The sequence below is a fragment of the Urocampus carinirostris genome, chromosome 9 (assembly GCF_059441175.1).
Source record: "Urocampus carinirostris isolate Australia breed hairy pipefish chromosome 9, RoL_Ucar_1.0, whole genome shotgun sequence".
Taxonomy (NCBI): Eukaryota; Metazoa; Chordata; class Actinopteri; order Syngnathiformes; family Syngnathidae; genus Urocampus; species Urocampus carinirostris.
Window position 1 is genome coordinate 11,126,068 of NC_142357.1, and position 144,179 is coordinate 11,270,246.

The 144,179-nt window shown below is 38.7% G+C and overlaps 6 protein-coding genes across 9 annotated transcripts in view; 4 read left to right on the top strand and 2 right to left on the bottom strand.

Moving 5' to 3' along the window:
- The first annotated feature begins 12,622 nt into the window (after positions 1-12,622).
- cstf2 (cleavage stimulation factor, 3' pre-RNA, subunit 2) lies at positions 12,623-37,422 on the top strand. 3 transcript variants are annotated; one of them, XM_088344522.1, is made up of 14 exons: positions 12,623-12,783; positions 12,991-13,069; positions 13,848-14,017; positions 14,099-14,235; positions 16,449-16,568; positions 16,639-16,767; positions 17,859-17,964; positions 21,503-21,562; positions 26,301-26,400; positions 27,456-27,655; positions 27,730-27,851; positions 31,794-31,886; positions 31,952-32,103; positions 37,274-37,422. In XM_088344522.1, the coding sequence occupies exons 1-13, from the start codon at positions 12,693-12,695 to the stop codon at positions 32,072-32,074; spliced, it is 1,530 nt and encodes a 509-aa protein (XP_088200648.1). In that variant the 5' UTR covers positions 12,623-12,692; the 3' UTR covers positions 32,075-32,103; positions 37,274-37,422. The 3 variants fall into 3 exon arrangements, with proteins under 3 accessions (XP_088200648.1, XP_088200646.1, XP_088200647.1); XM_088344520.1 differs by lacking the exon at positions 21,503-21,562 and having other exon boundaries at positions 27,435-27,655; XM_088344521.1 differs by lacking the exon at positions 21,503-21,562.
- A 234-nt stretch (positions 37,423-37,656) lies between these two features.
- Positions 37,657-60,602, bottom strand: nox1 (NADPH oxidase 1). Its single transcript, XM_088344519.1, has 13 exons — positions 60,546-60,602; positions 60,382-60,477; positions 60,194-60,304; positions 55,318-55,402; positions 53,851-53,996; positions 51,918-52,111; positions 51,717-51,840; positions 49,089-49,181; positions 48,764-49,005; positions 47,056-47,218; positions 45,147-45,293; positions 43,210-43,334; positions 37,657-40,480 (listed from the first exon to the last, which is right to left on the bottom strand). The coding sequence occupies exons 1-13, from the start codon at positions 60,588-60,590 to the stop codon at positions 40,354-40,356; spliced, it is 1,698 nt and encodes a 565-aa protein (XP_088200645.1). The 5' UTR covers positions 60,591-60,602; the 3' UTR covers positions 37,657-40,353.
- Positions 60,603-60,850: 248 nt separating this feature from the next.
- Positions 60,851-82,005, bottom strand: xkrx (XK related X-linked). Its single transcript, XM_088344523.1, has 3 exons — positions 81,209-82,005; positions 69,362-69,621; positions 60,851-65,495 (listed from the first exon to the last, which is right to left on the bottom strand). Exons 1-3 carry the CDS (start codon positions 81,535-81,537, stop codon positions 64,645-64,647), a joined length of 1,440 nt encoding a protein of 479 aa, XP_088200649.1. The 5' UTR covers positions 81,538-82,005; the 3' UTR covers positions 60,851-64,644.
- Positions 82,006-92,431: 10,426 nt separating this feature from the next.
- Positions 92,432-107,082, top strand: arl13a (ARF like GTPase 13A). 2 transcript variants are annotated; one of them, XM_088344525.1, is made up of 10 exons: positions 92,432-92,526; positions 98,600-98,716; positions 98,947-99,017; positions 101,713-101,965; positions 102,560-102,665; positions 102,754-102,953; positions 105,221-105,335; positions 105,428-105,695; positions 105,786-105,899; positions 105,977-107,082. In XM_088344525.1, the coding sequence occupies exons 1-10, from the start codon at positions 92,507-92,509 to the stop codon at positions 106,030-106,032; spliced, it is 1,320 nt and encodes a 439-aa protein (XP_088200651.1). In that variant the 5' UTR covers positions 92,432-92,506; the 3' UTR covers positions 106,033-107,082. The 2 variants fall into 2 exon arrangements, with proteins under 2 accessions (XP_088200651.1, XP_088200652.1); XM_088344526.1 differs by having other exon boundaries at positions 98,947-99,005.
- A 1,782-nt stretch (positions 107,083-108,864) lies between these two features.
- On the top strand, positions 108,865-118,005 carry tmem35a (transmembrane protein 35A). Its single transcript, XM_088344527.1, has 2 exons — positions 108,865-109,115; positions 115,547-118,005. The coding sequence occupies exons 1-2, from the start codon at positions 108,996-108,998 to the stop codon at positions 115,928-115,930; spliced, it is 504 nt and encodes a 167-aa protein (XP_088200653.1). The 5' UTR covers positions 108,865-108,995; the 3' UTR covers positions 115,931-118,005.
- Positions 118,006-119,995: 1,990 nt separating this feature from the next.
- slc36a1 (solute carrier family 36 member 1) overlaps positions 119,996-144,179 on the top strand; it is a 29,626-nt gene continuing 5,442 nt past the window's right edge. The window contains exons 1-11 of the mRNA XM_088344529.1: positions 119,996-120,173; positions 124,602-124,709; positions 127,515-127,629; positions 127,711-127,801; positions 128,627-128,715; positions 129,757-129,846; positions 129,977-130,061; positions 131,473-131,700; positions 136,711-136,809; positions 136,887-137,053; positions 138,441-138,610. Of these exons, the coding sequence (XP_088200655.1) occupies positions 124,676-124,709; positions 127,515-127,629; positions 127,711-127,801; positions 128,627-128,715; positions 129,757-129,846; positions 129,977-130,061; positions 131,473-131,700; positions 136,711-136,809; positions 136,887-137,053; positions 138,441-138,610 (1,168 nt within the window). The 5' untranslated portion in view covers positions 119,996-120,173; positions 124,602-124,675. The remainder of the gene's footprint in view (positions 120,174-124,601; positions 124,710-127,514; positions 127,630-127,710; positions 127,802-128,626; positions 128,716-129,756; positions 129,847-129,976; positions 130,062-131,472; positions 131,701-136,710; positions 136,810-136,886; positions 137,054-138,440; positions 138,611-144,179) is intronic.

The following is a 144,179-nucleotide window of genomic DNA, read 5'->3' on the forward strand; positions in this document are numbered from 1 at the left end:
CTGTTCTGTCTAGTTTCGATTCCTTCTGCCCAGCGATCACCTAATCGCTGATGTTTGTGTTCCCGTGCATGACTGGCCCGTTCGCGTAAAATAAAGCTCGTGTGAAAACGCTACGTGTCTGGGTCCACCGTCTGACATCAGCATTTTTATGTGTGCCATTTTTCACTTGTGTTTAACACTTTGGAACCTATCTTTTAAAAGTCTGCCATTTCATTTCCTCCAAAATACTGTTGGTGTCCAAGATTTTTATCCATTATAAATGTACAAATGTTTTACTCTGAAGTGCCTTTTACTCACACCAAATAAGGTTCAGCTATTTGAGTAAAATTTATCCATGTTTTCATAGGATACAATGACAAGTTTGCATGAATAGGTTTAATGTGATTGTGCCCTCGAATTAGCACAACCTTCGTTGATTAGATGCCAAAAAAGCAATTTACCTGACACATACCACACAATTTATTAACAGTAATGGTGTTTCACTGAAAAAAGTAAAGCCTTATAGATACTCATTCTCATCTCATTAGCCGTACCGCTTATCCTCATTAGGGTCGCGATGAGCTACATTATAGATACTATTTACTTGAATTAAAAGTAGATCCAAGACATTTTCTTTTTTTCTCCAGACATTGTGTATTGCAAAAGTTATTTTTCAAATAAAAAGAACAAAATCCAGCACACTTTTATTGTTAATTCTGTGCTCATGTTTTCCCTATTGATTTCCCGTTAGTTTGTTGTTTCTGTATAAGCCACGCATCCCTCCCCAGACGCTGCCTACTATTTGCAACTTGTGACACACAACCAGATATGCTCGTATAAGCTGACTCCCTGATTTCAGGATTTTATTTTAAAGTTTTAAATCAGGTTTGTATACAAGTATATAAGCAGAGTTGGGTAGGATTACTTTTACTGGATTACTTTCGATTACTTTTGGATTACTCCAATACCAAATATGCTAATAAAAGACAATCAAAACTAAATATGAATAAAATTATGACTCACAACACGTGGTAAGCTTTCTCTCCTGGCTTTGATCTCTTTTATCTCCGGCAAAACTAACATAAAATGCGACAGAAACAAAATGAAAATAAATCCAAACAGCTTGCCAACATCATTTTTGCCGTTCCATGTATTCCGTTACTCCCAAAGCGTGCACAAAATTTTGTAATTTTATTCATATTTAGTTTCGTTTGTCTTTTATTAGCATATTTGGTATTGGAGTAATCCACAAGTAATTGACAGTAATCCTGTTAAAGTAACCCTACCCAACCCTGTATACCAGCTCAGTAGCCTAGATGGTAGGGCGCCCGCTCTCAGACTGGGAGGTCGCTGGTTCAAGCCTCGGCCGAGTCATACCTAAGACTTACAACATTGGTACTCATTGCCTCCCTGCTTGGCGCTCAGCATTAAGGGTTGGAATTGGGGGGGTTTGGTCACCTAATGACTAAAATGGCTGCGCCCTGTTTGGCTGTGGCTGCATCGGCCCGCTACAGTTTAACTGTACGGGTCAGGTGTATCGACATTTCGTTCTGTGTGCATTATTACAAAGAATGACAATAAAAGTAAATTCTATTCTATTCTATTATATACAAGATAGGGAGAATATCTACATGAAGAGAAATTCTATGTGGTAAACAGTTTTGGAAATAAAGACGTTATGAATTACGCCGTTACTTACAGCGTTATTTTTTCAGTAACGGGGTAATCTAACCAATTATTTTTCCGTGAATAGCGCCCGCAGGAGCCAAAATGTCTGTGTGTCATTCGTTGTTATTCTTGTTTTATCCATTGGGTGTTAATTTAGTGGTAGAAATGCTTGTATTGTCAGGCAGGCATCTGACCCAGAAGGGCAAAGAGTTTTTTTGATTGCTACACTAAGCTGTGCTTCGCAAAAGCTGCGCTATGCGAAAGCTGGTTTGTTTTTTACCCCTTGGTTCGAGTGCTTTGTGTTGAGGAACAAGCTATCTGACGCAAGGTTTGAGAGGCTCCTGCTACTTAAATACAATCACTGGTTTGAGAATAGGTAGAATAGAATGGTTGGAGGGCTACATGATGGAGAAAGTACATAATGTCTAATTTGTCTCAGATTGTTAGATTTACATTGCATTGGTCAACACACGTTTACGTGGATTTTATTGTTGAACTGTTTACTTTTGTTGTAAAAAAATATCTGAAGTACAGTAGCATCTGTCTACTTGACCAGTTGTCTGACTTGAGACTTTGATTTATGCTACTGAGTGGAAGTCACATAATATCGTTCATGTTATGAAAAAAAAATAAGTTCAGTTGCCAATGTCTACTTGACCAGTTGTCGCAGGTGGTGAGAGTTAGATTCAATTTGTTAAACTCGCTTCATATTGTTGACTGCTGATTGTTATTTGTTATATTGTTAACTGTTTATTTTTGTTGCACTTCAAGTTTAGATTAAATCTGTTGCTGGTGAGGTGCAATAAATATTACAAGGTTCTACAACACAACTATCTGTCTTTTCTTCTCTATTCAACTGACTCGAATGCTGCTCAGAAAATTTTTAATTCTTTGACATGCAACAACTTCTTTTTTAGGTCATGAAAATAGTTACTTTCCCTGGTAACTAGTTGCTTTTACTGTAGAGTAATTCAATTACTAAGAAGTAGTGAGTAACTACAACTAATTCATTTTTAAAGGAATTGTGCCCAATACTGGTGACAACCTTAGTGAAGCAAGAGTTGACAATCGAAGAACACTTTAATCAATGATCTACATTTATAAAGTAATGTAGTACAACCCCAAGTAGAAACGACAGTAGAGTTACAAAATGTTATTAAAAGCGCGTACTCGTACCGAGAAAAGTAGTTACTTTGTAACACGTTATTCGCAAAACTGTGGATATTTTTGAAGGTAGAATTGTCATGCATAAATGGGAGCAGGTAGGTTGTTTTTTTCAATAGTTCTTTAAATATCCAATTGATCTATGTATTTGTCACGACGAGGGAAATTACAGTTTTACCAGTAAAGAGAAAGTGGATTCGAAGAAGGTAGTTTTATCAACAAAACCCAAGGAGTCTATCTATCTATCTATCTATCTATCTATCTATCTATCTATCTATCTATCTATCTATCTATCTATCTATCTATCTATCTATCTATCTATCTATCTATCTATCTATCTATCTATCTATCTATCTATCTATCTATCTATCTATCTATCTATCTATCTATCTATCTATCTATCTATCTATCTATCTATCTATCTTGGTCATATCCCTCAAGAGGGGTGACCGACAGCAAGACAAACACATACAATATCAAAGAAAATAAAAAAGGGAATAAAATAGCAAAAAAACACACACAAACATTTTTGGACCATGGCCAACCCAAATGCCCAAACACCCAAACAAGTTAGGCACAGTTCAAAGGAACGCGTTTAAGTACCCACAGAAGCAATCAGTCAATGCGAGTCAGCCGGTGTCCATGGGCGAGGCCAGCTGGGCCCCATGGCAACCGCGCAAGACATGATACAGGAGAGGACCAACCCCTCGGATAAAAAATCCCAACCAGTTCTAAAAGCTCCAAGCCCCATAAGCACCCCCCCCCAAGCCATTTCTTTTTAATAAATATCTTGGGTTACAAAAAGCAGAAAACATTATTGGCCCATAGTGTTGATTATGTAAATAGCTCATAATAGTCAAAATAACAAACAACAGTGAAGTATAATAGTTAAAATAACAAACTGGCACCCTATCCAATTTCCTTTGAACGTGCCCAATATTAAAACAGAATACATCAGCTATGTTTGGATTGAATAAAAATAACTTGTGTTATTACCCCAAAAATTGCAAATAATTTGAAAATAATTTCTGAAAATACTGTAATAAAAACTGAATTATGTAGAGTTAAAAAAAGGAAATGTGCCAGTTTGTTACCTCTGCAAATATTTTATATCATGGCAAACAAGGGGACAATGGTTGTGTCGAAAAGTTGAAATCCTGATGATTTATGGAATTTCTAATTCATGATTTAAATAAACAAGTAAAAATGCGTTAGCGATTAATTTGTAGTGGCCAATCAGTGGATATGATTTCACACCCTCTATAAGCAGATGTGTTGAATTCTATATTATTGCTTCTACACAGCATCACACAAAAACTTACCATTACACTGTCAAAAAAATGACTACGAAAGTACTATATGATATTCCGGGTGTCATGTCCTGCACGGATGTCATGGCGCCCAGCTGGCCCCGCCCCTTGACATTGGACTGATTGCTCTTGGAGTACTTAAGCGCGCTCCTTTTAACTGTGCATTGCTGGAACGTTTGTTAAACCTGGTTGAACTCCCTGATACTTCTGTTAAAACCTGTTAAATGACTAGTTCTGTGAATCTGCCCGTATTTGATCCTGTTTTGTTTTTGGTATGATCTGTTTGTTTGTTTTTGACAACTTTTCCTTTTTTTGGATTTCTAATCCACTCCGCGACCATCGATATCCGGATCGAGTGGGCGCACCTTCCTCATCCTCCCCCCAATAAATTGTGAGTACGTCTACGCGAATGGGTCCTTTTTTTACTGTTTGCCGCTCCGCTTCGTGACACCGGGTCTGAATAGTAAACACAATTCTCTTTGTTCTTTCATATAAGAACACAGGGGTCACAGCGGGTTGGTGGTTAGCGTGAAGCCACTACTCCCATGTAGAATTTACATGTTCTCCCCGTGCCTGCGTGGGTTTCCTCCGGGCACTTCGGTTTCCTCCCACATTCCAAAAACATGCTGTCAGGTTAATTAGCCGGTCCAAATTGTCCCGAGGTGTGAATGAGTGAGTGAGTTGCTTGTCTCTGTGTGCCTGCGACTGGCTGGTAACCAGTCCGGGGTGTCGCTTGCCCACTGCCCGAAGATAGCTGGGATGGGCCCCAGGACTTCTGTGATCCTACTGTGGATAAGCAGTGCAAAATCATAGCTCACAGGCCCGTCAACCTTTTTGATCCAGCACGACGAACAAAAAGTAAAAAAGTACTGAAAATAAATATTTCTTGTTGTTTTGGTCCCACTGTTGCCCCCATTATCCCTATGTGTCCACCTCCCTCTCCATTTCAATATATTTTCCCTAAAGCATTAATGTGGTCTTAAATGACATTGACATTCAAATAATGTTGTGCCATTTTTTTGATAGACATTTTTCTGTATTGGCAATATTTTACATGATGTATTTATTGTATTTATCAAGATATTTATCAAATGTTATGCAAAAACACTTGCATTTGTAGTTATTTAATGTATATCAAATTTAGTGCTTAAAAAGGGATATAACATAACACTTTTCTTCAATTCTGTGTGTTTGATAACAATCACATTTTCCATTAAAATGTTTTATTTAAAGGGACATTATGTATTTTTGTATACATGTGTACATTTCTGTATCTGGCGAATTTAGCCCTTCCTTTTGGTAAAATAAATGTTATTTAAAAAAAAAATACAGATTGGGGAAAAAAAAAGCAAAAAAAATAATGTCTATATAGACATGCATTTTGTTAATTATTCTTCGGATGAGAATTTTGTATTTACTTTACATAAATTAGGCTCACCTAGAGGGATTTGACATGATTGTCTGCCATCTTACTGCTACACATACCCCCAAAACCTTGTGAAAAGCTTGGCAAACTATGAGAAGAAAAATGGTGCAGTTTGGTCACTTTAAGTCAGCCTAGTTTGTAATCTTCATTGTTCTTTGTCGCACTTGTTTTCAACTGCATTGCACCATAGTGTCATGACCAGAATAGAATCAGGACCTAAATGCGTCACGTTAACTACAAGTTTTTTGATAGAAAGAGGAAGGGCAGCGCCCGCGATCCGGTGCTCTCTGGCCGCTCACAGATTGTGTTCCGAAAACGGAAGCGGATCTTCCGGAGCCGGGAGATGGCGGTGTCGAGGACGGAAAAAACAGGTCGATAGCCGGGACAGGAGAGCAAAAACGTAGTCGGGATCAATAACGGGTCGTAAAAACGCGTGCAAAAAGCGGGACCGACAGGAGTCAGAGTCAAAATGCTTGCCTTGTAGAAACAGAGGTTCACTGACGGACTGACAACAGGCGAATGAAAGGACTGGGCTTAAAAAGGATAGGGAACCAATAAGGTAGCCTGCAGCGGCTGGCGCCAAATGAGCGGGCACAGGTGATCCAAATCAGTCAGTCACACTATGTCCCCTAAATAATGATTCTAAATATAACAAGTTCATGTGTATATGTTTTCTTAAAATGAGAAAAAAAAATTCCTCACTTATTGCCGTGATATTGGAGTGAGGCTCTATATCTGCTGATGCAAAAAAATTAGATTAATCATTTCTTTACTGTCCTGGCCCCTCTGTCAAATGTTTTCACCCAATCCGGCTTGCAACTCCAAAAGTTCGCTATTTTAGGACCAATAGAGTGAAATTTACAGTATTTCAAATGGCACATCAAACACTAGTTTATCACATGCAAACACAAATCATATTTATCTCCCAATTAGACAAGTTGTTCGGATCGTAGGAATAATATTTGACAGCTGGCGACCATTGTATTCATTCACCTTCAATTAGCATTTACAAATGACTTTACAGATGTCTGTATTGTTCCTTGGCACAGTTCGCTAGATGCCAGCACATGGCATGGAAGGTCAGGACATCTTGGCAATCTGTTAAAGTGGCTTAACCCCGCTCAGCAAACCGGGCCGCTGTTTACATCACATGAGTGGAGACTTAGCTCGTAACGAGTGAGGGTGGACAGTGAACGTGCAGTATTTTGCAGCAGAGTGTATAGCGATCACCCCAAAATAGTTAATTTATGATTGCTATTGAGTGTATTTGAGGGATGTTGTTCTTTTTTCTTTGAATTGTGGTTCTTTACTGTGCATATGACAATAAACACTTTGACACACATCTCAAAATCATGTAATTTCCTTCTCAAATCTGCGTTCAGGCTCCAAGTCTCTGCACCATACAACACAGTCCATACAACACATTGTCATAAAGCTGCCTGCCCCATTTTTCACAACTTGAAACGCAATAAGACAACTCATCGCAAAAAAGCCCATTGTTGCAAAGTATTAAGGATTGATAATCAGAATATATAACAGAACACTTTAAAATTAAGTTTATTATAAATGTACTTATAACATTCATTGCATGTATATGACGTCGCTGTTTTCCATCAGTATGTACCTGTATTTACTCATCTTCATTCATGCAATGTTTGTGTTGCGTCGTCTGCTACAAGCCACTTGAACTCCTCTTTCCACGATGCTTTTAATGTACGTTTACGTTTTGTAGCGTCATCAATTTTGTTAGCTTCTTTTCAATCTTTCTTCTGGGGCTGAGGTTTTGGCTTGATTCCTAACCACTAATCAATTTTTCTTGTGTTCTCTGTGTGTCTACTTTGGAAAATGATATGCAAATGCTTGACCTTATAACGCTTGGGAAAGTCCGGAAGCACGAAGTTATTCTATGCAGTCTTCTGATTGGCTGCTTAGTATGCAAATTACCAAATGAACCAAAATTTCCAAACCGAACGAAGATTTCAAATCAAGCAAACGTTTGATTTGAAAAAAAATACTTCGTTTTTTTGTTTTTTTTCCCTTGAAAAAGTTGTCGGCCACCCGGGCGGAGACGTTTTGAAAAGTTATACGCCCGACGTAAAAGGTGCACGCCCCGGGCGTCCAGGTAGACGTTATTTCAGACACTGGTTCAGGATACCAGTATTTCAAACATTGTACCAGGAAGCCATACAATATTCTGAGAGATTTCTTCATATTAAGTACACATACTGTGTATTCTGTCTTGTGGGTTATTCTTTATTTTTCATCTTGTAAGTTTATACTGCAAGATTTGCAGTTAAAACAATATTTTTTTTCGAATATGTGGCCAAAATAATAGACAAAATTTAATGTGTGGATGTAATAGTGCATCCTTTAGTAACTTTAGTAAGGATAATTTTGTTATAACAAGATTCTTTTATATTTTATTTGTTAATCCAATAATTGGAGTTAGCAAATCAACTTTGAAAGAGTACCAGTTAGTTATCCAGTTTTAAATAGATATTCCTAACACAGATAAGCGAAATCAAGAATCTCCATCTGTACTACTATCACATCATGATACTGTGTATACTTTAAATCAGTGGTTTCAAACATAAGGGCCATGGGCTGGATTAAGGCCCGCCAATTGATACACTGTAAAATTCGGACTATAAGCGATTTTTTTCCCCAGGCTTTCAACCCTGCGGCCTATGCAAAGATGCGGCTATTTTACGTATTTTTTTCTTACAGCCGAAGAAGACTCACGTTTAATGTAACTGCGCTTTGTGCATGAATAAAACTAGCATGAACAGGCCCTCATCATGGAAAAGGTGTCAACCGAAAGGGAAGGGCTAACTACCATACGGGGAATCATTTTACCAGTGTGTTAATTTGTAAACGTAAATAACATGCCGAAACGAACGGATTACAAATAACAATGTCAAACAAAGCAGAAATGTTTAAGGCGGATTCCTATTTATCTGTTGGCGTTATTGTGTGTTTTTGAGTAAATAGTTTACACGGTTGGAGTGTCCTTGATGTAACAAAGCCATTTTGCAGACATTCAAAAAAGTTGAAGAAGGCCAGGGCACGCAATGGTGAGTTACGCCGGGTTTATCTTGTTTCAGACTGATCGTGATATTTCTCTGATGAGTGTATTTTAAAATGACATATTTCGGCGACTGATGACATCGTACGGACACGTATCTGTTCATCAAAAGTCACATGGCGGAACGTTACGGGGTTTAGGTACCGTATATTATTAAAACTCTTTCTGTGTACTGTCTTTCTTTGTAAATATTTCATGATTAAATGTGGGCACATTCGGCTTATTTATGTACAAAATATTGTTTCCTTAAAAATGTACTGAGTGCGGCTTTTAACCAGGTTCGCTCTATAGTCCATATTTTACGTTAATACTGAAAGTGCATAACAGCATGAGTTTTCCTGAGTTAAATATGTAAACTGTGATGGAAATGAATTGAATTGTTGGTTTGAATTAAATTTTTGGCAGAGATTGGGTCTGGGTAAAGTTTCTACACATAATAAGGTCTTAAAATAGAAATTACTATACCTACATTATGCACAACTTAAAGGACACTTATATTTAGAATTTAAGCTCTTTCACAAACAACTGAAATGAAATGAAATGATCTGCATTTATATAGCGCTTTTCAAGTCATGACTTCCCAAAGTGCTTTACAATGTGCTTCACATTTCCCAATAGCAGCCGTGCAGCCATGTAAGGCGCTAACCTGCTTATTGGGGGCATTTGGGGTTCAGTGTCTTACCCAAGGACACTTCGACATGTAACACGGAGAAGCCGGGATTCGAACTGCGATCTCTTGATCCCAAGACCAGCGCTCTACCTCCTGAGCCAATGCCGCCGTATAGCCAAAAAATATTATTTCATACCTTTGACACAACTGTGAGGCCTTTTCTTATTAGAATAAGGTCATCTAGGTAAATTAACGCCAGGAAACTGGGCCGCCATATTGACAATAACCAGGGCTCTGCCAAGCAAAGTACCCGCTAATATTCTGCGCTGAACATAAGTTGCATTCAACGACCAGTCACTGCTTAGCAAACAACATTACGAAGGACTCCTGTGTATGTATGTGTATATATACTGGACTGTCTCAGAAAATTAGAATATTGTGATAAAGTTCTTTATTTTCTGTAATGCAATTAAAAAAACAAAAATGTCATACATTCTGGATTCATTACACATCAACTGAACTATTTAAAGCCTTTTATTATTTGAATATTGCTGATTTTGGCTTACAGCTGAAAAAAACTCAAAAATCCTATCTCAAAATATTAGAATACTTCCTCAGACCAAGTAAAAAAATAATTTTATAACAGCAAAACTAAATCAAACATTTGAAAATGTCCATCGATGCACTCAGTACTTGGTTGGGAATCCTTTTGCACGAATTACTGCATCAATCCGGCGTGGCATGGAGGCAATCAGCCTGTGGCATTGCTGAGGTGTTATTGATGCCCAGGATGCTTCGATAGCGGCCTTCAGCTCATTTGCATTTGTAGGTCTGGTGTCTTTCATCTTCTTCTTAACCATACCCCACAAATTCTCGATGGGGTTCAGGTCAGGGGGATTAGCAGGCCAATCAAGGACAGTGATGCCATGGTCAGTGCACCAGTTACTGGTGGTTTTGGCACTGTGGGCAGGTGCCAGATCATGCTGGAAAATTAAATCCTCATCTCCATAGAGCTTTTCAGCAGATGGAAGCATGTAGTGCTCTAAAATCTCTTGGTACACAGTTGCATTTACTCTGGACTTGATGAAACACAGTGGACCAACACCAGCAGCTGACATGGCTCCCCAAACCATTACTGACTGTGGGAACTTCACACTGGATTTCAAGCAACTTGGATTTTGCTCCTCTCCAGCCTTTCTCCAGACTCTGGCGCCTTGACTTCCAAATGAAATGCAAAACTTGCTTTCGTCTGAAAAGAGGACTTTGGACCACTCTGCAACTGTCCAGTGCTTCTTCTCCATAGCCCAAGTCAGACGCTTGTTCCGTTGTCTTGAGTTCAGAAGTGGCTTGACCATGGGAATACGGCTATTGTAGCCCATATCCCGGACACGTCTGTGAACTGTGGCTTTTGATACCTGGACTCCAGCTTCAGCCCACTGTCTTTGAAACTCCCCCAAATTCTGGAAGCGGCTCTTCTTCACAATTTTGTTAAGGCTGCGGTCATCTCTCTTGGTTGTGCAGCGTTTCCGGCCACATTTTTCCCTTCCGACAGACTTTTTGTGGATATGCTTTGAAACTGCACTCTGTGAACAGCCTGCTCTTTGAGAAATTTCTTTTTGTGTCTTACCCTCCTGATGGAGGGTATCAATGATGGTCCTCTGGACAGCAGTCAGATCAGCAGTCTTCCCCGTACTTGTGATTTAGTTTACTGAACCAAGCTGAGTGTTTTTAAGGCTCAGGAAACCTCGCAAGGTGTTTCGAGTTAATTAGATGATTCAGGTGATTAGTTGAATAGCCTACTTGTATAATTTTTCATGATATTCTAATATTTTGAGATAGGATTTTTGAGTTTTCTTAAGCTGTAAGCCAAATTCAGCAATATTAAAATAATAAAAGGCTTGAAATAGTTCAGTTGATGTGTAATGAATCCAGAATGTATGACATTTTTGTTTTTTTAATTGCATTACAGAAAATAAAGAACTTTATCACAATATTCTAATTTTCTGAGACAGTCCAGTATATATATATATATATATATATATATATATATATATATATATATATATATATATATATATATATATATATATATATATATATATATATATATATATGAAGGGGTTCGGGGTTTGCACGTTCTCCCCATTCCTGTGTGGGTTTCCTCCGGGCACTCCCGTTTACTGCCACATTCCAAAAACATGCATGTCAGGTTAATTTGCCGGTCCAAATCGTCCCTAGGTGTGAATGAGCGAGTGAGTTGCCTGTCTCTGTGTGCCCAGCGACTGGCTGGTAACCAGTTCAGGGTGTCTCCTGCCCACTGCCTGAAGATGGCTGGGATGAGCTCCGGCACCCCAGCGACCCTACTAAGGATGGATGGATGGATGGATACATTTATAAAACAATGCAAACTATGCAGTTTCAAAGTGACCAAACTGCACTTTGTTTCTTCTTATTTTATTCCCAGCCTTTCACAAGGTTTTTAGTTTTTTTGGGTTACCCGTAGCAGTATGATGTCAGACCATCATTTCAACTCCCTCTCACTGAGCCTGATGTTATGTAAATCAAACACCTAATTCACGACTTATGAGGATTTTTTTTTTTTAGAAAATGCACATTTATATGAGAGTTTCTGTATTTTTTTAATCTTTTAAATCAATATTTTTTTTTCTGTTTTTACCACTGGAAGGCACTAAATAATATACAATGTCCCTTTAAGTTCCATCTAAAACAGTGGTTCTTTACTGGTCTGTCTTCATCACCCACCAGCTGTGACCCATATCGAGAAAAAAAAAAACACTTCTCAAATGTATTGAATGCAATGATTTTGCAGTTCAAACCAGATAAAGTAAAATATATCCACATAAAAAAATTACCAGAACCAACAAAACAACTTTAAGTAATACTATTCCCTTTGATTTTCAATTAGAATTTTTTTTTAATAAAATCCAAAGTGCTTCACTTCAGTGGCTTGGTCTTTAAGATAATAAAATTCACATCTAATATATTCTCTGAAACTTTTTCTGTGGTGTGAAATAGCGAGTGACAATTCGCATTTGTGTGAAATGATCAAAATCTAATGTTAACGAATTTAAATGACCCTCAGTCATTTTGTTTTTATTTTTTTAGCATTATTTTGCCAAGGCAAAGGCCTTCGACCGACTCAAAACGGGTTCACAACCCACTTTGGGGTCCTGAACCCCTTGTTGAGAAACACTGATATACTTTGTTTCATTGATGTGTGAAGTTACACTGTGGCTATAACATATACTGCTGTTCAATTGATTTTTATTGTTGTTTTTGCATTCGTGTGGGGAATGTTGGTCTTTTAAAATTATTAAAATAGTATCATGAGACACAAAGACCTCTCTGTCTCTAAGCGTCAAATTAAACCTCGAATATTATGCCACTACTACTTCCGGGTGTCTCATTGAATTTAGTCCCCCTGAAAAAATGGCGAACCTCGCTGCCGCCGCTGCTGCCGCGGCCGCAGTCTCTGCTGGTAGAGATCCAGCACTAGACCGTTCGCTACGCTCAGTGTTTGGTAAGCCTCCTTTCGTCTTTTTTTTAAGCATTTTCTTACTGCTGTGGTTTACATTTTATTATGCCCAAGAACGTCTGTTAGCTAAGACCAGTAGTAGGCTCGTGCTAGCTTTTCTTATGGCAAAGTAAGAAATACAACTTTTCACACCCCGAAAACAAGCATTTCAAGACTACTGTTGAAGTAATAACCCGAATGTTTACGTTTCAGTGGGAAATATTCCTTATGAAGCAACTGAAGAACAGTTAAAGGACATCTTCTCTGAAGTTGGACTTGTTGTTAGCTTCAGGTGAGGATTTTTCATTCATTCCTTTTGTTCGTTAATTATTTTCTTAATATAGAAGCAACTGATTTTTTCATCAAAGAAAACACGTCGGCAAATCAATTTTTTTGTCTTCCCGTAAAATAATAACAGTTTCCGGGTTTATATCATATATATATCAACATTCCTCAACCTTCTTTGATCCAAGTTACATTTTTTCTCATTGAAAAATATTCCAAGGTACACCGTCCACATATAAAATGTTCAGAAATACATTTTTAATTGTAAAAGGCATGTAATTACAAAGTGCCATCTTGATGGTGCAATAATATTTGCACTAAGATAAAATAAAGAAAAACACACCATAGTGCAAAATAATTCATTGATAGTAAAATAGTGTAAAATAGTTGATCCAGTCTTGTATTTCGTAGTAATGAGGGTAACTATTACATTTGGGTAAAAGGTATTTTTCTGCCTGTCAGTTCTTGATTTGCTGATACTGGATCGTCTACCTGGGGGCAAAAGTTATTCAACACATGGTAAAACTATAAGTTCAGGTTCTGTGATGATGCGTATCAACCAGGAGTTGTTTGAGCAATTGCCAAGCAATATCTGTTTTATTTAACTACTGTCAAAGGATCATATAATGCCTTGTAATCTGTAGCACTTTTTAACCATATTGTAACTGTTTGTTTTAGAGTTATGAGCAATCACAAAAGAAATTTAAATCATATTGCAGGGAACTACTTTATAAAGTAACATGAATGTTATTTGCAGACTGGCACAGTTGTTTTTGCCTTTTTAGGTTAGTGTATGACAGAGAGACAGGCAAACCAAAGGGTTATGGCTTCTGCGAGTATCAAGACCAAGAGACTGCGCTCAGTGCCATGCGTAATCTCAACGGCCGAGAGTTCAGTGGGCGTGCTTTACGTGTTGACAACGCAGCCAGTGAGAAAAACAAGGAAGAGCTTAAAAGTAAGTGTTTAATAATTTCCACACAATCGAAGGTGTTTTTTTTTTCAGACTGAGGTGATTGTACCATGTGTATCAAAACAGGTTTAGGAACAGGGGCCCCCATCATTGAGTCTCCTTTTGGGGACTGCGTGGCACCAGAGGAAGCTCCTGAGTCCATTAGCCGGGCTGTGGCTAGTCTACCACCAGAACAGATGTTTGAACTCATGAAACAGATGAAGGTGAGGCTTCTTCATTGATGCACCGATTTTTACAGAGAAAATGGGAGACAGACCCTCTTCAATTTGCAATTTTTTTTTGCCTCAATATAATTGCTTCCTAAAGGTAGGGTGTGTAGTTTTAGGTGTCCTTAAAAGTTGAAAGTTAAACAAGTTCTCTATTAAGTACATGTTAACAATGCCCCACTGAAAAGACCCTTTTATGTTTTATTTTCCACTGCACATATCTGTTTTTAAACCCGTAATGTAAATCCTAACCCAAGACGTACCCAAAGTAAATTGAATGCTCTTCTTGAACTGTTTGGAGAACATGGGCGGTTTTGTCCCAAACTGAAACAAATATATGGCAAGTGCTACTAACATTGAGTATTCTGAGTTAGAACACACAGAAATAAAGGGGTTTTATTCTCGCCTGATTTTTTTTTTTTTTTTTTTGCAATCAAATGCTTGCAGTAAAGTGTAGCATGGCTATCTTGGCTAGAAAACAGGTGAGACAATAGCAACCCTTACCCGGTACCTTGTCAATTAAAAAAAACATTCCTTTTTACACATTTTCTAATTGTACGTCTAGGCCTTGCCAAAAGTGGCCATTTGGAGACGATCAGTTTACAGTACTAAAACTTTGCAACTGTGTATTTTACTTTGGCCAATTTTTTAGACTTTTTGAAAGAGTTGTAAATGTTTGACTTCACTTTCCAGGAGTCCAAGATTTTGCACTCTTGCACACGGTGGTGCTAAAAAATGAATCACGTGTGGCGTTACGCAAGTTTATCCGTGGGTCTACTTTGAATACACAGTGTATCAATCTTTTCAGAGTTCATTGGCTTACTAATGTGTCGATCATCTTCTAAAAAAGCCTGCAATTGGCCCAGAGTGATGTCAATCAAAAGGTCAGAGGCTAACGGCCATATTAGAAATCATCTAAAGGGTCTGTTTATTTTTAAAGGGGAAATATGGAGCGAAACTAACTGATTACAACAAGGATCATCAAGCGATGCATGAAAATAGTGAAAGCAGGAAGAGGTCTGCTTCAAGTAGAGTCCAAACGCCATCACAACTGCAAGAATGATAAACAGACAAGTTTATTTGAGCGTGCTTAAGGAAACATGTTGGCCTGGAGAGGGATGGGAACCACCAGGCTGTACTTGCAGAAGACACACCACAGGAAATGGTGCCCCCGTCTGGTTGCATGCATCCAACCAACCAATCAACAAACCAACCAACCTAAGATGCACGTACTTGCATGCACATCATGAATAAGCCTACTGAGACTGCAATGGTGACACAAGGCAGTAGATGTCAGCAGAGAATTACAAAGTCAAGTCATCTTTATTTGTATAGCCCTAAATCACGAAGAGTTTCAAAGGGCTTCACAGATTATTACACTATATTACACAGACTATTTTTCAGCCGACGAGAAGAGTAGGTTATTCATATGCTATGGAGTAGAAGTGAGTTTTAAGTTTAGATTTAAACATTTCCACTGAGGTTGCAGATCGGATCTCAGGGGGAAGAGCATTCCACAGCCCCGGTGCCCGGATGGAGAACGCTCTCGAACCAGCAGAACGCTCTTGGGATCACCAGAAGACCGGCACTATAAATATTTTGTACAGCTCGTTTAATAAAAACCTCAGTTTCCCCCCCCCAGGGCCATCACACCCCAAACAAATGCGGAAAACTAAAAAAATATTTATCTTGTCAGTTGCATGGAAAAATAGGTATTCATCTTATTTATTGACTGAGTTGGGAATTAATTGTTGCTGCTAAATGTTATTGCACTACTTTTCAATGCACTATTTTTACAACATAGGTCAGTGTTCAGGCACTACCTTGCAAATATTTTGGCCGATTTATCCTGGCATTTTGTATTTCTCTTTTAAGTATGTGTTACATGTTTATCCTGGAGTGCTGTGTCTAATCATGTCGCAAACAATGTTCACTTATGTAGGTTTTAGATCAGAGAATTGTGTAATAAGAGTCTGTAGTCTGTACAAGCCTTTGAGACTTCTTGTGATTAAGGGCTATACAAATAAACACGACTTGAACTGACTACATTGTCATCAATGACAACAAAGACAATTGGATTCAAAATAGGCACCAGGGAGAATTTCCTGAGAAGCCTACAATATGAAATCAAATATATTCTATGAAAAAAAATGGCTGTCGGTAAATATTTATAGTAATATCTGTTGGCAAATGCTTTTCTTCCTGTACAGCTTTGTGTCCAAAACAGTCCTCAAGAGGCAAGGAACATGTTGTTGCAAAACCCTCAACTGGCGTATGCCTTGCTGCAAGCCCAAGTGGTAATGCGCATTGTGGATCCAGAGATCGCACTTGTAAGTGATCAGATCAAGTTTTCCCTAGCTGTTCCTCTTTTTTACAAATTAACGATTGCCCCCTTTATAGAAAATGCTTCACCGCCAAGTCACAGCCCAGCCGCTGATCTCAAACAGCCAAGGTGGAGGCCCACTGCCAGCCAATCCTGCGCCTGCAATGCCCAACATGGCAGGCCCACAGCAGCAGCAACAGCCGGTGGTAGGCATGACACTGATTCTAATGTCTGCATTTTTTTGAATGTAATTTTTAAAATGTGTCCAGGTCCTCTTAGGTTTTTTTTTCCTCTGGTCTTGCTTTGGTAGTTGTATTTAAACTCTTGGATAGTGCTAAACAGTAAAGATTTTTCCTATTGATAACTAATAACACCCTGCTTTTCCAGACCAATAGCGAAACCCGATATAATATTCCGAGTGCATGTGAACTTTTTTATATATTAAGGTATTGCGAAAAATCTTGCTCATTTGAAGTATTATTTTCCAGTTTTATACTAAGATGTGTAAATAAATATTCCTAAGATGAACAAGATAATTTGATATGGTGGACGTTTTTCCTCATTTTGAGTAATATTGATTTCTAAGATTGTCAAGAGAATACTGAAATTAATTGAACTTATCAACCATCTACTGTATTAAACAATTATTTCTTGTCTCATATATAAATTTCTATCAAAAACAATTAGGTCCCCCAAAAAATATTACTTCAAAAAGAAAGGTTTAGCGTAATATAAATATAAATATAATTAAATAAAAACATTTCTAAAAACGAGCTAACGCCAGTGGGTAAATGCTTTGTTTTTGTAGTTTATTTTGAAAAACACACATTGGAATAGTTGCTACTGTTATTTTTTATGCCTTTGTTTTTGTTTACAATCGGAAAAACAAATTTGAAAAGTAATGTGATCTCAGAATTTGATCGGGTTGTTCTCAGTGACTACTTTTGTTGTGTATTTTGTGTTTGTTCAAACAACTTTCAATTTTTGCTATTGTCTGTCTGATAAATATTACTCCTATATTTATCTTGCATCCCATCTCTTGAATATTTGAAATGGTTACAGTTAAATGTGTGGAACTGCACCCCAAAACTGTATTTGCATATTTAACTGTTTGATCAGCAGAGTCACAAATTAACTTGACTGGTTTCTTATTTTACTTCTGGCAAACACAAATTATCACATTTATGGAAATTGTTGTCATTATGCTAGACCAACCTTAATTACCATCATCTCATTTCTCAAAAACCTCACATTCCTTATCGCAATTATCTGTCCCACCACCCTGGTATGTAACCAGCCTGGAATGCATGTCAATGGAGCACCTCCAATGATGCAGCCTCCTAACATGGGAGTCGTCCCTGGACCAGGACCAGTGCCGGCCCCAGGACCCGGCGCTCCTCCAGGTAATCATCTGAGAATCGTGCGTTGTCTTGTCGAGTGACTCTCTTTGGCTGGTTCCTTTTTATTGGGCTACTCGCTTTCTCGTTTCTCTGATGCCATGTCATCAAGATTGACAAACATTTAAAATCCATACGGATTTACAGGTTTCTAACTGTGACTTAATTTTGTCATTTTTAAAAAACATCTTAGAATGCTGCAAAATTCATTTTTGGTCAGATTTGCACGACATTTATTTATCTAATCACCACAGGGAGAGCCTGAAATGCATTTTTGAATGGTATTTGGAGTGTTTGCTAGTACTGTGCTCTTTAAAAAGCCTGGTGGTTCTAAAAACGTTACCTGGTGTTGGTATAAATTCTTTTGAAGTTAATTAGAGTCAATGAGAATTGATCTCCACTATATGGGTGATAGTAGGCTCAAGTTAAATATCTAGGTTTTCATTTAAAGGAAATCTCATCTCATCTCATCAGCTGCATCGCTTATCCTCAGTAGGGTCGCGGGGGTGCTGGAGCCCATCCCAGCAATCATCGGGCAGTGGGCAGGGGACACCCTGAACTGGTTGCCAGCCAATCGCAGGGCACACAGGGACAGACAACTCATTCGCTCATTCACACCTAGGGACAATTTGGACCGGCCAATTCACCTGAAATGCATGTCTTTGGAATGTGGGAGGAAACCGGAGTGCCTTGAGGAAACCCACGCAAGCGCGGGGAGAACATACAAACTCCGCACAGTTATGCCGGGAGCTGGATTTGAACCCACGCAGGAGGTTCCCACGACCTCAGAACTGTGCCGCAAACGCGCTAACCACTGCGCTGCCGTGCTGCCCATTTAAAGGAAATATGTTGTTTTAATATATGTATTAAATATAACAGCTCAATCGTAGCCTAAATAAACCGTAAAACTCGGGCTATGGAGCGCACTTGATTATAGGCGGCACCCAGTTCATTTTAAAAAATGTGCATGGATAAGCTGCAACTGACTATAAGCCGCATGTACCCACATTGAAACATGAAATATTTATTTAGAAAGATGGTACATAGAGTTTTAACTATACAGTACTTTTACCCCTTAATGTTCCGCTGGCGGGCCGCTTGACTTTTGATTAACAATTTTGTGTGTGTACACTGTCACCAATTACTAAAATACGTCATGCACATATCATTGGAAAGCTTAAATTCTCAGAATTCCAGATTAGATAGATAGATAGATAGATACTTTATTCATCCCCTAAGGGAAATTCACATTTCCAGCAGCATCCCTGAGCTGAGAACAGTACAATAATAAAGCCAAAAGAATACAATATACAAATACCCAGTGTGACGTGCAAATGCCCACTTTAGCATGTTATATAGAGTAACCAAATAGTGCTACACAGAACACATAATGCAGTAAGATTCAGTAATATCCAATGTAGGTGGTGTGGTTTAATGTGGGCCTTTACTCTGCCGGGTGGAGTTAAAGAGCCTCATGGCATGAGGAAGAAAAGATCTCTTCAGTCTGTCCGTAGTACAAGACAGTGACAGCAGTCTGTCACTGAAACTGCTCTTCTGTCCGGAGATAATGCTGTGAAGCGGATGCGATGGATTGTCCATGATTGACCTCAGCTTTTTCAGTGCCTGTCTCTCAGCTACTGTTGTTAGGCTGTCCAGCTCTTTGCCCACAACAGAGCTCGCTTTCCTAGCCAGTTTATTGAGACGAGAGGCATCCTTCTTCTTGACGCTGCCTCCCCAACACGCTGCCGCATAGAAGAGGGCGCTTGCCACTACTGTCTCATAGAATATTTTCAGGAGCTTTTTGCAGATGTTGAAGGAGGCCAGCCTTCTGAGGAAGTAAAGATTAGAGTGCATACTCATCAGAGAAACATCACGGGCGGCATTGGCTCAGGAGCAATGTTCCCTCTAATTTTCCACGGGTCTGAGCGTTAACACAAAGTCGGTGAGCAGCGCTTGAAACAACAGTGAGCAACCATAATCCCAAGTGTGGCAAGATAATTAATTATCAAACATGTCCAAAACTTGACATCAAGTTACATTTTGCTGAATTTCCGGCAATGCAAAATTAATTTTCTTTTTTGAATGAACTGACTCATGTACCATTGCAAAGGTTGTACGGCCTACAAACGTCGTTTGTTTTTACAATTCTTTCACAAGATATCCATTTCTTTTTATTTCCTGATATATTTTGTCGCATAATATTAACATTTTTGGGGGCTTATTTAGTCAGTTGTAGGATACAGAACTGTACTTAATCACATTTTTTAGTGGAAGTACAATGTTGGCAACAAGATTCACTTGATATAATTGGAAATTATTTGAATGCAACACAAACTTTCTTCTTTTTACTGTGTTTTTTTATTCTCCTTTTTTAAAATTCCTTTAAAGAAATCTTGTGTTTATTTTTTCTGAGCTGTTACTTTTTTCTTTTTGTTCTCTATTTACTTTTTCCCACATTTTTTTCTTTTCTTTTTTTTTTGGCTTTTTTTTATAAATGTTTCCTTCTTTTTTCTCTTCCTTTTGTTGTTTTTCCTCAGCTTTTCACTACTTTTTCATTTTTGGTATTTTTTTCTTCTATTCCCCCCTTCCTTTAAGTCATTTTGTGCATACTTTTACATAATATTTGGTCATGTTGGGATTAAAGAAGCAAAAACAACCCGAATAGCCGTTTAGGACCTGAAAGAGCCGGTTCCTTTTAGTGAGCTGAACCGAAGAAGCCGATTCCCCGACAAACTCTACTAACTTTACTCAACTTCGTTCTCCTTCGACTTTAAAATACCGCATTTAGGACACAACGTCAGGGGAACCCGTGTATTTTTTACCTTCATGGACTGTAACTGACTTGAGTCGCTTCTTAATTAGTAATTTCGAGCCCTCATTTTTGTGCGCTGGCTAGATTTTCTTGTGCGCTGAGAATGTGCGAGCAGTGCGCAATTGCGCACGCGCGCAGCTTAAAGGGAACACTGCTCAGAAGGAAAAGCGCTCGTCTTGGGATCAAGAGGTCGCAGGTTCGATTCCCGACCCTGGCAGCCTTATCTGTCCAAATGTGAGTGGGACACATTGGATATTGTGGTCCACCTGAAAGTATTCTATACAATTGTTATAGAATAGATTCTCTTGGGAATTATTGCAAAAACATGTATTTTATTGTTAACACTTAGCTCTACTTATTTTTTCCCTAACATTTGATTCTTCACAATCATCGTTTCACCTTGAAACAAAAATTTCTATCATCTGTGATAAGTAGAGTATGGGTTTAATCATATTTTTGTGAATGGCGTGGGCAGGCCATTTCTTATTTTTCTCTGGGGGGAATCTTGCATTTCAAATTTGAAACGTTTGTTGTATTTTGGACTTGCTATTCCTCACTGAAATCCACAGGTGGTGCCACAGTCCTTTAAAACTTGGTGCAATTTGTTCATGTCACGTTTAACCCAACTCTTTGTTGCTCACATTAATCTCATTCCAACGTGTGCTTTGAAAGTGTGGTTTTGCTCTCTTGAGTCTACTCACCTTTGATTTCCACTTTAAAACGCTGGCTCAGGAAACCTCCATCTTTCCCCTATGGGATCGTCTGCCCAAGCTTCTGTTGAGCGGCCTCAAGGTATCATGCAAACCCCTCATTTCATAAGCCTGTGCCACAGTGAGTTTTGGAGTGAAAACGGCATGATGGTGCAAACTTTTTTGTGAGGTTGCCACGGTTACTTTGGCTAATAAAATGCATCACTATCGGGTGATGCATTTAAAATAGGTTATTAAGAAATAATTGGAGTGTACCTCTTAAATGTGATACCATCAAAGCACAGGGTGGGACAAATTTCGTAAATAGTCAGATTTTTAACATAATTTTGAGTCTTGTTTCTGGGACAGGGACTTGGCGCAATGATGGCATTTATTTCATGTTGAGGTTGCAGAAACTCACATGGCAATGTCAGAGAGCTGGAGCGATATCAGGCGCACGCTGTGAGGCTACTGCATAAAGAGTGCGTTAGAAGAATATTTGATAAGAGTTTGGTCGTTTCAGAAATCAGGTTAAACATGATTTAATCTTCAGTGCTCATAGTGGCTGTGTAAAGAATACTTATCTGGGTGATTTTTTTTTTTTTAGTCATGGCCATTTTATTAATGTTTCCGTTTTTTTCCTCTTATCACTGGCAGATGGCTTTGTCACTATACGTAGTTTAAACTGTGTGAAGTACGTCAAAAAATAAAACGAAAAAATCACAATCCAAATGTTATCGTTACTTTTTTTTATATGTTTCTTCCCTTCATTTCCTACATTCTGACTATTTCCTTCAATGTAGAACTAAAAGGAAACCCACCCAAACATTTTAAGCCAACAATGCCTTTTACTTTGAATAGTTCAAACATGTAAATTTGTGTGAAATGTGCATTGAGTTTAACAATTACCCCCAAATTGAATGGAAGCATATTGGTGCATCTTGGGTGCCTCAACCTACAAAGAAGGATCCTTTTATATGCTTTGCCCCTCCCTACAAGTGTCAGACATTCCAATCGATTCCCTATTAATATTTTTTTAAAGGAAATAACATTTTGTACATACATAAGCCAAACCCGACTTTAAGCCCGTATGTGCCCATGTGCAAAGTTGAAACACCTCGTCCATTTGATTTCTCTGCGTTCACTCAGCCTTCAAGAATGTATTGCAGTTCAGGCCAACTGCTTTTAGTTACCTTTGAAAGCTTTTGGGGATTTTTAAAATTTGTTCCATTTCTTCCTGCTGCCGTTACCAGCGTCTCACAATCGATTTATCAATGTTAAGTGTACGTGCAGCCGCTCTGTTTAGTTCTTTATCGGACAGCCAGATTGCTCTCAACTCAAAAGCTGTGTCGTAAACTTAATTTATGTACAAAGTGCGTTTCTGTACGTAAAACTTCTTGTGTCGTTTTGAAATCCACCTTTCTCACTCTTGCCATTTCTGCTCTAGTACCCCTAATGACCTTGCAAGTGTGTCAACTAGAAACAAAAAAAAATCAACTAGGGAACAGTAGATAATTCTTTGGTGTCATATTTTGTTTTATAATTGTTGGAAATATCAGAGCGTGAAAGTGATATGTATGCTAGCACGATAGGCATTTGTCATATGTAGCCTATCTGTCACAGCTACATTCAATTCCAAGATAAAATTTAATGAAAAGGACAATGAAACCTAAGCAAAAAGACATTAATGAAAGAATGAACCACTGATTGCTAAATAGATTGGACCTCATAGTTTTTTTGGGGGGAGACCGATACAAAACAATAAATAAAATAAAAAATTACTGGTCACAATCTCATCAAAGTCTTTAATGATCTAATAACACCCCCCCACCCTCACTTTATTCAAATAAATGTGAATTGATATGGGTTTCTTATTTTAAAACTGAATTGTCAAGATTGATTGATAAAATACCAATTTGATTTTGTTGGCCATAGCTCCTAAGTGGGCCTCAAACCAAAATGGTATGTTGTTAAGATTAAACCAAAATATATTTTGTCTTTCCCTTTTCACATTTTAACATCCACACTTTTCTGTTGTTGTTGCGTTAATCAAAAACTTGAAACCCGACCCGAACAGGAGAGGGTTTCTTATTGAATGGCATCCAGGAGGTGCCTGCCGTCTCTTGACAGCTCGCTGCGGTTTTTGCATTCATTTTGGTAAAGGTGTAATTATTCTTAAAAAGCAAGGCAGTGCTGACACACCCATCGCTTTACTTTTGCACCTCTGGCAGTACAGTGGGTGTCTCATCAAGAAGTGGTTTAACCATCATTATTGTGCTTTCTCATTTGCACATGAATGTTTTGTTGCGAAATCAGGCTGCTTACTGTGCTGTTTCCACACTTAATTATTCCTCCCCTTTTTTCCCAGCATTGTTTCTTCCTATTCTGTTGTGACGCATGCTTGTTTAATAGACGAGTTGTGAAATGCTTTTCATTGGCCCCAAAAAGCCCCACGGTATTGTTTGTTTTTTCACGCCCTACTCCGCTTTACGACGTAAAATATTTCCAAATAAGGTGTACAACACAAGTGCGTGTAACCGATTTGTGTGTCTCATGAAAGCTTGCACTGTTCACAATCAATTGGACAACACATTGCTGGAAAAAAGCTACCACTTGGATCATGTGATCTCCGTGTGTGGGTTCCCCCCTAAATGTTGCTCAACCTCGACCTGATCAGCCTTATCTCATTACTGCCACACATTTTTACTATCAGACATTCCAATGTATATTAAGTGTTCCAGAGTCCAACATCCATCCTTTACCTTTAGAGTACGTTTTTTGCTGAGTTTGCTGGTGTTGACTAAACCAACCATGTTCCTATGTCATCAGCCCTGAGTAACAGATGTCATTTTCAGTTAATAAGAGTGGGACAATGGACAGCCTCCTAGCACACATGAGAAAAATATGATTTTATAAATAGTATTGGGAAATTACCAGTTTGGTGGCACTATGTCCGCCTAGAAACTGGGAGATCAGGATTTGAATACCTGCCTAAGTTTTACCAATGCCTTTTTGGTACGAACATTTTCTCCTTGCTTGGCACTTAGCATTAAGGCTTGGAATTTAGTGAGTTGGTTCACAAAAACTATTGGTACATCACCCAGTGCCAAACGCGTCTTCCCTCACCCCCCTTTTTTAAGAACAAAGTGTCTAGATGAGTTTGGAAAAGCAATTTGTTTATGGAAAGAGTTATATGATGACCTTAAGATGGCCCCTAATTATATCAATTTAAAAGAAATCCTATGCTATGCGTATTTTGGATAAATATACTAAAGAAGGCTAACATCAAGATTTTCCTTGGTTATATGCTATACGAGTCACTAGCAATACTAGTTAACTTTGAATGTAATTTCCTTGTTTTCTTACTTTGTGGGGTAAAGTTTGTTTTTTGTGCTTTGGAAAACAATAGAATAAATGTTACAGGGTGGGCACTTAAAAGCATTGGGCTCATTTTTATGTATGTTATCGTATTGTTCAGCTTTTTTATGTTTTGTGCAAATACTTTGTTGTTCCTTTCGTTGATTAATGGTGGATGCTCTTTTGATCAGTTGACTTCACTAAAATTCAACTCAACTTTATTTAAAAAGCCCTTTAAAACAGCCACACCTGAAGACAAAGTGCTGTTCCTAAGTAAAACATAATTAACAAAAAAACCTTAAATAGACCAATAATTAAATAAATTAAGTTTATGAGAATAATATAATAATAATAATAATAATATGATGGACTAGTTTTAAAATGGACAGTGAGGGAGCCAGACTGATGTGCACGGGCAAATAGTTCCAAAGTTTAGGAGCAGCAACAGAAAAGGCTCCCCTCTGAGCTTCCTCTGAATTTACACAAATTACGGCGCGAGGACCACACACGGGCCATCGGCCTTTTTTAATACGGCTCGCCTGAGCAAAATGGTAATCTCATCTCATCTCATCAGCCATACCGCTTATCCTCATTAGGGTCGCGGGGGGGGCTGGAGCCCATCCCAGCCATCTCCGGGCAGTGGGCAGGGGACACCCTGAACTGGTTGCCAGCCAATCGCAGGGCACACAGGGACAGACAACTCATTCGCTCATTCACACCTAGGGACAATTTGGACCGGCCAATTCACCTGAAATGCATGTTTTTGGAACGTGGGAAGAAACCGGAGTGCCCGGAGGAAACCCACGCAAGCACGGGGAGAACATACAAACTCCGCACAGGAAGTCTGGAGCTGGATTTGAACCCACGACAGGTTCCCATGACATGAACTGTGCCGCACAAGCGCTAACCACTGCGCCGCCGTGCTGGTAATTGTATGATAATTTATTGTCACACTAGGGTGACAATTATTTTTTTTTAGGGTGCTTTGACCAACATAGCTTCCCACAGAATCTGTACAAGTGCCTATTTCTATCAACAATCATATTGCATATGATAAAACAAACATTTCTGCCTAACCCATAAGTTTGATTAAGATCGTTTTTTTCTTGAGATAGCCGTTTTTTTCTCTAAAGTCTTAAAAAATATTTAGGATATTACGTTACTCCTGTAGAGATATGGTAAAAAATAAAAATTGAAAGATGCCAACACTTTTTAATTGTTAGTCTCTAGGTAAAATATTTTTGGAGCTTGGAAAAATAGCGCGAATTGTTCAAAATGGTTGGTACTTGTCACTGGAAAATGTCTGGCAATGGATGACTGTGTGGTATAGTCTGAAAAATATTGACTCATTTACTGTAATCTTGCAGTATGGGAAATTATGTTAGCACATTTTTCAAATTTATTTTAAATACGCTTGTTTTGGCTAACCAGTGAGTGGGCCTATTTGCTTGTGAATGTTTCCATGTTGTGTTTTCTTTTTTTAGTTGGGGGCGGCATCCCTCCAAGAGGCCTGCTGGGTGACGGACCCAATGATCCTCGTGGGGGCAGCCTCCTGAACGTCACGGAAGTGCCAATTGACCCCAAGTGAGTATACAGGCAACATGGGGAACAGGGCTGCACTTCGAGACTTATTTTATTGTACACCAATCACCGACTGTTAAAGAATAGTCGAAAAATCGCATAATTATTAAATAATAAATCTAGAATGAAGTTTATTTATTAATGTAAAAAAAGATAATTGACACAAAAAAATGTGTACGATGAAAATCTTTTATTGAACATACTGCCGATTCATACATACATTAAATAAAAATGCCCTATCTTAAACCACTTAGGCACAGTGCTTGGTCAGTAGAGACAAATCCATAAATCAACCTAAAATAATAGGTTCAAGCAAACATATTTTTTATCCCTGTAACATGAGAACAGCAGTTTAACAGAAAATAAATAAATTTAATGTGCATTTTGTGAAGTACATTCAATGGTCAACTGCAAAATTTAACAAAAAAAAAACCTAACAATTCTCATTTTTAACGTTTGAGGAACTGACATTTGTTCTTTGTACTGCGTGCATTTAATTTTAAATAGGTTTGGCAGGCATGGTCTGGCTTAACGCTCAAGTTCTTTTATAGCAAAATATATGGGTATAAAATGCACAATGCATGTCATCAAAAGTGCTTTAATGTAACATGAATCTTACCCAGGTGAGTCAAACAGTTTTTTTCAACCGTCTCGTGTACCTTGTCTGTAAATGTTTATGCATCACCAAGCTACTGCCATTATACGCAAGATCTGCTTGGAAAACTTTGCTAGCAGTCTTTTTAGTTGCCCTATCCAAGCTAAAATGCTGTCAAACTTTTTGGTATACCTACTTGATGTGGACATCGCTATTTCTGTATGTTTATGTTACCGACAGAGCCGCTATTGCGCATAAGCAAATTTCTGCAGAGATTATATTCATTTATTGATGCCCCACTCTGAAAAAAAAGTGACTGGTGATTTTAGTCTACAATGGAATTCGTTGTCCTCTATTTCTATTATCGATTTTGGGCAACTTATACTTGCAGCCCTAATGTGGAATGAAGCTAAGCAATAATGCTATGATTGTTTGACTCGAGCAATCCACACATTGCGTGCAGCCGAGGCTACATGGGTGCACCCCCACAAATGGCCCCACCGCCGGTGCATATGGGCCCCATGGGAGCCGTTCCCCCACCTGATATGCGAGGGCCACCCATGGACATGAGAGGGCCACCGATGGGCGAACCGCGAAACATGATGGGTGACCCCAGAGGGCCCCCTTTGATGGAACAACGGGGACCTCCCATGGACGTCAGAGGTAAGCATCTGTTTCCAGATATTATAAAGGCTAACTAACTTATTTTTTCACGCAGTGTAATTTGTTTTCCGCAGGCCGTGATCCTCGAGCGATGGACACTCGTGGCCCCGTGGCAGGCCAGAGGGTCCCGATGCCGGGAGGAATGCAAGGCCCCATGCCCCACATGGGCCCCAACGCACCTATGGCCCCACGGCCGGTAAACATCTACTCCTCCCGTCTTTACCCTTTTTTTCCTTTTGCTTTAAGGTTGCAAGTCATTTATCTTATCGGTGTTTGCCTATTGAATTAGGATATCTTAAACCTGACGATTTACTCCCGACCAACAATAACCGATTCTTTGTTTGAATACTAGATTAATAACTTATTAATTATTTTCTAATTATTAACTTGGTTGCATTATTTACCCACCTACTAAACAAACTTAGCCTTGTATTCTTTTATTTTATTACTTGTACAGCACTTTCTATGCAATGACTTTTCTCATATGTAAACAACATTTTTATTTTCACTATAAATGACTCATAATCAGTAAAGAAGTAATAATGTTCTAAAATTAAAATTGTATTTGTCATTTAATGATATAAAACAATGTAAAACATGCAAAAATACATACATTTAAAAAATATACTTGAGTATCACATATGTAACATACTGTTTATTTGAGTAGAGCGCGCACACTTGTATAACGCACGATCCAAGTTCTCGATTAAAAATCGTTATAGAATTTCCTTATTTTTCTCGCCTAAAACTGAGAATTGTGACAAACTTTGAGGCGAGGCGGCTGGGGTGAGTTGGCGACAGAGGAACGGCGGTTAGTGGCTTCAGCAGGGTGCGTGTATCCGTCACTGGGTCGCACGGGGCCGCCCAACCGTCGCGTCCTGCCCCGCCACCCGGTACTGTTTCTTTCACCACGTTCGCAGCCGCCTTTCCATTCCCCTCAGCGTAAAGTGAATGGGGGCCCTCGGAACCTAAACCCAGCAGCTGTGTGCGCAATACCTTTTTTGCTCTTTTGGCTCTGGGGCTTTTGAGTAGTTTGAAATCTCTATAATCAAAAACCATACGTCACAGCAGATCAAATTTCTTGGAGAAAGTCTGCTGTTGACACATTTGAACATTGAATACCATTTCCTTCGATACGCCTGCCTCTGCACAAGAACCCACGAGATATTCAAGTCATTTTTATTGGTATAGCCCTTGATCACAAACAGTCTCAAAGGGCTGCACGGGTTATTGCACATTATTATTACACCTTCCCCTGATCTGAAACCAACATGAGGGCAAGGAAAAACTCAATATTTATTATAGATCGTTCATGCAAGTGATTTTGATATTGTTGCTAAAAATAAAAAAATAATGATAAAATAACATGGCTTCCCTGACATATAGCATTGGTATCTGAACTTTTGTATCAAATACATTCGTATCTGAACACATAACCCCAACCGTTGGCTGCTGTAAGAGATGAGGACCATGCTGTGTGCAAGAGATTCTTAAGGGAGCTTAAGATCAGTCGTCATGTGTACAGGTTGTTGCAATTGTACGGGCCTCTGAATTTTTAGCTCCACAGTACATTGAGTTTTATTTTTGAGAAATGTTTTTGTTGCACTCTTGCGTATATGTTTAGGGCAATTTAATTAATATTGACTGTTGCGCTTTTTGTTTAAGTTTGACAGCTGAGGACACGGTCTGCAAAAAAAGTGTCACAGCACAACATGTTGCTTTTCTGTACTAGAATTTTCCCCGGTGATTCTGCAATATTTGTTCTCTTGGCTGTGGATTCGCTAGACAGTGGGAATCTTGTTCATCCATTCATGTGTGTCAGTAATTGGATGATGAGGCATTTGGCTCCTGAAGGGAGTCGTAGTTATTCCCGCTGTTTACCTGCGCTTCATTGAACTTTTTTCACTTTGACATTGAGAGCACTGGGCAGAAATTACATCATCACCCGACTGCAGCCCTCGGAATACTTTGTTTTAATTAAACGGTCGGGCGCACCAACAGAGGCGGCCCACCGGGAACAGACTGTGGGGTCGCTTCACCGTACGGGGTATGGCAAGGGTGTGCGTTGTCACGGGCCGCATCGCACTGTAAGCGGCGGTGTTTAAATTATAGACAAAAAGTAGTTGCCTGTAGTCTGGATTTTATCGTAGTAATACATCTAAGCGTGTTTACATTGTTATAAGCTGTAATAATAAAGCGAGGTAAAGAATCATAGCTTATGCCCAAGTTACCTGAATTGAACTCCTGAGACTGCGACATAACATCACACACCACAACAATGCCACTGGAGCATACCATTACTTAAAGGAGGGTTTTACACTCCCTCTAACACTTGTCACCCTAGCTTTGGGTATAACGTACACTCAAACTTTCAGTTCTAGTTTAGGTAAAACATTTTGCGCATTATATTCAAATAAATACAGTACTTTTATAGTGAAATAGATATTGTTTTCTATTCAAGGTCATTATAATTAGATACTGTTTTTTTTCATCTTATTTTTTTTACTTAAACATTTTTGTGTGCAATGAATACATTGTTTTAACGTTATTACCTTGTATTTACGTTTGTTATGCTTTTCATTACAATCAGTTTTTTAAAAAACCAATGTTAGGAATAAAATTGTTCATTTCATTCAACATTTTATTTAACATTCAGTTGAATTTCATTGGCATTTTTGTGTTGTACAAAAAAATTGACACATCTTTCAAATTTCGTTTACTTTGTCCAAGGATTAAATTAAATGTATTTAAATGCACGATAAATGAATAGTGTCAGATGCATTTGATTGAATGTGTAAGAGTTGTAATTAGAACGCTTGGATTGTATTTCAACTCAACAATGCAAAGATGTAGCTACTCAATCATCAACCTGTAGAGTTGACCTGCAAACAAAGCATGTGCTTGACCCAGTTAATCATTAACTTCTTAACGTTCTGCCGGCTAGCCGTCAGACTTTTGATAAACAAATAAGTGTCTGTACAATGTCACCAGTCACTGAAATAAGTCATTGAAAAGCTCAAACTCTTGGTAATCAAGATATGATGATCATTTCAAAATATACTCATCACAGAAACATCACAATCAGTCTGAAACAAAATCCTCGAAAACAATAAAGCCTGCGCAACTCAACAATTATGTCCCGTGGCAGTCATCAAATGAGAAGATTGTACACAAACATGGCCTTGTTACTTCCAGGGCCATCCAGTGATTAAAACCATGTAAAATATTTACTCCAAAACACATGATAATGCTGTCCAGAGCCTGCATTAGCCTGTATGGGCCTGTTTGGATAAAAGGAGATTGCCTCCAGCATGTCTGATTATCTTCAGCTGTAGTAACCGACTCGAATAATGATCGACACATTGGTCAGCCAATGAAATTTCCAAATTAAGTGTTATTTTTTTTGTTGCTGCTAAATGTTATTGCACTATTTTTACAACATAGTCCAGTGTTCAGGCACTACCTTGCAAATATTTTTACCGATTGATCCTGCCATTTTTTTAACTTGGAGTCCTGTGTCTAATCTTGTCGCCAACAATGTTCACTCATGTAGGTTTTAGATCAGAGGATTGTGTTATAACAGTCTGTAGTCTGTACAGCCCTTTGAGACTTCTTGTGATTAAGGGCTATACAAATAAACACGACTTGACTTTGCAACTTTTCTATGTGTAATTTTGACCAGAGCTGAAATTAAACATGTGCAAAGCAATTCGTGGCTCATTTTCACGCACCATTATTACGTGCATGTGTGCACAATCGTGGATTGACTTCTGGAAAGAGATTTTAAACCTTTCTTGCTGTGGCTAAAAAATTGGACAAAGTAATTAAATTTGAAAATGTTTTAGTGTTGAAAAGTAATCATCCCCAAATGGCCACTTTTTGAAACGCCCTAACCTACTTTACTTTACTCAATGTTTGTCAATGTTTGTAGCACTTGCTGTGATTATTTCAGTTTGGAACAAAACTTCAGAGTTTTACCTTTCAAAAGAGACCAAAAACGTCCATTTTCTACAATGGTTCAAAAACAGCATTCTATTTACTTTGGGAACGTCTAGGATTGGGATTTTAGGAGAATTGTACAGGAACGTCAAGGAGTTATTAATGAACGCCGCAAACGTCTCTCTTGTTTCCGACACAGGGTCCTAATATTCCTGGTGTCCCTCCTCCGGGAGCAGCGGGCGGCGGCTTCAGTCCGGGTCAGAACCAAGTTTCCTCGCAAGACCAGGAGAAGGTGGGTGGTCTCGAAATGAGACCCACGGGGTTTGGTACATGATGGATTGTGTGCTGTGGTTGCAGGCTGCCCTGATCATGCAAGTCCTCCAGCTGACCCCAGACCAAATCGCAATGCTGCCCCCTGAGCAAAGGCAGAGTATCCTCATCCTCAAAGAGCAGATCCAAAAAACCGCCGGCGCACCTTGAACGGTTCACGGCTGGCATCGGGACTGCCGGTGGGTGCTGAGACCAGAGTTCCCGCAAATCCTTATTTTTAAAAGGCATTGAATCCATCGTTCTATAGATAAGGCCTTAATTGGCATTGAAATGTCTTGAAACCGATTTACTTTTTTATATACAGTACTTTTGGGTAACAAAGATCTTTTATCCTCATAGCAAAAAAACTTTCAAATGAAGTTATTAGTATTGTTTTTTTATTAAATTCTTCTAAATTTCTTCAAGCACATCTAAAGTCGAGGATTTCAGTTTTATTTGCAACCAAAATCTTGCTCGCTATACGAAGGAAAATCTAAGGACCGCTCGAGATGGCTCACCACTCGTGACTGCTTACTGCGCATGCAAACTACTACAGGCAAAATTAAAAATTGCACTGTAAAGAAAACGGGTGTGTCTAATTGTTCATTTAAAGTTATAGTAACTTATATTTTCAGTGTACAGTTAGCGTTTATGTACAATCAGCAGTCTCTCACTCTCATACCTGTCAATCTCTGGCAATTGCTTCCCTTATTAATAATTGCAAATCCTTTTTATTAAGCGATCATAAACCTTACGAACGCAACGTTCACCCATTTACTCACAGCAAGATGGACTATATAGAACCCCGCGATAATTTCAGCAATCTATAATGATGTCGCCGGTGGTTGTCATTGACCAAGACCATCCGGGTTAGAGACGAAATAGACAAAACGAGATCGGTCATTTTTTTTAAGAAAAGTTCTCATGAAATGTGAAATGATCCAAAAATTTATCAAAATACTCCTCCTACCACACCACAAACAAAACATTTGTTGTTGCGACTGTTAGGTACTCATAATAACTCGCATTTTATTTTGTTATTTGTTTATCTTGTTAGAATTACTACTTGAATCTGTTTTAATGATAAGGAAGTTGTATTTTACATATATTTAGGATTCACTTTGATTCCTTTGGGAGATCAGGAGCAAGCCAATTATCCATTCATTATCTCCAACACTTATCACCCCTGGGGACAAGAGGGTGTTGGAGCCCAGGGCATTGGGCAGGAGACATCCCGAATCATATTAGAAAGCTACGAGCACAAGCTCTTGTCGAATTAAGCTCATATGTAGAGGTACCACTGCATTTCTTTTTTAAGGGATGGTGTGTTTTATTTAGAACAGTAGTTTCTAAACCTTTTTAAGCTGTGAGTTACTTTTCTTAACTTCATTGGTGCTACCAGTTTATGTATTTCTAAAAGAGAAAACTGTGTTATTACCAGGTAAATATTGAAAGAAGGGTTAAAGGACTTGGACAAACACTAAAAAATAATTTCACAAAGAAAATAAAAATTATTTTCAGAACCGGACTGTAGGCTACTCAGATGTCCTTAAGGGGCTTTGCCTGGCACCACGTTGTAGACTTCTGATTTAGTTGTAAAAAAGAATTCTGGCCTTTAAAAATTCTGAAAATGATTTAAGCAAAAACAAATTACCGTATTTTCCGCACTATAAGGCGCACCGGGTTATAGGGCGCACCCCGAAAAAATAGTTTTTGGTCCTATATTTGACATACATAAGACGCATCGGATTATAAGGCGCTACAATGGGAACGTCGACAAAACAGTCAGATACTTCAGTCCAACTGATTACCCCCTTAACATCCCCAAAGCTTGCAAATACGTGTCGAGAACACGTGCGGATGCGGTGTCCGTATGATGTCACTCAAATGCATCGTTCCATCATTCGGAAGATTAAAGTCTTGGGATTCAAGAAATGCCAACCATTCCTTAGTTTCTATTTTCGCTCGCAACTTTACTGTGCATATGACAATAAAAACTTGGAATTGAGTTTAATTTAAAAATAGACACTCCATTCCATCCATTATCTGCACCGCTTATCACAGAAACATCGAGTTCAGTCTGAAACAAGATACAGGGAAAATACTGGACTGTCTCAGAAAATTAGAATATTGTGATAAAGTTCTTTATTTTCTGTAATGCAATTAAAAAAACAAAAATGTCATACATTCTGGATTCATTACACATCAACTGAACTATTTCAAGCCTTTTATTATTTGAATATTGCTGAATTTGGCTTACAGCTTAAGAAAACTCAAAAATCCTATCTCAAAATATTAGAATATCATGAAAAAGTATACAAGTAGGCTATTCAACTAATCACCTGAATCATCTAATTAACTCAAAACACCTTGCAAGGGTTTCCTGAGCCTTAAAAACACTCAGCTTGGTTCAGTAAACTAAATCACAAGTATGGGGAAGACTGCTGATCTGACTGCTGTCCAGAGGACCATCATTGATACCCTCCATCAGGAGGGTAAGACACAAAAAGAAATTTCTCAAAGAGCAGGCTGTTCACAGAGTGCAGTTTCAAAGCATATCCACAAAAAGTCTGTCGGAACGGAAAAATGTGGCCGGAAACGCTGCACAACCAAGAGAGATGACCGCAGCCTTAACAAAATTGTGAAGAAGAGCCGCTTCCAGAATTTGGGGGAGCTTCAAAGACAGTGGGCTGAAGCTGGAGTCCAGGTATCAAAAGCCACAGTTCACAGACGTGTCCGGGAAATGGGCTACAATAGCCGTATTCCCATGGTCAAGCCACTTCTGAACTCAAGACAACGGAAGAAGCGTCTGACTTTTGGGCTATGGAGAAGAAGCACTGGACAGTTGCACAGTGGTCCAAAGTCCTCTTTTCAGACGAAAGCAAGTTTTGCATTTCATTTGGAAGTCAAGGCGCCAGAGTCTGGAGAAAGGCTGGAGAGGAGCAAAATCCAAGTTGCTTGAAATCCAGTGTGAAGTTCCCACAGTCAGCAATGGTTTGGGGAGCCATGTCAGCTGCTGGTGTTGGTCCACTGTGTTTCATCAAGTCCAGAGTAAATGCAACTGTGTACCAAGAGATTTTAGAGCACTACATGCTTCCATCTGCTGAAAAGCTCTATGGAGATGAGGATTTCATTTTCCAGCATGATCTGGCACCTGCCCACAGTGCCAAAACCACCAGTAACTGGTGCACTGACCATGGCATCACTGTCCTTGATTGGCCTGCTAATTCCCCTGACCTGAACCCCATCGAGAATTTGTGGGGTATAGTTAAGAAGAAGATGAAAGACACCAGACCTACAAATGCAAATGAGCTGAAGGCCGCTATCGAAGCATCCTGGGCATCAATAACACCTCAGCAATGCCACAGGCTGATTGCCTCCATGCCACGCCGGATTGATGCAGTAATCCGTGCAAAAGGATTCCCAACCAAGTACTGAGTGCATCAATGGACATTTTCAAATGTTTGATTTACTTTTGCTGTTATAAAATTATTTTTTTACTTGGTCTGAGGAAGTATTCTAATATTTTGAGATAGGATTTTTGAGTTTTTTTCAGCTGTAAGCCAAAATCAGCAATATTCAAATAATAAAAGGCTTGAAATAGTTCAGTTGATGTGTAATGAATCCAGAATGTATGACATTTTTGTTTTTTCAATTGCATTACAGAAAATAAAGAACTTTATCACAATATTCTAATTTTCTGAGACAGTCCAGTATATAGCCGAAGTAGCTCACCGAAGTCGTTGTGTTCAATAATAATGTGCAGCCATGGTCCTCTTATATCCGTGAGTTTAGTAAATCCAGGAGAATAAAATATTTACAAATACAGAATAGTAAAAAAATGCTTTCTGTATGCCGTCAACCATGTGCATTCATCTTTTTCGGCCAATTGCAGGCTTTGTTTTGCTGCTTCAGCCAATGCCAGCCTGTAAATGATAAAAAGGATCCGCCCCTTGACCTCCGAATAACTTTAGCCAATAGTGATCGATTCAACTGATGATTGACACATCTTTTTTGACCAATTGCAGGCTTTGTTTTACAGCTTAAGCCTATGCCAGCCTGTAAATGATAAAAAGGATCCGCCCCTTGACCTCCGAATAACTAGCCAATAGTGATCGATTCAAATGATGATTGACACATTGGTTAGCCAATGAAACGCAGGTAAATAAATCCCAGCATACACCGCGGACTACTTGGCGTTCGGGGGAAAATCTAGTTGGCGGCTGCAAGTTAGTTGGAAGACTTTGCGATTTAATATTGATCCATAAATAAGACGCACTGTATTATAAGGCGCATGGTCAGCTTTTGAAAAAAATTAAGACTTTTAGGTGCGCCTTATAGTGCGGAAAATATGGTAACTATTAAAGTTTATTTTGGAAGTTAAGAAACCACGTTGATTTTACATAATTTGTGCCTCACCTAAACATAGCTGACAATTATCACCCAAAAACCTAATTGAAATGAGACAAAATGGTGCAGTTTAATCACTTTGAGGCTACTTAGTTTGTATTATTTTTAGCACTCAGTTGCATGACATAAGAAAGAAAGCTCCAATGGTCAAATAATACACGAGTAGTACAAATGTATCTTCGGGTTTCCCCAAATTTGTATTTATATTTTGTATTAGTATTTTTGTATTTTTGTTCTTGATATTCTTAAAAATGTTATTCTTAAAGAATTGTTTTGATAGACATTTAAAAATGAATAGGAATGTATTTTCTCAATGCTTTTAATTTAAGTTTGTCATGTTTTTGTAAGGTAGCACGGTTTACGGTTAGCGCGTGTGCGGGACAGTTCTGAGGTCATGAGATCAAATCTCCTGTGTGGAGTTTGCATGTTCTCCCCGTGCTCGCGTGGGCTTCCTCCCACATTCCAAAAACATGCATGTCAGGTTAATTGGCCGGTCCAAATTGTCCTTAGGTGTTAATGAGCGAGTGTCTGTGTGCCCTGCGACTGGCTGGCAACCACTTCAGGGTGTCCACTGCCCAAAGATAACTGGGATAGGCTCCAGCACCACAGCAACCCTACTGTGAATAAGCAGTGCAGATAATGGATGGATATTTTCATAAACATTCAAAATGTATTTGTTTTGATCTTTATATAATGGCCTTTTTCAAACTAGTATACAAGATGCCACAGCATTGACTGAGAATAAATTCAGATTTCTTTTCTCCTTTTAACGTTAATTGTAATGGAATTTTTCTCGTAGTAATTGGTCTGTGAAAAGTTGTATCTCCGTCCCCTGCATGCACCAATTCATCTAGAAATATGACTATTGTGTAAGAAACCAATAATGTTAGTACAATAAACACATGAATTGGCACTTCTGAATTTTTCCCGGTATTTGACGTAATGCGTCTTCTCTTGTAGGGTTTACAGCTGGACATCAACTTGAAGTCATCAATTTGGATAGTTGTACAGTGTTTTTTTTTCCATTTTTTTATTTGAGTGTGAACACAAAATCCCCCCCCTGGTTCTTTGTTTCCCCACATTTAGTCAATAAAACAACACAAACAAAACTCTCGTCTATTAATAAAGCACTTGAGTTCTTCATGTAAAAGGTGTTTTTAGCGTATCACGAATCGCAGGTCGTGTGACTTTCCTTCTTTTTCCCGGTTTCTCCCGTCTCTTAACCCTTAGGATTCGAAAAGGACTGTACAAGTATATTTTAACACGCACTGCAGCGAGAAATTATTCTTTTTTGAACCGTAACAGTAACCACTTTAGTAACCACACATGAAACAAACTAGCAGTGCTATTCATATTTACAAAAAAGTGCTTTAGTTTAGATGTACACACCTTTGAACATATATCAAAGTAGAAATTTGGACAAAAGAAAGGTAAACTACATACAACATTCAATACAAAATGTAAACACAAGTACCAATAACTAAATTTTGCTATAAAAGCCTGTAGAATGGATATTTGAAGCAGAGGATATGACACTCATAGGTGATTTTACAGTATTAGCAACACATTGGGTTGATACTTTATTTGTCCCCTCAAGGATTTTTCAGGATTTAAGTTACAAATGTAGAAGCTAACTATTCTGCATTGTAAATTTCCTGTAATATTTTGTCATGCGTTTTTAGATATTTACTATATATCTATATCGTTTTCTTTGGTCATACATTTTTTTTAACATAGGCACCGCCGCGAGCGGCAGCCTTTCCAGCGGCTCTGTGTTATTTCGCTCTTATTATGATTTATTGTTTTAATAGTCCATCGATCTTCTGTGTTTTTCGTCCCGTTTGACAAGTACACTTTGGATTACTTTATATCCTATCGTTATATGGTTTTAACGCACAAAAATGTCTTTATTCGAGGAATTGACTCCTTGCCCTAAAGAATTATCGTGCCGGCGTGATAAAGGGGCCCTATTGTGGCTGCAGAGCCGAAGCTAAGGTGAAGGCTAAGCGGCCTTATAAGCCTTTGATATCGTTCGTAATCATGGTAAATGTGAACTCTACCAAATAAGACCGACAAAATGGTTGTGCTGGTGGACAACATCAAAGCCAGCAGGGAGTGCAGTTTGCTGTGTTTTACGGAAACGTGGCTCACGTCTAGCATACTAACATGGAACTACCTGGCTTCAGCGCTGTTAGGGCAGACAGACACACAAAAGCCTGCGGGAAGCGGAGAAGAGGTGGACTCGCCGTCTACGTGAACACGAGGTGGTGTAACCCTGGGCACAAAGATTTCCATCTGCCGCAGGGACGTCGAACTTTTGGACTAGCGTGTGACGTCATCCACTCCGCTGTTGCTAAACTACAGCACAGCACCCTGAGGCCATCCTCTTAATCTTTTAATAAACAACAGAAGGATACTGCTGGAAGTGTGAAGTTCCCTAGGGGAATGAATAAAGTATCTTTGTGACACTTAAAATGGCCTTGTTATAATCTCATATCAGGATTTGCTTTGACTTACAGCACACTAAACCCATTTTTCCCAATATGGCTGTTTATATGTAAGGAGTTAATTATAAAAAGTGACTGTAATAGAGATATTTTTTTGTTTATTCAAACAAAATTTCCCCTGTAAATGTGTCTTGTTTCTTTAAAAGGGACAGTGTGTTTTATTTTACAACTAGATGTCGCTGTATTAAGTTGTGGAACTGAAAACGAGGAAGAGTACAAACTACGGAGACTCAATATGACCAAACAAATATTTTACTTCTATTTTTGCTTAGCCTTTCTCAATATTTTGGGTTTTTGGGGTGCCAGTAGCAGCAAGATGGCCAACAATGATGTCAGCTCCCTCTAGGGGAGGCTCATGTTATGTAAAAGAAATGGAAATTTTTCGACTTATCAGTATTTACAAAAATACATTTGTATATTATAGTTAATTTATACTTTTTATAATCAATGTTTTTTTAAATAATTTTTCTTTTACAACTAGGAGGTGTGAATTACACAATGTCCCTTCAATTTGCATCTATTTCTTTGATTATTGTAACACATAAAATTGCCTTTTTAAAATCAAACATTTTGTTTTCAGTACTAATATATATATATATATATATATATAAAATTTAAAGAAAATATGGAAACATTTTATGTCTAATGATTTAGCAATTAAACAAAAAACACTATATGCAGTATTGTGACTATCCTAAGTCTACTCTTGCAGCGTTTTCTCATCTTTTACTCCTGGAATGGGTTTCTTTAAATTTTAAGATTCTCCAAGTCAAATTTTATTTTTAAAATTCGAACTTTGAAAAGAGTAACTATTTTTTCCTTTATCCTGGTATTACAACTGTACAAATGCTTCTCTTAGCTTACGCTTCACATACATACTTTTATGACCTCCATTTTAGACTTGTTTCATTTAAAGGGACAGTGTGTGTTAAGTGACCACTCGGTGTCACTGCATCGTGTTGTGTAACCGAAAACGAGTGCTGAAAGAGCACAAGGAAGATTTGAAACTACGGAGACTCAAATTGACCAAACCGTTTTACTTCTCTTTTTTTGCCCAGCAGCCTGGCTGACATTATGTAAACTCCCTCTCGGTGACCTGTGTGTTATGTAACTTAAAAGCACATTTCTCAACTTATATTTTTAAAATTACACGTTTATACGATAAGAAAAAACAAACTATTGTTTGAACCACTAGGAATTAATATTCCGTATAACCTAGAGTCTAATGTGCACCCAAACATTGGGTGTGTGTTCTACATGAATAAATACAGTATTTACTTATAACAATGAATCAAGTTTTTTCATTACTTGGAGGCGCTTATTAATACACACTGTCCCTTTAAGGAAACTTCTGGAGATTTATAAAGAAATCTGTGTAATTTAATGAACCATCTAAACTTCGTGTTGGGGAAGGAACATTCTAACGTGTACAGCAACACTCCCAGTATTGTCTTTGCTCTTTCAAAATGATCCCTAATTAAGCGCTGAGCGACATTCCCAAACAGGTTTTGCCGGAAGGAAACTGCGCTTGGCTCAAAAATTCTCCTTGTTGAAGTAGAACTTGGTTTTGCGTGGGTCCACATCCGAATATTTGGCGCATTTCTTGGCCAAGATTTTGGCTAAAGCCACCGGCCCGCACAAGAACGTGCCCACCACCGCCCTGAAACGAAAAAGAGAAAGAATCATTCGTTTTTTGATATTAACAAAATCGAGTAATTCAATTGTTGTTACTACATCGAGCGTTACTGCGTTACTCACTACATGTAACTAAAGAACTGCAAGATTATTCCATACCATATGCACCGACTATCAGGAAACGGCAAATCAAACGAGTTCGCCGCAGAAGCCTCTATCTCTGTATAGTTTTTTTCGTTGCAAACGAAGCAAGCGGTTTGATGTAGTGAAAGGAAGTCCATCTCTTTTTAGAGAACGGGCTTTTTTGGCTCAACTCATTAAAGAGAGCCGGCTCTCAAACGGCTCACTTGCTTTGATGCATTATATTACGAATTATCATGTTGTATAGAGAAGTTAAGAAAAGTATAAAAGGAGAAAATGAAAAAAGACTTTGTGGTTATCCCTTTAATCAGTATATTACCAAAAATAATTTAATGCAAAAAATAATTACTAATTTGAATAAGAAAATGTATTATCCTCCTTGATTATATTTGCATGTATTTTTTCTTCTAGAGTGAACGTCCAACCTACTTAATTTTTGAACTTTTTTTTATAATAAACCTCATTCATGTCGAGCAACTCAGGATATCACAACAAAATGTTAATTAACAATATATATGATATAACGAAACACATGTACAATATAACATGTTAAACTACATAAATAAACACGTTTGAAAAAAAAAATGGTGTAAGATTATTTTGTAAGGGAAAATACGCCAGTTTGTAAGGGCATGGAGCCGTGGAGCTTGACCGATATGTTATTCAAACGTGGGGATCAAAGAATGAAAATATTTTCTTAGAATTGACACAATCGCGTAAACAATTCAACATTTTATACTGTGCTAACAAAGAAAAAAGTTGAAAAGTAGTAAAAATATTGGCCCCTTTGGAGGTATTTTGGTGCAACCTTTTGCTGTAGTCTAGTGTTCGACAAAATCAATTAAAACTGATAATCAAAAACATTGACAACTCATTAGATCATCGATTCGTTGTATCGCGTGATTGATAAGCCGCCAAGAACGTTAAATCAACGCAAATTAGAGTGCACGCCATTTCGTTGCGACGCTGGGTATTGTAGTACCGCTTTTGTCCGACAGAGGAGGCCAAGACAGTTTTTATAAAAAAAGCTGTTACATTTTTTATAATAATAATAATAATAATTTCCTTGTATTGTCATTCTGTGTAACAATGTACACAGAACGAAATGTCGATTGCACCTGACCCGTTGTAGCGAGCCGATGCAGCCGCAGCCAACAGAGGGCGCCGCCGACCACTTTTTAAGTCTTAGGAATGACACGGCCGGGGCGCGAACCACCGACCTCCCAGTCTCAAAGCGGGCGCCTTACCATCTAGGCTACTACAGTTTGAACAAAATTGATATGAAAGTTTCAACTTTATAGTGTTTCATCATTAAAGTTAAACATTTTCAAGGGAACATAGAGAAATACAGAGAAACAATCACAAAATGAGTATAAAATAAAGTATAAACAATAATGAAATGTTTAACTATACCCAAGGGGCAAATTCTTGAGCATATTTCATTTTCTTATTGTATTCCAAAATGTAACCTGCAAAAACAAAATTGTTAACATTTTAAACAGTGGGTTTGTTTACCTTCTTTATTTTTTTTGTGGATAATAAAAATCTACACAAATTTAAATGTATTGTTTTTTCCTTTTTTTGTTTTAAGTCCAAATTTAATATTATCTGTGGAAAAGGTGGTAGGAAACGAGTACCTTACACTTTTTCAGGTGTATAGTATGTATTTCTATGCATAATTATCAAGTTAATTGTCAAAGAGTTATAATTTTTTTGAACGTTTTTATATCATAGAATATTTTGTCTATCCATCCAAAACTTCAATATTTGAATAAATAGGAGGGAAAATCGAAGAAATAACCGACTGATTCGTCGATTATTAATCGTTAGTTGAAGCCCTACTGTGATCACAGACACTAGCCTTTTCGGTTAGTTTTACATAACCTTGAAACAGAAATATTAACCCGGTCGTCCGCACAAAAACAGCTCGAGTTCCTTAACGTTTGATGCTGATCGTTTGTGCACAGCAAGTTTCAGATATTTCCAAACTTGGCCATTCCAACACATTTGCATTGTTAGTTTGACACCATTCCATCATAGATTCTGCTTTATGTTACGGTCGTTGTCCTGTTGGAAGGTGGACCTGCACCCTGTTCTCAGGTCTCTTGCACATTTTCTACCAGAACAGCCCAAAGTTAGTTGGGTGTCACCGGTAGCAAATGGTAGGCAGCGATTCGAGAAGGGGGCGTGGCTAACGCAGGAACAACAAACCAACTTAACCAATGGGGCAACCGTAAGCATGGAATTTACGATAAAAGTGTGCTGAATTTTGGTCTTATTTTTAAAATCATTTTTGCAATAATTGAGAAAAAAACGAAAACATATTGGATAGTACCCAGAAATGGAGAAGGAGATCTTCCAGTGGCTTGGGCTTGGTGTTCGTTTGCAGGCTTTCAAGATTGCACACGCCAAGAAATATGAAGGCTTCACTGCTTCTACGGGTTGGTGTACACTTTCTTTTCTATATTTTAAGTGGCTATTTTGAAGCAGTTACTTTCAGTAATCTGAGGTTAATCAAGTTACATTTTAAATAAAAAACTAGTAACTGTAACTACTGTTTTTCAGTAACGTGCCCAACACCGGTTACACAGAGAGAGATGGCGGTTCTCTTACGAAGGGTTTTCTTTGCGGACTTGTTCAAACTCTTTGTCCCAGTTTGGTCTGCCGTAGTGAGTTTTCTGTTTGAGTCCCGTGACAACGTCCGTCTCCTCGTCAAAGTGAACCATGGCGTGATTGGCCTAAAGACAACAACGAGAGATTGTACAACCAATCAAAATGGTGTGATTGTGATGGCCTTTTGTAATTTCAGTAGAGCTCAAACAGCCTGTTGAACGGGATGATATTTGGAAGCCCCCACCTTATAATGCAAGCTTAAGGCAGAGGTGGGCAACCTGGTCCCGGAGGGCCATATGTCCGCCATGTTTTTGGAGGTTTCTCTTCTTCAACTAAGGTGATTCCAATTATCCGCTCGTTACCGAGTCGGCAGGAGCTTGTTAACAATCCTAGTGATTGGAATTACCTGTGTTGAAGAAGAAAATCCACCAAAAACATGGCGGAAATGCGGCCCTCCAGGCTCTGGTTGCCCACCTATGCTTAAAAGGGGAAGTTTTTTTAAGTGCTTCCTTATATTAAGAAAACATTCATTAAAAAAACGTATTGATTTGAAGGGACACAGTGTGACTTTTGACCATTAGATCTCAATGTATCGTGTAGTGCAGGGGTCGCCGAGCTTTATGAAACTGAGAGCTACTTTAATGTCAATGATTAGCGCAAGGGGCTACAAGTTTAAAATGCTTCTCTAAAATAGCAGCTTGTTATTACTGTGTTGTTACAATGTTATTATTTTGTTAGCAGGTTGTAATTAGCGGAAGTTAAAATAAGCACAGATAACCACTAAAACATTGTCCCTGAAGACACTGATCATGTCAATAGTTTCTCATAACAAATCTTAAGGAGATAACTGGTGCCTGCGGGTACTATGTTGGAGTCTCTGTGTGTAGTGCATCTGAAAACGAGTGGCAAAAAGCACATGGAGCTGACATATTGCTACGGATACACCCCCCCAAAAAACCTTGCGAAAAAAATGAGAATAGCAGTGAAATGAAATGATCTGCATTTATAGCGCTTTTCAAGTCAATGACTTCCCAAAGCGCTTTATATTGTGCTTCACATTTCCCAATAGCGGCCGTGATCTGTGCAGCCATGTTAGGCGCTAACCTGCTTATTGGGGGTGTAGGGGGTTCAGTGTCCTACCCAAGGACACTTCGACATGTAACACGGACAAGCCGGGATACGAACTGGGATCCCTTGATCGCTCTACCTCCTGAGCTACTGCCGCCCCCAAGTGTAGTCTGGTCACTTTAGGTCTCGGTCGTCTGTTTCCTTGTGCTTTTTAGCATTCCTTTTCGGTTGCACTATACAATATAGCAACATCTAGTGGTCAAATAATACACACTGTCCATTTAATGTAAGTGCAAATTGTGGATAATATTTATAACGATTGATTTAAGTTGTTTAGATAGGAAATTTTATTATTTTTTGTTGTTATTTAAAAAATAGTGGAATTGATAAGTTTATTTTGTTTTTAATATTGGACACCTGCAAAGGATATTTAAAAGGATGTCTGTTCATTATTTGACTACTATACCTCACAGTTGTTTGATATTTTGACTTAAGTCACTAACGACCAGTCTTTTTTGTGTTCTTTGATATCCACACCCTTTAGTGCGGATCTGCTTTTGTAACATGAGAGATTTTATAAAAAGAAAAGGCTTGGGGGAAGGCTTTTATAACAGGTTGGAATTTCTTATCTGAGGTCTGGGCACTCCCCTGTTCTCCTTGCAAGTTTGAAACACTCTGATGTCTTCTACCCTTGTTTTGAGGGTTTACTAAGCTATAAACTTATCAGGATTTTCCTTTGTGACACCGGATTTAGCCCAACCTCGACGCAACCCTACCTCCAGCAGCCCCCCGACAAATTGAGTTTGAGACCCCTGCTTAGAATAAAGAGATAAAAAATAAAAATGAAATCATTGTGGCCAAACTCTTACGTGACTCTGATCCCATCCGGTAAGAAAGAGCTTGTAGGTGAGGAAATCCCCGATGCCCCTTTCCTCCATCTCCCGTTCTTGAACCTGCAGAAGATCAGCAAACCACTCGAAGGCGTTTGTTTCTCGGCACAGCCAGTAGAAGTAGATCTAAACAACAAAGAATAAGGTTTATTTTTATTACTCAATGGGGGGGGGGGGGGGGGGGGGGGTCAGGGTGTGTTGGCATTGGCTGGTTATATCGCTGATGTGTTCAAGTGCAAATCTCAGCTGTGGATAAACGGCAAGAAATGACAATCGCAGTGACGCTGCATTCTTAAAATGTCTGCTACGGCTGAAGGCGACGTTCATATGATGACATTTGGAACATAAACAACTAAAGCGACACTTTCCCTCTATTCTTTTAATCATTTTTCTGGACACATAAGGGAAAGGTTCTCAAACACGCCAGTCGCAGAGTAAGAAATAGATGGTCCCAGTTGTTGAATTTAGGATTAAAGGACAGTGAATGTACCTTGTACATAACTTATGTGAGTGTCTGCCTTTGAGCCAAGTGTGTCCTACATGTTTCAACGGCTCGAGCATGGTTATAAAACACAATTTGGCTGTATTATTTCCTGTCGTGTCATAATACGTTAGAGCAATGAAATGTAGTAATACATTTTTGAAGAAGCCATGTTGAAAACAGTTTTTGTGTTCATCAAATGAAAGGGGGGCAGCACGGCGGAGCAGTTGTTAGCGGGTGTGCGGCACACACAGGTCATGAGATTGAACCTTCCTGTGTGGAGTTTGCATGTTCTCCCCGTGCTTGTGTGGGTTTCCTCCCACATTCCAAAAACATGCATGTCAGGTTAATTGGCCGAGCGAGTGAGTTGTCTGTCTCTATGTGCCCTGCGACTGGCTGGGTGTCCCCTGCGCACTGCCCAAGATAGCTGGGATGGGCTCCAGTCATCAAGGAAAATAGAAAGGGTTTATTCAGTTTTAAGTGTCTTTCATTTAGCGTTCTTTTTTTCAAAATCGTTCATTTTCACATGATTGTTCCCCTAAGTTTCCCCTGCCGATTATTATTTAAGGGCAGAATAAATAAATGAATACATTCGCAGGTTTGACAGCGTTCTCCAATCAGGTTCCCGGTGTTGTGGAATGCTCTACCCTCAGAGATTCGATCTGCAACCTCATTGGAAGTATTTAAATCTAGGCTTAAAGGACACTTATATGAAATAGCTTAGGAATGATGTTGACCTCAGGAAGCTGTCAACCGGACATTGTTATTACCAATATTTCATGTTAATTGATGTTCTTTTTTCTGTCAGGCTGAGATTTTTGATACTTCCCTTGCCCTCATGTAGGTTTTATATCAGGGTAGTAGTCTCTACAGCCCTATGAGACAAGTGGTGACAAAGGGTTATACAAATAAACATTGATTTGATGGTACACTCGTAATTTGTAAAATTAAAAAAATGAGGAAACTTTGATACAATCCTTTTGTTTGTTAAACAATTACATGAGCCTGTGAGAAAACTTTTTTTGTTTTTGTTTCAGTGTAAAATAGATGATTTAATTGTGTAATATTTCTTCACGGATTTCACGTATCACGAGTTCTTTTTGTATCGTACCACTCACGATAAAGAAGGCATTACTGTACTTTAGATAAGTAAAATATTTTGCCACTGGGGAAAGTATGTACTTGACAAGCTGTTGTAATTGGTTACTTGTGAATGTCAAACGTCGCTTTACCCGATCCTACCTTAGCCATCAGAAACCAGTTCTACATTAATTTGAGCGTTGAGACGTGTCAAAATATTCCGTTTGGAAAAAAAACAAGAGCAAGACAAAAGGTGCCATTCTGCATGACAGCACAGCGTTCGTCTTAGAATGTCAACAAGAGCAAAAGCCAGTAAGAAACTTTTACCTTGCGCGTGCGCAGAACCGGGTTGGAATCCTTGAATTTGTACCAGATGGACTTGAGAATGGAGGCGAAGGGGGTGACGCCAATACCCGCGCCCACCAACATGGCCACTTCGTAGTCGAACACATCTTCGCTGGCTGTGCCGAAGGGCCCGTCTACGCCCATTCTGGTGGTGAAATCACAAATTTATCGTTATCATTGATTGCTTATCGTTGTAATATTGAAATGTGTCACTGCATATATAGTTACATTTGTTTGAGTTCTTGATTTCAGATGATTACTCACATACAGTGATCCCTGGCTGTAACGCGGAGAATTTCAATATACAAGTTCTTTTTGGAAGAAAAAAGCTTGCTTTACAGAGGAAAATCCAGGTCACGAGTAGTCCCAGAGGCTACCGCTAGAAACTGCTCACTGCTCGTGACCACTCACTGCCAGAATCAGCTCATTTCAAGTTTGCACATACAAACTACTACAGGCAAAAAAAACAATAATATAAAATGGTGTGGTAAAAAATGTTTTGCGATTAGTTCATTTAAAGTTACAGTAATTTTATTCTTAACTGTACAGTAAGTGCTTAAGTATCATCAACAGTCTTGCGAGCTTACATCTGTCAACCTCAGCCAATTGCTCCCGTATTCATGGTTGCAATTCCCCTTAATCAGCGATTATAAACCCTACAAACACAACGCGGCACCTATTTGCTCACAGCAAGACTGACAGATTAGAATACCGCGCAATCTACAATGTTGTTGTTGTCTGCTACCAGTGGCAATGACAATCTGGATGAAAGCCGAATTGGGCAAGACGAGATCAACATCATTTACTGTTATGCTACGAGTTGTTTACATCACATGTTAGACCATGTGACCATTCGAAATTGAGTTTAAAAAGTCTAACACATTTTTACTACTGCGCCAAGAGAAAACGCAAGTGAGGGCTGCGGTGCGTGAAATGTGAGCCATATATTTCTAGAACTATACTGTGGAGAATAGTGCCAGATTGTAACACAGATGTGTCTTTTTGTGTTGTTGTCATTAGTGGTTGCCACGGTAATAGACCGAATTTCATTCGATTAAAGAGATGATCCAAAAACGCCAACCAGATTCTTCCCGGTAATTTCAGAATTTACTTTTCGGTATCGGACAGTGTGCAAGTATCCAAATAAACGAAGCAGCTGCTCACACAGGTATAGAATTGCTTTTATTTTTCATCTAACCATCCATTATCACTAGAGTCGTTGTTATTGTTCCTTGAGGACTAAAGTAAACCAGTGCCCTGACATTGACGCTAATGATGGGAACAGAGTAAAGTAGTTTTTGATAGATAACTTTTGCTGCTGTGCAATGGGGATGAGGAAAATGAGGATTTGACATGTATGTGGAAAAGTTTCAATATCTCGAGTACGTTCCAAATTTACCATCAATCTTCCATTTTTTTCCTGTTATGTATCATGAAAACAATGTTGGAAAAACATGGACTAATTTCTCTCAAAGGGCGACATAAATGTTTCCAGACATCGCCACGATATTTTGTATTTAGAGCGCACGGGTTGTGGAAAAGAGCAGCTCTCCATTTTCCTCGGAGCCGCCACGAAAAAAAGAAATAATTAGCCTCACTGTATTTAAAGCCGCAGTGTTTCAAATGTCGCAAAAAAAAGAAGCGGCTTGTAGTCTGGAATTCAAGAGAAGTTGTTAAAATAAAAACTGACTTGGGCCCTTGAGCACCCTCAGGTAGCTGTTGCATGATGCTGATGAGTTTCTCGGTCCAGTCTCCAGCTGAGCGGATGTGCACGCTGAGGAATTCCTCTTCAGGGGCGCACGTCATGGTAAATGGGTGCCACTCCAGCTGAGAGATGGCCGGGCAGTTGAGGAAGACGTATTGGCCCACTTCCATTTTAAAGCCACTCTTGACCAGCTGCAACTCCAGCACCTTAGACGGATGCATCACGATCTGAACAAAGAGAGGAACAAAAATGATTGAAGGAATGATCTAAAAACGGCAACTAGAATCTTACCGGTAACTTCAAGATTTACCTTTCGGTATCGGACATTCTGCAAGTATCGAACTAAACGTAGCAGCCGCTCGCACAGGTATAGAATCATTGGGGCGATCACCCACATCCAAGTCTAGAGAGAAGCGGATTGTTTGTTAGGAGAGCGAGATTTTTTTGTGAAAAGTTCAGAAAATATGCACGTTGTCAACATTTACAGAGGCAATGAACATGTGGTTAACAACTACACAAAAATATGAATCAGATTGAATAAACAAATGAGCTAAGTCTGCTGGTCCTTCAGGAATGCTAATGTTGTCAATTGACTTGCTAAAACACATAAGACTAAATATGCTACTAATGTTAATTAGCATGCTTAAAATGATGGAAAACACCGATGTAGCACAAATGCTAATGGTGCAAATTAATTCACATGCGAAGTCTGGGCAAGCAGGGGAGGCTGTCATCACATAAATATTCAATTAAAACTATATCAAATGGTTATATTTATTCACTGTTATAATTGTTTCATTTACATGCATGCATGGAATTTGTTTGCCTTGTGGCAGAGGCCGATAGTGAGACCAAGGATTCTGGTTTTGGTCGAAGATTTTTTTCTCGACGCTTTGAATCAAAGTTCATAAATGTTTTATTGCTTTGCTACTCAAATGATGATTAAGATGTTGGTTCATTTGTTTTTGTAAATTTGTGCCTCACCAGACACGAACCTCACCACATGTCAATGTGCTAAATGGCACGCTAATATTGCTGACTGACATGCTAACAAAGTCAAGTCATGTTTATTTGTATGGCCCTTAATCACAAGAAGTCTCAAAGGGCTGCACAGACAACAGATTATTGCAAATTACAGACTCCACCATACCCTGATCTAAAACCTACATGAGAACAAGGAAAAACTCAAAACCTCAAAGCCTTTAATCATATTTTTTAAGTATTTTCCATTTGTCAAATGACTGCTAGGTGTGAGGCAGTGAACATAGAAATAATGAAGATTAAAATATGTTCGTAATTTAATGCCATTGATGGTTTTCTATGTCAATCCTCCATTTTACCCCCATTTAAGTAGGCTGACAATTAATTAACAAAGCTAGAAGCCAATGAGTTAATGAGTCAGGAGGCTGGTGTGGGGATTCTCCAGCCTTATTGGCGTCCCCTAGCAAACGGACTGGATCATGACAATGATAAGTGAACTGATAACTCCATTTTGTTTAATACGATTGAGTAGTTTTTAACGCCGGTCATCAAGGCCAATAATCCCATTTGGCATGCTCAGTGTTGGAACCTTCTTTTTTTTTTTCACAAAATAAAAGCAATGACAGTTAAGCTCAGTGATATTAGAAATGCCAAAAACGCTATTGTCAAAGCTGCAATAAAAGCTTCAACAATGCACCATTTCAAGTGTCCGAAAAAGACAGAAGCATATGGAGTAACGATCGTGTAACATGTGGAAATCAATGCATAAATGAATAAAAAGCTCCAAAAATATGCCACATAAATACATGAACACATAAATAAATTACAAATTACCTAAATAGATAACACAAATGCAGATCATGTATTTATTTATGCATTCAGTCATTTATTCATATCAGTATTTTTTTTTGTGATTTATTTTATTTTTTTGAGTTGAGTACAGTTGAGGGCAGCACGGCGGCGCAGTGGTTAGCGCTTGTGCGGCACAGTTCATGTCATGGGAACCTGTCGTGGGTTCGAATCCAGCTCCAGACTTTCTGTGCGGAGTTTGTATGTTCCCCCCGTGCTTGCGTGGGTTTCCTCCGGGCACTCCGGTTTCCTCCCACGTTCCAAAAAAAACATGCATTTCAGGTGAATTGGCCGGTCCAAATTGTCCCTAGGTGTGAATGAGCGAATGAGTTGTCTGTCCCTGTGTGCCCTGCGATTGGCTGGCAACCAGTTCAGGGTGTCCCCTGCCCACTGCCCGGAGATGGCTGGGATGGGCTCCAGCCCCCCCGCGACCCTAATGAGGATAAGCGGTACGGCTAATGAGATGAGATGAGATTTTATTTTTTTGGCGTGCATTTTGTAATTTTTTGTTGCAATAAAGCATTGTTCAAATGAGGGGGCGGGTCTAACCAGCTGAGCTTTTAACCTTTCGGTGTATTAGCCGATATGTTCATTACTGATTAACCAATAGGTGGAAAGCTCAACATTAAATATATGACAAATAAATACAAATAAATATGAGTAAATGACAGAATGAATGACAAAATGCAAAAAAAAAAAAAAAGAATAAATGGCATTTATGTATTACAGAATTAATTTTTGTGTACATTTATCTACAGGACATGGCGAATCGTGTTTCCGTAGAGCAGTGGTTAGTTAGCACATTCGCCTAACACAGGAAAGGTCCCCGGTTCGAGACCGGGTGGAAACATTGGTCGGCATGGAGAGGGATAGGCGCCACCAGGCTGTAATTGCCAAGACACACCACAAGAGCGGGTGCAGCTACCACCCTAGTGGGTAAGGGATCCCCATTTACCATATGGCATATATTTGTAGGTACTTATACATTTATTTTTACATAAGGCAGGATCAGTCCTCCATAAGAAACAGAGCCTATCCGTTAAATTCTCAACATTTTGTCGCTCCTGTATGCAGTTGCATCGTCACAGTTCTCCAAATCAAAACCAACCTGCGGAAAGCCTCCAGCAAACTGCGGGATTGGGCACTCGGGAATCCGGCCCCAGTCTGCGATGCGGTCTTTGCAGACAGTGAAGTTGTGATCTTCGAGGTCCTGCTGACTCCTTACGATGCGTCTAAAAGGGATGCGCAGAGGGTTGATGACGGAGGGCGAGAGGGCGAGCGAGCGGACGGAAAACGGGCGTCCCCCTACCCTGCGCCGTGAATGACCAGGCCGGCAAAGAAGATGATGAAGAGGTGGTGCGTGTACCAGAAGACTTCGAAGTAGCTGCGACGGATGACCTCCATGGAGGACGTGATGATGAGGATGAGGGCCAGGGTGATGATGACGCCCGTGATTCCAGCGATGGTGGTGAACACCAAGTACGAGGGGGCTTGCTGCGGATCCTGACACACAAAAACCAAATCTTGCAATAGGTGATAACGTAACGAGGAACACGCATAAAGCAGGGATCATGCATGTGTACATTTTTAATAAATATGAATTCCAATACATCTATTTATAGAAAACTGGGTATTCATGCTGTATTTCTCGACTTATTTTGGAATTATATTTCTTCAAACTGTCGTTGCACTACTTTCTCTTTGCACCATTGTTCTGATGTACTTACAACTCAAGCACTACTTCTAAAATATTTGCGTATTTTTCTGAACAATCGTCTTATCTTAATTTAAGCCTTTAATACATGTTCACCCTGGAGTGCCATGTCTAATCTCGTTGTAAAAAATGTTCATTATATTATATATAATAAATGACAGTAAAGACAATTCTAATTTGTCTTTGTCATTTTACCTTTTTAAAACCTATGACGTTTCATTAGTTCAATTCAGTTTTACAAATTCACCGTTAGGTAGGCCAAGGACCCACGTTTGCTTTTTATAGAAAATGTACACTACCGTCCAGATTTTGGGATCTTCCAGGCAATTTTGTGTTTTCCATGAAAAGCTCACTTTTATTTAGGAAATAAGTTGTCAAATGTCTGTGTTCTTTTGCCTGTATTAATCTGTTCCTTTTGTTGGTCAGTCTCAGATACGACTTTTTCTTTGTCTCTCTGCCTCAAGGCCAGCATGCCAGAGTTGCCCCTTCACTTTAGATGTTGACACTGGCGTTTTGAGGGTACTATTTAACCAAGCTGCTAGTTGAAGACCTGCAAGGTGTCTATTTCTTAAACTACACACTCTAATGTAATTGTCATCTTGCAAACTTTCTTTCATCTCTGGTTAGAGCCTGTTTGTGCTGTTCTCTGAAGGGAGTACAGTGGAACCTCGCTAGTTCGCGGTTCTACTTTTGCGGGTTCCGAGCTTCGCGGGTCTAAAAAATATACCTTACCTTCTCAATAAAAGCATTTATTGACTTGACGCCATTGAGCGCAAGCTTATGTCAACTGAGGACACAGTGTGGACACTCTTATTGTGAAGGGGAGGGGGAGGCCGTATACGTTTTTTAAGCATATTTGAAGGTGCGCCGCTACTTCGCGGATTTAAGTTTTCGCGGGTGGCCTCGGTCCTCATTAACTGCGATAACCGAGGGATTAATGTAGTACACACTGATGTAGGAAATCTTCAGTTTCTTTGCAATTACCTCGCATAGAACAACTTTCATTTCTTAGAAATATAGAATTTTGAGTTTCACATGAAAGATTGTTTTTTTCCTGGCCATTCTGAAAGGTGAGTCACACCCAAAAATGTGATATTCTGGATACACAACTAGCTCAATTGAAGGTCAGTTTTATAGCTTTCTAACCGGCTAAACAGTTTTCAGCTGTACAAAAATCATTGCACAAGGGTTTTCTATTAATTCATTGATCTTATAACGCAATTGGCAAACACATTGTACGATAAGAACAATGGAGTGCTGGTTGCTAGAACTTGGCCTCTACACACATCTGTAGATAGTGCATTAAAACAGACATTTGCTGCAAGAATAGTTATTTACTACATTAATAATGTATGGGTTGTATTTCTGATTAGTTCCATGTTTTTTTAAATGTATTAATAAAATTTGCTGTTCCTTCAAATATAAGGACATTTCTAAGCGACCCCAAACTTTTGAACAGCAGAGTATTTATAAAGTCAACTCTCCTAGTTCCAAATTTAAGAGAAGATAGAGGGAAACGGTGACTCACGAGTGTGGTTATGCGAATGGGGTTGAGGTAGGTGGTGGTTTCGGTGTCCTCCAGGTCAGATAGCGCTGTGCTGAGCTCGTCGTATTCCCCTTGCCTGCTGTTGTTGTACCATTCCACGTTCAGGAGATGGGCGATGACGTGAACAGCTAATGAGACGCCACAAATATTATTAGTATTGTTCCTAATATGCCTGGCACAAAAGCAAATTGAATTTTCTTGATTTTTAAAGGTATTCCCAAACAGTTATTTGTTTCCAATTAGGCACAGAACGTCTAGTGTTTCTCCCCACGAATATTCCGTGCGCCAGGGGACTCTGGAAATTTTGTCATCTGGCCTGTTTACTAGAGAGCTGTGACTTCAAAAAAGGAACACAACACTTTCAAAATGGCGAATCCCATTAACACAATAAACAGCGATATAGTGAACATCGGTTGCATACTGTTCATTTCTGCTTGGAGGAATTGGATCTTTGTTTACCCCGTCGCTCTGGCGCCCTTGTGACATTTTTGTCCAAGTGTGTTGACGTTCAAAAGCTGAGTGGGTTAAGTTTATCCCCCACCATTACAGCGTGCGTTCCTTGTTTGCCTTTGCCTCCTTTCAGTTAGGCAATTGTGGCTTTTTATTCTTGTGTTTCGCAGAGTGTTTCCCGTTTGTTGGTTAGCTTCCCATCAGCGTCGGATTGCCATGGACTTTCCTGTTTTGTTTGCTCCTGGTTGGCTGCCCATCCTGTGTTGTTTGGCTGGCTGACTTGGTCCATTCCAGGCTAGCTTCGCGTTTGTCGCCATAGCCACCTTTTATTGTTGGCTTACGTTTATCTTGGCTGCTCACTGTAAGTTTATTGTTCGGCGACAAGGCCTTTTTCTTCCGAGACTGCAGCCGCCTTTCATTGGTCCATCCCGATTAGCCTCCCGATAGCTGCTCTCCGTGTGTTATTTTTTCCAGTTAGCACATTTTTTAGGTGCTTGGCCTTTGTTATACCCCTGCTGCACCCACCAGCGGAACAACGTCCAGGCATTCTCCACAAAAACTACCAAAACTTTTCTTAACCTCTTTAATTACGTAAAACAATATGGCGACTGGGTTGCTAGGGGTCTGGTGTTCCTCTGACGTAACAGCTCGAGATGACAAAGACAAGACATTCTTTCTTCAAAATGCGTTCTCAAATAATACTTGCAATATACAGATCAAATATATAGAGATTTGACACAAAATACATTTCATATTTCATCACTTTTTGTTTGTTTAATAATTTGGGAATACCTTTAACCCTACAAGAAAATCAGTTAGAATCCCGTCTGATATTGTACAACATACGGGTAATAGTGAGTACGCTTTCCAGTTACGAGACAAGATGACACACTTGATTGAGAGGAATTCACTAAACAAATACTCTTTATCACAACTTCTGGTTTCTCGTAACGTGACGGCGTGTTATCACATTGGAACATCGGAGCTTATTCAACTCACCTGTCATCAGGGCGATAGTGTAAGCCACCAACTTGTGAAACTCGATGTTTTTGTCTAACTGCTTCCTCAAACTACGACTGCAGCACTGAAGAGGATTGAAAAAGAAAAAAAACATAAATACTTGCACCTCATACGGTAAGTTTGATGCATTGAGAAATATATACTACTGTGCAAGCAAAAATACAAGGAACAAGGAAGAAAAAAAAATAAGTCTTCAGTGGGTTTTACTCAAGTTGTTTCTGTTCTCACAATGTAAACAAAATAAATGTGACCTGATCTACTGAAATAAGTCACAGTGAGGCAAATATCAAATTTGGGGTTTTGGTATCAATTGAAATTATAAGAAATGAGCTTTAAAATGATACCACAGTCAAAGCTTTAGGATGAACTAGTTTGACGATATGGCCATTTGATTCAAGTTCTACCATCTACCTTTTTCTGATCAGAAACCTGAGAAAATCATGTTTAAAGTTTTCTTTGTTTTTTTTGGTGTCGTTCAAATGTTTTTACATTTAAAGAGATAGCATAATTGTAAAGTTTATTTTTAACAAAAGCATTTTACTTATATAAAATAAAAATAAGAATTAGACCAGACTGTAAGACATTTTTAGCAAGGATTTATTTAAATACCCATTAAAAGAACTTCAATATTGTTTTCTATCATCAAAAATATTGAACTTAAAGCGCTATTTTTGTGACTTTAGAATTAGAATAGTCTTAATTGTCATTGAAATCAACGTTGTGTATGCAGACATGTCACCCCAGGGTAAAACATGTAATATAGAGACTTTGAAGAGAAAATAGATGAATAGGCCCAAAAAGTCATAATAAGACTATCCATCCATTATCTGCACCGCTTATCCTCAGTAGGGTCGCGGGGATGTTGGAGCCCATCCCAGCTATCTTTGGGAAGTGGGCAGGTCACACAGAGACATAGGACAATCCACACGCTCATTCACAACTATGGACAATTTGGACCGTCCAATTAACCTGACATGCATGTTTTGGGGATGTGGGAGTGCCCGGAGGAAACCCACCCAAGCATGGGGAGAACATGCAAACTCCACACAGGAGGTTCGAATTTCATGACCTCAGAACTGTGCTGCACAAGCGCTAAACACTGCACCGCCGTGCTGCCCATTGTTAGACTATTTATGTGAAAATATTAAACCTGAAAACAGTGTTTTCGAATGTCATATCTTTCAAAATAGCGAAAGATGTAAAAACATTTTTTATTTTTATTTTGCTCATTTATTCTCAGTCATCCTGTAGCTAAAAATAAAAAGTTGCGACTGCGACTTATTTCGGCAGAGCGGACCACACATGTTGTTTTATTTTATTTTATTTTTTTTACGCTACAGTAAATTCTTCTTTTCACTAAACAGCACCCTGTGAAGAGTGTGAATACACTACAGAAAGAGATGTGATTTTTGGTTTTGTTTTGACTTGAGAATTAAACTTTGAAATACAAGTGCCATAATGTAAGAATGCAGTAAAAGCTCATCATCCTCTTTAAAGTTATTTATTACGAATTTTCTTAATACGAATTTCTGCCAAAACTAAAACCCTCATTGGCATTTTATATTCCCAGGAAAATAAGTAAAATAAGAAAAGTAAACCAAAAATCAAAGCCCATTGTCTTTATGTTTTCATTGTATAGTACTGTTTTATATTATAACTTGCTTTTTTAGTAAAACAAGGAATTTGGCATTTTGTTTCATTAGAAGAAATTACAAAATATAGTTAAAAAAAGAAACCAACATTTCCACTTTGCAAAATTATTTGATTTCTCCTTCATTTTATTGATAAAGTTATTAACGAAGAAATGATCTCCCAACAGGAAATTACTAGTTAATTGTTATAATGTGTGTAAGAAAGGAAGTAGGTACTGTGGTTTTGAATTGAATCTTGATTTTTAAAATATATTTTACTATCTCAATAACCCTTTTAGGTCCCTTAAATGCCCTCAGGGGTAATTGTGCTTTTAAAGAAATAATTCAGTTGCATATCTTGTTTATGCAAATGCCGGGTTAAAAAACAAAAAGAACAAACACACCCAAATTCCCTTTGAGGACATTTTCTCAGCAGACTTTGATGATGTGCTCTGACTTGAGATGCAAGCACGTGCTTGTAAGCGCCCAAATTCATTTCACAACGAGTAGCAGTTCGGCTGGGGAAGGGAAAACTATGGGCCACATGTTTTTTTAATCCAGCTCGCCCGAAGAAAATTGTAGAAATATAAGGATAATACATATAATGATAACAAACTACAACTCATAAAAGATTATTGTTTAGGTACCACTCATTTCCTCAGTGTCCCTTTGTGTAACTACACAACAAGGTCCTTTAAACCAGGTTGAAATTATTTATACTAGCTCTAGGCTCTCTCTCCCCTGTTCTCCTTGCAAGTTTAAAATCCATTGATCTGTCCGTTGCTTATTTTGAGCGTCTACCAATGCATATTATAACATTGAGTGCTTAAAAACAAAGACTTAATGCATTATTTTTCTTTCTTAGCATTACAAAACCAATTCGATAAAATATATCGATTTATAAACCAGTATAAAATGAAATACAACAAGTACATGTAGTTATCTGCATGCTTATTTATTCATAGATGCAAAAGAGAAGGGTCTTCATTATATTTTTTTCCTCGAATATTGGCGATGTATCGGATTTGAGATTATCAGCAGATGAAATAAATATGTAACCGGTATATTTGCTTTCCTCTTGCCAAATTTGGCCCGTGCCTGCAATTTTGCCCACCACTGACTTAGGCAGTTGTTATTAGTAGGTTAGTTATATTATTTATTTATCTATTTATTTATTTAATCTTCATTTTGTTTAGTCCCATTCTCAAATGAAGAATTCGGTCAAGCGTGTTACAAAGGAACCCGTTCTCGGAACGCAATTACTTTTCTCGGTAACGAGTACTGGAACGCGTTATCATAACATTTTATGACTCACCCGTCATTACAACATGGTGCTTTACTCCATTACTTATTAAAAGAAGGTCATGAATTACAATGTCCACCTTCCTGTTTGTCGTTCACTCACGATGTAACATACAATCCTCAATCCGCCAGCAACCGTAAAGAAGGGTAGGCGTAATACATTCAGTTTATGTTGGCGGAACTGTGGAGAGTGGGGGATTTCACGCAGATTTTCTGGAATTGCCCTGTGATATGTGATATGGAAGGAGACCAAGAGGAAGGCCGCGATTGACGTGGATGGATAGTGTTATGAGTGCACTGCAGGAAAGAAGTCTAAATATAGTGGAAGCTAGAGCTCTTGTTGGTGATAGGAAGGAGTGGAGAGGTGTTGTGAAAGGATAGTGGGATTGTGGAAGCGTTCTAAAGGATGGGCGCGGCACCCGTATGATGTGGCAGGGGTAAACCAGTGAAAGCTGTCGGGCCCTGCTGTTGAACAAAAGAGTGTGTTGTTTCACCCTGACCCAAGGGACATGGCTGTTTTCTTGTGTCCCGTTTCATCTGAAAGGACGAAAGCATGACCAACTTAGGTGCCGAGGTGCTTAACTTGTTTGAGTCTTTGGGCCATGGTCAAGAAATGTTTGTCTGTGAGTGTTTTTTTTGCTACATTTTCCCCTTTTTATTTTCTTTGTTTTTTGTATGTGTTTGTCTTTCTGTCGGTCACCCCTCTCGAGGGATATGACCAGGGTAAGTAGATAGATATAAACAATATGAATATATAAACAATATAGATAGATAGATAGATAGTTATTTATTGACTGGTCAATACAAATATGTAAAGAAAATGATCAGTTTTCCTGGTTGAATTCACAAACTCCTGACATAAAACAATGGAGGGACAAATTAAACAAATGTAAATTATGGAAAAAAAAATCACTGCAAGACTTCAACTGAAACTAGATGAATTTGAGAAAAGACGGAAGCCTATTATGCAATGTTTACTTGATGTCTAAACACCTCACCTTTTAATTTTATTTATTTCATTATCATTTTGTTGTTGTTTCTTTTGTGGGAATCTCAATTGTATATATTTATTGTTCGTGTTGCTGTATGGTGGGTGACTCAACCCTCTGTCGAATTGCGTGTGAGAAAAAAAAAGTTATTAAAAAAAAAAGAAGAAGGGTAGGTGTAGTACAACTGATTACTGGTGACAGTAGCGTTGTTTCAAACACAGAGAATGAGGACACAGAGATTTTCTCTCAATGGAGATTTTCTCCTTACCGTTTATCTTCGCATCTTATACTAAATTATGCGCATATTTGGTCGAGTGTCAGTGGTTGCGGATGGTAGGCAACCCGTGTTGAGGGGGCGTGGCTCATACAGGAACAATTAAACCAGTCGGGCAAATGTGAGCATAAAATTTAAGGTAAAAGAGTGCTAAATTTTGGTCTTTTAACTTATATGAAATAAAAAGTCTTGGACAGTACCAAGAAATGGAGGATATCTTTAAGTGGTATTAAGCACAGAGATAAAATGGGGATGGAGTGTCTCGGCTAAATGTTAGTTTCATGCTCAAGATTGCACAAGCCAAGAAATATGAAAGCTTCACTTCTTTCACAGGTTAGTGTACATGTTTTATTCCATTTATTTTATAATGGGGCAATTTTTAAGCAGTTGTAGGGGTCGGCTTCAATGAGAGGTAATTTATGACTAGAAAGTCAGTTTCAGAGTAACGCGCTACTTTTGGGTATCAGTAAATGAAGTAACTAGTCACTGAAGCGAATTACTGTTGTTCAGTAACGCGCCCAACAATACTATCAAATTAAGCATCAAACTAAATTACTAATGTATATTTGGCTTTTCTATTCATTTAAATTCCGGAAAATAGAGATACGATAATTTGAGTTCATTCACAGATCTATTTCTGTTTATTTCTTTGCACTTACCACAAGTGACCCGCGGATGAGAGACAGGAGATTGCGACAAACGGGCAGGAGAATCAGCATGCAATTGAAGTTAAGCACTGCAGCAGGGGCCCTGGCCCAGGCCAGAGCAGACTAGGGGGACCCCACAAAAAAACATGAATCTTTCAAATTCCAGAGCTGGACTTTTTAAATTATTTCACATGACTCACCCCTAAGAGATGCCTAGTGTAAAAGAACTGATCCCCAAAATCGTAGAAGAGATAAAACCATACAAAGAGGAAGATGTTGATTCCCATCCACACCACCTGCAAGCATCAAAGAGGTCAAAAATGTCTGTTTACATCACTGAGGGGGAAACGCAAACTTGGCTCACCAGTGTGACACAGGTAACGCCATTGTTAATAATCCAGTTGGCCATGTTGAGCAAATGCAGCCGGAAGATCACTTCAGGCGCGGAGGCCGCCTCGCTTTTAAAGGCTGAGGGCTCCTCCCACACGTTTCCTCACGTACAAGGAAATAAAACACAAATGTAAATGGCAGAGTGGAATTAGGCAAACAAAAAAGGTGCAGTATTCCCTATCGGAGCGGAAGGACGGCATTCCGATGAGTTAGGAGATATGAGGAAGTGTGAGAAGATGTATAAATAGCAGCTTAGGGATTTATACTCAATGCTTACAGACAGTTGCTTTTATTGAGATTTCAAGTCAACCATAAAGTAGTCAAGGCACTGGAAACAAAACAAAAAGTGAACATTTGGGTGAAGAAATCCAAATAGAAGTCCATTAGATGCTGAAATGTTCATTTTCTTCGAACAGTGTCAGGTAAACAGAATGACATGTATCGTTTTTTCCCCGAACTGACATTCAATTCTCATCATTCACAAAATACTTGTGATATTTGGCTTTTGAGAGTGACACTTTAAAACGTCTCGAAAACACAGAATGACCTTAGTTGAGGCATGTCAAGCATACGCCCCGGGGCCCAGATCCAACGTGAAATTCTATTAAGTTATGATTTTTTTCTTTAAATAAACACAAATCAAATGGTCCTTCCTGCCGCAAGAGGTCAGTAAAGGTGTAAAAACGATGATGTCCAGTCTGTTTTTATGTTAAAGACAATATTGTGCAGTGTTTTCTCAGCTTCAGTAAGCTCAGCTTACTCAAACTCTTATTTCCCCCCTTTTTTTTATTTCAAAGCCACATCACAATTAAGGCAAGCATATTTTTATTCTTAGCTCTGACTTCAGTTTATGTTTGTGATGTTTGTGTGGAGTTGGTCCAGACGTAAAGCTCCATTTACTCAATCATTATAATAAAGACACTTTTCACACATTTAATGGCAAGTGTTTTTACATTGTTTGTGAAGAAATTGGTTGTGCTTGGAAAATATCCCTTTTCATTTGTGATTATAATTTGTCGGATAGGCTGCAAATGTAAGCTGAAGGATATTGCATAGTACTGAAAAACAAAGCGAAATATTTGGCATTGATATTTTAACTGATCCGGCCCCCTCGCCAAACTTGACATGCCTGCCTAAGCAGGTGAAGTATTTGTCCTCCTGTGCTCCTGCATTGGAGAAAAAAATACAAATAAGGACCAAACTTCTCAAAGTTGTCTTTCTTCCCTGCTTCAATCTGTCGATCACGGTTTGTTTTTACCGCGGAAGTCTGTGTGTTTTTGTTTTCCCACCGTAAACCAGTTTGAAGAAGGTGAGGCCTCTGTCACAGCTGGTCCATGCAGTTCGACAAGCATACTGGGAAAACTGATTGATTTGACCTCATATCGAGAGAATGCAGGAAGAAGGGCAAAGTGAGTCAGCCCACTTTTTGTCTTGCATCCCTCTCACACCTGCTTTGGTAACGGTCCACTCTCAAGGCTTTCTTTGTCCACATCGTAAGGGGGTGCAAAATTCACTTGAGGTGGAAAGGCAACCAGAATAGTTCTCTGACACATTACGTTTTTTTTCGTAGGTACACCTGCACAATCGAAAAGCACGTTGAAAGGTTGCAAAGAAAAATGCTCAGTTTTGATGTAAATGACAGTATTGTTGGTAGTCTCCGGGACTGCATCATATGGAGCTGTTTTTACGCTGTAAAAAATACAATCTTGGCCCATAGGCAGAAACCTTTGCTTATTTTAAGCACAAGTTTTCTCATTTTGATAATGTTTACACTATTTTTTAAGTAAATTAGAACACACACGATTTAATAAGCAAAACTGTCTTATCTGGGAGATAGATCATTTAGTTTATCTGAGGTTACTTTTTTTCGCATCTTGAAAGTAGAAAAAAACGTTTACTACAGACTAAAAAGTAAATTCTTATACCATTGGCAGCAATTTTTTGCTCATTTTAATTATTATGTTACTTTATCTCCTAAATAAGAAATATACTCAAATAGGTAAAATAATTAAGCATATGGTAGACTTTTTACGGTATGTCTCTCCCCCCCGAGATTAGAAAAAAATACTTTAAAATGAAAAAATGTACAGTCCGCATGATGAGGCAATTTTGCTTAAGTTTACATTTTCTTCTTTACAAGAAAACCAAGTATAATTTCTCTTATTCTTAGATAAAAAGAGCAGGTTTTTCTGCCAAGAGGGGAAGAATGCATTTTTTGCAATGTACAATAGGCAAAATTATCTCCATCTGCGAGAAAAAAAACCGTATTCTAAAGATGTTTTGGGGAGTGTTTTTCTTGTCATGAAACAAGAGTGGACATCTTAAAACAAGAAAAAACAATTCTGGAAAATGTATTTTGTTCTGTAATATTTTACTGGTTGGTCCAAATCTCTGAGTTTACTGGGGCTGATTCTGATGGATTGGATTCCCTCACAGTGCCTGCCAGGGAATCACAAACCACAGAAATAAAAAGACTGAAAACTAAGCTTCATGTGTCAAAGCACCATCATTTTTTCTTTCAGTGCTACTGAAAACATGCATCTGAATTTCATTTGCATTCATTAGGAAGGACAATATAACTCCCAAGTGTCAAAGAAGCACATTCAGATTGATGTCCTTGATTGATTGAAAATGGCATTCGAAAGGGCATGTTGTTTGGGTTTATCGTAACGGAAACCGCTGTGACACAACCATCAAGCTGTAACATTATGATCCCACACAAATAGCATAATCCTCAATTTTCATTCAATAATTTCCTAACACTTTTCCAAGGCAGATTACGAGACTGTTAATTGAATTTTTGTCAATTTCACTTGATTGGTCTGAAATTCGTAGATATTAACTTACAGTAGTACGTTTTTTAATCATGTAAATATTCCCGCAAATAATAAATAATATAAACGTAATAACAGCACTGTGCTACATTAAACAGGTCAAGATTTCCAACCAACTCTAAATTCATTACAATTGCTTCTTTTGCATAAAAGGCCACAAGATGGTGCCGAAGCCCTGCTGAAATATTTGATCCAGTCCCAGCCAACAAATGACCTATTTTGACGTGATACCCAAGACAACATTTGTATGAGGGGCGGGGAAAGTTGCATTTTTTATAGAGAATAAGCCCAATCTTTGCCAAATGTTGATTTGCGAAAACTGATTTAAGTTAATTAAAATGGGGAATTCCAAACTCACTCTTTTGAATCATTAGCTCAAACTGAATACTAACACACAAACTAATGTTTCATCCCAAACTGTGCAGCCAGATATTAAATATGTACCTTTTATATAATATACTGCAAGAAGTAATTATTACCTTATTAGCAGTTGCTCTTTTTGAACATCATGTCAAGATTTTTTTCTCACTATCTTTCCTTGTAAAATAAGAAAAATAATATGCAAAAAATGAGTTGTATTGTCTTTCAGTAAACGGCGGAAATTTGTGCATTATAAATATTTTTCTTACATAAAATAATCTAAATGACTTCTCTAAGATGATTACTACATCTCATGTTTATAATGTAGTCCTGCCCGCAGTTGACTGGGATGGGCTCCAGCACCCCCGCAACCCTACTGAGGATAAGCGGCGCAGAAAATAGATGGATCTGAAATATTCCTGATGATTATTTTACTACATAATTAATAAATAAACATTAAAAAAAAAAAAAAAAAAAAAAAAAAAACTTGACCAAATGACCAAACATTTTTGCCACTGGGTAATGATGTGTTTGGTATTTCTTTTGACAAAAAGTTAACCCCAAATCTATTTTTCAAATGAAAGGAAAATTTGGGATTGTTTTACTGGAATTGGACCCAATAAATGACTATTGGTTTCAGTAGGAAGGTAGGATTTCAGATATGAGTGACTAGTGTCAGATTTAACTTCCAGGCACCACTGTTGGAGATAAATAAATTCCACATTTGATCCTGCCACTGGCATAATTAGATAGATTAAATCAATACATCATTCCATGGTGAATAAATATTTTCAGCATTCAGGAGAATTTATATCCTTGCATATCGTTCACTAGAAATCATAGCTTCAAGAAGGTGCAGGTGTTCCTACTAGCGCAATCTCAGCCATATTCAGTGATGTCGTCCAAGATGGACGTCTCCTGCTGATCCACATCAGTGTTAAAGTTCTGCTGGTGCAAGAGCTCTTCAGGCTCATCAGGCATCAGCACCATGGTGGCGGCGGTGGAGTAGGACGTGGCCATCTTCCTGCCCCGCTCAGGATCCTGGCCAGTTCTCCGGCAGCAGAAGATGCAACGCAAACAATCGTGGACGTTGTGCCGGAAGAGACTACGGCACGGGTGGAAGAACTGATAGAAGAGCAGCATGAAGAACACGGCCAGGCTGTAGCAGATGAGCAGCTGCACGGCCAGCAGCGGCGCGCACACGTATTCGTAGAAGTCCGACTTAAAGAAGTACCACAGTGTGATGAGGAGAAGGTTTTCCACAAAGCGAGCGCCATAGTAGAGAGCCAGCCGGCCCCAGCGTTGCTTTCGGTCGATGAGCTCGCCGTGGCTCAGGTCCAGCTGCACGGCCGACCAGCAGAAGACGTTGATGCACGCGTAAAGTAGTGTGAAAAGGCACAGCACCACCACCGTGCCCATCTTAGAAAAGTTCTTCTCCACGTCTTTGGCCAGCGAGCCCTTTTTGGCCCAGAATTCGGCCCAGGGCAGGAAGAAGAAGAAGAGCAGGTTGGCCATGCCCACCAGGATGACCCAGTGGGTGAGCGCCGTGCTCATGAGGACCAGTGCGGTGATACGCGTAGTGATCTCCAGGCCTCGCCACAGGATCATGCATAGGTATGCGGGGGGCCGAAAGCGCACCTTGTAGTCATCGTAGCGGATCTGTATTGCAAGGACACTGCACACCAGGGCTCCGTAGATGATGGAGATCTGGGTGATGATCATTAGAGTCACTGCAAAAAACACACATAATCCAGAAGTTGTGTTAATTGATTGCTTGACACTTGATTTATTTTTACAATGTCTTATTCTCCTGATAGGACATTGTAAAAACTGATGTGTTGGTCTGAAAAGTGGGAAAACTTAACAGAAATATTCAACTTGCTTCCACAGAAAAAAATAACCAATAATAATTATTCATTTAAATACAGTAAAAAATACACCCTTTTATTCACTACAACGTTTCTTCACAAGCTGACTTGATTTACAATGTGGATCACCATACATAGCGGCCACGGCACCAGGTAGCCTGCAATTGTCACCTAGATAGCCCATTGTCAGGTTCTGAAAATATTTTACCACTGCTTTGTCATTGTGATTTTTCAGTAAATTTGAAAGTGTAAACAATACTTAAAGGTGGGCTGCGTCTTTTGAGGTGTCCTTTGAAAGTCTAAAGTAGAATATTTTATTGTTAAGAATGTGTTAACAATGCCATACTGCGTTCAAAGAGTGTTAATATTTGTTCACCCCTCGTGCCCTACCTGTTTTTATCTTACTTTTATCTGAGGTGTTACGACACCTTAGGAAACTGGAAAGGGGAAAGGTGGGTAGAGAGTGATTTCATGCTCATCCGTGCAATTTTCTGTTAGTGTAGCCAAAAAACAGTGGGAGTAAGAAAAGGACCGTTTCAGAATAGACCAAACGCCAACCCAGCCCCCCCAAAAAAGTTGAAAGAAGAGTGACAAAAGATCTGCAATCATGACCTTAAGCCAGGAAATGGCAGCAGAAAATAACAAAATTTTGAATTGCCAACACCATCGTTAAGATTTACAGAAAGTATTTTATATTGATAGTATCTGTTTTGTAAATGGCATAGTATAATAAATCATAAACAATTTCAGAGGCTTTACATGAACAATTCTCAGGGTTCCTACAGCTTAAAGAGAGTTCAATTCAAGACTTGCTAAATGCCTTGTGAAATCAAATTCAAGACCAAGTTGACAATTGGGAAAAAAAAAAAAAAAAAAAAAAAAAAAAAAAAAAAAACAACAACACGAATTACACGCAATTTAGACATTTTTTATTTTTTATTTAATTGATTTTATTGAATCACATCTTGGTCCAGTTGAAGACTTTGCATCTGAAAACCAGCCCTCTCCAAAGTTTTAGACATGAAAAACATTAAATAAAAAATATTATTTACAGTACACTATTGATATTCAGTCAAACCTGGCAGATAATTACTAATTCCAAAGAACTCTTCTGCTTCAATCATGAAGAATTTTTATCATGATGCATGAAAAATTACATTTTTAATTAATCTTTTTAGTTCAGACAAATATAAACCTTTAATGTGTTTGTATTTTTAAGACTTCCGAAAATTGGATTCAAAACCTTTCAAAGACAATTAGGGCCTTATTTTTAGAAAAAATGAATTCAATGCATTTTAAAACTTTTCAAGGATCCGCGGAGACCCTGGATTCTTCATAATAACTCTTGGCCTATCGCCTACATACAGCATGTGATCGCATAGTGGCCTTTTTTCAAGGAAACAATTTGGGACAATTTGGACCGGCCAATCCACCTGAAATGCATGTCTTTGGATTGTGGGAGGAAACCGGAGTGCCCGAAGAAAACCCACGCAAGCACGGGGAGAACATACAATCTCCGCACAGTAAGTCCGGTAGCTGGATTTGAACCCATACAGGAGGTTCCCAAGACCTTAGAACTGTGCCGCACACGCGCTAACCACTGCGCCGCCGTGCTGCCCTAAAACAACTTATTCCAATACTAATTCTTTTCAACATACTTTTAATTAAAACATTATCTCCTTAAGTGCAGATTAATAAACTTCCCAAAAGGCACTTTTATTCCTCTGTGCCCTGGTTAATTGTCAGGTGTGTCCTCTATTTGAGTAAATTGAGTGTTGCTGCCGCACCTTAACACCATTGATGATTCGATAATTTCATGGTTGGTCGTATAGAAAAATGATCCCAAAACAGAATGAGATTTTGATGTGATTCAAAACAATTTTTTTCAATTATTCAATCACGCGCCGATAATTCCACCCAGTTCAAGTGACAAAAATAAAGACCAAAGGATAGTCAATCCAAGATGCACTTTGTTGATTGACGAGTTGGTCGGGTAACAGGTTAGGCTTTCACAACAACCTAACCAAGTTAACAATCGAAAACTGATGACCAATTGTTAACAGTTACAGTGAGTCTTATCGTGTATTAGAAAAGAAAAATACCAAATTTTCATAGCAACATCAGTAAACTGGTCACCGAGTAATGACATTACTTAATTGTGGGTAAAATGTGGACAAACCCGATCTTTCACTCCTACTGTACGATTATATGTACTCTGTTATTACTTGTGCCGAAATATTTCATAATGAAACATGCACAATTAGCTCTAGGGATCCTTTTAATAAATGTATGTGATATTATGGATGAAACGTCAGCGTCACATAAAAAATTCTAAAACTGTATTGCAAGGCTGAAAATGGGCTGTTCTCAAGGGGGTGTGGCAACTGATCTTAAGAGTATAATCATGTTGCAAAACATACAGTGAGGCATTGACGTAAACCTTCTTAAAAGTTTCCATGCATATTTGGCATGTTGTCAATCAGCTCTTTATGAGAAAGATGAAGTTCCTCCTTGAGACTAAAAGACACAAACTCAGAAATTATTTTAACTTCAATATAATTCTACTAAAAATAGCTAAAGCAATTAGGTGTCGGACTTGAAAACATAACATAAATTCAAAAGTAAAGCAATGCGGAATTCACTCAACGCCGTCTTTCTGTCCCAAAATACATAACATTATCGACATTAGATTTTTTTTTCTCAACGCCCACAGAAAACATTTTGATACAAATCAGGAGGCGAAACATAAAACAGAGGTTTATGTCAAGTGAAAAAAAAATGGATCCATACTGCAGTATATGGATACAAAAAGGTGTTGCTCTCATCCCTTCATCATGTAATAATTTAAGTTACACATACAAGAATAGTAATGCTTTACTTTTGACGATATTACAAAGCTAAATTAAACATTTCCTCATTCACTGAATTTTGACATTGATTTATTAAATGCCGCTGATGGCTATGACAGTAACCGTGTTGAGACCTGGACTGACACACATATACAAACAAACAAAATAAATAAATATAGGTAAGGTCTGACCAACAACCTGCTCATCTTATTTCAACCTATACTTACGACTAAGGCTGGCAGATACTCTTTTTATAATGTCTGACACTGCAGAGGTAGCAACCAGGCAACACATACAACAATGTCTGCAGCCAGCCTGCACAGCAATCTACCACTACACTTATTACTGTAACTAAATACCCAAAGTAACTAGATAACCTAAGTCTTTTAGAATAAAATTGATGAAAGCGATCATTAATAAAAACTTCATGTGCTGAACTGGAAAAAAACCAAAATGTTTCTGTATTTGTTGAATAAAGCTTTGTTTAGTTAGTAAGCATATTTATGTATGCTATTGAATACATTTTAGATATTTAGGAGATTGGTCTGCAACCATTTCTAAACCATGGGATAAGCAAAAAAATAAGGCGATTTATTTTCTCTTTTTTTTTCCTTTGCCACCCAGTGACAAACAACCCATGGCCCGGGACCGGTCTGTGACCCTGTGGCTGTTGACCACTGTTTACGATATTATTTGGATACATGGTATTCCTTAGAAATCATATTGTTCATATCATCGTCAATCCAATTACTATTGCCTCACTTTTACTCTTCTACAATTGTGAAATGTCAGGTTTCCATGTATGAGGATACATAAATGTCACCTGCAAATGACAAAGCTTCATTTGTACAGTGAAAACTATTTAGTTGAGATTCTTACATCGGATGGGGAGGATGTACTTCTCCTGGATGGTGGCATAGAGCTGAAGCGTGAGTTGAGGTGTGGAGCCCAGAAAGGCTTGGATGACGGTAGTGCGCTTGAAAGCGTTCCTGTGCGTGGCCAAGATGCGCTCAGAGCGGCTCACCTCGCACTCTGTGCGGGTGCCTTCACCCCTCTTCAAGTAAATCTTCCTGGTTATGGTCACATATGGCTCTTCCTTCCTGCCGGCTTGGAAGTACACCATCAGGGCATCAAAACACCTGAAAGACAGGGATTGTCAGCGTGCACTACTGCTTTGTAACAGAAGAGAGCAGTGTAGCCCTGCTCTCGGTTGTATTAATCATGAAGGCTTTTAAAACTTTCATGATATTGAGAAAGGACTTTTTAATACTATATATTGGTACAATATTGTTACAGCAAATTCATAACCTTTTTTGAAATGTATTGACTTTATTAAAAATAAAACTTATGTTGAAAATAGGATAGACTACTGTAGTCTTTATTGTCATTTATACCAACAAAGAGAACATTGTTTGCAATGAGATCAGACATTCCGGGATAACAAAGATAATTAAGCAATAAGAACTTAAAATCGAAAAAGGAGATAAAAGATTGTCAGGTTTATTGAGCAAAATATCCACAAGGTATTGCTTGGAGACTTGCCTAAGTCTTAAGTGCAATTTACTTTCGTAACAATAGTGCAAAAAATGAGTGTAATTTCATTTAGCAGCAAACCCATTTTTCAAGTATTCATTATCTGCACCACTTATCCTCAGTAGGGTCGCGGGGGTGCTGGAGCCCATCCCAGCTTTCTCCGGGCAGTGGGCAGGGGACACCCTAAATTGGTTGCCAGCCAGTCACAGGGAACACGGAGACAGACAACCCCCTTGCTCATTCACACCTAGGGACAATTCAGACTGGCAAATCAACCTGACACGCATGTTTTAGGTATGTGGGAGGAAACCGGAGTGCATGGAGGAAACCCACGCAAGCACGGGGAGAACATGAAAACTCCACACAGGAAGATTCGATCTCATGACCTCAGAACTGTGCCGTGCTGCCCCATTTTTCAGTACAAGTGAAAAAATATATTTTTCACAGTGTTGTGCCCTGTTTAAGGTGGTGATGGCCCTGGGGAAAAATCTGTCTCTGAGCCTGTTAGTTTTTGTTTTATGGGACCTGTAGGAAAAAGGCCGACTAAGATAAAATAATTGAAATAATATGAGAGACATCTTCATATACAGTTGACAGAGAATTTTGCAATTTTAAAATATTTTTTTAGCATTCTTTATGACTAATCTTAGGAAATTATTTTTTAGAAAATAATGCACACACACACATACATATACACATATATATATACATATATACATATGTATATATATATACACATACATATATACATACATATATATACATATATATATATATACATATATATACATATATATATACATATATATATAATTAATTTATTTTAACTTTTTTTTCTAATAAAATTAAAACAATAACATCCAAAATATGTAATAGTTTCTAAAAAAAAAAAAAAACTATCCAAATCTGTCAATAGATTCCCTTTTTTTATATATAGTCCAGTGTCCATTAAATGAATATCAGCAAGTCATGCTTGGAAGTAATTGAGAATAAACTCTTGTGGAAAACTGAATGGAACAACTGTAAATAAAGGTCAATCCCATTACTTGCCCCTAACATCAATTTTACTCCTTACTCTAGCACTGCGCATTGACGATGAGGCAAAAATAGACCTCCACAAAGCATAGTGAGAAGTTAGAGAAGGGAACATAAACCCCTTATCACCAAGTCAGGTCGGGGTGCCATAGCTTCGCCCTAGACACACCCCTCAGCATGGAATAAATCATGGGAAGGAGTGAAACAATAATATGAGTTTATGCTGTGTATTGTGATGGAATATAAATGCCTACAGAGGGCCTGCAAGACAAGGAAAAGGTCAGAGATGAGGGAGGTGGTTGTGGGGAAGCGGAGGAAGAAAAAACAAGAGTGAAGCACAATACTTGTGTCTCGACAGTTTTTTCTTTTGCAAGCTAAACTTAAAAGTTTACTGTTGCAATGTTTCAATGCTAGTTTTGTGATGATTAAAACTAAAGACAAAAAAGTGGGGGAAAAAAAAAGTTTGCGTCTCCACAAATGGACCTCAACATGATGACAGATCAACCAGGAAGTACAGTCCCAATTCATAGAGGAATCGTTACCTTGCCCTCACCAAAGAAGATGAAGTGGGAGAGACATTAACAACAGAAAGTGGAGAAGTGGAAGAGGAAATAATGGGATTGGACCCAAGGAAATTGTGTATGTTATGATTGAACGATTGTCCTCTACTACTGGACATTTCGTGTTGCCTTTGGAAAAATAGCTTAGTGATTAAAGCATGATGTCATACTTGCATTGTGCAATAAGATGACCAACCTCAATTCTAAGACAAGTGCTTTTAATTCGTTAAATGGACATTGCAGGAAAAGTGTACTACAAAAATCAAAATTGTAAACACTTTGTTGTATTTGAACAGTATTAAATCAATAAGCCCTGATGATACAAATGGATTAAGCCATGGCATTTGCACACAAATCATTTTATTAAAACATTAAATTTTAGAATTTTAATAACTAAAACTATGCCACAGGATTCCAGCGCCTCATTGTTTAGTAGATCCCACTTGCGCTGGTGGTTTATGAGTCTCTAGGCTTCATGCGGATTCAGGTTTAAAGAAAAAATGAATAATCTAGGTTTATACATTTTACAGCACAGTATTGAGATAATCTCCATTTGAGGCATTATATTTAATGTAATGACGTTTTGCAATTCATAGTTAGTATGGAATTTACATTTCGGTTAAGAAGATCCAAAAATGTGTTAACCTTAAGTACAGTATTTTGCAAATAATAAAACGCACCTGAGGTTCCACCAGAGGGCAACCTGAGGAAAGAAAACAAACTTCTCCCCTGAGACCAGAACAGAAAACGTCAAGGGTGTGGCCCTATAAACATTTTCAAGGTGAATGCACTCTGTGCTAAGTTTTAGGACAAACAGTGCTCTTTTCATTTGCTGGGAGGCAGCTTACAGTATCCCAAAACTTCTGGCTTGGCAGCTTTTCCTAAAAACAACCTCAAGCACAAGTCTGAAGTGAGGATTCTTAGGGTGTCGTCTCACATCACCGTGCTGGAATGTTTAACAGAGCTGCTGACCTGCTGCTAAATTCGCAGTGCAAATGTGACACAGTGGTCCTTGACCCAAATGTTGGTAACTGACAGTATGCAAACTCTTATCAGTATTCTCCCCTCACAGACTAATAAAAGAATTTGTGTGCTCTAGCCAGTGGAACCTTGTGGCTCTCTGGAACCAACTGAGCAATATCGATGAATACATTAGGACAGGGTATTAATAAGGTGATTTGCTTTTTTGGGCTGCGTCACATCAAGCAGAACACTAAGTATCTTTGTGCCGTCATTCTTATACAGGAAATTCTTTCAACAGCACTTCAGCAATATCATCCTGTTTGGGATCATGCCTATATTCAGGTCTCCGGGGAAGGAAGGCAGTAAGAAACCAAGAAAATATTTGCCTGTTGGGACAAGTTGAGTGTGACGGAGGTTAAGTCTTGCTAGGGAGAAACTTTGTGGCAAGTTTGGCAACTTAAGGCATTGCACTGCTAAAAAGAATGCAAAAAAAACAAAAATAGCCACACTAACAAAGGTGAATTCTTACCCCATAATCAGTATAACTTTTTGTTTCAAGATATTTTGTCCTATTTAATTGAATCTAATATTATAACACATCCATAAACTAATCAACATTGTCTTGTCTGGCAAGTTTGTACATTTTTAGAAATGTTTTCTACAAAGGTTAGAAAAAACTGCTTAAATCTAGCAGACGTTAGTTTAAGATAAACCGAAAACAAGTGCTAAAAAGCACAAGGCAAAATACCCACCACGGAGACTCAAAGGGACCAAAGAGCATATTTTTCTTCTCATTTTTGCCCCAGCATTTCGCGAAAAAAAGGGAAAATGAGAAAAAGAAAAACAAGGAAACAATGAAAAGAAACAAGGAAAAAAGGGGGGAAGGACAAGAAGAAAAAAGGGAAAAAGAAAAAAGGAAAAAAAGGAAAACAAAAGAGAAAAAAGCAAGAAAAAAAATAGAAAAATGAAAATAACAAGGATTCAAATAAAAAACAATAAAAAGAGAATAAAACAGTAAAAGAAGAAAAAGTAAAACCAATAGGAAAAGAAAAACAAGAAAAAGAAAAACGGCAACAAAAACTGGAAAAACAAGAAAAAAGAAAAAACAGACTTTGGGGAACTAATAGTAATATCATCAAGGTCAATTAGACAATTAGATTAGCTGCCTTTTAGGCGAGACTGTTTGAATGATAGTTCTTGTATTTTTGCTTACCATTAAAATCCTTTTTCTGATGAACATTTTTTTTTTACCACTAGGATAAATAATACATACACACTGCCCCTTTAAGAAACAAAAAGGCACACTGTGGATAACAGTGACGGCAATGGACGTTGCTTTAACTGCATAGATTACGTTAAACATATATAAGAAATAAGAATGTATACTTTAAGAGACAGTGTGTAATATTTAGCACTCCCTAGTTGTAAAAAAAAATCGTAATTCATTTAATTTTCATTTAAATAGGCAAAATTTTCTGCTACAGGACCAACATTTTTTTTTGCAGTTGAATCGCGGCAGTGTTCACAATGGTCCATTATACGCCTGTATGAGATACTGAACTCAGGAAGAAAGGCAAGACAAGATGCTGGGCCCAGAATCTTCACTAAATTAGATGACTATTGCTGACATTCCATGATAATCTACATATACAGCTTTGAATCATTAAACTCAAGAAAAGGGAGAAGGAAGAAATGAGATGTTACAAATGGTGTCAAGTGACCACTGATAGTGCATGACATCCTGTTATGCTTTGCAGAATTCAAGATTAGGGAAAATACATTAGAACCAGAGTTAGCGCACATACTTGCAGGAAACACATTGACAGTACGATATGCTGCTTGATGCTATTCATATAAACCTACCAGAACACAGTAGATGGTAAGTTACTGACATATCACATGATCATCCAACAATGCTCTCAAAGGGCTTTACGTGTTGACCATTCATTGACCTGATTGACTGATTACGTAATGAATATGCAGAATGCAAGATCGCATTAAACTTTACCCCGTTTCTTTTGTCCCAATTTGGTTGTATTCCTTATGTTTAGAAAAACCTAACACTGTAAAGTGTCTCAAATACTGCTTTTTCCAGTCCATCTTGCTTAAGGACTGGTGTAGGCAGCCTGGTCTGAATGCAAGCGGCAGTAGCTATGGTATCTGCCCAGTACATGTTTTGCAATTTCACATGTGGCAGCATGCTTTAAACTGCTTGATTAATGTCCTGTTTTTCCTATCTGCAACACTGTTTTACGGCAGTGAGTTAGTGTACATCATTAAGCTTTCGAATATTCTCGAAACTCCCCAGACATCTGCTCACTGTGTTTCTTACAGCTTTGCAAAATTTCAACATATTTAATCTATCAATTTCACAGAATATTTTCTCCACCTATAGATTTTGTCTGAAAAAAATCCCTGGCTGAGTCTTGTCTCTCGTATAGCTCTCTGGACAGTATCTTTCTAACATCTTTCACTAAAAGGAACATCTATTTTGTGGAGAAGTCATTTCCTTCTCCTGTTCTTTTAGTTCCTTCAATTTGGTGATATGTCTGCCACAAACAAGCTACTAGTGTAAGTCTATAACAGAAATGAGTATTCGCCTGATGATGTCAATTGATCATTTGAGCTCCCATTCAAAAAAAAAAAAAAAAAAAAAAAAAAAAAAAGGACTACCGGAAACGTTTTCATTTGTGTAGCAGAGACTTGTTAAACCCTTTTTGTGGCTGCTCTCACATTCCTATGTTCAGATTTGCATTTCCATGGGCGACTACATTTCTCTATTTGAAAAATCTATTTTCCCTTATTTAACAGTTGACTTTGTCCATTGTGATGGTACATAGATAGTTCACACGAGTAAATAAAACTTTCATAACAGCAGTCTGAGCCTAAACGTAATCAATAAATCGACACAGGAGCGAGATCTTAATACTGTCACATCCTCACACAACTGCACAAAGGAATACATCGGCTAAACAATACAATTGACGGACGTAATTTCCATGAGTAATCAGGTGCCCAACAAACTACAACATGACGCACCATCAATAGTCACTACCAGTACTAGATACTTCTACACGATCACAGTGGTTAGTGCTAGTGGTTTGACCAAATTATCAATGATCAACATCATTTGAGAAAGCGGAAAATTGAGATATAACTTATCACACTTTTTCAAAATTCAAGAACAACTATCAAAATGTTGGCATACAATTATCATGCAATAAAGGGTATACCGTACTGTATTTTATGAAAATATTCCCTTAAGTAGTGCAGATTTAAGAAGAATGCAGGAAATTCAAATGCTGTGGGTGGTATACATGGCAAAACTGAGTAAAGCAACTTGACGCACTATGCCATTCTACTTAAGGGAAAAAGAAAAACTTTACATTGCACTTGTAGTTTTATTTGGAATTACTCAATATAGTATTGGGCCCCTTACTGCAGCGGCTATTTGATTTGCGTGGTCAGGAGCTCGGCCATTAAATCATCCCCAGTGTAGCCCAGGAAGCCAACATGCAGCAGAGGCAATGTGTTTACACTGGCTGGAGATAAAGCAGAAGAAGCTGAATACAGCACAAATGCTACTGTGCTGCGGTATGTGTGAACACTGTCTAGCCTTTGTTTCATCGTAATGCCATGCAAAGTGATATTCATAAGTAGTCATGTTTATTGTCCAAACATGCCATTGATGCTTGACGTGTACCCCCCTTAAAATCTGGAAAAAAAAAAAAAAAAAAAAAGACATTGCATTCTGCACTTAAAGCAGTCTGGCTCCATGTAACCTTAGTTAAGCTTGGTTGGTCATGGAATATCTAATACAGTATATCACATTTGACATGTATTAATTTGTTTCTAAAGTTTTAAGATATTTGCTAAAGATTGTTGCACTTTGTAGTCTAACGTGAGCCTAATAACACTTTCCGTGTTGATTTAGTGTGAAAAAAAAACCCCACAGCCACACCAACACGAGTAAACAAAATGTAGGCAAATCAAAACTCAAAATGTCAGGTTTCAAGTTCAGAGAGTGAATGAGATCACTGCAGTCAGGCCTACATCCGCCAAGCGGATTATTTTTCTTTCCATGACAAGTTGACCAGTTACCTTCAGAATAAAACGCTGCAGGGCTATTTCTAGACAATTATCCGATTGGCGTATTTAAAATTAAGAGCATTAGCCTCACAAAAGGGGACTTTCTGGAAAGGGTCATCTAAAATTATTGCCATAATAAATATGAGGCATTGTGCTTATGAGATAGGGAAAGCTCATTATTTCAGGGTGAGTGAAATTCAACAAAATTAACGGTAAAGTACCCAGCAGTGGCTTGTGCTGATTTACGACACGTTTTTGCAGCATTATCACATTGAATGTATACATTAAAAATGAACATGATATAAAAATAAAATTAACCCATGGCTGTTAAATTGCTAAGGTGACAAATTTAGCGGACGTCGTATAAGTCAAAAACTAATCAAACCAAATTTGGGTTAACTAAGTTTCATACTGTATGTAATATGTCACAAGTATTGTTTCACACGATTGTCGTCATGTCAGGATGTGTAAATATGAGAAGAGGATTGCTGTATTTCTTGCAGAACTTTAACAGCAACACTAAGTCTGTTATTATTGCATCATGTTAATATCAACTGGTGCGTGGGGGAGGTGCAAGTTGTTATAGCTAACAACTACGAGACAGGAGAAGACCTTATTGCACAACTTTCCATTGAAAAAGAGGATTTCTAAATTCTCCAATTGGTGAGCAGTTTAAACAACAACAGAAGTGAAAGTGTTGGTATCACTTAAATCCGCTTCACAGTTCTTTTATGGTGGCACAGTTGAATTAATTACATTTTATTGTTAGTCGACCAGTATCACACAACAGCTTGTGTTCAACTTTGATGGTTTAAGCATATCATATGAGAGGACATTTCTTCAGCATGTGCCCTTCTGCTAGAACCATCTGGAGTGTGAGTCTTCACGCGCTGAAGAATATGCAGGTGAACAAACGTATAGTAGAAATCTGCAAATGCGGATATTTTGACAAGGCTTTTGATAGTTGAGGTTCTGCATCCGCTGTTTTGCAGATACAATTTATTTTCAATTTTTAGCATGGGGATAATAAATGAATAGATTATTTGTGGTGGTGGGAGTTGTTAGGTAATGTTTGAGGCAATTATCCCCATTTTAAAATGTTATTTTAAGGACCAACGGAAAAGAAAACTTCATGCTTAATATCAGTGTGCAAGTAAGTCCATACAACACGATTCCAATAAATTACATTAAAACAATGCACGTGCCATGAAATCAAGTGTTTCAATTTCACCTGCCTCATATTCGCACAAATAGGTCCATATTGCATTTTAAAATTTGTAAATTATGATTACAACATTTGTCACGACAATGAAGATTCGGTATCTTCTATTATTATAATGACTGCATTGAAGTCTTCTTTTCACTTCCCATAACAGAACTTCATTAGTCTCTAATGAAGCAAGAATGCTGCTACTGGGCTTTTGTCTCATCTATGCACTCTCAGCCTTTTGATTTAGGAATTCACTGCAACATTTTAACAGTCACAGAGCCTTTACTGCACAGGTTCCTCCACAATTACTTGTTCCTGGACCTCAAGAGGAGGTTTTTAAAAAGTATTTAGAACATGCTTGTTTATTCGAGGATTCCAGGAAAACCCTTTGGACATTGAATGATGCAGTGATCCAAACAAGCGAACAACGTGATTAAACACTGCACAAAACAAAACAAAAAAATTGTCTTGGCTTGTAGGCTTTGCATAAAGATTAAATGTCCTGTAAAAATATGTATTTCACAAAAGATGAAAGGAAAAAAAGGGAAGACAATCAGAATGATGATTAATTCGTATAAAAGGTGCCCAATTGAGGCTTACCACCACCGTGTTTAGTTTATTTTTGCTGTTTTTTTTAATTTCATGAAAATACACTGTTAATTCTGTTTTTCATTCATCCTGGCAAACTTACTGCCAAATCCAAACAGTTCTCTTTTTTGGACCAAAAACTCACCAAACCTTAACTTGAATTTGTGTTGTAAATAGATAGTACTGTATGATTAAGATTTCAGCAGTGGAAAATTGTGTTCATCATCCTATCAGTTAAAAAGCACTTGTATCTTGAGGTTTGCAACTTTGTTCTTGCAAGTAAAAGCAACAACCCCAGGTATATATGAATAAATAAATGGATAAATAAAAGTTAGTATTTTTAAAAGTCTAAGTTCGATTCACTATGCTTTCTTATCCAAATATGTGCCGTGAAACTGTTCTGCATAGAGGCAACATACCCCATTGTTGGGATCTCGATTGATCTATTGATTGATCTATTGATTGAGTTCTTGGAGAATGGAGAAAAACAAGAACAGTAAAGCATGACCAAGGCAGTATTGACGAGGGTGAAGCAACAAAGATACATTTAGATATCTTGTTCAAGCTTAATGACACTACGTAATGGCTTCCACCTTTCTATAAAATAACTGTCGGAGAAAAAAAAAATCATTGAGGTATAGTTATTTTAGCCAATGTATTTTTTTAAACTGTCAGTGGAATTCTAGTAACAAAGCAACAAAGACTTCTCATTAAAAAAACATTTTTACTACTGTCCTTTTCAACTTTTCCCCAAATAGACTTGTATTGGTTAGCATTAAACCTACAGCACTCCATTTTGTGTACAAGTACAGTGTACTTAAACTGAACACAAATATAAACGGACAGTTACAACCTTATTTGGCAGCAGTAGCATTAAGTGCTATTTACAGAGGCTAAAGAATACAGTAGATACCTACTGTATAAGCATTACGTTGTCTGTGTGTTTTTTGAGTGTTTGTGGTTACATATTCGCTGTGCTAGATGCTATATGTTAGCCGCTTGTACCATTTAAAACACATTTCTACGGTCACTTTTTTGTCAATTCCCATTTTTTTACCTCCAATTGTGTTTAAGGATAAATTGGACTATCAGAACAAACTGTGTCCTAATCCCAATATTAGGATGATATTGGGCCTTGATTCAGCTGTTTTAGGAAAATAAGGCAGAATCAGAAGTATCAAGAACCGTTTTGGGGGATTGGTATTACATGTTTTATGAAGTTGGGGCAGGATCGTACGTAGTCATGTGATTGGACCCAATCCAGTGTCACAGCAGTGATATGCTTTACAACTGCTATTTTCCTCAAAATATCTGCTTTCTCTTGTGGTCGAACCGAAGCATGTAAAATCTGTTAAAGGTAGATTTTCGAGGAAGTGCAAACAGGGCAAATTTTAAAACTCCCCAGTTATTGGTTTAGACATCTCTTAATCAGCGCACATGCATAACCTGAATCAATGCCATCTCGTGAGTGTTATTGTTTTTGGATGATGCAAGTGGCTCAATTTGGGACCAGGGCTGCAACATTTAGTCGAGTTTTCAACAAAAAAAAAAGAAAAGAAATTGGTGCACAATAAATTCCATTGTCTACTAATGTCGCTAGACACATTTTCCAACCGAGTGAGACATCACCTCGTGAATATAACCTCTGGTGAAAGTCACTCAAGCGAAATAGTGTGTCTTGAATGGCGTGAACATCAAGTATGCATACCAAAACTTCAAAAGTTTGGGAGCATTTCATCCTAAATACAGCAAATAAAAAGACTAATGGGAAAGTTTGCAGAGCAAACTTTTCATATCATGGCGGTACCTCAGTGATGCATTAACATTTAACAGAAAGCACGTCAAACAGTTGAATGAAACAGTCTCACTTGCATCGGTAAGATTAAAGTAACATTTTGACGACATACATTGTACACATTTTATAAGCAAATATTTGATTATAAAAGAGAGCTTGAGCATTATGCCTGACTCTGCCTGACACACATATTTGAAATAAATTGCAGTCTGAAGAAGAAACACCGGTTGTTCAAATCGTTTGATTGCAAACTGTTAAAAATATTTAAGTTCTTCTGTTAACTTTTTTTTTCAAGCATTGTTACCTGGTGAGTGGGTATAATCTATATTAGTCAATGTAACTTCCAATGCATAGCATAAAGCCAAGCCGAAAAAAAACAATGTAGTGTGCCGTTCCCCGGTCGAAATTAGCTCTAAAGAAAAAGCCTGGCTGAAAATAGTGCATACTCATCCAGTAAGTGGTGAGCGAGGCCCTGACATTGTGCCACTCGACCTCCGGGGATCGCCCTGGCGAGCTTAAAAGCCCAGCCAACGATGATGTGCCGTTCGCGTGCCAAAACGAGTCCCAAAGAGAGCTTTATTTGAACTATAACCCCTAAACGGCAAGCTTTCCACTAGCGTGTATGGCTTTGGTTTGGACATTAAACTAGAATATTGATCGCAATACTTCTAATGTCAATCACAATAAAAACTTCCAATATGGCTCGACTTGCTCAAATCACGTGACAGGAGCTATCCATACACAACAGTTGGGCATTTTTTTTTTTTAAATTGAGACTCTAAAAAACGACAACATAAAAAAAATCTGCCCTTGCTCCATTCAAACTTAAACTTCTACTGCTGTTTTGGGTCAACAATGTGCACGCATCATGTGGAGATCCCGAGATGACGTAGCAGAAAAGTGGTCTATTTCTTGTCTTTCCTTTCTTTTCTTTTTTTTTCAAATAAACCGACCTGATGATGGGCCCCAGGAGCAGCAGGTGCAGCAGGAGCACAAGCGGTCGGTCTCTGCCCACATCCCTATGGATGAAGATGAGGGTCATCTGGATTAGAACAGCCGGCAAGAGCATGAAGGCGATGGTAAAGCCCAGCCAGTGCTCGTCGTCCGTGCGATGGTAGCTACCGCAAAGCACGGCTGCGTTGAGGAGCTCCGCGCAGTACAGCGCTGTGGCGAGCACCACGCCCAGCGGTGGGCGCACTCGACTCGGGCTCACCACCACCAAAGCCTCGCTGTCCGACGGCGTAGGATCCACATAGGAAATATCCCTTTCTTGCTCCTCCATGACGACCACAAACCCCCAATTCGGATGTTTTCCGTGTTTTAGCCAGTAAGGTGCCGCGCGAATTTGAACGAAAGAATATACGAGTCCATTATATTCGCAAGAAATTCGCCTCTGTTTATCCTACTTAACATTATTTTACTTTCCTGTGTTGGACATATCAAAAAAGTCAAGTTTGGGGAAAATGCTAGAGGAGAAAACCGCTTTTTAAGGCTCGGCGAGCAGCTGTGTGTTCGCTCCGCAGCCGGCGTCCGTGCCGCCCGCTCGCTTTTTCAGTCCGTCAGGGTGGAAGTTCCGCCTCGTCCCGTCGTCAACTTAATCACAGGAAAAACCTCAGAATGTGCAATTTCTTGCTTCATTGTCCAATATATGACCTGGTGGTTTCGGTGGCAGCTGACGTGATGGTGGCTGCATGCGTTTTCAGCTGTTTCGTGGCATGCACTCGGTCGGTGGTGCTTGTAGAGCTGCAAAAATAAACATAATAACGGATGTGGAAAAGAACTCCTACTGAAAATAAGAGCGCTTAGTGTAATGTGACCATCCGGTTTCTGTTTTTTCAGACTAATATGATATTTACATACTATACTTTAAGTCGCACAACATTTTCGATAAATATAGAAAATAAAATGGGGGTTATGTTCTGGCAAAACCTTTTACAACAATACAAAACATCTTTTAGTTTATGGGAATAGTCTGAGAAAATATTACAGCTATACAGCGTCACGGTTGCCCATTGCCCTCACTTGGGCCCGTCCGTTTGGCGCCAGCTGCTGCTCGTTGCCCGATTGGCTCCCCTCCTATTTAAACAGGGTGCTCACATTCACTCCTTGTCAGTCCGTCAACGAACCTCTGCACTTGCAAGACTTGTATTTCGACTCTGTGCGGTTTCCTGCTCGTGTATCCGGTATTGACACCATCTGTCTCGTCCTGTCCGGTATCTTGCTTCAGTCTCCAGTATCCGGTATCGATCCTGTCTGTCTCGTCCTGTCCGGTATCTTGCTCCAGTATCCTGTATCGATCCCGTCTGTCCCGTCCTGTCCGGTCTCTTGCTCCTGTATCCGGTATCGATTTTGTCTGTCCTGCCTTGTCCGGTATCTTGATCCAGTATCTCGTATCAATCCTGTCTGTCCTGTATCGATTCCGTCTGTCCTGCCCTGTCCAGTATCTTGCTGTTGTATCCGGTATCGATCTTGTCTGTTCTGTCCTGTCTGGTATCGGTCCTGTCCGGTTTTGATCTCGTTTGCCTCTGGCTTCCTGTTTTCCCGCGCCTGACGTCTCTGTCTCACTTCTTCTGCCCAGCGATCGCAGAATCACTGGTGTTTGTGTTCACGCGCATGACTGCCCCATTCCCGTGAAATGGAGCTTGTGTGAAAACGTTACGCGTCCGGGTCCTCGGTCTGTTCGGGTTCCAACATACAGTAGTTATATATTACAGTGGATTTCAACCACTGTGCCACGCCCACTGCTTGTTTGGTGTGCCACAGGAAATCACACAATTCTATCTTTGCAAAAAATCATGCCACTGTTCAGAATCTTTGCTATTGTCTAGTCGGGGGGATTTTTTTTTTCATATTTTTAGTTGGTGATTTAAAAAAGAAAATATTAATACACTAATGATCTGTTCATAAGGGATTTATATTTAATAACATATAAATTGAAGAAGCTGTTGAGTTTGCATGCAAAAAATAGAAAAGCAAATAAAATGAGGTAAACATCTTGTACACAATTTTGATGATTTTGTTTCTTTTCTCATTCTATAAAAAAAGGTAGAGCGACACAAAGGTTTTGCTCAGTAGAGGTTTTTTTCTCCAAAAAAATAGTAAAACATGTTGAAAATACAGACCAAAATGAATAACCTGTTCCACAGATAATTAGGAAAACATATGAAGCTAATTAGGGCAACATGATAATTTAACCTTTAAAAAACACAGACACATTCATTTTTAAACCTCACAAAAAAACGTATGGAAAAAGTAATATACTGCATAAAAGATTTGATGTTTCTGGTAAATTTACGCAAAACGTGATTGAATTTTTCTGTTTAATCCAAAACAACTGCAATCGAAAATGTAGGCTATATGTAGAAATGTTTTCCATAGTGTATCATTTTTTTCATGCCAAGTGGTTTTCTCAAGTATACTTTGTTATATCTGCAGCTTTTGTGAAAGTTTGACAGTAAATTACGTTTCCTGTTGACTGTATAAAATAACTTGGGTCTTTGAAATAAGAAATATTCGTCTATGTATGTCTATGCATAAAAAATAGGTTGTTTTTGTACTTCTCCAAAATACTAATGAAAAGTCAATGTTGACAGTAAACTTGAGTTTGTCACTCAAAACTCCCTTTTACATATTCTTGGACGTGGCTGGAAAAGGTAAATACAGTAAAGTAGTTACATTGGTGTCCAATAACAAAACCCTAAGGCCACATTCAAGGAGTGGTGCCTCTCCCAAGTGACTTATCTTTCAAGTCATTTGTTAAACTATTTTCCTTTAGATGTACATTTACTTACAGGGACAATGTGTTATATTTGACCACTAGATGTCACTGCATTGTGTACTTAAAGTAAAAAGGAATGTTACTAAATACAATGACGAATACAAACAACAGAGACTTAAAGTGACTGATACATAAAAAATTCCTTTCATTCCCCTCGGTATTTCACAAGGTTTTTAAGCTTTTGGGGTACCTGTGGAAGCAAAACGGCGGGCAGTCATATAAGCTCCTTCCAGGTGAGCATCTTGTTATGTAAAATAAATCTAAATTTGATAGTTCATGTATTTTTGCTTATTATTAAAATCAATACTATTTTGTTTTCAAATAATTATTTTTTTAACAAATTTGAGGTGCTAAATATCATATGGATGTAATCAGACACATTTCCCTTCAAATGATACTAATCAGGGAGATTGTTTAGCCAATCAGAATGCAGAACACAATTCCTGATGGAAATCCGTAAAGGAATAGTAAATTGCATTATAGTGGGGATTACTCTTTTTGTTATTATATGTGGATTCGGTGGTATTAAGTTGAATCTGGGCTGAAAAATACGGGAAAGGGAGGGGGGTGAAATGGCTGGCTGATTGGCTAAAACACATACTAAAATTTAGGTCTAGCCTTGAAATCAACAAGAAATGGAGGTTAGAAATGCACCAATCCGCGGCTGACATTCCATTCGTGATGACTAAATGGAAAAATGACAGTCGTTGGAATAAAAATTTTACTTCCGTAACTGTTTCCCCATACTTTTTTTTTGCTTCAACAGAAAAATATGCTTTTTAGCAGTGGCCTCTCCAGAGAAGAACCACCAGCTGTATTTTGTCTCTTCCATGTACATGTTGCCTCTAAACGTCATTACCCTGTTTTTATTACTATATTTGTTGATTATTGTCTCTTCTTAGTCTTTTCCAGCATCAACAAGTAGAAAAAAAACTTCCATTAGTGCATGCATACAGAATAATGTTGTCTCGACTGTTTTTTCCCACCATGTTCAACTAAAAGCGTTTAGTGTTGTGCCATAGATCATGTTCTTGTCACGGAAAATCACAGAGAGGAGTACCCTGCAGCTTAGCAGCGGGCTACATTTAGCATTGAGACTTGCTCCGCACTTCCATTTTTAGAGTTCAGCCACCAGTTGCGCTGGGAACTGCACAGTTGACGGCGAAACAATAACAAGGAGTGACTCATTCTGCAACTCATTGACTTTTTGTATGGAAGTGTCGTCATTTGTTCACCCTGTTAGTTCGGGTCACACTGACTGGCTGGCTGGTTGGCTGGGACACATATTAAAATTGAGTTCAAGAAAACCTGTTTGTCTCCCTTGTGTCCGTGTTGAAAGCAAATAAGATTTTATTGGTGCAAAAATAAAAGTCTAGTCTTAAAATCAACAAGGCCAAATTATATCTGCAAGGACCTTTTACACATGCTAAATACTAGAAAATCCAAAGTGACACATTAAATTTATCAATAAATTTAATTTAAATTCATCAAACGTAGAAATATCTATTTTTTTCAAGAAATAACAATGAAAATGTTAAATGTTAAAACTACCTTGTTTAAAGAGTCAACTACGCACAACAAAAGAGTTAAATTTGAGATTCATTGTCATGATTACTCATTGCACTCACCTGTGCCCACACGTTTGGCGCCAGCTGCTGCTAGTTGCCTTATTGATTCCCCTCCTATTTATACCCAGTACTCCAGTCACTTCCTGTCAGTCCGTCAGAGAACCTCTTCATACGCAAGGCAAGCACTTTGACTTTGTCTCTGGCTCCCGCCGGTCCCATTTTCATCCGTATACCACTCGTCTGTTCCTGATTTCCCGTTTGTCTCCGGCTGGCGACCCATTTTGTCCGTTTGACCATGCACCGATCTCCGGCTCCGCCTAACGACCCGTTTTTGACTACCAAACACGCTCTGATCTCCGGCTCACGACCCGTTTTTGACCACCGACCATGCTCTGATTCCCCGCTCCGGCTAGCGACCCGTTTAGCCTATTTTACCACGCTCCGATCTCCCACCCCGGGAAATCCACTTCCGCATTCCAATCACACTCCCATCCCGTGAGGGGCTTGCTTCCCTCGTCCAGCAAGCACCGGATCGCTGGCGTTTGTTTCCTAAATATCCCAATAAACTTTTGAGTGATACATTTCGCGTTTGGGTCTTCCATTTGTTCAAGATTTCGGCGAGGCTGAACAATGTGCATGTCTAAAAGAAACAGCATTGGTTATATCAAGTTGTTTTTTGAAAGCACATCTTGTTTAAGAGCAGGGAAATGTGCAGGCTAGGCAAAATCATTTGATAAATATTGATTTATTATTGAGATCGGATTTAAATTTGTAATCAAAAAGTCATAGAAGATACCAAATCGTTGTTTAGATAGGCACGTTTGCACTTTATATCAGTCCTTTATTGATGTTGATATTCATCAATACCAGAAGTCGAAAACGTCCTGGAAATTTTAAAGATAACTTAATATACCCTATCCCCAAACAAAATGTTTGTTTAAAGCGCATAAAACCAAGGTGTAATATATCCAATGTTGCGCTCCATATTCCCCATGACGAGATCTACATATCAGTGGAAATGCATCTTTTCAGTATTTTACTTTTACTTTACAGGCAATTTTCTTTCAACAGCAATTTCATTGCATTACATTCAACTCAATAGACTAAACACACCCCCTGAAAAATAATTAATGGCTGACACAGTAAAGTCAAAGCTCATCATGATCTGTACTCAGCATTTTTTTGGTCGCATACTACAAAACACATCTTTTGTCAGATGTCAAGTGAAGTCATGTTTATTGTATAGCCCTCAATCACAAGGAAGTCGATCTTGAGTCCTACACAATTCGTTAATAAATGTAGATATTGTAAATCAGATTACTGGTAGATTTGATCGCGTCAAGCATTTTTTCTGCATTGATTCCAAGCTGAAGAACTAACAAGATACTTTCATATATCTGACAAACAGATATTATTCTGTGTTGATTTGCTAGAAAACACTTCACAGTTGTTGCATTTAGTCAAAGTCAAACGATCTCAAAGATGTTGAGTTTTTAGCAATTCAGTTACATGCCACCTCTGATTTGGTCTTTCCAGTATGTAATCTTAACACATTCAACAGAACCTTCTAGTCTTTTCATGAAAACTTTGATAATGGGGAAATTTTTAATTCACTTATTCAGTGTCTGAAATCATAACAAAAAGTTACCGGACACCAGGGCTGACAACTCTGAAAAGTTGCCTACCCAGCCATAAAGTTGCCTGCCCCATTTTTCACAACTTGAAACACAATAAGACGACTAATGGCAAAAAAAAACCATTGTGGCAAAGTATAAAGGATTGATAATCAGAATATATAACAGAACAACACTTTAAAATTAGGTTTACCATAAATCTACTTGTGATATTCATTGCATGTATATGACATCGCTGTTTTCCATCTGCCATCAGTATGTACCTGTATTTACTCATCTTCATTCATGCAATGTTTGCGTTGCGTCATCTGCTGCAAGCCACGTGAACTCCTAATGTACGTTTACGTTTTGTAGCGTCATACATTTTCTTAGCTTCTTTTGAATCTTGAGCTGAGGTTTTGGCTTGATTCCTAACCGCTTTTCCATTATTCTTGTGTTCTCTGTGCGTCTACTTTGGAAAATGATATGCAAATGTGCAACCTTAAAACGCTCAGGAGAGTCCGGAAGCACAAAGTTATTCGATACAGGCTTCTGAGTGGCTGCCGAGTTTGCAAATTGCCAAACGAACCGAAATTCCGAAATTTCCAAACTGAACGAAGATTTCAAAATCGGAATAAAGCAAACGTTTGATTTGAAAAAAAATCTTTCGTTTTTTTTGTTTTGTCTGTTTCCTTAAAAAAGTTGTCAGCCACCCGGGCGGAGACGTTTTGTAAGTTGTACGCCCGACGTAAAAGATGCGCGCCCCAGGTGTCCGGGCATACGTTATTTCAGACACTGCACGTATCATACAATATTACTCAATTGAATGAATTTCTATTGTTCCTGATAGGTAGGGAAGAAAAACTTAGCTTTGAGCAGACCCCCGGAAATCTGTCGACTTCCTGTCAGATTTAATATCAGTAATTGAGTTGCGCCTGGCCCTGAAAAGGAAGCGGACAGTGCAAATGAAGGCTCATCATCGCTAACGCATGCTTTGCAGTGGGTCACGGTCTTGCAACTGCAGAGGCGCTGCGCTCCTGTGAGGCCTTTAGGGAAAAGCAGAAGATGGAAATATCATTACTGAGCAGCAGACTTCAAGGCTTGGGTGCAGCAATCTTTGTTTGAGATTATATAAAAAACCAAAAGTTGACACAGAGCGCAAAATAAACACTCAGGGGTCTTTGAGGCATGTTTGTTTTGTGCAGCAAACGCGGGTGTGGCGGCTACTCTTGACCTCAGCAGTTTTTAGACACGTGTGTGTGTGTGAGCGTGTATGCTTGTGAGTGTGCGTGTATATGCATGAGTGGATTGTTGCGGACCATTCGAGTAAGACTTAATTTATTAAACTATATTGTTTACTGCTGATATTTTATTACATTGTTTACTTTTAATATCTGCTGCACTTTAAGTGTAGGATAAATCTGTTGCTGGTGAGGTGCAATAACTATTTCAAGGTTCCATAACACAACAACCTCTCTGTTCTTTTTTATTCAACTGGCTCAAATACTGCTCAGAATATGTCAAATTCTTTGACATACAACAACTTATTTTTAAAGTAACGAAAATAATTACTTCCCCTAGTAACTACTTACTATTACCACAGAGCAACTGAGTTATTACATCAGTTACTTTTTGGAAGTAGCGAGTAACTATAACTAATCTCTTTTTTAAAGTAATGTGCCCAACCATTAGGGACATAGGGGCACCATTTCCTGTGGTGTGTCTTGGACGAGTACTCCATGGTGGCACCCATCCCTCTCCAGGCCAACAAATGTCTCCACCCGGTTTAACTGTGCAAAAACATTAGCAACACATGTTGATGATGAAACGAACTAATGTAGTGGTGGCGCTTTGTTTTTGTTTTTTGTCTACAAACCAAAACAGTAGCAGTGCCGCCATCTAGTGGTTATCTTTCTACATCCCGGTCATGGCGTTATTGTCACAGTGCCCCTATACCGTATAACCGATTGATCCGCTCTTGATATAATACTTTTCACAGAAGTGCTTTGAACAAGATAAGACAATTACTTTGCTGTAATCTGATTATGACGTTGACAGAATAAACAAACTTGCCCATTCATCAACAAGTGGGTGGAGATCCTATCTAACGTTCAAGTTTAGAGTGGATTCCAAACCGAAGGAATTCCCAACAATTACGCATAGTACTGCAGCTCCCCACTAGCATAAACATGAAATTATGATTAATATAATGATTGAAGACTATAAATTGAGAAGCAAATACCACTTTTGTTATCCATCTAACGGGGCGGTCATTTTGATTGGTACAGTGACTACATTGATATTTCCCTGAGTTCAGATAACAACCAAACAAAGTGTATCTGTTTTTCTCTGCAGATTTTTTGAAATATTTCAGAAACATTCATGTCATTATCACTTCACACAAATCCTTGTAATGGCCGACCCCCAGAAATAAATAAGATTATTTCAGAACCCGAACAGACGATGGGCCCAAACGCGTAATGTTTTCACACAAAGCTTTATTTTACTGAAACGGGGCAGTCATGCACGGGAACTCAAACGCCAGTGATTCGACAATCGCTGGGCAAAAGAAGTGAGACAGAGAAGTCAGGTGCGGGAAAACAGGAAGCCAAGGGCAGACGGGATCGAAAGCAGACAGGACAAATAGGATCAATACCAGATTCAGGATACCTAAGCAGATACCGGACAGGACGAGATAGACAGGATCGATACCGGATACAGGATGTACAGGCAAGATTAGGAGGGGACGGATGGCGTCGATACCTGATACAAGATGCATGAGCAAGCTACCGGACAGGACAGCATCGTTGCCGGATACTGACTACACAAGCAGGATACCAGACAAACGGGATCGATACCGGATGCCCGAGCAATGTACCGGACAGGACAGACGGGATCGATACCGGATACAGGATGCACGAGCAAGATACCGGACAGGACCTACGATCGTTACCGGGCACAGGATGCATGAGTAAGATACCGGACAGCACGGGACTGACGGGATCGATACCTGATACAGGATGCATGAGCAAAATACCGGACAGGACGATACAGACGGGATCGATACCGGATACAGGATGCACGAGCAAGACTCGGGACAGGATGGGACCGACACTGGATACTGGATACACGAGCAAGATACCAGACAGGACAGATAGGATCAATACCGGATACTGCGTACACTAGGGTGGTCCTTATTTTTCGACTTTTAAAATTTCATGCTCTGACCCCTTGAATATGTTCCAATATATACAAAACGTAATTAGGCAAAGTTTCATCAAAATCAAAGGATATTTAGAGGTCGCTCAAGGCCTCTGAAATTTTGGTATGAAAAATAAAGATTTTTTGCACATTATATCAGACCTAGTGTACAAAGTTACTTGTAACTTTTCTTGTGTTACAATTATAAGCAATGGACTGAAATTGGATGTTCTAAAACGCCGTACACATAGGGTTAAGATTTCCGTTTTTTCTCGAAAATTGCCAAAATTTTACCATTTTGGGAAATTTCAAAGTCGTTGAGCTACCTCTAAATATTATCCAAATTGTTCAAAATTGCACACAGTGTGTTTTTATCGATATAAGAACATATGCGGGGGGTCAGAGCCCAATATTTCAAAAAAAAAAATTTCGACCCCCATTAAGGACCACCCTAGCGTACACGAGTAGGATACCGGTGAGAGTCAAAATGCTTGCCTTGCAAGTGCAGAGGTTTGTTGACGGACTGACCAGGAGTAAATGAGAGCACTGAGTTTAAAGAGGAGGGGAGCCAATCAGGCAACGAGCAGCACCTGGCACCAAACGAGCGGGCACAGGTGAGGAAAATAGGCAATCGTGCCAGAAGATTGCATCTCAAGTATTCTTTGAATGCAAAATGCCAGGTTTAGAATTGTAGAGCATACAACACGACATTGTTCTCTAGAGAATCCATTGGGTTATGTTGAAGGACGTCTTTTTTTCCCGTGTTTTCGTTTTAGGATGTTTTCCAAAATCAAATCCGAAAAAAATCAAGCAGTTCCTCTAATGGTTTAATTTATATAATAATCTGGTCATAAATGTGCTAAAGGCAAAGCCTGAGGTGGTTTATATTAATTCTTATACAAATAGGGCAGTCCATAAACTGATCATAAATCAATTACAAAGTTAAACATTTATCATTAATGGGTCCCACTTTTCTACTGCTGGTCATCCTCTTGCTTGAACCGCTCAACATTTGCCCGAGGAAGTCTATTGCATTTTGTTTATTGTAACAGGGATGAACTGGACTTCACTTGATGTGATCTTTCGCACTGAATCTCAGGAATGTACACGTTGACACATCTCATAAGCTCAATCGTCATCATCTCGATATTAGAACGGTTAGCTTGCACCTAAAATGCTAAATAATTAAAATAATACTCTTCTGAGGTTTTGATGTATTGTTAAATTTGCATGACAGTCTAATTTGTATGTTTTTCATCTTTCCCTCAGATTTTTGTTAGTCCTTGTTCCCATTGGTAAGCCCAAGTTGTTTTTGTCTAGTTGTCTATCTAGTAGTTTATGGATTATAAGAATAAAAATGTCAATCACTAAATTAAATAGGAGCATGTTGTTGTTTTTTTGTTTTGACTTTCAAGCGCAAACTCAAGATACGAACACTGTATGCTGACTCTGCATTTTACAATAGTGAAAAGCTCCAAATTGTTTATTTAAAGGGACATTGTGTATCATTTAGCACCTACTAGTGGTAAAAAATTTTTAGGTCAACAAAATTTGTATTCATCCTATGTATAATGAGGCTACACTAATGAGGACTGACATAATTGTCTGACATCTTGTTGCTACGGGTGCCCACCCCCAAATAAAAATTAAAAAACCACTCAAAACCTCGTGTAAAAGCTTCGCAAAACATGTGAGAAGAAAAACTGAGCACTTTTGGTCACCTTGAGTCAAGGACATTTAGTGGTCAAAGATTACAGTGTCTCTTTAATTGTATGAAAAACACGTCCAAAGGCAAGCTGTTGCCACTTCAGATCTAAAAGGTTATACATCACAAGTCACATTCAGCCAAATAAGGACTTAATGTACCTAATGAAGATCCCCATTAAGTTATTTTAGTGTTGTTAAACAGGAATAACTATGCTAGCCAATAGGCTAAGCTGCTAGCTCATACAGTGCCCCTTGATTGGCTGTAACACCAAAACACAAGTCGCGCCTCCCACATGGGGTGAGTACAGGCTTAGCGTGAGCCTGATTAAGATTTTTAGCAGTTAGACACAATATGTCAGCTCAAAGGTGTATGCAAATATTTGCATGGACATAGACCAACTTCTGTGAGTATCATTAGGCTGTTTTATACAACAAATATTTTAGAGTGTATTTTACTATCCATCATATTTTATTTCTTACTCGTTCTTCCTTGTTTTAGGTTCTTAGCTGGTTATCACAAATGCAATATGTGTGCTTCATACTATTTGCTATATATACTATATTCACAGCGCTTCACTTTTTCCACATTTTGTTATGTTACAGCCTCATTCCAAATTGTATTAATTTAATCTCTTATCTCAAAATTCTACACAAAATATTCCATTATGACAATGTGAAAACGTTTTTTTTTTTTTACTTTTTTTGAATTTATAAAAAAAAGAAAACTAAGAAATCACATTTACATAAGTATTCACAGCCTTTGTTTAATACTTTGTTGATCCACCTTTGGCAGCAAATACAGCCTCAAGTCTTTTTGAATATGATCCCACAAGTTTAGCACACCTATCTTTAGGCAGTTTTGCCCATTCTTCTTTGCAATAAGTCTCAAGCTCAATCAGGTTGGATGTGAGACGTTTGTGCACAGCCATTTTCAGATCTCTCCAGAGATGTTCGATCGGATTCAAGTCTGGACTCTGGCTGGGCCACTCCAGGACATTCACGGAGTGGTTCTGAAGCCATTCTTTTGAGATCTTGGCTGTGTGCTATGGGTCGTTGTCCTGCTGAAAAATGAACCTTTGCCCCAGCCTGAGGTCAAGAGCGCTCTGGAGCAGGTTTTCATCCAGGATATCTCTATATATTGCTGCATTCATTTTTCCTTCTATCCTGACTAGTCTGCCAGTTCCTGCTGCTGAGAAACATCCCCACAGCATGATGCTGCCACCACCATGCTTCACTGTAGGGATGGTATTGGCCTGGTGATGAGCGGTGCCTGGTTTCCTCCAAACATGGCGCCTGGCATTCACACTAAAGAGTTCAATCTTTGTCTCATCAGACCAGAGAATTTTGTTTCTCATGGTCTGAGAGTCATTCAGGTGCTTTTTGGCAAATTCCAGACGGGCTTCCATGTTCCTTTTACTAAGGAGATGCTTTCGTCTGGCCACTCTACCATAAAGGCCTGATTGGTGGATTGCTGCAGAGATGGTTGTCCTTCTGGAAGGCTCTCCTCTCTCCACAGAGGAACGCTGGAGCTCTGACAGAGTGACCATCGGGTTCTTGGTCACCTCCCTGACTAAGGCTCTTCTTCCCCGATCGCTCAGTTTAGAAGGCCGGCCAGCTCTAGGAAAAGTCCTGGTGGTTCCAAATGTCTTCCATTTACGAATAATGGAGGCCACTGTGCTCATTGGGACCTTCAAAGCAGCAGATATGTTTCTGTATCCTTCCCCAGATTTGTGCCTCAAGACAATCCTGTCTCGCAGGTCTACAGACAGTTCTTTTGACTTCATGCTTGGTGTTTGTGCTCTGACATGCACACTCAACTGTGGGACCTTATATAGACAGGTGTGTGCCTTTCCAAATCATGTCCAATCAACTGAAATTAATGCATGTGGACTCCAATTAAGCTGTAGAAAGATCTCAAGGATGATCAGTGGAAAAAAGATGCACCTGAGCTTAATTTTGAGCTTCATGGCAAAGGCTGTGAATACTTATGTAAATGTGATGTCTTTTCTATTTTTAATAAATAAAAAAAAAAGGAAAAAAAACCTTTTTCACATTGTCATAATGGAGTATTTTGTGTAGAATTTTGATATAAGAGATTAACTTAATACAATTTGGAATGAGGCTGTAACATAACAAATTGTGGAAACAGTAAAGCGCTGTGAATACTTTCCGGATGCACTGTATATATATATATATATATATATATTTTTATTTTTTTTTATTTTTTTATTTATTTTTTTTATTTTTATTTATTTATTTTTTTAACAAGATCAGTTATGTAGCCTTGGGTCTGAGCCCACGCAGTCACGGGAACATTGAGTGACATAAATCGGTTTAAATTTTGCAGTTTATAACCAAAATGCATGAATAAATGCCTCCTAATGTTGTTCCTTATTGGTCATGAAATACTAAAGATATTGATTCTAATTGTAATAGTAAGGGTTGTTCGATAACACATAAAATGGCAAATATTTTTCTAAGAAAGGCAGCTAGATCCCCCCCCAAATATTTTTTATTAAAACTGATACTGATACCTGCTACCATCACAAGTGTTAAGAGACAGTGTGTATTATTAGACCACAACATGTCGCTATGTTGTGTTGTACAACTGAAAATGGGTGCTAAAAAGCACAAGAAAGCATACAAACTACAGCAATTTAAAGTGACCAAAGCACACTGTTTTTCTTATCATTTTTTGTTTTTTTACCCAGCCTTTTGTGACTTTTTCGGGGTAACTTTAGCAGCAAGATGGCGGACAATCATGTCAGCTCTTTCTAATTGAGCCTGTTATTTATAATAAATTAAAATTTCTAAACTTATGAGTATTTAAAAAACGCATGTTAATATGATCGTTCATGGAATTTTGTTTAATATTCAAATTGATATGATATTTACTCCTAGGAGCCGCAAAATACTACATACAGTGCTGTCCTTTTAAATAAGGCTTTTATCAGGACCGATATGATAGCTTTGTCATGGTTGCCATGGCGCCTAATTGGCCCCGCCTATGTGGCACCAGCTGCGGCTCGTTGACAGATTGGCTTCCCTGCTATTTAAACCCAGTCCTGACACTCTCCTTTTTTCAGTCCGTCTGCGAATCTCCGTGTATACTAGGCCAGCCTTTTTCGGCCGCCGGTCCCATTTTTGCTCTCGTTTCTCTCCGGCTACAACCTGTTTTGATCCTAACCACGTCTGCTCTCCCGTCCCGGCTTACAACACCTTTTTTTCCCTGACTACGTCTACTCCCCCGTTCTGGCTTACTATCGTTTCTGACCCCGACCACGTCTTGCTCTCCAAATCCCGACTACCGACCAGTTTCCCCACCCCCGTGACACCGCCATCGCTCGCCACAGAAGATCCGTTTTTTGATCACTATCCGAGTACGAGAGCGACAAATTAATTAATACATGAATACATAAATACATCAATACATAAATAAATAAACAAATGAATATGTATTTATTATAAAAAAAAAAAAAAATAAAAAAAAAAATAATTGTTTAAATCCAAACAATGTAAATTTTGTTTTTATTCACGGGTGTTTATAGTGGTTCAACGAAGCTCTGCGCTTGAGATATTTATAACACTGACTTCTTCGCATATCGCTAGTGGGGAACCACTAAAGAACTTAATACACAGTACATAAAAATGAAATCCTTAATTTTGAAAACAAAAATAATAGTGAAGACCACACATAGACAATAATTTTACACAAAAGAAAAAAGAACCATGGCCAATTGTATGTGTTTAGTGAAGATGCACAACAACAGTACAAAAATTACATTTAAAATTGTCACTGTCAATTATCAAACTAGTACGTGGAACAGAAAAGGTAGGTGATACCTGTTTTAGAGCATCAAGGGGAAACAAATAGAATTAGAATTGTCTTTATTGTCATTTATAACACCGTAGTGAACATTATTTATAACGATATTAGATATGGCACTCAAAATAAACACGTAATAAAGGCATAAACAGAAAAATATAATATAAAAAGGAATGTCAGTGTAACGGGTGTAATAATAACTTTTGTTTTATTGAAATTCCTGCTGAAATATGTGTATAGTTTTTGGAAAGTGTCCTGCAATGATGAGTCCAACAGTGCCACCTGCTGGTATGGGGTGGGGTTTGGTTTTGGCTTCTGACATTTGTTGGCAGTCTTCAGAGATAACTGCTGATGGTAAGACACATCTTTTGGTGCTCCACAAAAGAAGTAAATTTCAAACATTATAACCCCAGCTGACAAATCTCTCAACATGCACAGTAATGTGATTGATATTGTCAAGCTGTTTGGATTTATTTTCGTTTTGTTTCTGTTTCACTAAAATGTTAATTCCCCTTGTAGCGATCAAAGCCAGCAGAAAAGCTAATGTTGTGACTCATATCATCTGCCTTTTATACTCATTATTGTTCTTATTTCTATTTTCTCATAATTATTAAAAAGGATGATGTTGGTTAGAATTCAGACTAAAGAAAAAATGTTGAATTCATTGTAAACGTTAAAAATCGACTATACGATCCCTTGTTAAAAGTATCTTGTTAAAATGGATGTAAAAATGTATTGTGATATTCTAAAATGTATTTTATGTCAATTGAAAAGAAAGCTCTTTGATATGCTTTGGGCAGTCTTCAGAGAGAACTGCTAATGAGATCAAAGAGATCAAAGCCAGCAGAAAAGCTAATGTTGTGTCTCATATCATCTGCAGCAACTGTAATAAAAATCTCATCATCCAGTCCAGCGTGAATGTGGATCTTTGGTGGGGCAGGTTCACCAGGGTTCATCAGTATAAATGGGCAAACTTCTTTACAAGGTAGACTGGCTTAAATTGTAAGTGATTCAGAACATGGGGTTTGAATTGAACTACATGAATCAATATTTCTTCTAAAACCATGCAATTGCACTAAATCTCATCTCTTATTAGTAATATTCCATATGTGCAATTATTTCTATAATCTTAACACAGAGAATATTTCTCCTCTGTGCAATATACCTAGCATCAAATGCTAAATGGGTCAACTTGTTAACATTGCAGGAGAAGCGGGCCTATTTAAACTGGCTTTAGCAGATTATATAAAGACAGAACAGATGCACTCAAGTCAATGAGCTGCCAGTTCATGGTGTGTGTGTGTTTGTGTGTATTTGGTGGTTGTTCTCCCTGTCTGCTGACCTCAAGCACCTGCTGTGTTGTAGTACACAGTGCATGACAGTACATGACAGAACATGACCAATGCCCCTGACATAAAGTCTCTAGTGGAAGTAACACTTGGAGGAACAAACATTTGGTGGACGACAATGAAAACACTTAGGGGGAGTAAATACTTGTAAGGAGTTATCTTGGAATTGTTGTGCTAATATTTGATTTCTAGTGGGGTCAACTTGATCAAAAACTCACATTTTATTGTTATAATGTGATTCTTGGGCCTTTGCCAAATAAGAATGGATGGTACATCCCACCCAACACCCCTATATTATTTTAAACAGTTAATCATGATATGGGGAAGAGAAACATGATCAAATGTTCATTTGTGTTCTTGATTTAAAGTGATGTAAATGGGATTTTCTTAGCTAGTTCTTATTTTTTATGTTTGATGCACTCTTGTATCTGGATTTAAACAATTTATCATAACATGGTTGTCATAGTTTTTTTTTAATTCTATTTTTGTTTATATTTTCTGAGTAACTCGAGACAAAAAACAGCTCGTACAAAAATCTGGTTTGTGCGACCTATACAGTATGGAATGCTTTAAAAAAAAGAAGTGACCAAAACATTGGAAAAATTAATGATGTCAAAACAACATTTTGTTAAACCTTGATCTCGGTTTGTTATTTCGTTGATTTTTACAAGAAAAACAGCAAAACTTTAAGTATTATAGGGAATAAAAAACTTTTGTTTACTTAAGAGGAAAAACTTGTTCATTTAAATCCAGGTTGTGAGAAATTAAGTTGGTCAAATAAATCAGGAAAAGATAATGAGCAGTCTCTTAGAAGTTTTAATCGCAGAATATTCTGAGCACAAATGAGCTACAGAACGATGGCTGTAGCGATTCACCAGTGCAAAGACTAAGATGGCTGATAATTACTGGTACTGAAAAGGTGGACCAGAAAACCGAACCTATTCGAGCGATAATTATTAATACTTTTAGTTTTTTTCCACTTGTAGAATGAGCGTCTGTCTAACTGATTGAAACAAGTATGATATGAACACAATCAAGGCCATATTTTGTGACAAAATACAAGAAATATTGAACTAATAAATTAGGTTACGTAATCATGGTTTAATTGACTGAAGTTACAATCATGGTTGAATATGGGCAGTGGCATGTTGTCATATAAGAAAATCACTTCTGCAGTATTCACACATAATCAAACATATCAAATGAGTTCCTTTGATCGATACAGATCACAGACGAAACTAAACCCCCTCCCAAAAAACAGGACTAGTGCTAATTACCGCTGTGCCCCCAATCTGTTACCAGGTACCGCTTGCAGAGAAAATGGTGGCCGCTGTGCACGCCTTGCTCAGCACAAGACGGCATGTTCAACCTGATAAGCAACTGCTGTACCTGGTTCTCCAAAATCCAGGAACCAATCAGGTGAGTCTCTCAGGGATGTCAATTGTATGTATCACTTATTATTGATATTAAATGCTCACAGTTGTTTTAGGATCAGTACTACTTGTTTGTCCCTTTTTGCATTTATTGCAATTTGAGGATGATTCTGTTACAGGATTTTTGAGTTATTGAATGATTCCTTATACTATGTGACCCCTGATATTTGCAAACTGATATGCTTTTAATGAGTAAATATTTCATTCATTTCATAGGCGAGTGACTGTTCTCATGGTGGGTCTTGACAAAGCAGGAAAGACGTCGTCCATCCGAGGCATGTTAAGAGGTAGCCAATGTTGCCTTGATAAATTATTTGCACCAAACCATCACTTGTTTTGCCTTTTGGATTTCCTCGTCCAGTGCATTAAAAAAATGTATCGTTTTTTTTTCTTTTTTAAATTAAAAAATCTTCAAATGCATCTTTCAAAATGTCCAAACTGATTACCCGACATCAGTTTTAATGTTCCTTTTAAACTTGGATTTTCACGTTGCCTAAAACGGCAGCATAAAGTTTTTCCTCTCATTTGTGGTCAGGGTGGCTCAGGTAATTAACAGATTTGCTGTCATTTCGGATTTTACTATATGTTTAACCTATTATTTTTACTTAATTTATATTTATTATCTCATCTCATCTCATCAGCCACACCGCTTATCCTCAGTAGGGTCGCGGGGTGCTGGAGCCCATCCCAGCAATCATCGGGCAGTGAGCAGGGGACACCCTGAACTGGTTGCCAGCCAATTGCAGGGCACACGGGGACAGACAACTCACTCGCTCATTCACACCTAGGGACAATTTGGACCGACCGGCCAATCCACCTGAAATGCATGTTTTTATAATGTGGAAGGAAACCGGAGTGCCCGGAGGAAACCCACGCAAGCACAGGGAGAACATACAAACTCTGCACAGGAAGTCTGGAGCTGGATTTGAACCGACGCAGGAGATTCCCAAGACATGAACTGTGCCGCACGTGCGCTAACCACTGCGCCGCCTTGCTGCCCTTATATTTATCATATTTTCTAGAAAAATATAATACTTAATATGCAAAAAATAACACATTTTATGTGCAAGATAATCTGGTGCTAAACGTTGTTTAGATTTCAGTTTTGCTACTTTGCGGATCTTGCATTGCGTTCTACATTCTGATTGGCTAACATTCCCTAAGATAGTACTGTAGTTATCGGTCGGTTGCAAAATGAAAAGCTTGGGCATTTCAAAGGGTTGGGTTCTTTGATTTCAATGCGTTATCCGGTAATTAATCTTTAAAAAAAACACTAAGGTTTCTTCACTTCACGCATTTTGCCTATCACAGGCTCATTTTGAAGCCTAATCCCCATAATAAATGAGGGATTCATGTGTTAATCTTAATCATCTTTATCAAACAAAATTATGTTTCAGATATATTTTTATATACAACCTTTTGAGCAGTTCATAAAAGGGAAAGAAGTAATCAGCTGCCACTTGTTGATATTGATGGATGCTACCGTTACTCAGCTGATTACTGGAAGAAGGTTAGGATGCTAAACAATGGAATGCTTTTTTGCAAAGATATTGGGCAATTTTCTGAAACACACATCACAGGGTCGGACGGCACACAAGTGTGCCCCGACACAGTGGTTAAACCCTGATCGAAGGGCTGTGGCTATCTTATATTATCAACTGCAGTGTATGAGTGAATACATATGTAATGATCATCTTCATTTTACTAAAGAGATAACATTTGTTGAGGATGATTCTGTTACAGGATAATCACAAGATTATTTTTAATTCAAAACATGTTTGGTATATTTATTTTTTTGATTTGAGGACTGTAGCCCCCTTGAAATCAATTATGTTGGACTCCTTTGTAGTACCGTGTTTTCTTGCTATTTGGAATGTGAACAGGACATATTTTTATTAGATTCTTGGTTATAACATAAGAAGCACTCCGTTTTTTTACCTTTGGTTTGAATTACTAGAAAAATTCGCAGCACCTGTTTTTCTAAAGGCCCGGTCACACAGCCTTTTGCGTCTGTATCGCGGGTAAAATTTTGGGTTTTTTTTTTGCCCGTGGTTGCCCGCGGTGGAAAATATGCAAAATTGGCCGGCGACTGTTCCGCGTCCTTATCGCGGGTAACCGCGGCTGCATCGCTGTGCCGCCCGCGGTTACCCGTGGTCTAAAATTTTGAGCAGTGCAAAACTTTTTCGCGCAGCCAACTGCGTGTGAATTTCTTACCGCGTGTAAAGCACGGCTGTATCGCGTCTGTATTGCGATCTCAAAGCGTCCAACAGCGTCTGCTTCACGGGCAGACATTTATGGCCGTGATTCAGCCGTGATACGCCCGTGAAAGGCTGTGTGACCGGGCCTTAAGGGAGCTGGGGTAAGGGATCAAAATACATCACTTTTAAGATCGGTACATTGGCTCCCAGTGTGTTTCAGGATCAAATTTAAGGTGCTTTTACGAGTTTTTAAACATTTTAACGGTCTAGGGGCCATCTTATCTGTCTGATTTGTTTTTATTATCAGCCCTTGCAGTCCCCGAAGTCCTCTGGCAGCGGTTTGATAACTGTTCATAGGGTGAGGACCTGTACCTATTGTGAAACAGCATTCAGCCCCCTTGGTCCTCACCTATGTAATGGTCTGCTAGGAGACATAAGTTCTGCAAGGACCATTGATATTTTTAAGAGGAGGCTGTAGACCCACTCGTTTTATATGGCTTTTAGTTGATATTTTCTATCATAGGCACAGAAAACTCACTGTGTCAAGAGAGCACAGAAAATTGTTGGGGACAGTTTCCACCCTCTGACTTCTTGCTCTCATTCAGACGAGTGAGGACCATAGAGTCTAGAACTAATACATTGAAAAACAGCTTCTACAAAACACTTTAAGTTGTAATTAATTGTCTGAAAGGCGCTTAACAAAATAAATTCGATTTGAATGGACAAATAACATACAAATGTGGAGATACTGGATTATCATTACATGGTTCTTTTCACCTTGTAGTTCCGCACAGTGTGGAAGGAGGCCCCACAAATGGCTGCGTAAGGAGTGAGCTGAGGGTGGAGAATTACCTGGTCACCCTGCTGGATGTGGGGGGCTCGGTGGAGTCACAGGGATCCTGGCGGGAATATTATGGAGAGGCACATGGTCTGATCTTTGTTGTCGACTCCAGCGACCGGCAGAGAATCAACCATGTCAAGGAGGTCCTGGCTGATCTGCTCAAGCAGCCTAGAGTGGCAGGAAAGCCCATCCTAGTGTAATAACTGTCTCGGTCTTCCTGCACTCCAGTCAAAAACACATTCATGCCAACACTACCCTCTGATGGCGTTCTTATACTGATAGCCTAGCATGATTCTCATTTTTGGTGAGCAATCTGGCCACCTGATTGGAGAATTATTTTGCATTGATCACATAACATCACATGTGTATCATGTGAGAAAAGGTAAACTTAGGTCAATTAAGTGTAACAATAACAGTGGGCAAAATACTAATTGCAATATGAAAATTGCGGGTGCAAAAATTACATTTAGTCCATCCCTAAGATGTATTTATTTACCCACCTACCAACATACCTTCATTCACTCTCACTCACTCACTCACTCACTCACTCACTCACTCACTCACTCACTCACTCACTCACTCACTCACTCACTCACTCACTCACTCACTCACTCACTCACTCACTCACTCACTCACTCACTGATAGCAAAAAACACACAAACCTACATAAAGATGTTCATCCTTACTGGAAGTGAAATTCTTACTCAGAAACTCTTATCTGTGAGGCAGCAATGTTAACCATCAAGGCCAAGGTTTTGAACATGGGTCACGGTCTCTTCTGTCTCTTCAGCTTGGCCAACAAACAAGACAAAATGAATGCCCTTCTGGGAAGTGAGCTGATCGAAATGCTCTCCTTGGAAAAGCTTGTCAACCAGAGCCGCTCTTTGTGCCATATCGTGAGTTTTAGCGTGACATGAGCGCTGCCTCTTCCTTCTCAAATCAAAATAATTGTATTTACTGATGCCGACCATCTCTCTTCAAAAGGAGCCTTGTTCTGCCTTAATGGACCTGCGAAGATGGTCGGATAGGAAGACGCTGCGGGGCCTTCGATGGCTCCTGCGAGCCGTCTGCCTGGATTACCCAGGATTGTGTACCCGGGTAGCCCAGGACAGTGTCAACCCTTTGAAGCCCAAAGAAAGGAACAGCAGAGCCGAGAAAACCAGGAGGAAACACAAAAATGAACGGTCAGTAAGACCTTTTGTCACCACATGAGTTGTGACTCCAAATTACACAAAATAATCAGAATTGGGCTGGTGCCTATACGTGCTATTTGGGCCGATACTAGCTTTATTTTAGGGCGCATGTGTCTAATGTCAAGTGTGGCCTGCAACATTGTCTTATTTTAAGAGCGTCAATCAATGACTTTACTGAATGTCACCAAAGCCAGGGGCTGCTCGCAAATATCCCACTGTAGCTATATTTACTCATCTCATCTCATCAGCTACACCGCTTATCCTCAGTAGGGTCGCGGGGATGCTGGAGCTCATCCCAGCAATCATCGGGCAGTGGGCAGGGGACACCCTGAACTGGTTGCCAGCCAATCGCAGGGCACACGGGGACAGACAACTCACTCGCTCAGTCACACCCAGGGACAATTTGGACCAGCCAATTCACCTGAAATGCATGTTTTTGGAATGTGGGAGGAAACCGGAGTGCCCGGAGGAAACCCACGCAAGCACGGGGAGAACATACAAACTCCGCACAGTAAGGCCGGGAGCTGGATTTGAACACACTCAGGAGGTTCCCACAACCTCAGAACTATGCCGCACACGCGCTAACCACTGCGCCGCTGTGCTGCCGCTGTGCTGCCGCTGTATTTACTGACTACCATTAATCAACGAGAGAACATTGAGGAAGCGCATTCCAATGTTATTCTACTCAAAAAAAAAGTTACGGACACGCTGTTTAAGGCAAAATCCCCAAAATAAGAAATAGAAAAATAGCAGCTGGGTGTCTTTGTAGACATTTAAAGAAGCTGTAATTCCTTTTTATAATATATATGAAATCTGACAGCAAAGTTTCCATATTCAGCTAAATATTTTCATTAAAAACTCAATAAAAAGCATAGAAAGACTTTTACATCATTAAAACAGATGTAGTTGCATTAGTATTTGTGTGCTTTTTTGGAGTAATATTATTATGGGGAGATGGCAGGAATTTTATGAGTAGGTGGTATCGGTACCAGCAGTCCATTTTATTAACTACTCAAGGGTTGATAATCGGTAATGTTTATCTTTCAATATAAAAATTATTTATGGTTGATGCCTGTCAAGGAGTTAAAGTGTTCTTAAAGGGACAATATATAATAATATATTATTTAGGGAATCCTACTGGTAAACAAAAGCTCATTCGTTAAAAAATAAAACAATATCGATTTAAATAATAGGCAAACATGTTATACACATACAGAGACTTCTAGTGGACAAATAATAAATACCGTACTTTTACATTTATTTTAAGGTATTTATGATACAACTTTTTTTCAGATAGATACCAACACCTACGTATATTCAAAACTTGAGGTATCTTTGGTACTCATAAATACATACACACACACACACACACACACACACACACACACACACACACACACACACACACACACACACACACACACACACACACACAATTATTTTTTAAATTATGTGTTAAAATCTCAATTTATTAATTGTAATGTAGTATCCATTTAATTTCCAATTTTTACTTCATGAAAATCGAAATAGGTCTGTATGTAGTGGAAGCTAAAGCTATTGTTAATGATAGGAATGAGTGGAGAGGTGTTGTGAAAGAATAGTGAGATATTTGGATGCGTTCTAAGTGATGGGCAGTGCACCTGTATGATACGGCAGGGGTAAACCAGTGAAAGCTGTCGGGCCCTGCTGATGAACAGAAGAGTGTGTTCTGTCACCCAGACCAGAGTGACATGGCCGCTATCTTGTGTCCCGTCTCATCTGGAGGGACGAAAGCATGACCAACTTAGGTGCCGAGGTGCTTAACTTGTTTGGGTGTTTGGGCATTTGGGTTGGCCATGGCCCAAAAAATTTAGTGTGTGTTTTTGCTACTTCTTCCCTTTTTTAATTTTCTTTGTTTTTGTATGTGTTTGTCTTGCTCTCGGTCACCCCTCTTGAGGGATATGACATAGGGTAGGTAGATAAATAGATGGATAGACTTCTTGAAAACTGCTACCCAGGGCTTCCGATACTGGATTTGGACACTTTGTCAACTATCAATACTTAAAATCGAGACTGACATTGGCACTGTTACATAAAGACACTTTCCGGTTTGTAGGTGATTTGGTTGCACATTTGAAAAATATCTCTGGATGACAAATCAAAATTTCGTAACATTTTTTGATAATCTAAATGGAACACTTTCTATTACACTATACATTACACAAATGTTGACGTATCATCCAACAATTACCTGAAAAAAACTTTATGCTAAAATGCAGCCCCAACATGAGAACCCGGAAGTCGGACATCTGCCAGGTTCAGAAACAAAAAGACAAGGAGAAAATGGCCAACGGGGAAGGGAAGTTGCAGCCCATTCACAACATCATGCAGAGGGTAAATAGAATTCTGTTATTCTTTTCAGGTCAGCCTCAATAGCGTCTTGTCATGCATGAATGAATTCTAAAGTGATATATTTTAATTGGCAGGAGAACACATTGAAAAAAAGGCTAAAAAAAACTAACAAAAAGAAGAAAAGGCTGGTCAAAGGTGACAAAGACAAGCAAGATGAAGATCCAGCGAGTGAAGAGGAAGAAGAGAACAATAAAGGAGATATGGAGAACCCTGGCCATCAAGAGAAAAGCAGCAGTGTGCTCATCACCCCAGACAAGGGAAGACACAAACAAAAGGGCAAGATTAAACAGGAGACCCTGGATGTTCCCGAATCCCCACACAATGATGAGAAGCCCGTCAAAGGTATGGCAACAATATATTGTCTTCATCACCCACCCTGATAAATAAGGGATTGCATAATTCATAACTAATTGTAATAATCTCCTGATGCAGTGGGGGCCAAGAGGATAAAGAAGAAGGGTGTGAAAGTTAAAAGGAGGAACAAAATCAACACTGAGGAAACATCTGGACCTTCCTCTCAACCTGTCGACCTCTCGTCCACATTTGGTGAGGACTTTCAAATTCCCAAATGCAGCTGAAAAAAGTTATACCTTTATTTAGACTAATATTTTGTCTTCCCACAGATCTTTACCGAAAAGCCATGCTGGCTCTTAAGGAGCGTCAAGATCAGGGGCAATAAGAAATATAGTTTATATAATGTAAAGTGTATTATAAAGTGCTGTGGAGGAGTGACTGGTAAAGCGCTATACAAATATAGCCCATTCAGCATTTACCATAGTCCGGCATTTTTCACCTAACTTGTCCAATCACGAACATGGGCGCAACACTAATGACACTTTCCCGTTGGATCCACAGGTCTTTCAAAAGGGATATTCAATATTGTTGTCAGAACCCGAACAGGAGGAGGATGCGTAACGTTTTCACATAAGCTTTATTTTACGAGAATGGGGCAGTCATGCGCGTGAACACAAACGCCAGTGATTTGGCGATCGCTGGGTGGAAGAAGCAAGACAGAAGTCCGACGTGGAAAACCAAGAAGCCAGAGGCCAAAGAGATCGATACCAGATACACGAGCAGATACCGGACGGACGGGGTCGATACCGGATAGGACGGGACAGTCAGGATCAATACCAGATACATGAGCAGATACCAGACAGACGGAGTTGATACCGGACAAGACGGGACGGACAGGATCGATACCAGATACACGAGCAGATACCAGACAGACGGGCTCTATACCGGACAGGACGGGACTAACAGGACGAGACAGAAGGGATCGATACCGGATACTGGGGACTGGCGCAAGATTTCGGACAGCATGAGACAGGCGGGATCGATACCGGATACCGAAGACTGTAGCTAGATATTGGACAGGATGAGACAGGCGGGATCGATACTAGATACACCAGCCGATGCCAGACGGACGGGATTGATTACCAGACAGGATAGATGAGCAGAAAACTGGACAGAGTCAAATCACACGTCTTGTGGGTGCAGAGGTTCGTTGACGGACTGACAAAAGGTGAGTGAGAGCACTGAGTTTAGATAAGAGGGAAGCCAATCAGGCAACGAGCCGCAGCTGACGCCAAACGGGCAGGGCTAATTTTGGGCAATGGGCAACCGTGACAATTGTAGTGCAGATAAATTCTTCTATTATATAAAACTTTACATATATGGTCAAATGTATATTTTTTAAATGTTGCATTTCTTAATAAATATATTTCTGCAATTTGTCCAAGTGTACTGACTTATTAACAGTGAACAACATTATTTAAAAAAGGTAAGGATTGATAGAAAGTTGGAGGGAGAGATCGATGAATAAATGGGTGGGTGGAATAAAATTGGCCTGTTTGAATAAAACTCCCGGTCATGAGACGGGAAAAATAAGTGCTTGAGGAGCAGTTCCGTTGAGGTTTTTATTACAATAAAATAAATAGAACTAAATATTCTAGGCTGGTAATTCCAGAAAGAGGTTGCAATGTTTTCATAAGTGCCCCTTAAAAATGTCTGACAATCATTTATTCACCAATGGGGATGATCACGGCGGGCTGTGACAAAAATGAGACAAGAGTTAATGGAAAATTCCCAAAATCTCAGTCTCACACCAGTCCTTTGTCCCGACTGAATTCTGCAGGTGGTTTGATAAGACCCAAGGCCTCCATTCCAACAGTAAAACAGAACACCACTTGACTTTATAATGACTAAATAAATTGGATACATTCAGACAAAGTAATTAAATAAATAACTAAAATTGAATTTATGGATAATCATAAGATTCATTTATCATCAACTATTTATTTGATTAGAATATTGATGTAATAACTAAACGAATGAAAAGCATGTAATTGAAAAACACACACAATGACGACTCTATTTCCAGTGACACATGTAAACGTTGTACAGTAATATTGTGGATAGATGGATGGATGGATGGATGGACGGATGGATGGAGCAATGGATGGATGGATAGATGGATGGATGAATGGGTGGGTAAGTGGATGGGTGGATGGAAGGATGGATGGATAGATGGATGGATGGATGGATGGATGGATGGATGGATGGATGGATGGACAGACAGACGGATGGGTGGATGGATCATTGGGCAGATGGACAGATGGATGGATGGGTGGATGGATGCATAGATGGACAAATGGACGGACAGACAGATGGGTCTGAAGTGATCAATCATGACTTCAACGGCACGTTTTCTGGTTTTCTGAATCGCCCGGCCTACACCCTGCGCTACATACGATGCCGTCACATCATCACACCATTGGTGATGAGCAGATTAATTTACAATTACTCGAATATAAGTTTATCACTTCTTTAAAATGATATTATCATCTGATTATGAAGATGGTCGTAAATCGAGTGCCTCTGTGTCTTCCAGGGAAAATTCCAATAATTAGCAGTAAAATCTTAATCCCAAAACAGAGCATGACACGACACGCATTTTGGCCCCGGGTCGGGCCTAAAACGTCAATCACCACGTTCGGGTTGGGCCTGGATTCTTTCTCTTGCTGACTTTATAAAAATTTTCATCATTCACCCATTATTGTTCTTATTGTGTTTCTGTATCTCTTTCTCTCTCTTTAAAGTGCAGCGCTAGATTCTTAAAGACGTAATGCTGCAGTGGTTTATGGGCCAATTTTAAACCCCTCAAAATGACGAACCGCCTCAATATTTTTCTGTCAGCTCTTAAAAAAATTCTGTCAATGATAGAAAATTGACAGTTAATGTAACCCTTGCAGACACAGATCTATAATAGACGTTAATGTTTATACAGTCTTGTCTTATCATAGCTCACTTGCTCTCCTGAATCCCCACAAATAAAATGTGAAATTTTGGGTTGGTTCGGGCTCAGCCCTGCAAATCAAGTTAATTGTTCGGGCTCTGTCGTTCTTTAATACCCGTGGGCCTGGGTCGGTTGGTCAGGTTTTTTTTTTTTTTTCAAACCGGATCCCACATCTACCGCAATTATGTGACTGTCCCTTTAAGAGGTTGCGCACGCTCTAGCGGAAGACGCGCAGGTTGTCGGTGCAGGATCACTATTTGGCAAGGCACACAAGCAGCCAGCAGTATCCCGTTTATCGACTCCTGTTCATCTCATCCGCCCCCTGCGGGATTTCAAGGCGTCCAAAAATGCCCTCCCCGAGAACTATAACCATCGTGGCGCTCTCCTTCGCCCTTGGCTTGTTTTTCGTCTTCATGGGCACCATTAAACTGACGCCGAGGCTCAGTAAAGACGCGTATAGCGAGATGGTGAGTGAATGAATGAGAGGTGGGGGGAAGCCATTGTTCTGTGGATGCTGACCTAAATATTAAACTACCCGCAAATAACCGCTTAACGTTGTCGTTTAGGCCCCTATTATTTCCAACAAACAAGCCTTTTTCCTTGAATGCCCTCGCAATGAAAGGGTATAAACGTGTTTTAGCGCTTCTACCGACGCATCAGCGCACAATGTAGGCCGTAAACTGATTAAAATAGCATCACTGTGGGAATTAAACAATTAACTGCATGCAGCATTTGAATTTTGACAACGCAATTGAATTCTTTCACCTCAGGTTTATGTTAACTGGTTTGAATAGTTCATCCTTGTGTTGAGTATACATACCTGTCAACCTCCAGGGCTCCATGCCCTTACAAACTCGTATTTTCCCTTACAAAATACAAAATAATCTTACACCATATTTTTTTCAAACGTGTTTATTTATGTAGTTTAACATGTTATGTTGTACATGTGTTTCGTTATATCATATATATTGTTAATTAACATAATGTTGAGGTAGCACGGTTAGCGCGTGTGCGGCACAGTTCTGAGGTCTTGGGAACCCCCTGCGTGGGTTCAAATCCAGCTCCCGGCCTTACTGTGCGAAGTTTGTATGTTCTCCCCGTGCTTGCGTGGGTTTCCTCCGGGCACTCCGGTTTCCTCCCACATTCCAAAAACATGCATTTCAAGTCCAAATTGTCCCTAGGTGTGAATGAGCGAGTGAGTTGTCTGTCCCCGTGTGCCCTGTGATTGGCTGGCAACCAGTTTAGGGTGTCCCCTGCCCACTGCCCGATGATTGCTGGGATGGGCTCCAGCACCCCTGCGACCCTACTGAGGATAAGCGGTGCAGCCAATGAGATGGGATGAGATGAGAACATTTTGTTGAGAGATCCTGAGTTGCTGTTCAAAAATTAAGTAGCTTGGACGTTCACTGTTGAAGGAAAAAATTCATGCAAATATAATTAAGTAGAATAATACATTTTCTTATTCAAATTATGAATTCATTTTCTGCATTACATTATTGTTGGTAATATACTGATTAAAGGGATATGAAATGATGAAATGATCTGCATTTATATAGCGCTTTTCAAGTCAAGACTTCCCAAAGCTGACAAAAATAACCACGAACCTGTCTTCTTTCATTTTCTCCTTTTATACTTCCTTTTTTTCTTAACTTCTTTATACAACATGATAATTCGTAATATAATGCATCAAAGCAAGTGAGCAGTCTTTAATGAGTTGAGCCAAAAAAGCCGCTTCTCTAAAAAGAGACGGACTTTCTTTCACTATATCAAACCGCTCGATTCGTTTGCAATGAAAACATCAATACAGAGATAGAGGCTTCCGCGGCGAACTCAATTGACTTGATTGATTTGCCGTTCGTTTCGGGATAGTCGGTGTATACCGAATGGTACCCATGATTGTAAAATTTGCATTTTTCCGTACAGATTTTCTCGTACGTCGTACAGGTCTTGAAATGCATAATAAACGTACTTTGTAAGGCAAAACCGTACAGGTTGAAAGGTATGAGTATTGTGTGTGGATACATGGTTCGTTTAGGTTTCTGTGACATGTAATAACGATCATTATAGATTGTCTGAATTGAACTAAAAGACAAAAAGACAAAAAAAAAACATTGTTGCTTGAAAACTTGCAGCGTGCCACCTTGATATCACACTACTTCATATATTTTTTTATAGTTATTGTACAAACAAGCTTTCACGACTGCTCCTACTAATGTCAAGGAAAACCGTAAATGCTCATCGTGCCTATAAAAAGTGTGCTTGGGTTTCTTTGGCCTCTGAGATGATTTTGATTCATAATTGTATCTTACACAATGAATAGGAAGGGAGAACTCATTCGCGTTAACGATCAGATACTTTTATTAAGGAAATAAAAGTCGTACAACACTCAGGGACAAAACAAAAACAGGCTTACAGGCAAACAGGAACTCAGACTAGGAATACTCACAAAACAGGCTTTTACTCAGAACGTGCAAACACAGGTTTCCTCAAGTTAGACAGAACAGATTAATGCAGAACAGAAAACGCAATGAACCAGCAACCGGCAATACCCACAACCCGCCTTTAAGAAGCACACACGAAAATTAGACGATCTGCTACAGCCGGTGCCCAGGGGGCGGGGCCAGCCGGTGCCCAGGGGGCGGGGCCATCCGGTCGCCACGGCGACCATGCTGGACATGACAGAGCCCCCCCTTTAAGGGACAGCTCCTGAGGTCCCAAAAAGAAAATAAATACCTCGACGCTCCCGATAAGGGCAACCCCGCTCCCTCCTCCGAACACGCAGGAACGGGGAGAGGCAGGTGCCGTCGGCGTCAAACGGATCGGACTTGGCGCTCGGCAGGGGGGGGTTGGACAGGCGATCGGCAGCGGAGTCGGACAGGCGATCGTCAGGGGAGTCCGGCGGGCGATCATCGGGGGAGTCAGACAGGTAAGCAGGAGTCAGACAGCAAAGCAGGAGAATCGGACAGGCGAACAGCAGGAGAATCGGACAGGCAAGCAAGGGAGTCGGATTGGCAAGCAAGGGAGTCGGACAGGCAGGCAGGGGAGTCGGACAGGCAGGCAGGGGAGTCGAACTGGCAGGCAGGGGAGTCGGACAGGCAGGCAGGGGAGTCGGACAGGCAGGCAGGAGAATCGGACAGGCAAACAGCAGGAGAATCCGACAGGCGAACAGCAGGAAAATCCGACAGGCAAGCAAGGGAGTCGGATTGGCAAGCAAGGGAGTCGGACAGGCAGGCAGGGGAGTCAGACAGGCAGGCAGGGGAGTCGAACTGGCAGGCAGGGGAGTCGGACAGGCAGGCAGGGGAGTCGGACAGGTCGGCGTCAAATCTTCCCGGGGACCGCATTCGAGGCACAGCAATGGCCACGACGGACGGGGCTGTGGTTCGAATGGGCAGGGAAGGTGACCTCACTGGGTGCCTGCCAAACGGCGTCCTCCAGCTCTCCCCAAATTGTGTTCGGATCATTCGCTGAGTTCACAGCTTGGCTGGTTCATTCTGTCACGGGGCCGGACCAGAACGGAGGCAGGAGGCAGGAAGGGAGAACTCATTCGCGTTAACGATCAGATACTTTTATTATGGAAATAAAAGTCTTCCAACACTCAGGGACAAAACAAAAACAGGCTTACAGGCAAACAGGAACTCAGGCTAGGAATACTCACAAAACAGGCTTTTACTCAGAACGTGCAAACACAGGTTTCCTCAAGTTAGACAGAAGAGATTAATGCAGAACAGAAAACGCAATGAACCAGCAACAGGCAATACCCACAACCCGCCTTTAAGAAGCACACACGCAAATTAGACGATATGCTACAGCCGGTGCCCAGGGGGCGTGGCCAGCCGGTCACCACGGCGACCATGCTGGACATGACAGAATCGATGGGGTTTTTTTCACTGTACGCTAATTCTTCCCTAACTTTATTGTAGCGTAGAGAATAATTGGGTTTGAATCCCTCAACCACTAGGGTTGTAGTGGCAACATTTTCTGTGGTGTGTCTTGAGCAAATACATTCTGGCGGCACCTATCCCGTTAGTACTTTAAAGTAATTTTAGCCCACTTTGCTAAACTATGAATTAAAGGCTACTGATGGTGCCTGAATCATATTGGTATATTTCATGTTCATGAATACGGGTTTTTACTTAAATGTGTCTTTTATGCTTGTTGAAAATGAAAGATTACTAAGAGAGCGATGAGAAAAAATTGCTTTGCTTATCTGATCATTTTGGAATGGATTTGTCAGTTTTTTACCACGTTAAATTAAGTTCATTAGATTACACGATAGACTATGCATCATTTTGACATAACTTCTATTTGGCCCCTCTATCAGTGGACTTTGACACCCCTGCATAATGTCACAGCTCACGGCAAGGCGCTCACACAGATGAACCTATTTATAATCCAATACACTCACACAAATCCTACGTCTACAATACATATTAAACGTTATACTTGATAAAACTGGTTTAAAGAACATGTGTAAAATATTTTAAAGAGCACTGTGCACAATTGTGGTTGGTTTAGGAAAATGAGCCGAACAATGGCGTACACTTCATTCACAGTGTGGCCAAGCCACGAGTATTTGAAACCCTTTCAAAGTGGCAAAGCAATACTTATGCTTATGTGAAACCTCCCAAACTCACTCTTAACATATTTCTGTTCCTTAAAAGTACTGAACTTTTAGCTCTTCATACGCACCCCAAGCGATATTAATATTCGGCTTTGCGCCAGGATGCCACCAGAGGGGGCCAAAGCAGTATGTTTGAAGTTTCCTTAGCGCACACACAGCTCAGCGATGTTATGTTGATTTTTTTTCCAATTCCAATTAAATAAATACATTTTCTGACCTGCTCTTTCTCATAGGGTGCTGGGGCCCATCCCAGCCGACATCAGGCAGTGGGCCCTGGAAACCCTGGTCTGATTACCAGCCAATCACACAGCTACACGACAATTCACACAAATTCATAGTTCGGGCCAATTTTGATTCCACAACAACCTGGCACGCATGTTTTTGGAAGGTGAAGCAAAACCAGAGTGCCCAGAGAAAACGCACACAGGCACAGGGAGAACATGCAAACTCCAAACAGGGAAGCCTGCAGCTGGCAATGAACCCGGTATATCTGAACTTAATGAGACAAGAAAAGTAATTATCACATTTTCCACACTATAAGGTGCACTGATTAAAAAGGCGCACCCTCAAAATGTTGTATTTTCTGCCGGATCCTATTTACTGGACCACTATGGATACGGAAGACAAGGCATTAGGTATTATGTCATCATCACACTATTTTCAGTTACAGTAACACATTTTTATTGGTATTGTTGGGCCGGGCCGCAAGAATATTGTCAGACATTAAACTAATATCTGAAATACTAAAATTTAGTATTGTATTGACATCTTGCTAAGTCTTTACGAAGCGCTTGAGATTCGGAACTAATTGAAAAGGAAGGCATTCTGGGGAGTAATTTGTTCATAACGATAGATATAAAGGCATGGTTGCATATATTCAACAACTTTTGTCGCTTAGAATGCTTAGTCTGAGCTCAGAAAAAGTCAAAAATAATTAATACAGAATTTGAATCCCTTTCCATTTTCTCATTTCTCTAACGTTTGTATCTGGTACAGTGACTAAAAGTTGAGTGATAATGAGATAAAACCTATTGCCTTTTCCTATGTATTCTATGTGCTTAGTTGCCTTGTGGTTAGGATTCAGCGCTTTTACGATTGCGATTGCCAACATTGTCATGCGACTGTGGTCAGTGAATGATCAATAATGATACTAATCCGTTCTGCATTTCCACTTTTTTTCATACATAAGGTGCAGCGAATTATAAGGCGCATGTTTAATTTTCTGAGTAATTTGGTTTTTTTGGGTGTGTCTTATAGTCTGAAAAATATGGTAATTAATGTTCAGTTATATTCTAGCCAGATTTTCTCTCTGGAAAACCACACAGAAACAATCCACCCAAAAATGTGTCTCTTCTAAAACAAACACACATTTTGAGTTATTTATTTACTTTAAAAAAAGTCATTTATCCGTCCCATGTGCAGGGATCAGAATTTTCCGCGGATCCGCGGATTTCCGCTGTTTTTGAACCCCAAAGGTCATTCCCGTGAATCGTCTAAATTCGATGAGAAAATATTTTGGGGGGGTGAGGTATGATACGTGACTGTTTCATCATCCCAAGTTAGCAGCTAGAGATCGCGAGAAAAATCGGCAAAAAGAAGCGCAGCCAGGATGCCACCTAATGATCTATAACACACAACAAATAGATCGACTCCTACCATTGGTCGATAGGTTCGCTGATAACCAATCAGCGGAGCTTTTGTTCAGAGCACTGGCTTTCTCAAACATGGCGCTCCTTCCGGTCTTTTCAAACGGTGAAATGAGTGTTAGAAAAAGTAAATATGAAAATACTAAGACAAGAAGACGAGGCTTTTGTCTCCGAGATTGATAAAGGAATCAAGAATAAATTTAAGTGGTCATGGCTGGAGAAGACTGTCACAGACTGACATGTATTTTCTTTAAGCATGTTCAGTTTGTGCATTCTATTTTCAAATTAAAGATGAATGGTTATTAATGTATATATTTTCATATATATTGTTGATTAGTAGCTAAATACAAGGTCCATCTTCATCATCAAAACACAACAACAATGGTGATGGTTGTAACATTGTAATCCCCCAATTGTTTTAAACATCTTAAAACTGAAAAAAATACATGGTTTCTGTTTTGTTGGATTTAATTCATTCTAGTGCAATTTTCACATAGCAAATAAGATAAATGCTGTTGGCTTCAGGGGGGCGAAGCCCTGGACCTGGCCGGGGCCTGCGGCCCCTGGACCCTGGCTATTTCAGCTGAAAATGAAAATCTCCATTCTGATCCCTGCATGTGCTTTTTTCTAGAAACGGGCATACAAGAGCTACGCCAAAGCATTGCCAGGCCTGAAAAAGATCGGCGTGACCTCCGTGCTGCTCCGCAAGATCATCGGCTCCTTAGAGGTGGCCTGCGGCATAGTCCTGACCCTGGTTCCAGGCCGGCCCAAGGACGTGGCAAACTTTATACTGCTGCTGGTCATGCTCGCCGTGCTATTTTTTCATCAGCTTGTAGGCGACCCCCTCAAGCGTTACGCCCACGCACTAGTCTTTGGGATCCTGCTCACCTGCCGGCTGCTCATCGCCCGGCAGAGCGACGAGAGGCCAGAGAGGGAAGAGAGCAGGGAAGATCAACAGCCGCAACATCAACAGCATGTCAACGACCAAGAAAAAAACAAGGTCAAGCAGTCTTAGAGCAGTTTTCTTTCGTTTCAAACCCACAATGAAGGAAATCTTTAATATATGTAACTTGGAACTGGCGGTTACTCATCTCCTCTACATGACTGAAGAATCATTCCTGTCTCATTCAAACATTCAAAAACTTCATAATGCAATGTTCCCCAGCTACATTGTTGATGTGCAGTCAGTTCAGTTACTTGACCAAAAAAGGGAGTACTGTATTTTCCACACTTTAAGTGACACCTCACACAAATAGTCTTCTGTAATATTTTTTCCGTGTTTTAGGCGCACCGTTCTACATTGATTGATCAGTCGAAATATATTATTGTAATCATCACAATTGCAAAATATTGGATGCAACAGGGGCAGCACGGTGGAGCAGTGGTTAGCGCGTGTGCGGCACAGTTCTGAGGTCATGAGATCGAACCTTACTGTGTGGAGTTTGCATGTTCTCCCCGTGCTTGCGTGGGTTTCCTCCCACATTCCAAAAACATGCATGTCAGGTTAATTGGCCGGTCCGAATTGTACCTAGGTGTGAATGAGTGAGTAAGTTGTCTGTCTCCGTGTTCCCTGCGATTGGCTGGCAACCAGTTCAGGGTGTCCCCTGCCCACTGCCCAAAGACAGTTGGGATGGGCTCCAGTACCGTCGCGACCCTACTGAGGATAAGTGGTGCAGGTAATGGATGGATGCAACAGACTCATATCACAGTGGGGGGCACGCCTATCCTATCCATTTGGCAACAAGGGATACAGATGGCACGTGAAAAGGCATCAGGTTTAATTTCATCATCACACTATTTTTAGTCACGGTACCCAATTGTTTGTTATTATCGGGAGAATATTGTCAGACATCAAACCAATATGTATTGTATTGCATTGCCGAACTCGCAACGTCTTTACGAAAGCGCACGAACAGAGTAAAGAGAAATGCATAGTGGTAATTTGGTCATACTGTAAGATGGCATGGCCATACATATTCAAAACTATGTCACTTACAATAGTTAGTTTGAGCTGAAAAAAGTAAAACATTTTTTTAAGTTTTTATCACTTTTTGTTTTCTCATTTCTCTAAGTATCTGGTAGTGACAATGAAATAAGACCCAATGCCTTTACATCTATTTTCTGTATCCCCCCTGATCAATAATTGGACGAATATGGACACACGTTTCCAATTTTGTCCGCATAGAAGGTGACCAGCTTATAAGGCGCACGTTACATTTCTGGCCAATTTGGGGTTTTTGAGTGCGCCTTATAGTACCGAAAATACGGCATAACACTTGTTCACTGGAAGCCGTTTTTATAGCATGGCTCCTCATCCTTCCAGTCATTTCATTATATTTTGAGTGATCTTACAAGACTACAACATACTCTTTTTAGGCATGTGCTTTTACAAAGTTCTGACGGTATAATATGAGAAAAATATCACAAGGCAACAGAAATTAGCCATGGCTGTAAATCTGGTTAAAGAGACCCATAGTTGGTGGATATTCAGCCATTCATTGAAGGAGACGAAAATGAAAAACACAATTGCTTATGTGACTCCCCAAAAATTCAAGAATAAACTGTTATGTCCTCTTCAATATTCTGTTAGATGGACAGTGACTGATTAAGTGTGATGCTGCTGGAAATTACTGTTGTTTCCTGATTCTTTTTTGGAGTCGGATATCAGTTTTAATTGTGCTGAACCTAAAGCTATACATCTGTTTTTTTAATGGCAGCAGCTATTAGGAACTACTGAATGAGAGTATGTGTCTGTCAGTGGACATTTCAGGTCATAACAATATATTTTCTTTAAAAAGATATTTAAAAAGTGGACCGTATACTGTCCATTATTTACGGATAATTCTTAAAGATAATGATGAACTGTAGGCTGATTCCCTGAACAGTAATATCCCCTCCATCTTTGCATACATAAAACTTTGCATGTTCCCAAAAATAAAAATTACCTGTTTCCTCTGTCACAACATTGTATTTTATTTATTGTCTGTTACAAATGGAATTTTGTGAAAAGTGTTTTTTTGTTCTTTGTAAAAGCAGTATTGGGTCAGGATTTTCAAAAAAAGATAAAATAAACACAATGTTTAAATCGAACTTTCTTTTTTTATTTATTATCTATTACCTATTATGTGCATTGACAGTAAAGATCTACTGTTGCTGAAGGCTTCGAACAATGTGAAACCAAAACTGTAAAAGTTGATGACCTCTTGCCCGATACAAGAAGGAGAAAACATTCATTGATCAAGGGAAAGTGTTATTTCCCTATTAGATGTCACTGTATTGTGGGGTGCAACCAAACACGAGTGCTAAAAAGCGTGTCAAAGAATACAAACTACGGAGACTCAAAAGGAGCAAAAGCATCATTGTTTCCTTCCTTTTCGTGCGTTTTTTTTTCTTCGGGTACTCGTATTTGCAAGATGGCAGACAACTATGTTAGCTTATTCGATAAGAAGCTCATTCTATCTTAAATGGATGCAGATTTCTTGACCTACGGATATTTTAATAAATGCATGTTGATATGATAGTTTGTGTATTAATACCTGTTGTTTTGAATTAGTGCTTTTTTTTTCTTAATTATGTTTTTTTTCCACTAGAAAGCACAAAATAAACATTGTCCCAATAAATATTGGTAGAAAAACAGCAATTTGTCCCAAAAAGTTATTGGTGATAAATTAAAACGGTTAATTGCCAAGTGGTCCTTACTAAAATTACACTAGATATGAAAAGCCCAATTGCACTGTGTATCTTGATAATAATGATTAAAAAGTGTTTATTTTTTAATTCATATGACTTTTGCTCGAGCTCTTGTGTGTACTGTACTTGCATATTCTCACCAATTTAAGGACTGCACTTTAATACAGTATGGTGTGTTTCAACCTGTGTACCACCATATGTCTTTTGTGCCGCAGAAATTTGCACAATTTTATCCTTGCAAAAAAGCATGCCATTGTTCAGTATCTTTGCTTTAAACCAGTCGCCAGCTCATTAACTGTAACATTCATCCATATCAGTAAGTGGCAGCAGATTACTTTTAATATTCCTTTTGATATACTATTTTTCTGCTTATGAGGTTCTTGAGAGAAATATTTAATATCTAATAATGTTCGACCCAGCTGAAAGAAAAGCAAAGAAAAAATATATTTACTGATTTTAGTCATTTTATATATATAATTTATTTAATGAAAGGTTCACATACCTGTCAACCTGTACGTTTTGACCGTACAAAGTAAGTTTATTTTGCATTTTAAGACGTGTACGACGTACAAGAAAATCTGTACGGAAAAACGGCAATTCAAGTCAAACGAGTTCGCCGCGGTGGCCTTTATCTCTGTATCGTTTTTTTTCGTTGCAAACGAAGCGAGCGGTTTGATGCTACTGTGTGCATGCGTCTGCCGCCTCGGATTTCATGTCGTAGTTGTGTATGAAAGGATGTCCGTCTATTTTTAGAGAACTGGCTTTTTCGGCTAAACTCATTAAAGAGAGACGGCTCTCAAACGGCTCACTTGCTTTGATGCATTATATTACGAATTATTATGTTGTATAAAGAAGTTAAGAAAAAAAGAAAGTATAAAAGGAGAAAATGAAAAAAGACAGGTTTGTGGTTATCCCTTTAATCAGTATATTACCAACAATAATGTAATGCGGAAAATGAATTCATCATTTGAATAAGAAAATGTATTATTCTACGTACCGGTACGTTTATTTGCATGTATTTTTTCCTTCTACAGTGAACGTCCAAGCGACTTAATTTTTGAACTTTTTTATAATAAACCTTATTCATGTCGAGCAACTCAGTATCTCACAACAAAATATTAATTAACAATATATATGATATAACAAACACATGTACAATATAACATGTTAAACTACATAAATAAACACGTTTGAAAAAATATGGTGTAAGATTATTTAGTATTTTGTAAGGGAAAATACGACAGTTTGTAAGGGCATGGAGCCGTGGAGGTTGACATGTATGTGATAGATAAGCAGTCCTCCTTGTCTGTCTCTTATTAGCCCATTTAAAAGAAAACTTATGTTACTATAGCAACAGCGCAATCTCCCGATCTGGCTGCTACTTCCGCGTTTGTGTCACGTGACCTGGCGACTGGCTTCTGGCCGACTCTCGGTGGCGTCCAAGCAAAGGCAGACACAGAGTGGGATTTGTCATCTCTCACGACGGCAACATGAACACGAAATCGATTTGGAATTGTTAGCCTTCCCCTTAAAGCACAGCAACGGAGACGACCGCTTCTTTTCACCAGGTAATAAAATTAGAATATTTAACAGTCGGTGTTGAGGATGGCTAGCTGTGCCTAGCTGTGGTGATTTGTTTTTGGTTTCTCTATTAAGGGCTATCTCGGGTGACGGGTTTAGATTAGCGTGGTTATCTCGTCATTTGCACGTAACTCATTGCGTTTACTCTTATTTTTGGATCACTTACGTCGTGTTATGTTAGTGTTATACGCAGCTAATGGTAGTCGTGGTGGTGGTCCCTCACTAACTACCTCTAGGGCGAAGCTTTCAAATTTAGCACTTCGCTTGCATTATTTCTGGCCTGGTCCGAAATCAAACGGGGTATATACTTCTGGATCTATTGACACTATCAAAGATGTTACATAACAATATTGTGAATATGCTTGATTGCTGTTAAGATTGTCGAGAAGGGTTGTTAAAACCTCACATTGTTTGATTGCTGTTATTAGTGTCAATACATTTGTTCAAACCAAAAAAATATATACTTCTGGATTGGGTTTAGAGTTGGGCTGTTCTTTTTCTGTTTGTAGCATGCTATTTGAAATCGGAATTGAAAATTGCGATTTTGGGGGAAAGTAAACCGCTTCATTCTGCCTGTCTGTCTGTGTGTTAACCCTCCTGTTGTTTTCGGGGCAAAATTAACCACGACTTTGTTGTTAAAAACCTAGAATGTGCCCTAACTGACATTTTTCCTTGATTGGTCCCAACAGTAGAAAAAAAAGAAATGTTTTTATTTCCATTCCCATGCATGCTGTATAAAAAGTCTAACTTTGTCAGATGATTCTAAATTGAGGAGGGTTCATTTCCCCCAAAGAATTTTCCCTATAGAATCTTTTTCGGCTTTAGGGACTTGTTAGAATATTGTAATATGTCACAGCACATAGTTATGATTATTTGAGCCTCCCAGTTATATCCTTTTAGTATTTTAATTATATTTAATACATATTAGAACATTAACAATTAAGTGATATACATGCACCTAATAACTATTAATGTATTGAAATAAACTAATTTACTTCTTTGTTTTATTCACTTGTCGCTACATTAAATCCACTTATCTAGTCATTCATCAGTCTGTTCATTGTTCTGAGTGCTGGTCTGATTAACTTTTGGAAAGGAGGCATTGAGTCTGATCAAACCACCAGCAGTATTCAGTATAGACAAAGGACTGGTGTCAAGCTGATGCCTTGGGAATTTTCCACTAACTTCTGTGTTCCAACCAGTTTGGTATCCAAATTGTCAGCCATTTTGAAAGAAAACTTGCGTCACACACACACATACACACACACATACACACACACACACACACAGGCTTGTTCTGTAATCACAAGCCCAGAATAATCTGTTTTATTTATATGATTGTAATAAAAACCTCAAACTGCTCACTCCAGCGCTTTGTTTTTACCAGTCTCATCTTGCTACCCGATTGTTAATTCAACTCCAAAGGAAGAATAAGTCTGTTTTCCTTCAGATGCAACCATTTAATAATTTTGTATTTAAGCATCTTACTGGTAATGGTACTCAATGCGAGGGTAATTCAAAAATGTTGAAAAATAAAACACTAACCAAAACATGTTTTTACTTTATAAAAACACAATCAATCATTTTCCTTTAAAATCGAATTATGATAAATTGAATTTGTCAGACTATTGCATGCATTCATGTTTAGTATATCAGTCATCCACGTTGAGGTTGATGGTCCGTCTGAATATAAACCCCATCATCCGTAATTGTTTAAACCTCCCACTTCTGTTGATGTGTAAACCCTATACCATCAGTTTTTTAAACTTCCCTCCATTTTTCTGCAAAACGGTGTATGCGTCTGTCACAAATTGACATGCCTAGCCCCACTGCTTCTAAAATTCACATTGACTATGTGTACTCAAAGAAAATGGTTAGTTTTGGAAAATAATTTGGATGTCTGGACCAGTCAGATCACATCTCTCATATGACCAGGGTTTAAATAGTATTGAATAAATCAATTGGAAGGGGCAGAGCATGACAGAAGTTGTTATACAAATGGATGTACATTATGCAACTTTTTTACACAAATAAAAAAAATGACTTTATTCATGTTTCCTACTACGATTAATAAAGTTTTAGTTAAAAGTTACCTTATTCCTGAGTCTTGTGTATAACAGTACCTTGTATGTTATTATTTCTTGCAATACTATCATTGGACAAAACATTGGCAAAAAAACAAAAAAAAAACAGACTCGAAAAGAATTATGGTGTTGACAATTTTGCTATCACATGCTTTTATCTTGAATAAATGTATTTTCTTTATTTAAGCGTAAATTGAGTAATATTGTCAGCATTCAATTGAATAAATGCATAGTATTTTTTAAATATTAGACTGCCTTCGTATCTTCGTTTTTCTAGTTTAGTTGAAGAATGTACAAAGAATTCTCCATACATTTGAAAATAATCAATTTTTGTGGTAGGTAGATGATTTTGACTTGGTCGTTTTGTAAGTAGCTTGCAAAAAGTGAGCACCCCTGATCTACGACTACTATTTAATATCAATGCCATCAGTTGACCTATATAGATATCAACTTTGCTTTTCCCTCTCAACATGCAGGTATTGAGTGATATAATATTAGCATGAGTGATTAAAACCACAAACAGGTTCCATCACTGGGCAGAAATTTGTTGGAGCCTCCAGGTACACATGTTACGCTAAGTCTATTATTTGAAATAGGCGCATTGATGACACATAAAAGTTTTGTTGAACTAAGATCCACAATATACTACCCGCTCAGCATATCAACACAATTGTTCAAAGAGAACAGTTTTCAAAACTAGAAACTGCACTAATACAGAATGTAGCTTAGTCTTAAAAATGCAAAAAAATTGTGCGATTGATCCTCAGCTGTGTCAACCAGCTCAAAGTGTCCTACAGCAAAGACTATCCTAATTTGCCCCTAGGTGGGGCTGGAATAGGTTTGCATAGCATGGCAGCAGTTAGTGTGCAAATGTGAATGGTTAACACTTTGTGAAGTGGTTGGGAACCATGTGATAAAGTCAATTTACTTTTCCTATTTGTTTTTGTAGAGACGACACATCGAAAAAGGGTCCGGAACAACTGTGTTTTAGTTTATTTCAGTACAAATCAATTTAAAAATCATAGCACAGGTTGATGATTATGTAAACATTTTCAAATCACCTTTTATGGGTAAACATTTTTGTTCCTGGCTGAAGTTTATTGCTTCCTTCATAAGAGTAAACTGTTTGAAGCCAGGGGTGGTTTACTCATGACAAACAGCTTCTCTTGTCATTTTTTTACGGCAACATTTATAATTAATTATGTTGACAAATATTTAACCAAATTCCTAAAACCACATCAGACCAACACAAAACCAAAACATGGGTATTTTAAAAAGACGAGATAATTCCATCATTTAACCTGTGATCATGAAGTGTTTAAACAGGTTGGTGTCCCATCACATGAAAGACTCCCAACCCCCCAAACTGGATTTTTATTAGTTTTCCTCCAGACAAAAACCCTCCACTGATGATGCCATAAACACTGTATTTTTTACTTTGCTGAGCCACGTGTAGCACTGGGGAAACCACTACAATATGTCAGGATGCTCTACCTGGGAATCGACTCAGGGTTTAACACCATTCTCCCGGACATCCTGTTGGAGAATCCCTTTCAAATAGGGCTCTCCTCGTCCATCTGGATTGTGTACTTTTTATCAGCCCGCCCACAGTCTGTGAAATGTGGCCACCACCTCTCTCCTACTCTAAAACTGAGAACCAATTCCCCCTAAGGATGTGTGCTGAGCCCTTTCTGTTTACCCTTTACACTTTTTACTATTAACCTACCAAACAACCTGGTTAAAGTTGCCGACAACACTACAATTGTTGGCATCATCGCTGATGGGGGATGAAGCGGCGTACAGGGAAGAGGTGGAGACAGTCTAGCATTAAAAATAATTCTCAATTTGTGTAATTGAATGCTAAGAATATTTCTCAGTGCACAATTAAATTAATTAAATGCGTTTAATCAATATTAAAGAATGCAATTCAATAGTCAAATTGTAATAAGTGAATGAACTCTGACTTGGTTCAAGTCAGTATTTTTTTTAATCGCCAAAGTTTTGTCCATTAATATTAATACAATAAAAAAATACAAAAAAAATACCTTTTCCGTGATCATGCAACAATACCTGTGCAAGCGATTGGTAGATCTGGATCAACGTAATACACACCCTGTTTTAGAGGTTTTTTTCACTATTTAAAAATTATGGGAAGGACTGTTTCGCCAATAAAATATGGACTGTTCAGAGACCTTTCGATGAATTTTTGTTTTTTTTTATCTGAAGCTATTACTCCTGTCGCCAAGTGCTTGCCATTGTGGGTTCGTCCCTATTTAATGCAAAGGTGGTTGTAAAGAGTTTTACATTTGTTTAATGTTTTCTCCCTTACAGTCAAGTGAGGTCAATGCTACACCTACCCACTCACAGTTTTTAGCACCCAGGAAATTGGGAGACGCACGACTGACATGATGTCTTCTAGCGACGACGTTCGAGGGGAAGGTATGTTAAATAATTTTGGTGTAGTTGATGTTCACAATAAATGTAAATAACTGTTAAAATTTGGTTTTTAAAATAAAGGAAACAATTATTTTCATATTAAATCAAATTATGTCACATTTCAGTACATGATAACATTTTAGGCTATGTACACACAGTTTTGTTTTCAAATGTTTTGAGTTTTTTTTTTACACTTTCATTTCAACTAAAATTATTGTTTTATGCTCACTACCAATTACAATTCTTTGATGTAACTAATGATCTACACTCAATGAAAATCCGATTTCTATTAAGCACAATTAGAGCAAAAAAGGTACATTATTTGTTGTTAGAAGGATCAAAGCATGGGTGGTAAACCTTGAAAAGAAATGGTCCACCATATGGCATCTGTCTGGGTCTTTGAAGGCACCACCTTTATTAAACAGACATCTGTGTACATACTGGATGCAGTTACTTAGATTAGCACCCTGTCAAACTATCATATTGATAAGAAATGACTTCCGCCATTCAGAAATACACGAAAAAGCTCATGATACCTATCTTTTAAAAAATAAACTGAAGGGTACTACTTGTATGACACCTGAACACGACTGAATGTAACTTGGGTCAGGTCCACAAAGACATTGGACTCATTATGTAATTTCTCTTTTGTGGATAGACACCGTTGCTTTGAAATCTCTAGATAACACTATCCTGGAAGTGGATGATAACACGGACCTGTGTGGATTTTAGACTTAACCATTGAATTGCAGAATTGAGATTGTTTGTGGATGCTGCTCAAAGGCATCATACCTCTACTGTGACAAGGAAGTTGATGCCCAAGTTAAAATTATGATTGTCGATAAGACTACGGAAACACGTTACAGGTACTTTCAATGCTTCATTATTTACCACCAGGTAATTTAGTGATCACTTTTTTATGTTTGAGTTAATGATGACACGAGAAACATAAAAATGTATTTTTTTGTTGTTGTTCCAACAAAATTTTCGAATGAAGACAAACCAGAATAGTTTGTTCACAAAATAGGACCCTCTAGTTGAGCTGTGGACGGCCTTCTGGTAACATGACTTTTGATTATATCACCTTTGTCCACACAGCACTGTGGTAACCATGAATTGATTTTAAAAACATTAAGAAGGTGGAAAATGGAGGAGACATGTACATCTGCTTTCGAAAATGTGCACCACTGATAGAGGTCTAATTGATGACTTGTCTCTTTGGATTATTATTGTATTATTTATATTGGATTAAGCCTATATTGAGAAAGCGACTACATTATAATGACATGTCCTTATATTGGATCAAGCCTTTATTGAGAAAGCGACTACATTATAATGACATGTCCAAATCGACCTTTTTTGGGTGTGACAATAGCTTGTTTATCAGACTTGAAAATCATACGGCCCTTGGGCTGGATCTGGGCTGTAGGAGGATTTGATTTGGCCCGCCATAAATCTTTGAGCATGTAAAAAAAAGCCAGTTTCTCGGTTATTTCTGTCAAAAGTTATGATTTTTTTAAATGAACGCAAACCAAATGCTCTTTCTGACCGCTAGAGGACTGTGTTAAGTTTGTTACCATTGGTTACTAATGTTGGCTGAATAATAAGACGTAATTCTGAAAAACAAAGCAATAAAAAAACCGAGTTGACATTCTTTTCATAATTCAGCCAGCCTGATACCAAAAAGCCTGGATCTGGCCCCAGAGCCAAACTGTTTGACATTTCTGATGTAGATTGTTTCAATATGTCCTGCTTTATTTTGAGGGTTGTCCCATTACAATTTGTAACTTATGATAAGCTAACTAAGATTGCTACCTAAAATGTTGTAAAATAATGATATTATCTGGGTTTGATATTTTATTGCACATGCTGTTGTTTTAAGTTTTTTTTCAAGTCGGATGTTACCAAAACACAGTTTGAATTCTGTTTAGTCTGGTTAGCATTATCAAGCTTATTCACATTGCTGCTTCTCTCATATTCGAGGTTTCACTGACCAATGCAAAAAGTTACTTTATTCAAGACAAACAGTTCTTATTATAATGTAGGCTTTGAATGATACATGCTGCTAGAAAAACGAGCAGGATTAATATAACATTAATTACAGTTATGTCCTTGTTTTGTGTGACTTCTGTTTTTTTTTAACCCGGCTTTACTTTTGATGTGACATTGTGAATTATTTCACAATGTGCCCATTTCAAATGTTCTGCTTGTCTTGCACATTTCACAGTGCATGTATAAGCTTTACAAGTGTTCCACTGAAGCACATCCCAAAAACCCTAAAGAGAAGGACAGTGGCTGTCATGTGATCACCATGTCATCTGACCAAACATTTTTCATTTAAGCTCTCAAGGTTTAGCACCACGAACGAACATTCCTACTGCTGATGCCAAAATGTGTGTCCTTCTCTTTGAAGCCGTTCATACCTTCCATCGCGCACTTCCTCTTGTGCGTTAGTTTGCAGACAACTGCAGGGTCAGCATGTGCGTTCATCAGCAAATTTATTTAAGACAGAAATAATTCATTTATGGAAATTGGTGGTTAAAAAGGCAAATAATGATAAGTTGTTAGTATGATTTAAGTACGCTTTAGCTGCCGACAACACACAGTAGCTACAAAGAGAGCTAATTTACAAAAACAGCCAGTGTTGAAATCTTCACAAATGTCTTGCCTGTACATTGCACGGCCAAAATATAAGGAAAAATATTCATTAGATTTCACATATTTTAACTGTTATTTGGATTTTTTTATGCAGTAGAGTACACTGGGAGTGACATGTGCTGCTAAGGTCTGTCTTTTCACTTTCTGCAGGGTCTCTCTTCTCTGACCAAAACCCATCAGAATTGGATGCTTTGTGTCCTTCTCCTCCAGGACCCTCACGAACACAGCGTCACTATGAGAGGATTGGCTCTCAGACTGGGACTTCGTACGTAGCTTGAATAGCAGTAAAAAAAAACATAATTGTGTGATGTGGGTGATTATGTGACTTTCTTATGCTTTTATACAGTTTTTGTCAGACTCTGGTCCACCTGCTGAAGGGCAACATTGGTACCGGCTTGCTAGGTCTACCTTTGGCGGTTAAAAATGCAGGCTTGGCGGTAAGCTCACTTTAAAAACTTGGTTTCTCCTTCAATATAATTTAAGTTGACAATACTAATGAGTTGACAAGACCATATGCAAAGCACTAGGAAAGTCTGTCATTTATTTTATATTTTACTGTTCTTTTTTAGTCTTTATTGTGCTCAAGCCTTTTTTATCCAGAAATATCAGTTTTAGGATAAGGCTATTTTGTATTTCTAATTCTCCTTTAATACAAACCTATTTGAAAAATAAAACAAATTCATGTGTAAGACATCACCAGCCTTGTTAAGGTACAAACAGAAGCATCCGACTCGAGTGCTAGACAAGTTTTAGAATACAGGATATTTCTGACTTAAGTCATTTAGTTTTGGGTTCCCCAAAACTAGCTACAATGAAACATACAAAACTAAACACTTCTCATGCAGGAAATATCAAAGTGAATAAAAACATGATCAATTACAACAACCAATTATGTGCGATGGATTTTCCATGTATCAACTTGATCTACTTCTCAGAAATTCACTTGTTGCGAGCAGGTGTGGAATGTTTTACTTAGCAAAAAATCCTGGGAACACTGTACAAGTGCCCCCCCCCCCCGCTATTCACATTTGTGTCAATCATTTTTTTTGGTCAGCTTACATACTTTCCTTTCGGAATTTAGCTCCTGTTAGCACATAAAACACTGTAATAGTTTTTAAAAGTCACGGATACAATAAGCCAACATTGAAAAAACCTATGCTAGTTGGCAAAAAGTAATTGCTTAATTAATTGCATTGAATGTGATACCTGTGCTTATTTTGCAAGTTATTGAGTGTTGGGTGTATTTTTGTATTTGTGTCCAGCTGGGTCCGGTTAGCCTGCTGTGCATGGGCATCATTGCGGTGCACTGTATGAGGGTGCTAGTCGACTGTTCTCACCACCTTAGTGCAAAGTAAGTTCCACTGTAATCTATATTGCTCTTTGTGATTGAGGGCTGCACAATTAACCGAAATCTAATCAATATTGTGGCGTACTGCGTTTGTGTAATCACAAGACACTGTTTTTTTTTCCTAGGATTTATAGTTCCATGTTTGTTATTTGGTGGGTCTTTGGCCAACCAGAATTTTCACAGTTTGGGTTTTAATAGCGCCGGCCAATCAGACGCAAGTATCAACGGCACTGGCCAAATTTGCAGGCAGTGTGTGCGCAACTGTGGTAGGCTGGTGTATTCTGTCAGTCAAACACCCGTGTGCCTAGCCCCCTGAGATATACAGCTGAGATAGTTTTTTAGAGGCTTGTTACATTGAAAATAAATTTATCAATTAAACCGGACTCCGACAAAATACAGAAGAGAGCAAAGAAATGCTGATTACCAGCAGGTGCTCCATGGATTGTTATCGCGCTCTGCTGTTGTGCCTAAATTCGACTTCCCTGCAGAATCTCACTCTTTTCACGTGAAAGAGCACTTGGTTTTTCTTATGCTTCTCAGCATTCGACAGAACGAGTGCTAGGTTAACTACTCTCTTACGCCACTAATACCCAGCACGTAGCTAACAAACGCAAAATCTATTAACTATAAAACGGATGACTTAGAGCGACAACTTGTGGGAAACGGCTACATTCGGGAGTCTATATAATCATTGCGTAGACCTTTCCAAAATCATCGTTACCTGATGCAAGCGTGCAGCTAGCCAGCCCCTCTCTAAATGCATTTCTTACTCTTAAAGGAGAATCCCCAAATTCCGTTGAACTTTTCTATAATGACAATAAAGACCATTTCTTCAACTGTAAGTCTGTATTCACTTTTATTTGTAGATCTACAGTTGGTATTTTGTTACAGTCATATACTCCCAGTCGGTTATGACGTCATCTCGCATGTCACTATGATCAAGTTCCCACAAAATACAAAACTAGAATCAATTTTTTTTTTACTTATTCATTTATCTGTAACGAGGAAAGCTTTACAAATTAAAATATTTTTTTTCTGTTTCAGGGTGAACAGGCAGTCTCTGACATACGGCGAGGCATTCCAGTATGGCATGGAGAATGTGTCGTGGCTCCGGAGACACTCGCATTGGGGAAAGTAGGTCAAAAAGCTAATCACCTTCTTGAGCATCATGACATTATGCATTATTTCTGTTTGTACTGCAACCAATTCTACATGTTTTTGTAATTATAATAAGATTAGTTCCCCCCTCCTTGTTTTCTTTTAGACGGACAGTCAACTTGTTCCTTATTATCACTCAGCTCGGCTTCTGCTGCGTTTACTTTGTCTTCCTAAGTGACAATGTCAAGCAGGTAAGACGCACTGTTAGCTTTTATTCACTATATCCAAAATCCTTTTTCATGTTTGTAATGTCTTTCCTCTCTTAGTTCTTAACTTGTATTTGAAGTTATTGTTGAAATATTGCCACTTCTTTGCCCCAATCATGAGCCTAGAGTTACGCACCATTCATGTAGCCATTCTTGCAAGGCCACTAGATGGCAGTGCCGGTCTATTGTTCTACCCATTCAGTAACAGTATACACACCTACACTAGATTTAATATGCATATGTGCTTTAGAACCTTAAAGAGTCAAAATCCTTTATGGTAATTTAGACCCTGAAATCAAGTTTAAATTTTGGGTTTCAGTAAAGGAAAAAGCAATTTTTTTGGTTTTGTAGTTAGATTTTCAAACATGATTTTTCAAAACAAATTTTTTTATATGTAAGTTCCGGGCTTAAAAGAAATCCAGCCCAAGCATGAACAATTAACTTGATTTGCAGGAAGAAGCCTGAAGCAAAACCATAATTACTTATTTTATTTGTGAGGATTCGGGAGAAGGAGATGTGAATTATAATAAGATATTAAAGCCTGCCTTTTGTAATGAATTATTATTTGAACAAGACTGTATAAACATTTAAATTATTGTGAGAGTGATTTTAGGCACATTCTCGTTGTCTTTATTTATCCTAGGATGACGATGGTGAAAGTAAGAAAAGGACCGTTTCAAACTTGGTCGAAATGCCAACAGAAACCCCCAAAAAGAAGAAAAAGGAAGACTTTGAGCATGTCTAAGAATATCACATAGTTTCACGCGCAACAAAAGGAGCTTGACAGAACCTGCATTGATGATTTCACCCAGAAAATGGCGTCAGCAAGTAGAATCTTTAAAAAGTTAGACACCACCTTTAAAAATCTAGCATGGCACTTTAAGAGAGAGAGAGAGTCAGATAGATAAAGAAAAAAGATGACAGATTGATTATTTAAAAAGAAAATGTCAGTAGAAGAGAAGCCCAGCCCACCCATTCGTAATGATTGATATTTAAGCCCAACCCGAATTTTGGCCCTGAATCGGATTTGGCCTTAAGATTAGAGATATCTCTAGCTCTTTTTCTCAGTTTTAAAGGGGATGCACTGCTCAAAGTTAAGAAATCCGAAACATTTTATCTACTCAGCTCAATATTTATCAGTCCCAATTTATCAGTCATTTTACAACATCTGCTGATCACAGATCCACAAAAATATAAGAGGAAATCTAGGCACGTCTCGATCTTGTCTGATCGATCTGTGCATCCCTATTATATAAGGGTTTAGATTTCAAGTTAAGACAACAATTAACAATAATGAAAACCTTTTTTCAAAGTTGTCAACTTATTTCAGACTGCGATGATATAGCAAGGAATACATTTAGTACTGTTTCTGCCTGTTTTTTTATTTGTCTGACAGGTGGTGGAAGCAGCAAACACTACCACCTTCAACTGCCAGGTTGAGGGTGGTAACCAGACACAGGTGGTGGTGCCCAGCTTCGACTCACGCCTGTACATGCTCTGCTTCCTCCCCGCCTTCATCCTGCTGGTTTTTACGCCCAACCTTAAATACTTGGCACCACTTTCGCTCATCGCAAACCTGGTCATGGCCGCCAGCCTGGTCCTTATCTACTTTTACTCCATCACGGTAAATACCACAGAGCTGTTTTTGTTTTTCTATGCCCAAACGTACACACTCCGACAACTTTTGATAAAATTGGAAAAAAGTATTTAAAAAAAAAAAAAAAAAAAAAGAAGGCATTTAGGGCAAATTGGAATTCAACCAATGAAGGAATCTGAATTTGAAATGAAAATGAAGATGTGAAAAGCCAGTTGAGCACCAGTTCTCAAAAGTGCAAATTGTCCAAGCTAATACTGAAGTAAAAGCTACTAACATATAAGTCATGGAATACAGTCAAATGTTCAAAGCAGCAGCAAATGGTGACAGCAATATAAATAACAGTAAAAATGTAAAAGTTTATGTGCAGTCATGAGTGTTCATTTCTCTTCTTATCGGGTGTAGAGAGAATTCAGTTGTCTTGCTGCCTGGTGAAAAAAGCTGTTTGTGAGTCTAGTAGTGCGGGAGCAGAGGCTTCTGTATTTTTTTCCAGAAGGCGGGGGGAGGAAGAGACACTTTGCTGAATGAGTTGAGTCGTTGGCGACGGAGATGGCTTTGCCGGTAAGGCGGGTGGTGTAGATAACTTGTGCTCAAAGTGATGCTCTTAGACCCTGTTGCCCACATGTACAGCCTGAGGCCTCCGGGTTAGAATATCCTGTAGCCAGTCGCAAAGGGAGGTGCTGAGGCCTAGTATACCTAGTTTACATATGAGTTGTTGTGGCGTTATTGTATTATGAAATATATGAACAGCATTCTCACATATCTTTCTTGTCCAGGTGGGTGACATCCTCTTTGGATCGTTTCGCTTTATACGCAAACTGATATGGGTCCAGGGTGAGAGGCAGGGTGGATTTGATGTGTGAGATGACTAGTCGTTTAAAGCACTTCATAATGATTGTGTCAGTGCCCCAGGGCGGTAGTCACTGAAGCCGGCTGGTGATGATTTTTTTGGCACAGGTATGATGGTAGCTTTCCTGAAGCATGAGGGAACAGTGGGTAGGCTTAAGGAGATGATGAATATGGCTGTAAAGACATCCTTCAGCTCCTCTGCGCAGTCTTTCTGCACCCTACCAGGGATGTTGTCTGGACTAACTGCTTTCCGGGTGTTGATGGAAGTAAGTGTCCTCTTCACGCTGGCAGCGGGCTGGCACAGGGGCTGGTTGTGTGAAGGTGGTGTTTTCTGTGGGCTTGTTTTGTTCCTCAAAGCGTGCAAAGAAGCTGTTTAGGTTGTTGAGCAGGGTAGTGTCGCTCTCACCACTTTGCACTGCTGGGATGTAGTTTGTGACAGCCCGGATGCCTTGCCATAGGCCATGTGTGTCCTTGCTGTCCTTGAAGGGGAAGGCTCTCTGGTCTATATATATATATAATATATATATATATATATATATATATATATATATATATATTGCTTCCCTGATGCCATGGGAGAGGTTGGCTCTAGTTGTTCTTAGGCCTGTTTCATCCCCAGCTCTAAAGGCCTTCTCCCTGGCCCTCAGCAGCTTGTGGCCATCACCTGTCCCTTTGTCTTATACATACAGTTTCTTTCTTTATTTGTCTTCCGTATTGAACTCAATTATTACCCATCACCTGTTGAGCCCTTTCCGTGTTTGTAAACAAGTGTGACGTTGCCAAGCTGCATGTGCATTGTTGAAGCAGAATGGCAGGATTCATGTTAGTTCATAGCAGGCCATTCACACAAAAAGATCACAGATCATAGATAGGAATTAGACCTAAGATTTATGGCCCGAGCCCGAACCCGAACCCGAGGCAATTTCGGGCCGGGTCGGGCCTGAAATGTCAGTCATACGGTCGGGTCGGGTCGGGTTCGGTCCTGCTTTTTTTTTTTATTTTTTTTTTTTTATTTTTTTTTTTTTAAAATTAATTAATAATTATAAATATATGTTCATAAAAATATATACTTAAACTATGTATGGATACTAGACCAAGGAATACTTGTTATAAAATAAATAATTTGGATAAAACGGAGAAGGAGCTGTATTTGCTTTTAACGGAGCCAGAGCATGCTCTGTGCACGTGACGTGACGTGAATGCTGTCCTCTTAATAATCTTCCCCTCCGCAAATTCGCTTTATTTTGTTTTAAAGCGTATTATATAGAATACGATCGCTTTTGTCGGAAGCGTACATTGACGTTGGTGACATTTTCATCCGCGTTAAAAAACGCAATTTGTAGAATACGATCGCGCTTTATTGTTTAAATAAACGCGTTATATAGACTAGGATCTCCCAATTGTTATAATTAGCTCACTTTATTGTTTTAATAAGCGTTTTATATAGAATACGATCAGGGGGGGGGGGAATTTGCATAGGAGTCGGAAAAGGGCACAACACGTCAACACCCCCTCAATGAAAGTGCTGCGCTAAAATCTTAAGGACGTACTACTACTGCTGCTGTGGATTATGGCCCAATGATCAAGTCGTCAAAATGACGGACGCCCTTAAATGTTTTCGCTACCTCAAAAAAAAAACCCGTCAATGACAGATTGTCGCTTAATGTAACATCTGCAGTGCAGACACAGAAATATAAAAGATGTAAATGTTTATACAGTTTTATTTAACTTAGGCCTAGATGTTGTAACAAAAGGCAGAGTTTAATTTGTTATCATAAATCACCCCTCCTTATAAATAAAATATGTAATTTCGGGCCCCTTTCGGGCCGGGCCAGCAAATCCATTTAATTAGTCGGGCTCGGTCCGGGTCGGGTTTAATACCCCTCGGGCCTGCGTCGGGCTCGGGTGCTTTTTTTTGGCCCGATCTTACCTCTAATAGGAATAGCTTAAAGTATCACAAAGTATGTGCTAGCAGCAAAATAACAACTTTATTTTAGTCATCAAAGTCAACAACAAAAATCACGTTCTTTTGATCAGCGCTGGATTTGGAAAATTAAAAAATTGGCCTTGAACGTGCTTGAATTTGGCCGTGAAAAGGGTCTATAAACCCTCATCCAACCGTAAAGTTCAAGCTGAGAGAATGTGAAACAAAATGCTGTACGGATTTTACTCAAAAAATAGGGGTGCGCGTGATACATTAATACATACAGTAGTTGTTGGATAATGGAGTCCTTTATTGTAAATTTTGTTCTTCTTACATTACCACAAAGCTTTTACCATAAATGAAAGAGGACAAAACTGCTCTATAAAGATCTAGTAACGTGTGATCCATTAACATTAGTCACACTTGAAACTTACTTGGCTATAAAATGTTAAATGGATTTCAAAGTGCTCTCATAAAAAAGGTTTCTGCTTAGTGTGTACGCAAAGAGTGTTGGAAAAGGTGGTATGGAAAATATGTACCGGTAAATATTGAATCGTCTTTGTTTTGTCTTGTTTACTCGCAGTAATTAATTATCATATTTATAGGACGATATATTAGGTCTGTGATAAAGCATCTGGAGGTGTGGGTCTAAAGGGATTGCAATGCCATAAATGCATCAGGCAGCTGGTCAGTTTAAAAGTGGCCCGAGATGATCATCCCGTGAATGTTGTTTCACTAGGCAAATCATGAAGGGACACCGAGGATCTACCTTCTTGTTTATCTCTGGATGGACCATTTTTGTAAATTTTTAGGTGTCCCATGAAGACAGATTTATTTTGATTGCTACTCTGACATATCATTGTGTACAATTTGCACACAAGGGGAATACATCTTACAAATCATCCTCTTTGTACCGTAGCTCATAGCGTGCCTTTGCATTTTTATGGCTGACTATTATGTTTTGTTTATTGTTTGCGTGTGCCAAAAACCTGGGAAATCGAGAAGCAAGATTTTGATGGCTTTGTATGTCCAGGCCATGTGCGGATATTGGCAGTAGAGTTGACTTTGGATAACCTTGTAATTAAAAAAACTTTCATTATTGTGTTTAGCATATTCAAAACAAGGCTGGGAAGGTTTGGATCAAGCTTGTCCCTTGCGCATGAAACTATAACATATCTAAATTTATCATGATTAAGTCTTTTCTCAGCCAATGACGGTAAATGGAACTATCTATCTTTTGCAAGATTATCCTACAAGAAAATCACATGCTTTGAGGGTTGGTAAAAGTAAAAATGTATTAATAATAGGGTATAAAATGATTAGGCCAATGATTTAAAATGGGACATTTGTGAGTGTGAGCCATGATTTGGTGAATTTAGATGTGGTACGAAATGTAGCCAACCATAGGAGCAGTTTGACTGTGGAATAAAAAGCGCTTGCAAAAAAAGCAACATATGTCCTGTTTGAAAGTATTTTCCTCAGACCAAAAATATAACCCTAAGCAAATTTGTTTCAACTTTTATCTACTACAATATGAATTTTTAAATGTGGGGTGCGTTGTTTTAGGTGTCTTTAAAAAGTTGGAGGGGGGCCAAAAGGGGGGTGGGGATTACTTGTAGAGCGACTTTACACTCGGCTCATTGTTTTCTTTTAGTCTACGATTAGAATGGTCAAATTAAGAAAAGGGTTGCTTAAGACAGTCCAAATGCCCACCCAGACCCCGAAAAATCAGAAAAAATAATAATTTATCCGAGCGAGTCTAAGAAAACCACCTTCTTGCACGCGCCACATAAGCATCTTGACAGAGGCTGCAATGATAATTTCAGCCAGAAGATGGCCTCAGCATTTTGAAGATTTTCACCACCTTTGAATTCATATTCTTTTCATTTTTTTTATTTTTCTATAGTTTTTTCAGTTTTTGTGGTACTGCATTTTCTTTGTTACCAGTCAGCTCTCCCCAAAACACCTTGGTATCCCATGGATTTGTTCTGAAAACAGCAGTGATGGTTCTAAGTGATTTTCTATAGAATTTAAAAACGTAAATTTTGATAATATCTGTTTTCTAATTGTCATTAAAAAAAAAACTAACACGATAAGCGTTTTTACAGACATGATCAATTCTTAATAACTCAAAATACATCATTTTAGAATCTGCTTGCTATCTATATATGTAATCCAGTGCTCTTTTTTCAAGTAAGAGGATTTTGTGGTTCTCTAAACCTTTTGTAACTCCACTCCTAACTATAGTATCCAATTTTCCCTTCTAGCACATCAGATACCCTATTGACCTTCCGGTGGTGGGTCGAGCCAAAGACTACCCGCTCTTCTTTGGAACAGCTATCTTTGCTTTTGAAGGGATTGGCGTGGTATGTGTGGGACAGTCATGAACAAACACACACTTTTCTGCAAACAAAGTGTCAAACACTGTCACTGTTTTCTCCAGGTCCTCCCACTGGAAAACAAGATGCAAAGGCCACAGAGTTTCCCTGTGGTCCTCTATCTGGGAATGGGCATTGTTACCTTCCTCTACATCAGCCTTGGCACTATCGGTTATATGTGCTTTGGCCCTGACATCGGCGGCAGCATCACCCTAAACCTGCCCAACTGCTGGTAAGATGACGTCACAAATGTCTGCACGTTTTTCTGTCATTTACTTATGACATAAAAAGTGTTCCTGCCGTTTTCAACAGGTCTTTTGTGCTCTTGCAGTGTTGATCAAACACAGTAGTTGCCAAAAGCAAATGCTACTTGGCTTTTTGAGGAAAGATCAGGATCACCTTCACCTATCAAACCTTGTGTCTGTCATCGATCTTACAAGCTGTCCATTATCCATGTCTTTTGAAAAAATGTACTTCAAAACTTTCTGATCTCTTCCCAGGAGCACAATTAACAAGAGACAATATACAGATCTGTATTTAAAGGTCATTTGCGCACAAAAATATCTACATACATTAACAGAGGATAGATTTCTTTTAAAGGATTTGTTAGAAAGTAAGCCAAACCCTTGGAATTACTGTGCGTTCAACTGATTTTCCTTTGTCATGGCTGAACATTTGGGTTTCCTCTCCCTAAGTATGAAAGAGAAGGACTACCTACAGGATTATAATATGCATCACCATAACGGCTTCCTTCCTAGTTTATTCACTAGCGCTTTTACTTTATATATATATATATATATATATATATATATATATATATATATATATATATATACATACCCTATACTACATTTTTTTCATACTTTACTTCCTTCCTTCTTATACTTGACTGCTTTCTTCCCAACATTTCTTACTCAGTTTTCTTACTTACATACTCACCATTCTTACCTTTATGTCTTACTCACCATTCTTTCTTTACTTCTACTTTCATACATTGTTATTACTTTATTCTCTTACTTGTCTTTCCTACGTTACCCTCATTATTAACTTCACTTCTTTCCTTGTGTTTTGATTATTACATGCAATTTCTAGAGCTCGCTGTTGCTAAAAAACATGTCAGGAATAATTATTATTAATACGTGTTTATATTATCCATCAAAATTAAGGATATCGGGACTTTGGGTAAAATTTTGGAGTAACTTTTAAAATTATTTTTCATATGAACTTAATTTGTCTTGTACAGTTTAGAGCTCATGTACAAATGTTCAATATTGCAGCGCTTTGTATACAACATTTCTGTTCCCTAAACTAACGGCCAAAGTACTGTTAAAGGTAATACTTTCTCTGATTCAACAGTGATTCACTAAATGCCTTTAGCTCAAAAATATGACATTTGAAACAGGATTTTTTTTAATGGTCATAACCTTTGACTGCACTTATAGTGCCATATTGGTTGTAACAGGGAGCTATAGAAGTGGACTTCTTTTGGGATTTATTGGTAACACTCAATCAATTGTTCGGGTGCAATCTGACATATGGTTGCTCCACTAACGTTTTTTTGATTGTGGTTTGTTTTACTGTAATATGCCTCCCACTTTTTCCCTTTCATCTGTTTCCAGGACCTACCAGGCTGTAAAGTTGCTGTATTGCTTTGGCATATTCATTACGTTCGCCCTGCAGTTCTACGTCCCAGCCGAAATCCTCATCCCGTCTTTTGTGGCTCGTGTGTCAGAGCGCTGGGAGATGGCCGTTGACCTACTACTCCGGACTGTCCTTGTCATCTTTACATGTGAGTACTTGCTACATTTTGTCACTCATTTTTAAAAAAAACAATCAAAATCAATCGCAAAAGGGAAATAACATTGCAAAATCCATTTGGGTCCCTTTTGATTTGAGTGTACAGTGTTTACAGTTTATTCAGAGTGTCCAGGCAATGTAGATCAAGTCAAAACTGCGCTGTGAGATTCTGCACGTTGTTTTTTTTTAATTTAAATTATTTTATTTTAGCGATCAAGATAAGCCAACATTGAAAATACGTTGAAATTATGATCGTCTGTCCAGCCCTAGGTTTAATTAATCTGCGTTCCGGCTAGCTGTGTTAAAGCATACATTCGGCGGTCACACCAAAAATGTAAATTGTATTTTCTTTTGTCATTGACTCAATTCTCCTTAAAAGGGTGTCAGTTTTTATGCCTGTGCTAATTTGCCTGTCTGATAGAAGCGCAAAGAAAATAGTCTCCTTTCAATGCAGCATGACTCTGTATATGGAATCATAATTAAAGTTGAAAGTGATGAATGGAAACTGACACCAACACGCCTAACGTGGGCGATGAAATGAGAGCTTTTGGAGTGACGTTATTCCATTTACTCACTTTTGCTATGAATATCTTATGAATCCTGTATAAATCTGGAGCTTTTTGGTAATGAATTAGTTGCAATAAAAGTCATAAGCACCAAGAGACTTTTTATTTACTTTTGTTTAAGCCCGAATGATAAATATTGTGTTCATAAGCTGTGCATGCATGGTTTTATGTTGCCAATTATGTAAAGGTCCTCCAGTAATGTTCTGATGTCGCCCCACATACGACTATTAAACCATACATTTCCTCTGTGGCATTCTATGGCGATAGACGGTAAATTCCCAAAAGTGTCATTCCCATTGGAGACAATTACAAGGCTTAATTCAAAGGTTAGTATTCATACTAGTACAAATAAATTGCATATATTTTCAGCCAAGATGTTCTTGTAAGCATCATAGATTTTTATGTCAACTACAGCCAGCACTTCTAATCATTCAGCCTGGAAGTGAATGAATTTGGAGATGACTCATTGTTCACACACGCTTGAAATCTTAGTTTGAAACATAAAGTGGTAATCTCCTCAACTTGATTTTAATTCATAAGAACTTGAACAGTCAACAACTTTCAAGACACAAATGTACTCTGTGATCAAGGATAAGTGGTACTTGGGATAGGATAAAATAGTATACATTTATAGGATACACAGTTAAGGAATTTTTTTTTTGGTGTGAAAATTTAAATAGTTTCAATCAATGTGACATTTTGTTCTGAAATAAAATTTCAATTTTTTTTTTTTCTTAGGAATACCTAGAGACTATTCAAACAAGTGTTTGCATTTGTATAGATAAGAGGTAATGTGTAAGTAAAGTAGATCTCTTGTTTTGGATATGAGCTTGCAACCACATCACAACATATCCTCCCCAAAAAGTGAAGATGTCAAGAAAACAAATTTATGTTGTCTTAGAGCAAACCACTAATTATTAACGGCTGAGTGGTAATTTAAATAAACAACACCAATTGAAGTTAACTCGTGAAGAACACCTGGAAAATATATTTTTTTAAAGACCACACATAAACCCAATATTGACTGTCTTGTAACATTGTGAATTTCTTCGGGACAATAAAGGATTTTTGTGAGACAACCATGCATGCCACTGCACTCATGGACGCTAGTATGTTGTACACTTTCTGTTGCTTCAGCAAGCAGCGTAAGATATTTGAAACAACAAATTTATATGTTGGCTTTCACACTCGCATACTTCAAATTGGAGGCTAGCTGCACTTTTGAAATACTTGGATTACTCTACTCTCTTGCATTGGGCAATCCGTTATCAGATATCAAAACATTTTGAAACATGTCTTCCTTAATCAGGACAGCAAGTAATTAAAATTGTTGGGGAGAAGGAAAAGTTATCTGGCCGTGTCAGGTAGGGATATCGGTTTTCTGTCAGACACTCAAAATTCTGTGAACAGCCATCTTTTGTTTTTAATACTATAGGTTTAAGTGGAAGTTGAAGCTAGAGGTCTTGTTGGTGATAGGAAATAGTGGAAAGTTGTTGTAAAAGGATAGTGGGATGTTTGGACACGTTCTAAAGGATGGGCAGGGCACCTATGTGATGCGGCAGGGGTAAACCAGTGAAAGCTGTCGGGCCCTGCTGTTGAACAAAAGAGTGTGTTGTGTCACCCTGACCCGAGTGACATGGCTGTTTTCTTGTGTCCAGTTTCGGGACAAAAAGTATGACCAACTTAGGTGCCGAGGTGCCTAACTTGTTTGGGTGTTTGGGCATTTGGGTTGGCCTTGGTCCAAAAAGTTTTTTTTATTTATAATTTCACTGGTACCATATTTATTCTATTTGTGTATAAAGCACTTTTTTAACCTTAGAAATAACTCAACGTTTGGGTGTGCGTTATACACAAGTTTATCCATAAGAAACATATTGCTGTATTTGTGCAATTGACTAATCAGTTGAAAGATATTGCTGACGGCAGTCGCAAAACATTGGACGCAATGGGAATCAAACCCGGGTCACTGCAGTGAGAGCGCTTAACACCAACTACTAGGCCACCACTATACAGATTACACGTGAAAAGGTATTCAATTATTTCTAATTATTGGACTATATTTACACATGGACAAATGTTAGCGAATGGACAAAATTGAAAGTCGTCCTGTAAGATGCAAAATAAGCACAATGAGGAAAACAACTATTTATCTGATGATGAATTGAACTTGGAAGGACATCAAATTAATACATTGTACAATTTGTATCAGTATTGTGTTCTTTGTTTACGTTGACAGTAAATCATTTTAATCATGGCTGTGTGTTTTTAACAATGTTTGTCACTTACAATTCTCTGTTTGACCAAAGAAAAGTGATACAAAAGTTTATACTGTTTTCTTAATAAATCGAATAAAAAAGGTACATCATTGGATTCCTCATAAGTATACACGCTGCCATACAAATTGAGGTTTTTCTAAATTAAATTTGAAAAAAGTAAATAAATAACCTTTAAAAAAACACATCAGCTGTCATTGTCTGCTATAGCCGTCAATGGGTTCATTCCAAATATTAAATAAAGGTTGATGACTGTTCAACGCACACCAAGATACTCCTGGATTGAACCAAGAGTTTCGCTTATGCTTTTGATTTAATTGTTGAGGAAAATCAATCATGTGTGCAAACCCACAAACCCAAGATTTCCACTCTGCTTGAATTGCTTCACAGATCATCAGTCTTGTTTGCCCAATTTACATATGTCTGTCTTGAGCAATTCAAATAACACAAAAAACATTTTATTATTCTTAACTAACAACTTTTTTCAGAGTGTTTTCTCACTCCACAAAAGTATTTGCTTACTGAATGCATTGTTCCACCTTCTCTTAATAAACAGTCATTAAGGCAATCGTTGCTTATGAATCAAGGGCAAACCCGAGGCCCAAACGAGGCTCTCGAAAGAATCCCCCAACCCTAGCACTGCCTGCGCTCGCCTTGGGACTTTCCTTCATTAAGCCGTGATTGGACCCTATAGCGACTATTCACGCGGGCAGCGTTATGCACATGCATGTTGATAAGCCAATAAAAGGGAATAAATGCATACATGCACCACTTCACGTCCGCGGGTCATTCCGCAGGCAGCGCATGATTTAATTAGCACTGTCGTGCGTTGAATGAGGAGTTCACAAGACGAGCTGTGGGTCGGAATGAAGGCGCCCAGGGAACGAAGAGTGAAGGATGTGTCGAGATGCTTTTGCTCAAGAGTACAAAGTGCGACTGAAGCAGGGAATCGTTTTCAGAATGCAGGTATAGCGAATACCCCTAAGGATTTTGTTTGCTGAGGTGAAGAGGTAGTGAGTGGTGTTACAGTTACTTCTACTCGTGGTAGTGGAAACACAGCACATGCGCCTTTGATGGTTTGTTCTCAAACGACATTAGCCGTTTTATCCGTGTTTGCATATGGTTGTGGCCTGTCCCCACTTGATAGCCAAATGGATTGATGGTTCTTATCCAGAAAGTATTGCATTTCACAAACTCCCTGTAGAAAAGTGGTAGTGACCCACCGCTTAATATGGTAGTCACATTCATAGCTAGTCACTTGAGATGTTTGTTCACCCTAAGAAGTATTCCCAAATTCTAAAACATGCAAAATGTGAGTAAAAGTAAAAACAGCTATATATATTTCATCAGTATATAACAAGGGTCAGGAAACTTTTTGACTCGGAGACATAAAAGCAAACATTTATTACAAAAGCTTATTTCTTAGCATATTATATTTTACTTTGTGACGTTTAACAATTTGATAGAATATATGAAATAATAATAATGGCCGAGCCTGTGTCCCATATAAAAATACCACTTAAAATTTGTCTCTCTCCCGCTGTTACTTAAAAGGGTTAAGGCTCATTTTGACCATCATTTTTGTCATAAATTATAGTTTCAAGGTGCGAGCAAAGTTCTTTTGTGAAAATGTCACAAAATTCTGCAAACGAGGTTCCAAAGGTGCAGACAGCACTAGACGAGAGACAGAAGCGAGTGCTTGCGCTCTGCATAGCTTTGCCCAATCTGGAATGACATGGAGAAAATGTGTGGTCTAAATTTTGTCTCTGAGCCAGATGTACTCATGAAAAGAGCTCTATATGGCTCGCGAGCCATGCAGTGTTGAACCGGGGTATATACGTATTATTTTCCGAGATAATGTAGTTTAAAGACTGTATATCTTGTCTTTGTCATCCTAAATTTTGATGTCATTGGACCAGCCTCCTAGCAAGCCAGTTGCCGTATTGTTTTATGTAATAATCAGTTGAAGAGGTTGCAAGTGTTTTAAGCGAAATTTTGGTAGTTTTTGTGGAGATGCCTAGATGCCTATGCCCAGGTAGATGCATCAGTGGTAGAACAAAGGGGAAGCAGCCAAAAAGGGGCCAAAAAAAACAGCTACCTATGGGAAGCAAAATACAAACACAGCCTGGCTAACAGGAAACCAAGAAGTATATAAACACACAAAAATACACCTCTGTCACTATTTGTTTGACTTCATGTTGCATTTTCTTTTCATAATAATTTTTCATCTTCAATCCAATTACTCAGGTGGCGTAAATTGGTGCTCGTCTCCGCAATGTGACGCCGTCAGTTCACAATGATGATTAGAATTATAATCTGACAGTACAGACGATATTTGTATAAAAAAAATAAACAGAATTTTTAAAAATTGTATAATAATTGTTATTAAGAAAAATAACGTTTTACCCTGCGGATTTTGCCTATCATGGGCCCTTCTTGGAACGTAATGCCCGCAAAAACAATACTTGGTTTTGAGCTTTTCTGTTTCTTGTATGTATCACATGTATCGAGTTATTCAGAATCGTATGACAATTATTTCTCACTGCCTCAGGGTCTCAGTGTGAGACCATTTTGCAAGCTTACATTATAGGTCATTGTTTTTAAATGATTTTGTTCATATCTGTTGCAAAGTTTTGTTGTCATTTTTGTGGGAATCTTGATTATGCATCCCGTTTTTTTTTTTTTTTTTTTTGTGTGTAAAAAGACTGACTTAAATTATTCA

Bases quoted from the DNA above. Each gene is read 5' to 3' on its own strand.
- xkrx (XM_088344523.1), bottom strand. From the start codon at position 81,537: ATGGAGGAGCAAGAAAGGGATATTTCCTATGTGGATCCTACGCCGTCG. The intron at 69,622-81,208 runs GTCGGTTTATTT...CCTGTCTTTCAG, and splicing joins CTCCTGGGGCCCATCATCAG to GTGTTTTGATGCCCTGATGG. The intron at 65,496-69,361 runs GTAAGAATCTCA...TGTTTTTTGCAG, and splicing joins GTACATCCTCCCCATCCGAT to TGACTCTAATGATCATCACC.
- nox1 (XM_088344519.1), bottom strand. From the start codon at position 60,590: ATGGCCAACTGGATTATTAACAATGGCGTTACCTGTGTCACACTG. The intron at 49,182-51,716 runs GTTGGTTTTGAT...GCTTCTCTCTAG, and splicing joins TTGCTGGAGGCTTTCCGCAG to ACTTGGATGTGGGTGATCGC. The intron at 45,294-47,055 runs GTAAAAGTTTCT...TTTGTTGTTTAG, and splicing joins CGGTTCTGCGCACGCGCAAG to ATCTACTTCTACTGGCTGTG.
- tmem35a (XM_088344527.1), top strand. From the start codon at position 108,996: ATGCCCTCCCCGAGAACTATAACCATCGTGGCGCTCTCCTTCGCCCTT. The intron at 109,116-115,546 runs GTGAGTGAATGA...GCTTTTTTCTAG, and splicing joins AAGACGCGTATAGCGAGATG to AAACGGGCATACAAGAGCTA.
- cstf2 (XM_088344522.1), top strand. From the start codon at position 12,693: ATGGCGAACCTCGCTGCCGCCGCTGCTGCCGCGGCCGCAGTCTCTGCT. The intron at 13,070-13,847 runs GTGAGGATTTTT...TTGCCTTTTTAG, and splicing joins GGACTTGTTGTTAGCTTCAG to GTTAGTGTATGACAGAGAGA. The intron at 17,965-21,502 runs GTAATCATCTGA...ACGCTGGCTCAG, and splicing joins AGGACCCGGCGCTCCTCCAG to GAAACCTCCATCTTTCCCCT.
- arl13a (XM_088344525.1), top strand. From the start codon at position 92,507: ATGGACATAGACCAACTTCT. The intron at 101,966-102,559 runs GTAATAACTGTC...CTGTCTCTTCAG, and splicing joins GCAGGAAAGCCCATCCTAGT to CTTGGCCAACAAACAAGACA. The intron at 105,900-105,976 runs GTGAGGACTTTC...GTCTTCCCACAG, and splicing joins CGACCTCTCGTCCACATTTG to ATCTTTACCGAAAAGCCATG.